This window comes from Pieris brassicae, chromosome 9 (genome assembly GCF_905147105.1).
Source record: "Pieris brassicae chromosome 9, ilPieBrab1.1, whole genome shotgun sequence".
Classification (NCBI taxonomy): domain Eukaryota; kingdom Metazoa; phylum Arthropoda; class Insecta; order Lepidoptera; family Pieridae; genus Pieris; species Pieris brassicae.
The window spans coordinates 15,693,415-15,837,593 of NC_059673.1; the positions used below are offsets into that span (position 1 = coordinate 15,693,415).

The 144,179-nt window shown below is 33.5% G+C and overlaps 4 protein-coding genes and 1 long non-coding RNA gene across 12 annotated transcripts; 2 read left to right on the plus strand and 3 right to left on the minus strand.

The window, feature by feature from the left end:
• Window positions 1–3,595: 3,595 nt before the first annotated feature.
• On the minus strand, window positions 3,596–6,672 carry LOC123714451. Its single transcript, XR_006754305.1, has 5 exons — window positions 6,538–6,672; window positions 5,641–5,840; window positions 5,417–5,500; window positions 4,574–4,714; window positions 3,596–4,172 (listed from the first exon to the last, which is right to left on the minus strand). It is a non-coding gene; the product is annotated as an uncharacterized LOC123714451 (long non-coding RNA).
• Window positions 6,673–11,535: 4,863 nt separating this feature from the next.
• Window positions 11,536–69,017, minus strand: LOC123714713 (protein held out wings). 7 transcript variants are annotated; one of them, XM_045669115.1, is made up of 8 exons: window positions 68,715–69,016; window positions 30,181–30,314; window positions 20,326–20,442; window positions 19,394–19,534; window positions 18,485–18,605; window positions 17,379–17,702; window positions 15,526–15,644; window positions 11,536–13,686 (listed from the first exon to the last, which is right to left on the minus strand). In XM_045669115.1, exons 1-7 carry the CDS (start codon window positions 68,839–68,841, stop codon window positions 15,568–15,570), a joined length of 1,041 nt encoding a protein of 346 aa, XP_045525071.1. In that variant the 5' UTR covers window positions 68,842–69,016; the 3' UTR covers window positions 11,536–13,686; window positions 15,526–15,567. The 7 variants fall into 7 exon arrangements, with proteins under 7 accessions (XP_045525071.1, XP_045525069.1, XP_045525074.1 ...); XM_045669113.1 differs by having other exon boundaries at window positions 15,526–15,674; XM_045669118.1 differs by lacking the exon at window positions 11,536–13,686 and having other exon boundaries at window positions 14,546–15,674; window positions 17,379–17,531; window positions 18,500–18,605; window positions 68,715–69,017.
• Window positions 69,018–73,342: 4,325 nt separating this feature from the next.
• On the plus strand, window positions 73,343–89,344 carry LOC123714573. 2 transcript variants are annotated; one of them, XM_045668891.1, is made up of 16 exons: window positions 73,343–73,413; window positions 73,770–74,826; window positions 75,036–75,276; window positions 75,842–75,959; window positions 76,582–76,836; window positions 77,476–78,053; window positions 78,506–78,660; window positions 81,070–81,255; window positions 81,566–81,689; window positions 82,289–82,442; window positions 84,860–85,083; window positions 85,498–85,711; window positions 86,433–86,629; window positions 87,360–87,524; window positions 87,809–88,015; window positions 89,327–89,344. In XM_045668891.1, exons 1-16 carry the CDS (start codon window positions 73,410–73,412, stop codon window positions 89,336–89,338), a joined length of 3,891 nt encoding a protein of 1,296 aa, XP_045524847.1. In that variant the 5' UTR covers window positions 73,343–73,409; the 3' UTR covers window positions 89,339–89,344. The 2 variants fall into 2 exon arrangements, with proteins under 2 accessions (XP_045524847.1, XP_045524848.1); XM_045668892.1 differs by lacking the exons at window positions 84,860–85,083; window positions 86,433–86,629; window positions 87,360–87,524; window positions 87,809–88,015; window positions 89,327–89,344 and having other exon boundaries at window positions 85,498–85,609.
• Window positions 89,345–91,742: 2,398 nt separating this feature from the next.
• LOC123714574 (potassium voltage-gated channel unc-103-like) lies at window positions 91,743–102,088 on the plus strand. The gene is made up of 12 exons (XM_045668893.1): window positions 91,743–91,789; window positions 92,107–92,181; window positions 92,753–92,856; window positions 93,060–93,109; window positions 93,977–94,175; window positions 95,312–95,524; window positions 97,338–97,479; window positions 97,705–97,849; window positions 98,318–98,496; window positions 99,581–99,802; window positions 100,465–100,548; window positions 101,894–102,088. Exons 5-12 carry the CDS (start codon window positions 94,012–94,014, stop codon window positions 102,053–102,055), a joined length of 1,311 nt encoding a protein of 436 aa, XP_045524849.1. The 5' UTR covers window positions 91,743–91,789; window positions 92,107–92,181; window positions 92,753–92,856; window positions 93,060–93,109; window positions 93,977–94,011; the 3' UTR covers window positions 102,056–102,088.
• Window positions 102,089–103,871: 1,783 nt separating this feature from the next.
• LOC123714184 lies at window positions 103,872–110,703 on the minus strand. Its single transcript, XM_045668365.1, has 5 exons — window positions 110,446–110,703; window positions 109,898–110,196; window positions 109,405–109,563; window positions 107,868–108,001; window positions 103,872–104,089 (listed from the first exon to the last, which is right to left on the minus strand). The coding sequence occupies exons 1-5, from the start codon at window positions 110,543–110,545 to the stop codon at window positions 103,930–103,932; spliced, it is 852 nt and encodes a 283-aa protein (XP_045524321.1). The 5' UTR covers window positions 110,546–110,703; the 3' UTR covers window positions 103,872–103,929.
• Window positions 110,704–144,179: the final 33,476 nt, after the last annotated feature.

Here is a 144,179-nt window from a genome sequence, read left to right on the forward strand (position 1 = left end):
GGGCTGACTGCAATTTTACGAGTAACTGCCCCAAGCCATCTAGGACTCCCTCGTACGCACAATCCTATACCATATATTCTCAACGTTTTCTTGAGCCTTACACTGTGTTGTGTGGATGTGGAGCTATGTGAAATTGTTGAAAATGAAATTATATTAAAATATGTAAATTGCGTGGTAAAAAACTATGCGTTAATTGAACTATTAAACAAAAGCATTTTGTACTCGTATCAGTCGACTCAGTTGTTGAAACCGGTCTTAATAGAAATTGAAAGTAGCGTCCAGTCCAATATTTTTTTTGTATTAACCTTTACAGATTCGACAGTGCTAAACAAGAAATTATAAGTTACGGACGGCTAATCTACTCATTGGAGGCATATCAATCATGAAACTAATAACCATCAGGTAGATAAGTTGTAGCTTCGTTTATTGTTTTTTATTTAAGTCGCCTATTACAAAAATATATCACAGGAGTTATGTAACCTAACATTAGTTAAGTTAAATATATTTAAGTTATTAATTCAAATTGTAAACAATCGACACACGCTTGAAGCCAATTAGTTTTTACCACAGTTTCTGATGATGTCCAATAACTGGAGTGTCACTTAGATTTACAAAATCTTCAATAAGTCTAGTTAGTTTTTGTCCAGCGTCGCAACAGTACCGCCCCTATGAATGAATGAATGTTATAAGCGCACGTCGTTTTAAACATTTAAGGGCCTATACGGTCGCACAACTCCAAAAAAGTACATTGTTTCTTTCCATTTTTTGTCATCGTTTCTTGAAGTATTGCGAATGGAAAAAATATATGGTGGGGTTTAGTAGTTTATGTATCCATTTTAAAAGATCGATACACGATTTAAATAACTAAGCTCGAAATCTAAATCCAAACATAGACAAATTTTGACACTTTGAATTCATTTTATGACGAAAATGTATATAAAACATGATTTTAAAATTTAGACGATATATTTTACCGCAAGCCAAGTAATCCATTTCAGAAAAAAAATTGATAAAATTACATGAATTTAAAGTTTTACATAACTAATTGTTAATACGGGCCGGCGCGCCTCAGCGCACCAGCTCTCCATTGCGTACCGCAGTCCACCCCGAGACATTGACACAGCAATGCGTGCTGGGATAGGGCCTTAAAGTCAGTTGACACCCAATTTCAAACAAACTGTTTCACTTAAAATATATTTGAACATATCCATACAACAATCCCATGGCCATGAATCGGTGGCGATAAAAACGATTTTAAAAAATGAATTTTCCGGGAACTCTGGATTATTATTGTTATTCTATAAATAAATTATGATTACACGCTTTCGTTTTCAGACGTCATTTAGTATTTTAACTTACACTAACTATTAAGTAATCAAAAAACATATAGGTTTTACACAGTAATTGATCTGAGGTCCAAAGCGTTTCGTAGATGGGCAATTTACAAATTCATTATACAAGATGGAGATTTATTATAGAAAGCTTAAACGATCCAATTACACATAATTTATCGTTAATGCATAAGCCTAGTTTGTTATTATATCGGTAAGAGCTTGTGACACCTGAATAGCATGTCCAATTTAAATCCAGGATATTGAAAAATAACTCAATATAACCGGGATAAAGTAATTATTATGGCAGTAAAAGACTTTTGATACGCTTTATAAATAATAGAAGCCTCTTCCGACTACGCGCAGCTAGACACATATTTTCTAAAGTGTTTTCGAAATAAATATATGTGGAAGTAATAAATGTATTTTTAGGTGTGTTTTTCAGTTTTCTCTTTACTCTTAATAGTATTTGAACATATTAAATTCGATCAGTTTAGTTTATTTATTTATACTTTGTTACCATAATATACATAATTATACAAACAAAAAACAAAAGTAAGTAGGTTACATAAGTTATTAGGCAACAGGCGGCCTTATCGCTAACAAGCAATCTCTTCCAGACAACCCTAATATGGGAGAATAAAAAAGATACACCTACAGAGGGTAAAACAATAAGTGCATAATTAAATAACAAAAAAAACTCAACTTAACATGCAACTATAACTAAAATATAAAATAAAAGCCAAAGTAAAAATATAAATAATAATATGTATTTAGGGTAATACTTGTGGTTGAGCATATTTACACTGATTGCGATATTCGAAATTCCAAGGAAGCAAATCACCGCGAGAATTCGGTATGTCTTACAACCGAATCGATCAAATATGCCAGGAATTACCTTCTTTTATCTAAAGGGGTGATTCGTTCTAAGTACTAAAAGTAGTTAGTGTTTTTTACAGATAATTAATTAATTTTTGTGTAAATATATTAAAATAAAAACTTTTATACCACTTGAAGTAATGAGAGCTATCTTTGAAAAATGTTACCACTACTGGAATGTTGATTATGTAAGTGAAGACATAGACTATAAATGTTTGCGTGGTCCGTTCTCTACATCTATTCTGTCTATGTTTATTACTAAATAATACTTGGAACTAGATACAGCGTCAAATAGCACAAATTCCCAAAACCCCATTAGTTGTAAAATTAAACAAAAGGAAGTGGCGCGTAAATGCCACTTCTGAAATACATGGGTGTTAATGTGTTGATTTTTTTCAGGATGCAACTCGAAAACGATGCAGTTTTACAAACTATGGCCTGTTTATTTGTCCGTACTGTGGGGAATGGCAAATTTAAAATTCCATTTTCTGGCAACCCCGAAAGTTTAAATTGCCAGTGTTTTAACAACGATGCAAAAAAACCGCTACCTAACGGCTGTGGCTCAAGGATCAGCATTTGGTTTTTTAAACGTTTAAATTTAAGGACTTATTTTACTATGACGGAACAGGGATGCAATTTTGTTTGAAGATAAAAGACACGTAAAGCCGATTCATTATAAAGCATCAAAGGCTATTCATGTTTCACTGATCGTTTCCATTCATACTGTGAATAAAGATATAATAAACTGACTTTCTCGAGCAATGATACTATAGTAAAAAAAAAGGTCAGTAAAATCGTTTCTGAATGCGTTTAAATTGAAAGTTTTTAATATTTTTATAAATTCATTTATTGCACTAATTATTTGGGACAATTAAAAATCAGGAAAATGAAAGATTTGAAATAATTGACACGCATTAACTTTATTCCTTTCCATAGAATTTGCTTTATTACGTTAAGCTTGTTTTGTGTTTTCTGTAGTTATCACCATCTATTCATTTCGAACCTCATTCCAAAATTACACTGAACAAAGAACATTTAAAGAACACAGAAGTTCATATGTTGCAAGACAGGTGGTGCTTATTCAGAAAAAACATAAGTATACTTTTGATTTAATAAAGCGCGTCGCTGCTTTCATAGATGGCGCTGTACAAAATTTAACATCCTAAATAATTAAGATTGTCCAAGTACATGGACGGTGGATGGATGGATGTATGTATCGTGGTACCTTATAGAAAATTCAGACCTTTCTTTCCAGTTCAAATTTTTATTTTTAATATGTTACACTTCGGGATAGCACTATGATTGGCTAATTTTACATAGCCATTAAAATTCAATTCCGTGTTTTTAATAAATTTTTTTATAACTTCCTGTATTATTACTTTCAATTCATTTTTGTTCAGGTTACTGGTGAAATAATAAGCGACAGGTTGTGTGTACCTTTTTTAATGCCCTTTACCATGAAAACCAATGCATGGCTTTCAAATACTTGTTTGCCATGAGTTGCGAATCCTTTTAAGGTGTCGGTTGCTGAATCGTAATGCACTTGCGGCGTAAGTGACATCTCGTAAAAGATTAATGTGCACAGTTTATCTTCGCGAGGCATATGATGCACAACTTTTTTAAATTTTTCATAAATGACTTTATCGGAACGGCTTTAGTTTTACTTTACAAATTAATCTTTTTAAACATTTTGCTGATGGCAATGTAAAATATTTTGGCATCAAGGCATAACACTTGGGACTCCTCTTATACAAAAACGACGACCCTTTTGTTTTTTCGCCGTTGCATCTTCATGGCGGTAAACAATTTGGCTTGTGATGCTCGGCTTTTGTAAGCCGCGCCTTAAATGAATGACTTAACTTTTTCGCAGTCTGTAGATTTCTCTTCTCAAGTTACAAATTTGTTTTTGGTAAGTGCTATACCTATTTGCTGTCAATTTGGACGGCGCCGTTCTTTCTGAAGCTGTAACAAAAAAAAAATATAATTAAATAAAATCAGGCAATTGCAAGTCAAACTCGCGCAATAAGGGTTCTGTATCTATAAAAACAGCAAAAAAAATGTCTATGGTATCGGAGCCCTTAAATAAAAATTTACTGATGGCTAAAAAAATATTTAAGGGGGCTCACGTACAATAGACATGATGACCCTCCTACAAGGGGTTGCTACAGCCTGTGAAAAAAGCTCTTCACTGGTACTCTCCCAAGACAGGACTCTGTGTGCCAGCCTTCCTTTCGCAAGTCGAAGTCACAACTAGCTGGAAGGCATATAGCTAGCATACCCAATGATTAACTTAACACATTATTCCTTAATCGAACCCAACTGTTCCAACTCACTAAAAATACTAAAATATGATAATCACCAACTTTTTGAAGATTTTTTCTTGCAATAACCATGGTCCAGCATTATAGCAGCATCTTCTGAATGCCTTTTTGATCATCTTTTCATGTTGTGCTTAACATTCTGTTGAGTGGTTATAGCAGAAGTAGATGCTGAGCCACAGGCAACTGAAATGATGTCAGATTAATCAAGATTAATAAAAATAAAGTGTTATGTGTATGTTTGTGCAATATAACCCTTGCAGCACTCAACCTCTTACACAAAACCGTAGGAGGATATGATACTTTTGAAAAACAGGTATTTTATGAATGTATTGCTGTCGCAATGACCTCTATACCTAAACACATAGCGAAAGGGGCAATTGCACTTCGGCATGTTTTTACCTATACAAAATGGACAAAATCGAGGATTTGTATTCCTTATACAAATCCCATCCTCCAATATATAGTTAGATTTTCAATTTTGTTTGATTTTTAACAATCTGTCCTCTGCCTTCCTTATCCAGACTCTACCAGCCACCTGTTTTCTAGGCATTAATTGAGGGGATGTGGTTGTCTATGATCTCTACATAAGAACTCGTCTACAAGTACAGAAGCAATGAGTTGTCTCTTAGTACTCATTAAAAATATATATTGTTATTAACTGATATGGATGACTTTATATTGATATCTTCAATGTTATAATATTATGTTCAGAACAACCTGAAATTAGGAAAGAAGAACCAATGGCAATACAGAAACTATTAAATTAATTGTTATTGCTGATTGATACAGAAATCCAGAAACATACAATACATATATACAAAAAAGAAATACAGGCAAATTATAAATCTCTTTGTTTGTAATGTATTACTAAATCATTTTAATTACCTGCGTCTGAGTGGTTGTTCAGTTCCATTTCCTGACTGACCATTTCATTAGGGTTCCATACCCTATACAGTTTTCCATGAAAGCCTGAAAAAAGTTAAACAATTTACCACTAAAATCTTTATAAGACATTGAGTAACACACAATGAATATTCAATTGCTATTGATGATATGGTTTCTCAACCATCCAAGGGTTAAGTAAATTAATTAATATTTCAATTACATACCATTCAAATGAAGAGATGGAATGGCTAAAACATTTAATCGGTTATTAAGATTACGATCTCTACCGGTGAAATGAACATCACAACCTTTTTTCTTTTTAAAATCTCTTCATTAGTCTATCCAAAATCACCAGTAACATTAACCCAAGAATTGAATGGCTGATGGAATCTTTTAGGGTTTGGAAATGAATGAAGGCTGGGATCTGAAAAATAAGATAAAATATGCATGTCAATATGTTGATAAAGTTTTAATAAATAATATGTTTCATAGTGGCTTTGTGTACTGAAATAAATTAAATTAAATTTCTGCTGAGATGGATAAGACCACGCAATTTCGTAATTAAAATAATCTGTTCTGTTAGTATGTATTTAAACAATACATGCATAAACATAAGCACTTATGCCTGTAATCCCTTACGGCATAGGCAGGGGTGCATTGCTTTATTATAACGAGTTTGCTTAAGATGTATATCTCAAATTTATTTCCAGTTATTTTCATTACTTTGTCAGTTAATTTATTATAATATAATAGCCCTATAAATTAAGCACTATTAGGCAAGGAAAGGTCCCGGAAAGATTTTGGTTTCTGGAGTCGATCAAGTGATTTGTGATACAGGTAGTATCCATAGAATAGTCTGAAGTTTTTGCACATCGAAATGAGCCCTTTGGGGTGGCAGATCGCTAGGAGAGGCATATAGATCTAGCTTCGCTATAATAATCTGAATAGTAGACAAGCCTAAAAGGCTGTCTTACCTATGTCTGCATGCAATAATATTTCGTAAAGTATGCTAGTAAGACTGTCTTCTGCAAGCAGATAATATATGGATCTCCACTTTCGTGGTATTTCTATCGCTTAGTTTAAACTTCTATACTTTCTATTATAGTAAATAAATCACTTACCACTAGGTAAACAACCAAACACACATCGTTTAGGCATTGTGACCGAAATCACAAAACTAGCGTCCTTTCGAAGTCTTAAAACACCAATTTACACTGTAGAACCGAGTGCAGAATCCCGACATCCCACATATGCCAGAGAAAGTAAAAGCTCGACTCGACGTGCTAGAGTGCACAATAGAGAAAACAGGATAAAATACAAAATGAACTACAGCAAAATGGTAACGCAACAAGCAGTAGTCAGTTTGTATTTTGTAATTTTAAATTTTTGTTTTGACACTTTTGCCGTTGGGAGTTGGCATTCAAATACCTGATATAACATTATTTACATGTAAATTTTTTAGAAAATATCCTTTAGAAATATTTTGCTAAATTGCATAATTTAGTTAAAATGAATTATTTAATTACTTAATCTGCCTCTAAATATGCGTAAAAGTAAATCAAAGTCGTTTTTGAACGTTTGAAATGGTAATCACATTTTTCATTAAAGCGGCATCTCTTGAGCACAGTAGAATCTAGGAGAGCGTCTATATTGGGCGCTACCATCGAAAGAAAAATCACGTTGTATGAGACTCTCCGTCCCCCCTGGGATAGCTGTTAGTTCCAAACGATTCTAACTGATCACGGTGTCTGTTGACTGGATTGAATAAGTATTCTAACAGATGGCGATGCGTTGAAAGTACCAACGTTTTACATAAGCTGCAGTTTCATGGCATAGCTATCAAGTAGTGTTGCAGCTAAAGTATAAGTTAAATTTCTTTGTAGTAAACGCAACAGTGAAATTCAATTGTTCTTACTTTTTTAATTTTTGGTATTAGCGTAACCGGCGAAGTGTCCATGTCCAACACGGCATGTTAGTAAAAATTGCTTTCGTTGTTAATGTCCACTAATATTCTCCAAACACAACTACAAAATACGAATTCAAACGTATGCAATGCAACTTTTATGGCAGCGACTCGCCATATTTTTTTTTAATTTAGTTAAATTAAAGTTTTTCACTTAGTTATATAGTCATGGATAGAATTGGTTGGCTATTAAAATGAAAATTTATACGAAAGTCATGAGACAATCAGTATGAAATGCCTCATTTTTGTTCCGAATCACTTTTTTTCATCACCGACTGTCACTTTTTTTTCAAATTTGGACTCGTCACTCCAAACGATACTACGCCACTGATCGAAGTCCAATTTAAATGATCACGAGCAAACTTCAACATCTTTTTCTTTTATACAGCAGTCAACAGTGGTTTCTCCTCTCTGTGGACTCTCTTGCAAATATCAACTGAGACGTCTTTATGAATCATGTCCTTCCATTGCACCATGAGTACTCCAGCTCGAGGACGACGACTTTTTGATATTTTTCTTCAGGATACTGTTTTCTACTTATAATGCGTGGTCAACCAGTTTTATTCAAACAAGATGTCGCTCTATTATATTTATAGTGCTGAATGATAGATTGGACTATAGACCTGGGAAGTATCAAGTCTTTAGACATTTTGTAACCTGATTTGCCAGCATCGACACCACAAACTATTCGCTTTCGATGCTCTTCACACACAGTACCACGACCCATTGTTATTTGAACAAAGACAGAAAGAATAATCTTATTTAACTCACCGATAGACAACATCTTTTGCATCTATTAACGATTAGACGAACTATTTTTCTTTTAATTTCTTCGAATTTAAAACAGGATATGTATAAATTTAATAAGCTAAAATAGTTTACTGTTCCATAATTTAAAAATGGCAAAAGTAACGCGACATGTGATAAAAAAACAGCTTAATATATTTTTATATAGATATACAAAAATAATGAATATAGAAAAAATCTCACAGAAAATTTTACACTAGATGAACTATTTTGCATCGGGGCATATTTCTGTATTCGTAAATACCGGTAAAAGTAGAAACATCCTTATTTGCTGAGCTTATTAAGATTCAGATTATATGGATGTTAGGGCAAAATTCTAAGCCGAAACTTACTTTACTAACTTTAACTCCCGCCTGTCAAAATTAATTTTTGACATACCGTAGTCAGTTCACGCAAGATCTTTGAAACTGACGCTAAATCTTAGGCTTAGTTGTATTGAATAAAGCTAATATATTGTATCAGTATGTTCCTTTATAATTAAACTTCAAGGTTATTTATTAGAATATTAATCATTGTATTTATTTTATCTTAGAGGAACTATCATATGTAATCGTTAGTTTAAATTTTATTTCAAAAAGGACAATTTTAATTTCTTCTATTTATTTTAAATTCTAGATTACCGTTACACATGTTATATTTGTTGTTATAATTAATTTATGTTGGGTTTATTTACAACTTGGGCCATAGTCAAGATGCCTTAGAGTAGTAGTATACATAGAAAATCGAAAACTTAATTTGTATACGTATATGTCGACAAAAAATGTCTGGCAGTCACTTAAACAAATTGCGTTTATAAGAAGCTGATTTTTTAAAATATTTTATTATACATACATAAAATCAGTGAAGTGATAAAACGTAGGTATCATACATACAGGGCATCACAATATTACACTATTTGTTTTACCTTTGTAAGATCTATTTGTGTATTATATTCTTCATCTATGAATACTTTTTATTTGTAGTATGAGTCAGGGTTAAGCTTAAGTACATGCTCTGTTAGAATGTTTATTTACATTTTTAGAAGTGATACTGGATGATGCATACTTATTAAGTATAGTATAAAATAACTCGACCAATTTTAAAAACTATCACTTGCACCCAACCAGATACTACAGCTAGTCTATAGCTATGGTACTTTTAGGATTCTGCTTCATATAAGTTCTTTATATTGTAATACTCTCTTGTGTGTGTCCAAATTAAATACAAAAAAAAAATATCAAATATGTCAGAATATGCATATACCATAATCTATATAAATTTATAATAATTAGAATACATAAAAGAATGACTGTTTCCAAATATTTATAATATTGTTTCACGAAATATGTTGTGGCATCGCCTTAATAGTGTTGTTGTAATAATGTATATTGCTTTTTAATATTTTAATAATTATGTGATTATTTTATTTTACATGTATGGCACTGTCTACAAGAAACAATAATTTATCAACTCTACTCAATATGATATCATATACGCCTCTTGGATAACGCCAGTGGCGCGGCGTTGTGGCAGATTTAGGCAACTAGTGGGCGTTTCGCGTGCGATCAGCTGTACGGTTTACGTTATTCAATCAGTTGAATGCTAAATAGTGCTCTCAAAAAAGAAAAAAAATTATTACGGGTGTTACGAGGTACTGTTGTGTTGTGGGGTTTGTTCTTCGAAAGATTTTCTTGCTTCCGTCATCTTGCGGTTGATCGGTTTTCGATTGCGTACATTCATTATTTATAAAAATGTAGACCGCTGCTACATGTTTGAAACCTTGAACCGATAAACCCGCCTTGCAAGTGCATTCTGTCCTTCGTACCGTACGATCTAGATTCACATGAAAAACAATGAGTTCCTATAGGAAAGAAAACGGGAAGAGCGGGAAAAGGCACACAATATGCCGGGATTCCATGTTTTTAAGTAATACACGCACAAAAAATCTAAACCAACATGCAGAATGTTAATCGTGATTAATTGTAAATCTTGGATTTTGTAGAGTTACGTGCAAGTTATTTTTTATTTCATTCTTTTAGTAACTATAATATATTTTAGATGCAAAACGATAAAATAATAAAGAAGTAAATAAATAAAATTATTATCGGTTCCACAATTCCGAACAATACTTATTCTTTCAATATATATATTTCTTGAAAGAAATCTTCATTTTCCGTTTATAAATTGCATGGATGGTTGAGTTGCTGAAAATATATTTGTTTAGATTATTACAGAACTATATATGAATTTTATAATTAATACACCTCCACTTTCACGTCATACGGTCGATTACTTACTCTGGTCTGTGGTATTACTTTTCCACTGATGATTCCTTCTCCAGCATCACGGATTTCGACGAACATGATTTTTCGATTTTTGGCTTTGGAAAAGTTTATGCACTATATTTTTAAATAAATTGATCACCCCGTTACTAGTAATACGACAATCTATCTTACAATCAAATAAATACGTAGTAAAAATTATAAGCAGTGAATTTGAAAGAATATTTTATAGTTCGTGTAATTACTTAGGTACCTTTCGACACAGGTATTCCGCGAAAAAAGTCTGCGTAAATATTCTGAAATCCATACTTAATTGGCTTGGCTCATGATATCGATTATTCTGTTACAATAAATAAACATCCAAAACGTGCAGTTACTTTTATGCGAATCATATGTTCACGTCTATGAGGAAAACGACCTCGAGTTGCCGCCGTTGAGCGACCGATGGCGTGGCCATCGCTTCGCCACGATATCCAAGAGTAAGATAAGAGTGTAATACATGTATTTTCTAATTCGTTTTTTATTTTAATTCGAAATGTAGCATTAACTGTGATTCAGTTGTGTGAACCTTAAGATTTTTGTTTAGTATTTGTATCGTTTTTTTATCGACACTTGTAACTTTATTTTTTGTTAATTTGGTTGCAATTAACCCTTAGTTATATCTTTTTCATTACTTGGTTTTCCTATGAGATCCCATGTTAGTGATAAGGCCTAGTAATTTTTGTTACCTGTTTTTATCGACAATTAAAATAAACCGAAGTCTTAATAAATAAAAAAATCACGGCGTCATCCATCTGCACATATGTGTATATATGTTCCATTTGTATACTTTATAGTTAACTAGGAAATTATATCCATTTCAAAATTCTTTTTGTCTCATTACTGGTGGATTAATTGCCAAAATCGGTTAATTAGTTCTAGATAAACAGTTTCTAGAGTAAACTTCCAATATAATGTTTTTTTTTATTGAATGCTGGGAGTTGGGTTTTGTATTGTAAATGTAATATGCATGTATTCATCTTCCTTAAAGCTATAAAATATAGGTCTAATGAACTATAAAGAAATAATAAAACCTCCATAAAATTTGAAATAATATATTTACTAATGCCAAATCTTAAACACACGTAAACACATAAGTAATATGCACAATCTCACTTAACTAAATTTAATCGTAAAATATCTCTATAATAGATTCAATAGATAATTTGTTTTTGGAAAACAATTTTATGAATTCATTTCCATCTATAATACTTTTTGATATATATTTATTATTTACACGTTCATTAAGGCACTTGATTTTTATTGCCCAGAACAATAAGTACAATTAATGAGACGTTGGTTTTACACCGTCTAATGCCGTCATACTCAAAGACTACATGAATCAGAGATCTCAAAATATTGCCATTTCACCGTGTAAAACATTCGAGCAATATACTTTGTTTAATTGTATGGCCCTTTGAAATACAACATTTGAGTAACCCTTAACTTAAGTTATCTGTTGCGTATTTAGGCATGCATGGCACAGTTATAACGCATTGCGTTTGCAAGCCGTAAGCAGCTGTATATATATATATGTATATTTAATATACTTAAAATATGGTGAATTAACTTTGTACGACAAATTGTATTCTTATTCTATTGCTTTTGTATGGCATCGCAAATTAGTAAATGCATATATTTATTGATAATTTGAATTCAAACACCTATAGACAATAAAGATAAAAATTGAATTTAGAACATCTATCGAAATATTTTTAAACAAATTTGAAAATGGAATTTATTCGCGACGCGTAATACGTGTATAGTTCTCACCCGTTATGGGTGTTGGCCTCAGACTGCACCTCTTATTTATATATAAACCGAATTTATATTGATAAACTTAATTAGTATTGCAGATTACTGAATTCCAACAAATTAAGTACTAACACGATGAAGTAATAATGGACGGACAGCGTTTTTTAAAATGTTCTATATTCTGAGGACACGTGTACTGTAAGGCATTAATTGCATTGTTTATAAACTTGATTCAACTAAATATTTTCACTCTATAAAGATTTAATCTCAATATCAGATCTCGTAAATATAAAATATGAAATCGTTTCAACATACAATTTATATATCTATTGCACTAACTAATAAATGATTTTATTGAAAATATTGCTTTATACACTATGCCCAAGTTGCTTGTCAGAGTCGAGACTTTTCGTTAGTTCTAGAGATTCTCGAACGAGATTGCAACAGTGGCTGATATAAAAAAATACCAAAATACAAACTAATATTAAATCTATGAAAATAAAGAGATTAATTTCTTACCCCATTGATTTAGATGATAAAATTAACATTTAGTAAAGTTAACAATAATTTAATCTCTTCTAACCTTAACTACTCAAGAATAACAATATGTATAGAACCAAAAAACATGAACATTTTACATTGTATTAAGGCACTTGGCATGCACGTTTTATATAAATTATTAAGCACTAAAAATAAAAATAAATCTATGTATTTAGACAATTCATGTACGCTCCGACATTTTTAAAATTTTTAGGAAGACTTCTTCAATAATAAAACAGATGCATTGTCTGTTATCAATAGTCTTTGGTTATAAAGTTATTTTGCCAAAATTAAACTCGACTCGTACACGAATAATCGAAAGTCAACTGTCGAATCTTGATAACCGGATGTCAACCAGAATACTTACTACCACTTCCGGCGTCTTGACCTTCTAGATTCGAAAATCCATTGCTTTTTTAATATTTACTTTGTACTAAATTAGACTACCACATAGATCAGATGTTTTCACTAAAAACATTGAAAGCATAATATGAAATAAAATGTAAAAAAACGTAGAAAAAATGGTTGCGAAAGTTTTACAACTAAATTTTCACTATTTAGAGCGTAAATATTTAATGCAATAATCATAGTAAATAAAAAAATTAGCGCTAACAGGAAGGGAGACCTAGCCAAACTCGTGCTAAACATTAAGATCAAGCGACAACAAAATACATTACAATAGTGAATATAGTCGATGGCGTGTGCCACAATAAATATATATTGTTAATAAAGATCATTATGTTATAAACATAACAGGCATATGTTAATCGTTAGGCTAAAAATACATATGTTAACGTGAAAGGCCCAACATAGCTAAATGGTGGACGATGTTCCGATGATAATGTTACGACGCGCCGGATAACGCCGGTCTTCTTCTGTTAGTGCCTCGGCGCCTTAGCACGCACCTAGCCGGGTTAACGAGAAGAGAGAAAACAGAATGTTAGTATCGATTGAAATGCCATGGTCCGACTACACGTAGCCTCAATCGCGAGCGGTTCTAACGCCTGTGCGCTGGACCGTCCCGGCTCGACAGTCCTTTGTTTCTTTAATGTCCCAGTTACGACTCTCGATATTATCAAACGCGTATGTACTCACCAAACATCATTGATCATACGAAGAGCCAAACTTGGGGCAGCTGTCATAAACAAAAGACGATCGATGACTTATAAAACCGGGGCACGCAGCTAACAAAAGCGGCAAACCGATAACTCGGATCGACGTAGGTGTACGGAATTTAATATAAATAACTTAACAGCGGGAGGCTATCAGGCATTCGTGCCGCAACATTCTAGTTAATAAAACAGGTAGCTAATTAATTAGTCGACGCGGTTAATGGTTGATGTTATATAATAATTTAGTATGATGAACTACAATATAGGATTAAATGCCCAATAGTCCCCATTGCAGTGTTTGAGACGTTTCGTGTCAAGCACTGCGCAACAAGCATAATAATATATTCTAATATTACCTTAGCACCCGATGCAAGTATGTAAGTTATTCGACACATCGTTCAAAATATCGTATATATGATGCATTCAAGTTGTTAATAAGTTTGTGATAAGATACATATTTGCATGTTAGTGACTCATATAATAATTACATATCGTTGTGACTTAGCAGTTATGACAGTGCATATCGTAGACAAACAGGACTTGGCCTTGTGGAGCGGTTAGTGTAAGCCTATACCACAGACAACGTCATCAACTTTATCGACTTTTATAATAAATATCAATATCGCGGTCAAGCTAAAAAGAAAACCCAACGAAAATTTCAGACAGTTTATTGCGTATATCAATCAAAATGCATTTGCTATTCACATTCAACAATTGAAACATATTACAATATAAATCTCCATAAATCTATTTAGCGATTCGATTTTATAATAAAGCGTGAAAAGTAAAACTAAATACGCCTTTATAATCCACAAGGACACAAGTGCATAATATAATCTTAAACTAAATCTTTCAAATACGAAAGTAATAATCTAAGGCAAATAGAAACAACTATAAAAAAAAAACTTTTAATTGACTAAGAAAACTTGTGATGTTTATATCGAGTCAAAGGAGGTGCATTGTCTAATACTGGATTGATGGCACACATATAAATGCTCATTCCTTTGACTAATACTGGGGTCATTGGGAAAGAAGGACTCACAACCCGAACTTAGCACCTCGAGAACTATTTGGCAGGAAATTGAGTGAATCAATATTATAACACCGATTCCTTCTTCCCACACTTAAATTTCTAAACACCCGGATATAACAATAGCTGTTACAGACACGTTGTGACATCAAACAACATTTGGTAACGTTTACCGGTTCTCGGTTGTTACTGATATCGCAACACGTATTAAAAAAAAATCTATAAAAATGAAATATAAAAATCACAGTTTAAAATTATGCAGATTCACTTCAGATCCAGTGTGAAGTAGTGAGGGGCATAATACCTATACGAACTAACTATAATTAAAAATAAGTACATAATAAATAAGACACAGAGAGACCATAAGCAAAGGCGCTTACGCATTCTTACTAACGAACATGATTGCTAGACAATCCTACAAAGCAATTTTAAATAAAAGAACAAAGCTATCAAATTTAACGAAATTTGGATTATGAATGACAGACAATACTTAATCATTTAATTTATATTCACTTTTTAATCAAACATAGCTTATTTTCTTTAATTTAACAGATTTAACAAGCATATTCATAGTAAGCATGCGTTCCGTGCGCGCTTCTCACCTTTTCAACAAAATGGCGGCGTGAGAAGTTTTGGCGGGAAATTTAAGGCGCGGGTAAGGCAGTGCGCTGGTAAGGGTGCTCCCTCACTTGCGCTAGACGTCCCGCCCTCCGCACGACACCTAGCGGCACAGGATATTTATCATCTGTGTCTGAACAGAGCATTTTCATCAACCAATGTTTTTTTTATTACCACCCAGGATTTGACAACCACAAATATGACATATTTGCTGGGAGTCTCAGTCTGGAATGAACATTTTCGGGATTTAGTCCTGGGTGATTAGTAAATGCTGTGAAAAATATAATCTCATGAGCCGACTTTATTTCTACATAGTTTTTACTAGAGTGTGTAAGTATAATTTCGAAGTTATATTTTGGCAGAAATCCTATCAACTAACCTACGTGCTCTATCATTTACAACCTATTTTATTGCTTTGGAAAAAAAAGATAAATTGGGCATTCGACCCTCGATAAGGTACAGATGGCTGGTTTGAAATTTAAATTGTTTTAAATGACGTCAATTAAATTATAAAGCTCACTCGTTCCTAAGCTAAAATGTAAATCTTCAGAAGACTAAAAATACTTAACCCTATGGTATGTGTATAAATACGATTACACTAATAAAATTATTCAATGAAACGATCGAGAATTGGGGAGAAATGTAAACTAAATATCGTCTAACTTCGTGTTTTGTGGGTTTCGTGTAAGTCATCAGTTCTGTTAATCAAGTTAAAAAATTAAATTTGTTTCAAATCGCAATTGGTCCCTTTTGCTTGTAATCGCTGAAAGTTCGTCATTCAGAGATTTCACCGTTAATAGAAACTCGACGTTATTTACAACTGGAAAAAAACATGCAAGTGTCAACTCTAAATGTGAATATTTGTTAATTTATTAGTTTTGTTACAAGCAAGGGCATACTAAAGTTGTTCGTAATCGATAAAACTTATGTGAACGTATCGGTAACTAATAAATCTACGGGCAGTAAAACACTTCGTTACGCTAAGCCCTCTAACAATACTGCCAAAGCCCGATTCGATAAAACCATATAAACATTTGTAATAAACATATATTAATTCTGTGTAAATATTAAAATTTGCTATATATTAAATAACTCTTTGTTTTAAACAAGTTATACTCTGTACATAACAGACGATAAAGAAATAACGTTTAAGGTACAAAATTTCGGAACTAAAACTAAATTGTCCTTAATTAACCTTATTCTATATTAATCGATATTATGACTCTAGAAAGGCATTCGCGTACAGATCTGTCAAGGACGGTAAATATGTTGTGAAGGCCGGTGACTGAAGCCTGTCGGATCTTATCGAGGTCTGCGAATGCGGCCAATGTCAAAAGCCAGCAAGGAGGTACCTCGACGCTGTAACCCCACGAAAAACATTTAATTCACACTTCAAATAATTTAGCCTGCTATTAGTCCGTTAATCCGGCGGTCTCGGCTCTCCATATTAGTCTGTTATCATTTTCTAGAAATACAACTCACACGTGTTAGCGCATCGCGATAAAGGGTTAGGCGGGTAAGGCATTCCAAAATTGAAATTATCTTACACGAACGAAATCAAGCTGCAAATTGACACATGCAGTTATTAATATATTCAATAATTTCATCGTGAATTTCCCTACCTAGATTTATACTATATTTTTGTATCGACGTACCCAGTACCTGTATTAGTATATATTTGCTGACCTCGAGATATCAGTGTCAACAAATATCATAACGCGACCCGCAGAATAAACGTTACGCAAAATATCACTACACTAAATCGATAAATTTTATTATCGTAATTTTTGGATGCGTTTATTCCGCGTCCCGTAAGATTAGCGATCGAACAACCCACCGGTATGGTCGGCGGCGGCGTACTCCGCAGTCAGGAGCGGATTGGCGGCGGCTGTCAGCGCAGCGTAGTTGGCGTAATCGGCGTAGGGCGATGCGTAGATCAGCTGATGCGCCGGCTCGCCCGGTGAGAGGAGTCCAGCCGCTGCGCCCGCGCCTGTACCGTTAAGCAGGCTAGCTTGAGCTCCCGGCCCAGTGGTCATGCGCGGGGAGAGGATCAAGGGCGCACCGAGGGGCGCCTGGGTGCGCAGGGCCACGCTGCCTACTCCCCCCGTCGGGGCGAGGAGCCTCTGAGTCTCCGCGGCAACGCGACGCCACTCCTCGTCAGCTGTGGAGTCCTCGTTTGTTATACAGCGTATGCGCATGGGTGTAACTACTCGTAATCAGTAGAATAATAATCTCCGCGTGAGACATGTCAACAATAACGGTTTTTTTGACATGTTATGTCCAGACTCTACCCACTAAAATACTCATTGCTGATCTAGTATACTGATCTTCAATATCGAATTAGATTTGAAGAATGATTTGGAGCAATAAATTCCTCTGAACAAAAGCGCATGAAAACCCTTGGCAAGTAATTTGTCATAATGAAATCACCGATGTTAGTTAACAACCGTAACAGCCCGCCAATCAATTAGTCAGTCCTGTTGCAGTTTAGGTGACTCATTAGTGAACAAGATTTTAATAGCAAATTTATGATAAAAATATTTTGAATATACCCGCAAATACCCCTTACAAAACTAAACTAGAGGTATCGCATCAAACTTGAATACGTAGAAATTATATTTTTTCAGCCCTGTATATTGTGAAGTTATATGTATATGGGATAATTTTAGGACCACGTGTTGAATGGACTATTAATTTCCCTGACACGCCTTTATTTAGGATACAAAAATGGGTTTAATAGTCTGTATGGTTTATCAAAACGTAGTCCCTGTAGTAGACACTTTTGAAATACGAAACGCCTGACCGCTCGGTTCTGATTGGTCGACAGACACTACCAATCATAATCAAGCGATGCAACACGATGGTTCGCTCAAAAGGTCATTTAAACCCGTGTTAGTAAGATCTTAAGGTAGTATTAGAAACAAAACATAAAAGTGTCCATACTTAATACGCACTGACCGTTGACAGGTACCACACCCTTTGCGCTTGAGTCGCGGTACGTGCCATTTATAATGGCCAGTTCCATCAACTGGCGTTTCTTCAATTCATCTTCGCCATCGGCTTGCTGGAAATTATGAGGTAAGAATATGATTGAGGGATAAAATACTACTGTAACTTTTTTGAACTAGTTTTATGAGAACACATAATATTTTGACGTTAAAGAAAGTATTTGTTTTATTCTCCCATTTAACCTATTTATAACTATATAAACTGTATATATAAGCGACCAAACGTTTTATAACTGATTGAGGTTAAATTTTGAAAGGGTTTAGGTTAAGATCTATTAGTCTATTAACAGACGGTTTATCTTGTCTTTAAAAAAATTTTTTATCAATTTTTACAAGTATTTGTCACGCTTTAATTACTGAATAAAACCCAATAGGTAATGTATCTTGAACAAAAGTGTTACTACGCTAATAAATACACAGATGAGTGAAACAATTTTATAATTACAAATTAGCAACAAAAAAAAAATGGCGACAAAACATATATTTCTTGACAAAATAAAGCTTCTACGCAAACACAAATAAATTCTAATTTAAAAGATTGAACACTTACAAATTGGTGACTTCCTCTTCTAAGACATGTAATTATTACAAGTCATGATCAAAGACTGATTTAGTTTGACCTAAAAGTGTTGTTCGTGTATACCTCATTTATCTTCATGCTTTGTGAAAACGAGACATGCTTAAAGTTAATGTTTTGAAATCGCTCGATTTCGATGTGTTTTGGCAACTAGAACCTGATTTCATTGACGAAATATCCGAAACTTTTAAGTTTCGTGTCAAAAATGCACTCTTTAATTCTGAAGCAAAATTCATAGATTAGAAGATAGCTGAGATGATAACTTACAGGGATGAGCAGACGCTTCACCTCCTCAACAGCCCTGGCGAGCTTCACTTTGGCCCGATTCTCAGTGTCCTCCACTGTGAGCAATACGTGAAGATCATCCGCTAGATGCTCCCAATTCGGCTTGCCCCTGTTTGCATCCTCCTGGAAAGTACCCAATAAATAAATCATGGTACTGCGCAACGTTAACTTCGTTTTAATTTATATAGCACTAAGAAATTATTGCTTGCGAAAAACCAATTTTGATGCCAAGAATGCCTTAGTCTTTTACTATTCGCATAGCGGTTTAATTTTACGCATGCATGTAAATGAAACGCATTAGTTGAAATTCTCCACCAACCGGTGGTTACTGGTTTTTGTATTATTTTTACTCTTTGGAATGGGAATATTATTGAAATTTGTACTAGGGTTTAGCCCTTCAGGCACCAGAGTCCAGTCTCTAGGAGTTCACATTTTTTTTTAATGTAGCAATGCCTTGGCAGTCGAATTGAAATTCCTTCTCAAGCTAATGCTTCGGTTATCCGAAGTCATCAAAATACTTTTAGTTAATATATAAACAACAAAAACACTAAGGCGTAAACTTTGGTTAATATATAAAGCAATAATAAATAATCAAAAATACTAATAAGTACATAATGTTTCTGTATCAACTTTCCAATGACTTCTGTAATGCTTGTGAAGAAAGTTCAATTCGATTCTCAAGGCATTGCTACATCATTAAGAAATGTTAACACTTAAAGACTGGATTGTAATATTATATTAATACAACAAGAACAAATACCTATTCACAATTCACAACTTCCTCGTTTGTATGTAAATGAGTGCATCTTGTAAAAACAGAATTTAAAATTCAACATGAGCCGCCAGGGATGTTTCTCATGTGCATACCAATTATAAAATTAGCAAACCTAATGAGGAAAGTCGACATTGATTACCTTCTTCTTATCCCTCATGGAACCTTTTCCTCTGACCATGATTTTGCAGCCAGTCTCCTGCTCCAACTGTTTGGCAGTCATACCTCTGGGGCCCAGAATCCTGCCCACAAAGTTGAACTGGAAAAAAGAATAAATAAATTATAACGTTGAAAAATGAGTTCAATCCGTTTGCGAGTCTGTAAAAATAGTTCATTAAGGCCCATCAATTTAAATCATGCGCTCATTATATCGTTCGAGATCAGGAAATGATCCCACGTGCGCAGTAGCATGAGCTACATTTAATACTATTAACTACTGGAGTAATTGCCAGTTTTCATTACATACAAAGCGTGTTTCCTGGACGCGTGATTATGGAGCATTTTGATTTTAATGCCGTCAATCCTGGATGTATGAACCGTGAAGCCATCACTAAATTCATAGGATGAACTAGATGGCATCTTGCCAGCATCCGTTTAAAAACGAGCTTGTTTTTAAAATGAATGTGCAGAACTAAAATTTAGAAAACGTAGATGCTTAATGGTGGTTGAAATTAAATTAGGGCGGTGTTGATACATTATTTTTCAGTCTACAAATGTATCAAACATTTTGCTTATAAACTCTGTAACAGAAATTTTAATGGATATTTTTCTCTGGCTATCTGATATTTTATGTTACTTATTATATTGTAGTCGACAGTAGCCGTTTTTTAAATCATTATAATCAGTATCTTAATAATGTTAATCGAGTCCTCTTGCGAAATACAGTTTTTTTTAAAGTAACACTTTGTGTTGTGAACGGCAAAATATAATTTATTAAAAATAAATCCAATGAACGAATCGCTTCTAATGGATTTCGTTAAATTATTAAGTATAAAAGTATATAGTTATGTTAATTTCATAAAAGAACTAAGCTCTGTGTATAGGATTTTAAAACAATTGTTAAGAACGATACACGGAAATATTATGTTAGGTTAGGCCAAGTTTGTCGCAGTCCATCTCCAACAATGCCTCATGTGGTATCGTAATGAATTAATGGTATATAAAACTTAAAATTCTTTATGTCAAGTGCCATCTTGTAGAAAAATTATCGTTTCTAAGATACTTTACTGGAGAATGATCTTATTTTCAAAACGTCAATAAAATGTCTTGTTTTTTTAGAACAAAATGGATGCTGAACGCGAAACTGTTTTGAAACGTCGCACTAGTTGGCTTTGCGCCCACGTTTTCTCAGCGGCATTTAACATTTTCATGACAATGGTGATTGCTCTATGCTCTACGCTAAACACTATTTACAGCTACTCGTTTCCCAGTATTCGCTTAATGGCTTGTGCATAGAGAAACGGTATTACACTTATTTTAAAATCAACTGTAACTTTAATCCTACCTAAAATGGAAAATTCAAAATCATTCTTATTTTAAAATTCAATCGCGATTAACCTATGTTTGTCTCGTGTCCCTTAAAATGTTAATCTATGAGTTTAGAGGCGAAAATCGTTGTGTGAGTACCATAAATACATGCATCCACACTATTCAACCGACCGCCCGTTTGTCCTAAAATAACATCGAAATGTGGATTTATATGCGATTTCAACGGAATGTGTTTTATACGAACTGCCTCGCTTACCATTGAAGATTTGAATCTCGAGAAATGAAGAGTTTCAAATTTTTTTCGCTATAAAAGACTTGATGGCTATTTAATAAAGCAAATGATAGCTGAAATATAGAATAATGCTTCTTGCCTGAGATATTAACATGATGTTATAATAATTTGTTACACTAGCGAACTGTGGAATCGACTCCCGGTGGGGGTCCCTGAGAGATACGACAACTCTTCAAAATTTGAGCGTACTACACCCTCAAAGGCCGGCAACGCACCCACTAAAAATGGGTGTCTATGGGCTGCGATGACTGCCCTTTTTGGACGTTCTGCAGGCTCGTTTGCCCCCGTATTATATTTTAAAAAAAATACAATTCCGCAACTGTGTTGTCACAACTAATATAATAAAAATAGTCTATATTCGAGTACTATAATAAGGATTACTTTAAGTTTATATTATTATATTTAATATTAGTACACGACCTCCAACGGAGTGAAGACCTCCACCAAACTCTTCCCTTTGTCTCTCATCTTCACTACTATTTTCTTATCTTACAACGCTGTCACTTTTATTTCATCTCCCCAGGTATCTGGTGGGCGTCTCTCTTTGTTTCAATAAGTCACAATTAATACACACATAAGTATACCACTGATTTGTCTCTTTCCGTAATAGCGAAAACAGAATTTGGGAGAAAGACACAGTTGTATACTTTAGCAAAAAATGAATTTAGCCCTTACAAACATGGGTAAGTTCTACACCTAACATTATCTAGTTAAATATAAAATTATGAATAGAATTTATTCACATATCACTGACAAAGTTAAGCTATTTATACAAATGGTTTAATGTAGGAGTGCCCATTCAAATTAATGTTCAATCTGTATGACACATTTAATTAAATGCAATTCATGCAAAACTAGAAATATTTATTTTTAATTTACCAGGCAATAGTATATACTGGCAATAAGAAATATATTGTTATGGAAGAGACACTGGTATATTTTACTGAAAAGGGTCCCTTAATCTAAAAATTGTAATGTAATGCAATGTGGTAATCAATATAAGGAACTTTTAGAAAGCAATGTACAGTCATAGCACTTGGAAAAGATTAACTCAATTAGAGAAGATTAAGTCACTTAGTCACATTGTTATTATAACAAGTGTTTTGAATATAATATTTATCTCAGATCGCATATAAAAATCATAATTCCTTAAAAAGTAATTTTTATTTGTTCTAGTTTATTACATTTATAATTGATATATAATTTTAAAAAACCATAACGATGTCCTATTACATATGCCCATTGCTGACAATGGCATACAAAACGTATTCAAACGAAATGATATGTTTGCCTGTAATTGCCAGTAACCATAATGATAGGTCATGGACAATGTAGCGGTGTCACCTGAGTCCAATATTTGAGCACAATATTGGTAATAATCGCTGTTAAATCTAACCTGTGTATCTGAAAACCTTGAAGGTAAGAAACGTTGATATTAATTTTAAAGTCTTTCAGCTGACTTCCACCGGTACTTTCAATATTGAGCTTTTGCATCTGATTTAGAGTTTAAGTTTTTTCATAATGGTATCACATTATATTTATGTATTTCATGTATGCGCTACATTATGGCGTGGTAAAATCTACATACCAATCACTAACAATACCAACAACAACAAAAACCAATAATGTACCAGACTGGTATTGTTTTGCTACACCTGACACATTACAAGACCACCATTGAGGTCCATCTACAGAAATGAAGAAGATGAAATTATAACAAGTAACCTTGCTTAATACTGCTTGCACACCGAACATTAGTGAAAATTTAATAATGTCCATATTATACTACATTCAACATTAGAGCAGATTTTATAATGCCCATATTACAGTACATTCAACATTAGTGCATATTTTATAATTGCCATATTACACTTCATTCAACATTAGTGCAGATTTAATAATGACCACGTCGAACATGACAGTATTGGTCATATTACAGTTCTATAGGAAATTAGGCAAATGTGTGTGGAACAGAAATATAAAAACAACCGTTATACAAGAAAGTATTGAATCAATTTAAAGGTCAAATCCGAAGTCACTGCACGACTGTATTGTTTAGCATTCCCACGGATACACTTATGTTTTTTCAGCATTTCTCAATTGTTACTTGCAATGTTTTCATTTCACATATTTATTACATTATACGATTTAAAAACAAAACAGCTTTGATTTATTCCTTCAGCGTTCTAAATTCAGTAATTGTTATGAGTTCGGCCTTCTACTTCATTGAAATGTGAGGATTTAAGCTAGTACATGCAGTTCGTTGATATTTTTAAAATCAAGCCCACCGCTTCTACCAGAGATGTAGCACTAATGTATATGACCTATACATGTAACAGAGGCCTCATCACCTATTGTATATTATTGTTACGATCGTAGAATTTATCTGGTGTAATTTAAGTAGACAATTATTTATTTTGTCCAAATAATAAAATGTTGTTCCCGTGTTATATATAATTTTTCAATAGCCCATACATTTATCATAGAAACACTGACAGTTTGGCTGAAACTATTCATTCACACTTACAATTTCTTTGGCACCACGTAGTAATAGTTTGGAGGATTTGCGCGAGAGACATTTGGCTAAAAACACATTTCACTTGCATTATGAATGGTTTACAGAAATAAACAGCTCAGTTTCCACTGGACCCATTTGTATATTGCGTCTCTTTACATACATATGGTAACTATTTATTAGTTTAAAGATATTATTGATACCAGTCTACAAGCTTTTAGGTAGTATGGGTGCTTCAGGAAGAGTAATTGCAGCGTATTTGTTGTTTTCTATTCAAATTTTGCCCCATGAAAAAGTTTCCATGTACAGCTTACTTCCCTAGTCTTTTTTTATGTTCTTATATTAAATACGGTAATGTGGTTAATACATAGAACTTATGATCCGAAACGTGTCAGAGCTCGCGCGCTTCATTCCTGTGTACAAGTCCCCCATTGCGGCATGGGGTTAAACAGATTTTATTATAATGATTGAAAGTCGATTTCTCTCAATGTAAGTAAAGCGCCTTTGGTTTGGTTTGGCAGACAAAACACAGACAGATATTTTTCTGTGTAAAAATGAACATCATTTGATTCCCTAACAATAACTGTCTTACATTGCCATTGCAAAGCTACTGTTAGTCCTGCTGAAGAAATCTTTGAAATCGTTACATTAGGGCCACTGTTTTAAGGAATATCAAATATCGGTGGTACTATTAAAAGACAACTGGGCGATACTAAAAATATAAAAGTTTGTAAAAAACTTTAATCATCAACATCGCAATAAAATCGCGCTTTAACGTGAGCGTCATGAAAATGTGTGAGTCACCATCGAACTTTTTTTTAGGCCAAAAATTTGAAAACGGTATATTATGTTTACAACTTTAAGATTAAAGGTTAAAGGATAGTTATTTGTACTAAAAGCTTTTAATTTGATAATTTTTAATAATTAAATTGGAGTTTGAATATTTTAATGTATGGGGATTAGTCATTACAACATCAAGGATAAAAATGTATGATGAGGTAAGGGCACATTCACAGTAAACCTTCATTAAATATGTTTATTAAAAGTTAGTCTATGATTAGGATAAAGCATTATTTAATAATGTTGATTCAGAAATATTATCGATTTGAATTTATAATTAATTTAAACACATATAATATTGTCACCATTCAGTTAGTTTAAACTTGTTATTAATGAACAAATTATAAAAAGGCTTTTCCTCTAAGTTAATAATGCAACACAAATTTTAAAAATATTCGTGGTTTATCTGTTTTAATGGGCGGACGTTTTGCATCAACATATTCGTAACATTTTATTTCTTCCGCTAGCTTTACGATGTGTGACTCGATTCGATCGATCTGGTTTATGTTTCCTTTGGCTCATACAAAAATATTTTAAAGGACTATGAAAAGTTTTATTATGGGTTACCGGGAATATGTCTGCATAGACGATAGAAACAATAAAGACATCAAACATGGTATAGAAATCGAGAAATCAGTATGAAAATGTTAATTTATATGCGGTAAATGTGGAATAACACAGAATAGAATCCAATCAACATCCGCAGCACCAACTTCCTACCAATACTTGGAATATAATTTTGACACCAAGAAATATCTTAAAAGCATCATGTCCTAGCTTTACCTTATAATTTTCCTAGGTACTAGTTAGAAGATAGCGGCATTCTCCATGAAATCCAGAACCAGTTGCAAAGAAAGCCCCAGAAATCCTAGACGATAAAAGTTACAAGAGGACTCAGTAACACTAGCTTGCAGTGTTTGTGTTAGCAGCAATCAAACTGAAGAAAGACGTTCATAAGAATTCAAAAAGTCACATTTATTCGTTGATTGCCAGAGAAATTAGAAAGGAACAACTGATGCCAAATGACGAGCAAGGGGCGATGCCATATATTCTTTACTTGAGGACAGGTAATGCTATTTTTTCGTCCAGATGGTCGACACTCGTTTCTTAGTGCGCTTACAGGTTTGGCGAGTATCGGTTGCCACAAAAAGCGGTATTAACGGGACAGACAAATATGGAAGGATTTAATAACATTACTGTACGGTAGCGGAGATTTTCAACTGAAGTTCAATGACGTTTATGGCTTACAAACTAATACATTTGAAATACAAACGATTGTTAAACAAGAACCGTTACAACCACAGACCTAGGAGACTTATAGAAATGTTAGTTTTAAACATTTTGCGCTATTCCGTGGGTCAAAGATAACTTAACGTTTATAATATGTTCCTAAAACTAAATAAGAGATTAAACAAACATAATACACCGCCGTCCTTGTTATGTTTTCAAAATAAAGCCACGTGACAAATTTTTCTACACTATTTCAGGTCCATATTAATGTGAATTAGAACGACAAACGTTCAAAGTAATAAAAGGTGTATAATTTGGTAAATGTAAGCAAAAAAAAAATATATAAAAGATAAAACGAGTAGAACTGCACTATGCTAAATATGTCCCAGTACATAGAGCAAGTCTATGCAATGCGGAATTGATATCTGCATTCGCTATGCAACGATACTATTATGGTAATACTCTATCTCATACAGCTTAAACGTCTTTGTCTGTTCTGCACATGGTATAACGCGGAGGGATGGCGTATATGCCAAATTGAACGAAATGGTTAAGAGTGTTAACGTTGAAATTATTCAGCCTCATGCCTATTATATTTATAGTAGAAACTGTAAAGTCAAATAAAACACATAGTTAGAATATTGGGAATATTTAAACGAAAGCAGAACGGTAGGTATTAGCAGAGAATATAATAATTAAGACAAATAAAATAAAGATTTAGTTTCAAGGTTTAAAAAAAACATACACCTACGTTTTTAAAATCTAAAATAAGTTCACCGGTAAACTAAGAATCTTTAGTTATGAATGGTAACGTTATACCATAAATCATACGTTATTGTGATAGATGCATACCATATAATGCATTAAAACGAATGTAAATCATAAAAACAGATAAAACGACCGTAGAGCATCACACGAAGATATGAGCACAAACAAGTCATTAAGACGAAATTAGAGTGGCCTATATAATGCGATCTGGGGAAGAAAATTTACTAGGGAACTATTTTAAATTAGATATAAAGTCCAAGTTTTGTAAACTAAACAAATAAGGATTCGTGAGGATTCAGCATATTAACATATTAACGCTGTTTGCATAGAATAAAAACAATTGTACAGCAAATTTGTGATATATGAAATTTCCAACAAAAAAAACCATGCTTTATGTATTTGATAGTTCTTCAACTTCTGTCTATGGTCAACTATTTCTAACATTAATGAGAGTTTAAAATTGTTCCTCTGCTTCGGCACGGTCGTCTCCTTTACCATACAAGCGAGTATTATTGTATGTGTAACTGGTTCAACAAAATTCAAATTTGAATACGTGAAACTAGAATATATAAACATTTTATAACCAAGCGTTAAAGCAAACACAGAAGCCATTGTTTCGACAATTTGCGTTCGGTATGTTCTATTTCTAGTTTTGTTGAAATCTGGTACCGTAACAACATGGCGTTTGTTAAGAAAAAGTGCCAAAAAAATTAATCATCTTTTCAAATATAGAATTTGCAAAATAATTTTTTTTTTTCAATATAATTTTTTTTATCTACATACATTTATAGGATTCAACACAGCATAAAGATCGTGTTAGATTATTTAGTTTTTTAACTTTAAACCTATTGCAATCAAGTCTATTCTATCAAGTTTAGACTTGTTGATTATATTATTGATTTAAATACTGAAGTAATTTAGTTAATTTACATAATTAAGATTTGTCTAGTTGTCTTATAAACCTAACACTTAGATAATATGTTCTCTTTGAACAACATAAACATAATGGAAATAAAAGTCACGTTAAAATACTGCAAATTTTTTAACGTGACTTTTTTACTCTCTCTAGTAAGGACACTGACTTGGACCTTTAAGAGGACTCCATACATTTTCTTATAAACTACGAATATTTGCATCTATGTTAGTAAATGCTTAAATGTCAAATTCTCAGAACTGAATAGTTTCCATCACGTCAACATCTGATCTCATAGTTCGGTGTCTTTGATCAATAATCAATATAATTTACCATTCAATTTATCATAAGATTAATGTATTTATTGTTCTCCGCAATTATAATGTTTGTTCTAAGAATTAATAAGAAAAAATATTCATAGAAGAAAATCATATGTTACGACTTATAAAGTAGTTTACGTAACAAAAGGAGTATAGTTAATCCTAAATTTTAAGATTTAATTGACAGTCCCATGCTGATGAATAAAATATGAACATGTTGCTTCACACGTAAAGAAATAGAGGGATAAAAAAGCTTTTAAATCGTATTCAGGCCTTATTTGGAAGCTTATCGTGGATGGCGCCTACAATCGCTCACTAATAAGTAACGAACTACGTATTAAATGTAGATTATATTAGTGTAACTAAAAAAACTATTCCAAAACTGAGAAATAGTTTTTGACTACATAATAATTATTTTTTTCATGACAAAGCCACCTCCCCTATTAAATAAAATTCTAAGTAATATACATAATCTAATCCCATACGCATAGATATATGTTACGAGGATAGGTTATTCGTGGTAATATTATTTCCGATTTGTAAACTTTATATAAGCCGATCTAAATGGTTAAAGGATTTAACATTTTTCTTTTATCACCAGAAATGTCTGGCATTACGCATACCAAAAATAACAGGGTCAGTGACCTGCCCATCTTTAAAACAGATTGCGTCTATTATAAGAGTATGAATTTGAAAGATGAATGCTACTGTTGAATGTATTATTGTTGATTTTAATTATCTTTACTATATGAAGTGTTACCAAAATTATTAAAGACTTTTGATTAAATTGAATTTTAGCATTTCATTGTTTACTCTTTACATACATAAATATTCCATAAAAATAATTCATATTAACATTGATCGAAGATTCCAAAATGAGCAGAAACTATATTACTATGTAATAATTAATAAATATGCTTTCAATTATTATTTTATAGGTCATAATAAACAAGGCAACATAATCATTGCCGCGTTCAATCACGTTGATAGTAGATATTATCTATCTGTAACCTTATTACCGGCATCCAAAGACAAATTAACAAGAAACTTTTTAATTAGTGAAGTTTATATTTTTCCGATCACAGTTTTGTAGGTGTAAATTGTAAACTTTATTACAAAGCTAATCGTACCACGAGATCGCCCTGACATAAGTCACCAAATGTAGCAAGCTGCCAACCTTGTCTTTCTATTTATACGAATTAGTCCCTACATGCAATAAAACTCACAACCTGCGACACTTATCTTGATTGACGTTGAGAGTAAACCCTTTTAAATGGTTAGAATTGCGTCTGCGCAAGATAGCTTTATCGGGAGCAACGTGATGTAACTGACAAGTTTTATTTGGTTTGTTTGACTTTACTGTTGTAATTTTCATTACAAGGCTTGGTTCATTCATTACATCTATTCGTGTTTAATTTCTTAATTCTTAACATGATTCTTCCGTGTTATTACGAGTGTCATTATACAGTGTAATCATTATTTTATTGGTATCTAGGTGTAATTATTCGCAATGATTATTGTACATAGCTAGATGTAATTGTGTAGTCTTTTAATGTACAATGGTAAGATTTTTCAACATAAATAAGTTTCCACAATATTTATTGAAAGAGGAATTAATGCAAACTACTTACATCTGGGTGTTCTTTGACCGGCACATATACTTTTTCAGTCAGTGTGGTGAGCATTCCCTCTGGCTCCGGCAGAATGAGGGGCTCTTTCTTCACCCCATTTATTTGGAACAGACTCGCGCGCACTTTTGCGATTTCTGAAAATAAAAATTAGTGTATTAGTAATGGAAGTGTTACGACATCTGGACGATAATATAATCATATTAGTGACTATAATTCAAGACGCCTGAACATTTACTGGAAATGATAAAATTTAATGGAGCGTTGAGAATTAGCATTTACGAGAAGTATATTACGAGTCCAGGAAAACTGGTAATTATCCGCAACAATAATACACGACACAAAACAGAGCATTAGTAGGTCAGAGATTAGAAAGAATTATTGACAGGTCAACAATGACATCATTTATAACATTGCAGCTGTGCATATTAACGACGAAATTTATAGAAGAAGATATCGTAATGATTTATGAAACTGTGATAATATGACTCATTTTAATACTTCAGAAATTCCTACAAAAATAATTTTAAAAAAATGAATTAGGTATCCAGTTCAAGAGGTAGTGACTCATATAATATCCGGGATACAATTGTCCGACCATCTGTTTTTGCAGCATCTCATGCATTAAAAGTATGTCAGGTCACATAAGTACCGCATGGTACAAAGGCATTTAATCTACACGTAGATGAATCTCGACTACGACTCTAATGTGTCTTCATTAAAATGGAGCGCATAAATACTTCTGAATATATGACGCATAATTAGTTGCAGAATGAAATCGAATAATTTTGTATCAGGTACGTCTGTGGCCATACTGGGTCCATCGGGGTCTGGCGACAACGTGGCTTTCACGCCATATAGGGACGTGAAGAGAGTAAACAAGCCATTAACCCGCCACAGGGTCCGTTTGATCAGCGGATTATGTATTTAATTACGTATGTGCGGACATTGATCGCACTTTTTAAATACACACTTACAATTTACACTGCCTACGGTTTCTTAAAATTAACATTTTTTTTTGTACGAGTTTAATCAATCTTAGAAGAGATAAATAGTGATCTTTGTAACTAACATTTTATGTCTGTCGTGAGAGTCATTGCACCGTTTCGACAAAGGTCTACCACTCATTTCTTCTTCATTACGGAGTAAGCATAATGAGCAGAAAGAGACGAAAGACTGTCTAAAAAGTGGAATTAGATTTATTACTAGTGTTTATGAATGAGGGCGACAGAGTCGGAATATAACTGTACAAAAGTTAAAAGTCCAGGGAGCAAAAATACCGGGAATATGTTTTTTCTTTATGGGAAGGAGGCTCGCTTGATGACAAAGACCTTATATTGACGTAGATCTTGAAGTTCCGTCCATCATCAATGATTAATGAATACAAATTTATGATAAATGAATTCATAAAACATGGCCGTGTCACTGATGTTGCATATTGTTTTGTACCTTTGACTATAGGCGAAATATAATTTATCACTTGTTGACAGATCCGTCACAATTTGACAATAGCTGTCCAGATACTAGATCATAAGAGTATAACTCTTAAAGAATGGTTGGATTTTTTCAAACGAGACCTCGCGTTTTCAAAAATTATTTTAAATTTACATGACAATATTAGCACGAACAATCACGGTTCATCAATCAAGACAACGTCGATCTTTAACGTGACAGATTAGTAATAGATTTTTGCTTTTCTAAACAAAAATTGAGCGTATATAGGCGTATTCAGTCCGTAACAGAATACATTATTCCAACATGCTTATAGTAAACTATACTATGTATATGAAATAACGAATGAAATAATCTCTTGAACTCCTGACCTAAAACTTAACAAATCCGGCGCGATAGCGATTCCTTTTCGTTCAAGTCAATTACCGCATCATCTGGATATCGAGAAAAATTACATCGAATAGTCTTTCTGGTGTCTTCGTTAGATGACGTCACCAGGGTCATCGTTGTAAGGCTATTTATTAACATTTGTATTAGTCATAAGTTTTTAGAGTTATTTTGAGTCGCTTAGAGAATTTTCTAAGCCTGTAACCGCAGAGTAAAATTACAGCTCAGAATATAATACTTTGTACTAAAGTAGATTAACCGCAGTAGATTCGATGCTTGTAATTCTATTCTACTTTTAGTTAACGATTGTATCAGTAGCAAGGTTGTTTTAGTTTCATCAAGTTATACCTACATATCAGTTTACGTAAGATTAATTTCATATTGAGTACAAATCCAAATTGTCTTATTAATTGTAATTCCACAATTTCCAAGTTTATGTCAAACTTTTTTGTTAGTTGCGGTTGTTCAGTTTCTTACTTTTTAAAAGGAAAAAAATAATTAAAATTTAAAATTATGTAAATAATTATAAGTTTTTAATAGCTAGTTTTTAATAGTTAACATAGCTTCAATCCGTTTAAAACGTGTTTTTTTTAAGTATTTTTTCATTTAATATCTTAATCGGTAAGATATGAAAAATATCGCGGGATAAAGTATACCTATAAAGCTTAAAAATTTTGAAACAGCTGATTTATGACGCCTTTTTTGAAAACAAAAAGCTTCAAGCTACCTTTTATGATAAAATGTTATGTATTGTCTAATCAACCACTTATTGCATAACTATTGTGAAAATTCTTTTTTTAACATAATTACCAACCAACCAACTTAGGAAACTTCCTTTTGATGATGGCATTTTAGGTAAATATAGAATGCCATCATATAAAAGATTTAAATAGGTGGAGGTACCATTACCTCTATATCAGGAGGAGGTATCATTACCACTACTATGAAAATATGTACCCCCATGCGTAGTGTACATATTTTCAGATTATTTCTGATCAATAAATAATTAATTCATTAATTAGAAAAATAATAAATGACCGGGCATACACATAAATCGCTGGTTTGTAAGTTCTAAGGAAAAATTTGTTGCTGCAATTTTCTATTTTGAATACCAGTCATTTCATGACATTGCATATTATGTATGGTTTATTTTACTGTTCAAAAGCTTACGAAATCCGGAAATGAGATTAACCACTTCAAAGTCTTTAGATAAACATTTTAAACTTTTTTGACACATTACGAAATCACGTCATGCGTTCAAAATAAATCTGTAATCAATGTGTATGACTCAGTATATAAACATCTTAGTAATTTTATCCAGGGATATTTTTCCACCTCTGATATTCTTATTAAAAATATACATTAAATTAAATCATACTTCGCGTGCCCCGGCTACTTCGGTAATATTATTATTTACATTATTCATAGGCGAGCCGGGACGCAATTGCTTACGAGACCCTGTCTTTCATTTCTATATATATATATTTAAAAAAATTCTCGCAGTACCGTTCCAGGCCCAGTCTGTGTCATGTTAACATGGCCTATATGCCGTTATGGTCTACCGTCATCTTTGTTAAACCAATCCTGACATTCAATAGGTTTTAAATGCCATATGTTTCGTCCATATGGCATTTCACCGGCCATGGATTTTTCTCAATTAGCACTTGCTGGTATGGTAGACATTGACAGAGATCCAGCATGTTTTAAACCGAAAAATTAAGGACGCCTAAGCACTGATGAGATGATCTGCATATAAAGAATATTGGTAAATGCAACATGCATATGTACTGTATAAACTATAATCGCTCTCTTTACTCAGAATATGCAATTGTTTGCAAATTCTTTTAGAAGGAAAAGACACAACTTCTTGGGATCCAACGACTTGCCAACTTTTTTCCCTAAAATGTGCCATTTTTGAGATACCGCAAGTCTGGTCATGTCTATAATTAAACACTGTTTCAAAACAAATGAATCACTTAACGCGTAACTCAGAAATCAATACATCTCAGTCTCAGAATCACTTTCGATTTTGCCACTACTTTGTGGAACATTTATATAAACCAACAAGAAACTTAGAGAACCATATCTGAAACGAAGCGTTTCTAGCTTGAAGGTTCAGTGCACAGAATACGTAAATGGTTAGAGAGGTAGAATTTTATTCTAGAAACTTTGACCCCATCTATTTTCATACATACGAAAATTCCATGAAATAATTTGTTCATGCAGCACACACAATGCTTGCTATGCATGTTTTAATCTCCATCCATTGTTGCAAAGGGTTTATGCTAGTACCTTGTCTAATACATTTACTACGTTCTTTTGTGAGTGTGAGTGTGAAAAAGTTTAACCTGGCAATAATTTAATGTGATATTTCAGCGAGGATACGGAGACGCCATAAACCCAAGCTACCGCAGCCAATGGACACCCATGTTAGCGGGTGCCTAACCGGCCTTTAAGAGAGGAGTGTGTGTTATCTGTATCTTCTAGGACTGGAATTCGATTCCACAGCTCTTCAGTTTCACAACTTTCAAGTCAATAATATACAATTGTATTTATATACTTCGTATTAAGTAATATTCTCTTGCTATTTTTTTTAAATTTGATCATCTTTTTCTTTTACAGACATACGTCGTCAATTATTCTTTGGCCGCTTTTCGATCTTCATCGTGCTAGGTAGTTTTAAGTGCGCATATAGAACCATTCCAAAATCCATTGCTTCACTATCAAGTCAAGAGGACTTAACCAATATTAGCATGAGAGCTTGTTAAAATTACAGACAAGAAAACGGTTTCACGTTACACAGTTCCTTTAAAAGAAAGTTCATGTACATAGATTCGAAACAATACAAATGAGGAAAGAAATGAGAACAATAAGAAATGAGCGGAGTTTCACACGTGAAGTAACGAAGCGTAAAAGTCTACGGCTAGTTTGCGTGAACTTCCATCACGCAAGATTCATTGACAGATATACTAATGAAAGCAAAAGCATATCTCATTATAATATATTTCTCAAAGAAACTTTAATTAATATTTGCACAGGGGAATTAATAAGCAGAGTTATTACATATTTATATTAATCAGAGTTTCCACTGCTTTACAGCAGCAGAAAAAAAGTATACGGATATTACACCAACTAAAGGTATTTTTTTCATTGACGTTCATTAAATTAACATATCATTTTTTTAGTTTTTGATGTTTTTTTTATTTAATAGAATAAGGGGACAAACGAGCCTACAGGACGACCAAAAAGGGCATCGTAGCCCATAGAAACCCATTTTAGTGGGTGAGTTGTAGGCCTTTGAGGTAGGAGTATCCTTTTCTTTAAAACATTGGAGGTCGTATCTCCAAGGGAAGACCTCCACCAGGAGTCGATTATACAGTTGGTTAGTTCGCCAAAGAAATTGTCGAAGTTTTGTAAGCAATTGTAAACTTTTAACTACTTATTTAATTTTAAATTTTGCCTGCAATCTAAAATCGTAGATTTTGCACACTACAAAATGCTTGTAAAATCTTGATAAATATGTTTCAAATCAAATTTGGGGAATATAATCCAGACCGTACCAACCAAGATTTCATAAAGCATAAAATAAACAAATCATGATATTTTCGTTTATAACATGAGTCAGTGAAACAGCAAATATGAAATTTACCCATTCAAGGAGCCATAGGCTAATGTTATTTTAAGAGCATTTAAGAATGTTATCCAAACAGCCGTTCACTTTCAGTCAATAGAACGCACTTCCTGCTCTCAAGTGTCAATGGTACTTTGACGCCAATTACGTACAATATTTACGGTATTACGGAAACAGGGCACGTCTTGAACGTCAATCCAACTTTAACTTGGAGTTGTCTATGAACTTGACTATGGTCAAAATTGAGAATCATAAATATGTCCAAAATTACATTAACAAATTTGGCGGCCGTTCGATAAGTTACTAGAAGATTCGATAAATGAAGAAAAAACGTTCTAAATTTAAATTACCTATAACTCAGATTAAAACTAAAACCTCCTTTTTCAAAAGTAGTTTGACATTGAATTTCCCTCCATTAGGTCTTGGTTGCCTAACAATCAATTGTACATGTGAAGTTGACAAAGTAATATGCGCCGTACAATACATTCAAGAACTTCGGATAACTTATTGTGTGGGACGACATTAATTCCTCAGAATAGTGAATAAGATTGATTCTGACTCATTTTTCAATGACCACATGTTGAGGACACGAGGCAAAAACTGGGCTCAATGTTTTAATTACATTTGTTAGACTCAGTAATATAATCGCTGAATGGTGAACATAAATTCTCTGTGATATGTATTTGAAAGATTATTAGTGTTAAACTTCTAATATTAGAGTTTATTTTGATATGTCTTAAAGATTTTATGTATTATCTTACGATATTATTTAAAAATTAGAATAAGAGTGGTGTCAGTAAGTAGTCCGAATTTGATTCCCGGAAAAAGAATCTAAAACTCAAATCAATTAAAGGTAATAATATGTCCCAAACCCTAATACGGAACAGCAAAGTAAACAATTAAAGCAATCATCTGTTGAGAAAGCGGCAAATACTGAGTATTGGCCGTACGGACTACTATCATCGAATGAGACCACGATAATTACTTTCAATAAACATTGATTGTGAAAATTTACGGGTACACGATGAATGTACTATTTAAGTGTTATACACCGACGAACTCGGAACTATTTTTGACGCGCAAATTTCGTTAAAATTTAGAGAGATACGTGACGTAAGGTAAGATTCAGAGTCAGAGTAAACTATAACTAACGTCAAAATCGTATTACTTTTCACTCGTCTCGACACTGAATCTGCACCACTAAACACACAAGCCACCTCGGTTACTTCAAAAACGCTTGCATGGCAGAAATCTATCGGAAAGCTAGTCGCATAATCTTACCCGAAGAGTCAGAATTTACGCTTAGCAGTAAGCACCTAAAAAAATCAAACTATCGGATACTCAAATAAATCAACAATATTAGGACATTATTTGGACACGAGCACCAGCCGCGGTATTATTATAGCTATAAACCCGCTAGACCGAACCGACAGTTAACTGATTTATCGTCAAATATTTATTTTTCACGGTTTACTTGTAAAACAGTGTAAATAGAACACGTTTACGGTGGCGAAAACTATTCGATGCGCTGCCAAAGATCCTAAAGTTATTTGTGTTAGAAACTTTTGTTTTATCTTTTTCGTCGTATTATTTTATGTAAAAACTAATTACTCGTTAAATTAGTTTATGCATCCGTTGTATATTTTTTTAATTAGTGTCAGCTGACATAAAACGTATATAGCTATTAGGCGATGATAAATATTTTGAAAATGGAATATCTTAAACTGATATTCAATTTTAGTTACTCGAGCTTAACTTGAACTCAAAATCCTTCTCCATACGAAAGGAATACGATTTAGGTGTAACTTTAATAGCAATAATTAGGTATTTGAGTGTGACTTACTGGACTTGACTCATAGCGTAGAAAACCATCCTGATCGACTCTGATTCGAGAGCTTGCTTGTCAATGTGTCTAGCATCCGTATGGAGTGTATGTACCGCCCAATTCCACATTCAGCCTTATATAGTTGTGTCACTCCCCTACACATTTTATCGCGATTTATATTATTCATTTTTATCGCAAAAACAATTGCATAGGCATTACCGTTGCGTATTTCTTTATACATTTGCACTAACACTATTGTTGTATTAATACGTTATATGGTCAGCGACGTATTAAAGATAATTTTTCAATTCATTGATGTATTTTGTTGTTAAACATAAGACATTTGGTACGTTTGTTGAAATTTAACATAGTCACTTTTAAACAAGGTATTAATTAACAAATACTCTATACTAGGTTTAATATGTAGCACAAATTCATAAATCTATTAGAATACATAATGTTATTTTGACACGGAGACAATGGATAATTCGGGCACTTGGCAGGTACAGGCAATAAAATGCTTGTCAACTTAACCATTAATAACACTTCACCTACATGACTGTACTTCATACTGATAGATAAGTGTAACTGACAGCTGACAGGTTACAAAACTTAGGTAGATGTTTGTTATTAATTCACCCTTGTTTTAAGTTACAAATTAGTATTATATGCAATGTTAAGTAAGTCACATGCAAGTGTGAAATTGTTACAGTGACAATTGACGTCCTCTACTGCAGTTGACAGCACCAGACTATCAAACTGATTGATATCATATATGAAGTTTTACTAGGATAAAAGCAAATTATGAATTATTTTAGAAGAAACCTCTTTAAGTGTAAGTCAGTGTTGAGATTTAATAAGTACTATGATGCCTGCAACTGTCTCAAAATCCTATAATTAAGACATACGGGAGTCATACTTAGTTACATTAAGTTTCAACTCTGCATAGTTTCTTGAGTTTAAGTGTAGGTATGTAATGTTTTTTTTTTATGTAATAGCAGGCAAACGGGCAAGAGGCTCACCTGATGTTAAGCGATACCGCCGCCCACGGACACTCACATTGCCAGAAGGCTTGTAAGTGCGTTGCCGGCCTTTCAAGAATTGGTACGCTCTTTTCTTGAAGGATTGTTTTTTTATCTTATAAGATTGCGTTTATACCTATAGGTATATAAATATATACTTTTATAGGTTTTGAACATGCATCTCTCTCCTTAATTAAACTAAATCATCTTTGTATGAGGTATTTTTCTCGTCTTTCTATTATTGAAATGCATATTTTTTTATTTATAATATTATTATTAGCTATTCTTGTGTTCATCTGTACTAAAAGATATCAAAGTCAATTTTGACAAATGCATAATAATGTGTCATTTATGCAAAGTCGTTTCTCAAAAGCCCGCCTACGCGATGCCTTGACAATAGATACAGGTGATGTGTCATTGTTATAAGATGTGGTTAAAAAACTTATGTTTTAATCCTAATAGCTCTTGACTCGGTAATTATCGATTTAATATGCATGGTTTGGTATAGGGTATATAGTACATACATGAGTCACAAACGAGAAAATGTTTTTTTTTAATATATTTTATACACTGCTATTGTCAAAGTATTAAGAGGCTAACAAGTATGTTGGCTACAAACGTATACTATATCTAGCGCCCCGGCGCGGTGGTTTGGGTAAACTAAATCGATCTGTACTGTTATATTATAAAATATACTTTCGTAATAGTATTTCATACATTATATGGATTTCTTAATAAACCAGCGACCTGCGGCTTGGTCTGAGTAGCTTTAAATACCGATTTGTCCAATGATTATGTAGTATACTAGAATTATTATTATATACGAGCAAAACTTTCTTTAATTTAATATAGTTATGATCGACGCCAAAAAAGCTTAAATCTTTAACCCAAATACAAACTATTTTAATTATAAAGTAGGTATAATATAAAATGCTGTCATAAATAACTGATGCCAACACACGCGTAACTACAATGTGACACATATTAACACCACCTTTTCATGATGTCTAAAAATAATGGACCGGCCGCCATCTTCGCAGCAATTAGTTTTCAATTGTTTAATTATCTCTCCCACGAAATTGGCTACTTAAAGGACATCAGTGACCATGTTTGAGGTTTTACTGAGCTTTTCGTCATAGACTCGTTACGGTATAATTTTAATTGTACGTTAATAAGTTTATATCTTAAAGTAAATATACAGCTTAAAAAACATTATTTGAAAAAAATTAAAAGAGCTGGAAGACTTCGCACTTTTATGGATCAAATTCGAACCTTCTTTGTGAAGGAATGTCGTCTTATAGCGGCCAGGGTTGCGCATTAAAATAACTGGAAAATTATTATTTCCAGTATATGGGTGGATCAAATTCAGTCATATACACTTTGGCGACTGTTGTTTGAACCGTATATAGTGGAAATATGTGGGCTAGCTTTAGTATAAACATCAAAAAAGTGTAAGACTTATCAAAGTCAAACTTTTGATACATACGGTATGTTATACTGATCCCTATGACACGGCTTGTCCTTTACGATTTGTTTTAATAATTATGACTTTTTGGTTTATATTTGGATATTGTTTTCTATAGAACTGTACATCACATTTTTCTATTGTCAATAGTTTTCGTTATATAGTTCTTTACACCGTATGTTATAGAAGTTTTCCAATATCTATTGAATATCTTACACAAGGACTAGCGATAGATGAATTTTGTCACAACCTATTTGTTATAAATAAAGTTTTTATTATTATTATTACTTATGCTTTTCTAAAACTTGCATTATTAGGGTTTAAGACGGTCAATTTCTAGCTCGAACAGAATTTAATTAACGCAGTACGCTGTTTTAATGAAGTAATTGATTATTTAAATGGAAAACTTACCTTGGCAGAAATATCTGTAGGATTATTACGTACTTTACTTGACATTTTACGATGTAACTTACTTAATGTTTTATTAAGTTTAATTCATACAATTATAAACTGATTTAAACATTAGTTTTATTTAGTTAGAATATATTATATTAGTAAAGATAGAGGGTTGATCATGAAAATTATGGCATCATCAGGAAATAGCGAAACCAATATTCTTGTGTTGTGAATATTAAATGCCTATGCAAAACTATTAGTCTATGACAAGATATATCATAAGCGTGGTAAATTCGATTTAACATCGGTTTATAGATAAACTGAAGTATTCCCGAACTAATTCGACTTAGGGTCCTTCGAGAAATGAGGATACGAATTCTTAAAAGGCAACACATTTGCGATCCTTCTGGCAATGTGATTCCACGGGAGGTATCACTTAACATCAGGTGAGCTTTCTATCCGTTTGCCCCCTGTTATATAAAAAAAACCGAGGCCAAAGGCCGAGTACGACTCTCATCACTAAGTTCATAGGTTCGAACACCGGCTGCGCATCAATAGACTTTCGATCTATAAGCATTTAATACCTGCTCCCAAGCAGAAGAAAACCATTTCAAGAAATCGCCAACCCAAAGAAGTCACTGATCACGTCGTTGCATATTAGAAGCAGCTAAATGATCACGAAAAACATACAGCAGGTCAAGACGCGAGTAGCGCCACTGTTTTGTTTTTAATAGTTATAATAAGAACATACCATTAAGTATTTTATAATAAGTATTTTAAAAAGGTTCCAATTTTAAAGTTAATAACAAATGTTAAATTTGACTCAACCTGATATTTGTGCTTAAATTACAACTTGTTCGACAAGACGTCAAAAATAACAAAATATTTCAAGCATTTACATAGAGGTCTCGTGTCTATTAATCTATGGCACAGTACAAAAAAGAACAGTCACATCTATTCAATAATATTAGATTTTTTTTTTACTTATAACAGCGGTGTACCAATAGGGTAAAATGTTTCGTATGAAAACTAGTAAATATTCTATCATATTGCAGTTTTATATACCATAGCTTAGGCGTTTCAGATTATGATCTACTTTTACAATACCTATCGTATATCTGTGGCCATACATCAGACAATGTACATTTTTGCTCATATTCTGGCTATGGCCACAGATCTAAAACATTTAGACGTTGCAGTCGTAAATATGAAATACGCGCGGTTAACGCTCGATTGTGTAAGATTTCATAACTAAGCCCTACTATAATCTTTAATGATGGTATTCTCCGCCAGAGGGCAGAGGTGACCGGACCTCCCGCGGGTCCACCACTCACTAATTGATTAAAAAGGCGCTTGAACATAATAAAAAAGTTCAAAGGTCTTACGATTACACGTCAATCAACTTTTTTTGTCAAATTCGTCTACTATGGTTAATTGAAATTTACCAACTAAAGTTACTCAAGTTAATTTTAAATGGATAACCTAAATACTATGAATGATGTACTTTTAAAAACCTCTTCATCAAGGTGACGGTATTTAATCACAAACACACATTTAATGTCTCAACGTCAATCAATTTATCGTAATGATATTTTAAATGTCCTAATATTGTATAAGTATACAAAACCGATTAGGTTTTTTTCATGAATATATATATGCTATATATAAAATAGCATGTATACACTTTAACGTTTTCTATTGTGGTGTTACATGATAGGTTCTAGGTTTCTCATATAAAATATAAATTATTTATTTTTTAACTACCTTCAATAGATAAACTGTAATTCGGGTACCTAAAACGCACTTTTGAAAAACGGAAACGTCGAGTCGAAACTCAAGCTCAAACTTAAAATATCTTTATTCATATAGACAAGTATACTTATGAACGTCAAAAAGAAGTTAAATTAAGTGTAAATTTACATGTACTACCAGTTCCCAAGTCAAGGGGGGTCATTGGGTATGAAGAACTGGCAAGAAACTTTCCGTCACTCTTTTTAATCGCCAAGTATTGAGATTGAGAAAAATAACAATGAAGCGAGGAAAGTAATCTAATGGCAAAGGCTTGTACAGATGTAACAGCTAATATAGCATTAGAATCGCAAGAATTGTCAATGATCCTTAAGTCGTAATAGGCTTAAGGTAAACCAGATCCTATACACTTTTAGATCCTTGATTAAAAAGCCATTAGATAAATACGTATTACCATACACAGTACACATAAAACACTCAAGCAACTTAAGGAGTAGTAATTAAAATAGCTGAGGGGTTAGTTTGACCACTTCAGTCGGCACGGTTGGGTGATTCCGATGTAATTGCTTGTCTGAAGCAATGCCGACAGTAGCGGTGTGATCGTAAACTATTTAAATTTAATATATATTGAGTTCTTTATTCAAAAATGCTATTGAATCTGTGACACAGCGTAGTTGGGTGATATAGCCTTATAGCTACTCTGTGGACGTGTTGACGTTTCTCAAGAGAAAGTTGACCAACTCATAGATAATAATAAAAAAAAATCAATGACGCTACAACCTTTTCTTTTAGGTCTGGGCCTCAGATTTCAGTATCTGTTTCATGATCATTTGTTAATCTAATAGGCTAGTATGTACATAGATCACAATCATTCGCGAGTTTTCAAATAAGCTATTACATTATTGGGTCTTAACATACCTAATGCACTGAGACAAGCTGAGTTTATTGGTTAGGAGGCAGCAAGTAGATCAATTAATGCTTTTCAAGACAAGCTACCTAGCTAGCTTTTCGATCTACAGTAATAAAGTTTGCGAAAAAGATGAGTAGATTACATTATTTAAATATAAGACAATCGAGTCCAAGAAGTGTGTTTGTAAGTGTGTAAGTGTTTTTAACTATATCCAAACACTGATTAATCTGGTACAGCTATAATTATTAATATATTGACAACTGCAATTAAAATTTTATTATTCATTTGTTTACTTCATTGTACTAAAATTATCTATATGAGTAAACAATATTTCGTTTCAAATAACCTTTTCCGTAAACACTCAATGTCACAATCGAAAAGTGACAGATGACATCTAACCTTGATATAGTGCACTCAATTACTCCTACGTCTAATTAAATTACGAAACACTCTTCCTATTCAATAAGTGGTCACCCACACAAGACTTAATATTGAAGGCAAAATCGCCTACGTGATTACTAAGTTCTAATAAATGCCGATTTATAGAGCTTTTATTTAATATATAGTATATAATAATAGTTTTTATACCACCTAGAGGGGTGATTTTTAAAAACAAAACTAAAATATGGCTATTATTTATTTTTACAAATTAATTTATTTTAAATTAATTTCTTAAAGTAACCAGTTTTTTCAAGTCATTAAAATGTACCCAGGTGCCATAAATTGGATTTTATTTATCTTAAAATGTTTCAGAGATAATTTAAACTTCTCTATAGCAAAATCACAATTTATAAGTTTAACAACATCGTTAAGATTCTTCATATATAATCAAGAATATGGTCGCTTTCATCTTATAGGTAGGTCTCACCACAACCGGTTGTATTTCATACGAATAGAGCATTGTGCCTGTGACAAATTGTGAAACCTCAGTCTACATTACTTGATGACAAATAACACATTGTATGGAACTCATTTTGCATAATACAACAGTTAGACTAGAGAAGGTTTATCGAACCTTAAACGTGTAATAGAGAAATGAGCTGAGGTAGAAAGAAACAGATTTATATTAAAAAAACACTGTAGACCGAGGCTGCGTTGGTGGAATAGAGATGTCAATGACCTCAAAGCAATAGGGGTTCAAAGTTGGACGCAAGAAGCATTAAAGAGATTGCGATGGCGAAATATACTTGAGAAGGAAGCTCTGAGCCGCGTGTCTGCTAGAGTGCGTATGCTGCCCGGAGGTAGCGCAAAGTTTGTGTGATCAAAGATGTCAATGCTGCCTTTACTAAATTTTTTTTGTTTATTTTAACGTTTAATTTTAATTATTAAACGAGCCTTGGATAAGACGCCACTGTTTTGTTGTGAAGCGCAATTGATAATGTCGAAAGTTAAACCACTAAGGGCCTGTTTCACAATGTACGGATAAGTTCTACATAAGTTCCAAATAAGCTATTTATTACTTATTTAGGATACTATTGTTGCGTTTCACGACTGTCAAATAACGCTATTCGTCACATAAAGTCCATCATAAGTTATGAGTCCGATGAAACGCGAAGTTTCTTATTCGGAACTTTTATCTTCCAAATAATTTATGTGTTGCATACCTATTTGGTGCTTTATGCATACATTGTGAAACAGACCCTAAAGATCTTATTCATACCGTAAGACCCTGCATTAAAAATGAGAGTTATTTGCAAATGACAGGAGTGATAAGGCATCTTACACACTTGAATACTACAAACTACACATATAACAGTAATCGTAGATTCTTGTTCCTATCAACAAGTTTACCTTAAAAGGCGAGTTTGCAGGTTAATACTGTTTACATTACACAGATTATGTCACGAGGCGAGTTTAAAGGGTATTTTCAAGGACATGATTTGTAGCCTCTATTGAGGTGTATGATTTAAATGTCATTTATCTACTAACAATTTCTTATTTATGTTCAAGAATATGGAATTAGGGAATCACAAAATCACATCTTTAAATAGGTTTTTTTTAATGATTAGTGTTTTTGGTCAGAAAATAACAAAAGATTCCATTCCATACCATTTTCCAAACAAACCAGGAATTCATATTCCATATACTAAGAAATTACGAATAGGAATTATAGGCAATATATCATCTGTGATCAATTTGTAAGTGCCAGTTGTGAAATACAAACTATGGTCTTTGTAGCATAAACTCCTGCGAGGGGTGTTTATAATTATTGCGCCTGAATTATCACTTAAAACTGCCATGTATAGTTTCTGAATGCTGCGAAAATGTTTTTTATTTTTTCTTTCTATACATGCGCGATTGACGCTAGATAGATATTTTATAAAAAGATGAAGCAGGCAGAAGATAGACAATAGAATAAAGTAACATAATATTTAGTCCCTATCTATTGGCAAACAGTTATTTATTTATTTACAGCTTTTCATTAAAGCCCTCCTCTAAACTTTTCCAATCTTTGCGTTGTCTAGCGGTTCGAATCAGCTACCTTTTTAAACCCAAAATATATTATAGAGAATGCATCAAACGTACGATACGTTTGATACGTAATTTAATTACATTACATTTACACGTAATTTCGTATAAGTTTGTAAACAAGCATATTACAAAGAAGAGGATTATATTTAAGAGAAGAATGCTTGGAAACATGCTAGTCCTGGTCGATAGGACAATCACAGTCTTGACAAAATCAATACGACGTAATACGTAAATATTAATAATTAACCTACCCGCTGTAGGTAATACTTTGTGCCAATGTTAGTATAGTTCTAGGAGTACATTGTCGTCACATATAATTCAACTAATGTATACAAGATATATGTATTAAACCTATTTTAAAAGAGTTTTGGAAGGGGCAACTAAAATCATCTTTATATTTTATTTAACGTTCAAAAGTACCAGTTTAGGTGGTTTAATAGGAATAAATGATTTGACTTGAGTTCATTACGTAATGGAAATAGCGAATTTTTTATGAAAAACACTCCGTTATGAAAACTAGTACAAGTGTTGTCGTAATTGTATGAACACCTTGTATTTGTTAAGGTATCAGCATCACTGCAACACAATGAACGCCTGTTTCTATGAATTGCGGTTCGCTCGTAAACGGAATTGGAACAGGGTTTACAGTTCATTGGTTCATTGAATAAGCTATTTATATAGAGCGTAATCGAAAATGTTCAATATTCGATTACGCAATATAAGAATATATTCTAAGATTCTTGAAACTTAATTATATATTAAAGATAGTTTAAAACTTGACGGAGCGTGTTAAAAACTTATAAACCTCATACAGAAGATTTTACTTGCCGCAACGGTTAGAAAGTGTGTATGTACTTTGAAGTTTTATTATATCATACTCAAGTACTATCAAATTCCAACGATAGCACATATATACAGATAAACTTAATTTGTAGGTACGGGACGTGCATGAACTTGCGCGCACAGCTTCGGGCGCGTGGATTTAGCTTTTTCGATAACGGTGCTATTAGTTTTTATGGCGTTCTTACAGAGACCTCGGTCAGGTCTCTGAACGCCATAGACTGCATTTTAAAATATGTAAGAATTGCGATTGAATAGAGCATTGTTGGCCTAGTGGTTTCAACGTGCGACTCCATCCCTGGGTCGTAGGTTCGATTCCCGACTGTGCATCAATGGATTTTCTGACTGTGTGAGCAATTAACATTGGTACGCTGACAGAAAATATCGTGAGTAAACTGGCATGCCTTAGAACCCGAAAGTCGACCGTGTGTGGCATAGAAGGTAATTCACCTACATGCTTAGTAGAAATGATCACGGAACAGATATAGAAATGTGAGGACCTAATAGGTTGTAGCACCATTGATATATAAGAATTATGATTGCATAAAGTAAACACAAAACCCTATTTACTACAAAAGTATGTATTATACTTAGGCGACGTAAAAATAACAACGTTTAATAAAATGATTCATGCGGTAAAAAATATCTTCACTAATACAAGTTACGACACATTCATATGCAATTAAAAGCGTATTGTTTACTAGATTCAATTATAAAATAATGAAAGTGTAAAAATCATAATAAAACATATTGTTTCACGATAATCAAGCACATTAAAATTTAAAAAAATTTGATGTGTAACTGTTATAGTATCTTTTTTCGAAACGATGAATGTTCTTCAATGCTGTAATATAGTTTTTAAATTAAAACAAGCTTGCTGGTCATGGAATGTCAAAAAAACTATCGCTGTCCATTGACACAAATTTATTAAATCCATGCGTTGCAAGATTTTTAGAAGGCTCTTTTCGGAACTATTTGGTTAGAATCATCCAAGTCGTTCGTCGAGTCGAACAATATTCCAGGGATAAACTGCCTCCTAAATGTAGAAGGAATGTAATAATTTGTATTACAGCCTTTTTAAATAAACAAAACAATTTTATATTCTATTTATACCATATATGAGGTCACAGTTTGTATTATAAAATAGTTATACAATAGATCCGTACAAAATTCCAGGTATACGGTACTAAAACACCTGTTAAGTTGCCAACAGAATAACAAAGTGTTTTGTTATGGTAAGTAGTAAGAAATAGCGTTAGTTGATTCTAACATAGTTAAATCACTGATAGAATGAAAAGATGAGTATCTGGCGGTCATAAGATGAGGTCATTAAATGATCGAATAGTTTCTTTGTTTTTAAAGCTTTATACTAAGTAAATACATTCATTATTTGAAAATACTAGTAGTATGACTCCAACATGCAGTGGGCGAATATTGTTTATAAATTCCATTTCAAAATATATTATTAATGCTTCGAACGTTTTTATTGAGACAACGTTACCGAGAAATCTGAAAATGTGTCAGTTAATCGCCGTTAATGGCCATCGGCGGTTTCGTGAAAGTTACTGAATAATAAAATAAGTTAAAAAAGACATTTTTTGCTTATATTCCTGTACCTATTCACGCTCTTCGCTGTGTTGACTTTATTACTAATCTTTAACGCAATCTTGTGGTGTGACATCACCCCTCGAAATCTATTTTGAATAGGAGTTAAATATGAATGACGGTCTACTGCCGAACGAATAATAATTATACTCATTTGGGTGTCAAAAAGATATAAAGACTAGAAAAGTATTTTTCTTTGAGCTCCACTTTCGATAATGGTATCGAGTAGGAATATAGAAAAGATTTAAAGTTGATTGGGTTTCTCCGAAGCTATATAAAGAAAAAGTAAGCACGCCATTTTAACAACAGTTATGACGATAATATTCCGGAACTGATTCGTAATAGCAAAAGAATTGTACAATACAAGATCAAGGCGAAATCGGAATGATAATTTTTTTAACTGGCGAGACGAACGCAAGTATTAGCCTGTCCCTTATCAAAATAAATAAAACTGCAATCACAAACTGTTACGGACGCCAACCTGATTGTACCGTTAGGTGAGACACGAACTGACCTAGTGCCGGGAAAGTTATCAGGCCGAGTTTCGCTTTAGGTACGAAACCAATACATAAAGATCATTTTCATTACGACCACGTACCATCAAAAGGCGATAAGATCGTTAAAGCTGATGTCATACCCACAATAGAACAGGACGTCGTTAGAAGAACAGAAGACCTGAGATAGTCTCATTATCATTGCGCTGTAGCGTTGTTAATGAATGTTAATTCACTGCAAGTGGAACTGATTCAATTGCTATCACTGTTTGAAGATGGCATTGAACTTTGTTTACGTATCACTTGGTTAGTTCCTTTAAATAGGCCAAAGATGTGGGATTAAAAAATATTTAAATACTCTCAATGTATGTAACTGATTTCACGGTATTATAATATTGACTACGTGTAGGTATATTGAAAAACACTCCCTAAGACTAACTAACTAAAATAGAAAATCTATTAACACATAGAACTACTATGTTTGTTTATTACCTGTTATTCATGAAAAATACTTTAGTAGTTTTATTGTTCCAAATAATGTACTCATCGGTCTCAGTCAATGACAGTGTAAACACAATTTCACAGGAAAGGAGAAACCGTACTATTATTAGTTAAATGACAGCCTCATTTTATTTCTATGATACAAGGAGTTTACGGTAGTTCTGCTATGTTAAAAATGTAGATTCCTGTGTCGCACTTGCATTAGTTTATTTAAAGATAAGACTAATAAAAGAAATTCAGATGATGAAATCTAAGATAATAACAAATAAGAATTTCCATTGTACAACACTTGTTATCATAGCCACTGTAGATTATAAAAAAAACATCGCGTAGCAAATGTTAGCGAGGAATTTCTAAGCATTGTATTAAGTAGCAAGAAGCTAAGGGAGATCCCAAATGCGTGAAAGCAGGGTATTATTAGCTCCGTGGGGTCGACGTGCCTGTCTCCCACGCTGCGCCGGCGCGCCTGTGTCAGATCTGCTATTGAAAATATGTGGAACCAACTGTGAAGTTACATTTTAATTAGAAGCCGTATGAAGGGTACTTTCGTGTAAATATCGATTTTGGACAATTAATTTTTTAATAAATTGTTCAAGAATAACTTGGGCAACACTTCAAATTTTATGAAGCAAAATCCAACATACTCTATTAGATTTTTAAATATCAATACCATAACAACTGCAAGATTCATCATCTTCTTTGTCATCGATATCATCCATATCAATAAAGCGAACTAAGTTTCTGACAAACTTGGTACTAAAGTATATTGAATACGTACCCAACACTTTTAACCTATTTGCGTCTTATTTTCTTTATAAATCATCCTATTGCTTCCTTATAAGGAAATCGCTATCACAAACTGATCTAGACTAGAACAATGTCATGCGTCACATTTATGGTCACGGAATACTAAAAAGTGAATGGATAGCACAAAAAACAAGTTCTGTATGATTGTAGACAAATGTTAATGTAAATATACACGAGGCAGAAATACATAAATTACTATCTGTTTAACGATTATTGACGATTGGAAAACCATTTAAAGAAATTAACTATGAAAATATCATCCATAAAGAGAGTATCAAATACAACTAGATTTATTACATCTTTAAACATATATAATATTAGGGTTGTAACAAGGTTTACCTTGATGAGGTAAGTAAACAGACTTCTGCATAATTTCATTATATCTGTTACTGAATGTAATGTTAATAAATGTCAAATCATAGTTACTGAATGAGGTGGTGCAATTAAAATTTAGCGTGTAATTAAAATTAAAATTGATTTTTATGATTTACAGCGATTCAATGGAATCAAAGGCCAAATCCGTTTCGAAAAAGGATGTCTTCATGATAATCCTTGATTTGGTAATAGTACATTTCCTGTTAATGATTGAGTTAGCAACATTATATTGATTCATTATAATTTAATTATGCCAAACGACGGATGATAAAATAAAATATAAAGTTAAACTTGCTATAAGAAATAATTATATTACGAAAATCTACCTAATTGTATTGAAATCAATATAGTATATTTCCCAAGTGTTTTTGACTAGAGAGGGAATAAAAAAAATAGAATAGCAAGTGTACAGAAATAAGGGATATCCGTCGAGACATAGTATGAACTATGTATGTCAAAACGTTGGTGCTTCACATATTTTTTTATAGGATAGGGGGGTAGAGCCATAAAAGACAGTCACCGCATCTCATGGACTACCATTTTACTGGCGTTGCCAGTCTTTAAGGCAGGAGTAAGCACTTCTAAATAATTATAGGTCGTATATCCCTGGGAAGACCTCCACCGAGGGCATATTCCACAGTTCGCAAAATAATTCCTTGTAAAGCGGACGGTGGACTGTCAGCCAGCGAGGTGGTGCGGATAAAATCTGGAATTATTATAATACGGGAGTTCATGGTTCTGTGTGTGTAGTTCAGCTTACTAACTCATAAAAACCTATTTATTGCGTTTGTGCGTACAACATAAACGATTAATTCACATAAAAATTGTTAACTTTGTTCGGTGTCGAGAAACAATCCTTGTACTGAAGTTAATCATTTCATGCCAAGATATTTGTATAAAAGTGAATAGTTCCCATGAAAGAAAATTGTATCAACTATATATTAAATTATATTAACTTTATTTAGATTGGCATACAGAGTGTACATGATATGTCTGGCTACTAACCTACCAATTTCCATAATAGGTATTGCACGATCTGTCGTTTTAACAAACCCACTTACCTCAATATGGCCATTTATAAAATTATTACCTACATTGTACAAATTTGTTGAAGTCCAGTAATAAATATTAGTGATATAGTTAATAAAATCTCAGATGTCCCTAGAGATACCTTCGCTTCTAAATTTATTTAACATTTGACAATAATTCACACTATTATGCTTTTTATACAATGGAAGAAATAAATAAGGTTTTGTTGCTATTTAGTCCTCAATCATTTCACTTATTATCTTTTAAGTATGATTGCTTAATATACTATGTGTTGTGGCTACATCAGAGAATCATTCAATCATCATTTCATCCTATAATATAGCCTTCTGTATTTGGAATGCTTTTCTTAAATTGAATCTTACCCCCAGTGAGTGACTATACTAAGCCGCATATATTAAATCAGTACAAAATAATTACTCTTTGGACGGTATCCCAACAGATAAACACCTAAACCAGCCAAAAATACAACATGGCGTCGGGTTCATAATAAAACAATTTAATGGGCCAGCGCGTTTTCCGCGGTGACGAAATTCAGCGCCGACGCATTGGTTACGCAATAGCGAGCGAGATTTTAAGAGAAAACTGGTGATACTAAAATATGCTACGTATAATTAATCGCTGACATTATTTAGCAAGAATTTTGTCAGATTAATTTACTTGCAGGAAATTATTTTAATAACTGGAACGCTAATATTCGAATTATAGATATGGATTTTAATAAAAACAATTGATTTCCGATAAAACAGTATTTAAAATTCCTTACAATTAACATAAATCTTTTAAATTAAACCTTAACTTCCTTCTAAGTGTATAATAGAGGAAATGAACGACAGGAATGCATTTTTAATTCGTTTACCATATATGGTTTATTTAAATCCTAGTGATGATTGTCAATTGTCAACTTGTAGATCTTCGTATATTTTAATATTGATAAGCTAATTGCTCTCTTAATAATGTAAAACATTAAATATATATAGTATAGTATAAATATTATTGTCTAAGTGTGTGTGACGCACTTTCTCAAATTCAATTCGTGATTAAAATGCATGAGTTTAATACGAAAAAAAATACGAATTTGTCAGTTCCTACCATAGAGATCTTAATAATAGCTTACATTAAGGTTATACGTATAGAATAAATTACCGAATATTTTTTTATAGGAGGATGCAGACAGTTGAAAGGACAAAGAGGCCTATTGTGTGTCCAGGCTCCATATACTATTCAGTTTACAAAAAAGCTGTTTCAATAAAATATTATATTCGATTCAATTTAAACGCGTTCCCAGTAATGGAAATCAGCGCTAAAAGGGGTGATTTGTTTACAGGGCGCGGCGGAAACGTCTCGCGTCATTGCATCTTTATATAACTGTGTTCAGTAACCGGAAGAATTTTGTCACTGATGATAATCGAGTTCTTAATTAGAAAGTAAAGTTGAACTAGTTCTCGAATTTACTATTACGGACCAATCTTTATTGCTGTTATAAAAACGTATTTTAAAACCAAAAATATATGTATCCAGTCAAATGTAAATTAGTCTAAAGTTTTAGAACTATTTAGGCAACAGATGTGATAAAAAAATTTGACCATTACACGCAAAATTTATTAAGAACGATTATTAGCGTCAGGGGGTACCTGCATTACTTTGCATTTTAATTTAGTGAACACGCCTTTTTTAGACTTTTTATTCGAAATTATCCCAATTTATAATAAGTATAAATGACAGTAAAACAATTACTAAAGTTGTACAACATATAGCACGTAAATGAGACGAAACTGTAAATACAAATTGAGCAATTCAAAATAAGAAATACAATAACGAATTTAAGATGCCTTTTTAACTGTCAGTATTATAATTGGTATTATGAGCACGTCAGAAAGAAATTTAATTAACGTAAGACGTTTTTCTCAAGATATACAACTTGGCAGACAGACTTGGCGTAAAACAGGATCTACATATATATATATATTTAGTAATTACAACTGGCGTCACCAAAATTATGCAGGATGTCCCAAAAAAGCAAAAGCAGGCAGTAGCAGTCTAGAATACTAATAAATCCATTCTGTTACGTATTTTTTATTATTGCCATTTACATGAAATTAATATTATGTACCCTGTGATGTACATTGCATATACCCAAATATTCAACTGTGTTGATGGAAGTGACATCCTGATAGCGCATTTAGTCCGAATTCTATGTTTCAGTTAATTTCCTGGAGTTCCGTCACCTGATTTCGGCATGACGTTGATGGGAAATAGTGTATAAAACTTATTCCTATTTTAAACGTGAAGTGACATAAATTGTATGTGTGTGTCAATAAACTTAATGAAATAAATGATCTATACAAAATAAAACGCATTAATGAATTCGATATCAGATCACTAATAACAACGCTACGCTAATAGCATATTTGAAAAAGCAACCGCTTTATAAATATTCAACAACACTCCACTATAAAATAAATCATAATCATCAATTCCCCTACACTGTTACGGTATTCGATCTTATAATTAATGGGCGTTGATTGAAATTTTGGATTCATGTCAAAGTCTTTTAAAATGCAGACATTGATATAGCTGCTTTATTTTACTACATTTGGATGCGCACTTACTTTACTAACTATTCTTAGTAGAGCATATATATAATAATAGTCTATGCGTACACAGCCAGGATCGTTACTCCTACTTGTACAAGTATGTTACTACTTAATCTAAAAAGTGTGTAAAGTTATAACAAGTTGACAAAAGTTAAAAAGTTTTTATTTTTATTAAAGAAATACAATACATTTCTATGAGACATTTTTAAAACCACTATATTTTTTATAACAACTGTGTTACCACGGCAACTTCTTGTATGACAGTATATACATCCTCCTGTTTCAGCTGCACTTGGATCCTTACTCAAAGGACTTTCAATGCATTTCCATAATTTGTTTCTTACTGGGACTGCTTCAGCCTGCATTACCCATGTATCATAGTTTTCTTTTGTTAATAGATCTATTCTTGCTATCGAAATTTTGTGTTTCGCTTTTTCTCTTACTAAACGCTCTACTACCATGTAAAGCTTTAACAAGTCGCCAAAAGAGATAAATCACTTTTAAAGATATTATTTATATTAAAGAAATAAAATAATTTTCTATGAGACATTTATAAAACAACTATATTTTTATAACAAGTATATTACCACGGCAACTTCTTCTATGCCAGCATCCATATGCCTTCATAAATGTCTGCATTAAAAAGATAATAATTACCTATTTTAAATTGGACAGCTAACCCGTAAATAGGTTATTGGATATTCAGTTACAAAATAATGAACCGGATGTCCATATTTTGAACCTCACAATATTGGTTCATTGGTTTAGACCATTAGGCGCACCCATCCTGGAATCTTACCGCGCCTTGTCATCTTAATGGTTACATGCTTCCGCGCATGATAATTTTTAACAAATCTCTCTGAGATCTATGTGCCAAGTATGGGAGTGAATATGGTTCCTAGACATAAATCATTTAAGATAACGTATTCCCTTTGTAAAAAATAAATACCACAGATTTTTGATTATATGTAACATATTATTAATGGCAATTTTAATAGGTAACGACAGTTATATAGGTGCGTTTGTATGCGAACAATTATATTTCCATAAACTATATATTGGAATGCAATAATTGGTAGAAAAAATACAAGTAGTTTTGCATAATACTGGCGCCATTTCCATATTACTCGCTTATATGTCTCGTTTTTTTAGTCATAATGTATATATGACAAATCCTTACATATAACATACATTATGTATGTAATATAATATAAGTTTAAAGTAAATACTATTTGGCCGTGGGGTGTAATTGCACAGGCCCTTATTAACAGTACCAGAGATGGTGTTTTCCTCGCATTACAGCTAAGGCAAAGCAGGTATCGTGGCCATCAATAAAGGTCATAGACACCAAACTTTTTAAATTGTTTTTAATTTTCTATTCATCCTCGTTCTTTATTTATTGTTTATTAAATAACAATTCTGTTAATTTATTCTTAGTCTTGCATTATGAAACAACGTTAACAATTTTTTTTCTTGTACATGCGGTGAAAATTATAACGATTAAATCCTTAACGGTCTTGCGTTTAACCGCGCGGGAAAATACTTCATTAAAGTACCTACCTCTCATACTTGTTATTAGAATGAGTATGAACTAGCTTCGATTGAGGAAATTAATTTCCCTCACATCCGCATTAACAAAGTAGGTACTTACTCGTCAGGAAATCAAAATAATTAGAATGGTGACATACCTGAAAACAATAAAAATCATTACTATTTTATATAATCATTAGAAAAAAATTATTAAACGGCACACTATAAAGATCTTTTTACTAAATGGAGTCAATAGTAATCGATTTTGTTAAGTTAAATATGATTTATGTAGGTTTAGCGAAATATTAAAGAAATATACAAGCTTTCCAATTGTGAAAGAATGAAAATGAGAACAATTTTGAAATTAGAGTTTTTGAGTTTATTTGTTACAAATATAAGCATTTTATATACCAAGCCACTACTCGGTCAGAAGTGTCTTAATTAGCATTGAAAGAATGTTTATTAACGTATAAATTAACAATTTCAGATATTTTTGGTCCGAAGACGTCAAATTAAAAGCAAACGCTTGAGGTGAAATGTTAGGTTAAAAGGAACAAGGAAAAGTTAGGTTAGCAGAAACTGGAAACGTAAATTTATAAATTAATTAGTTTTATTAAATATTTTTGGCAAAAATTACATATAAAATCAAATCAAGAGGGGGACCGTGGGATCTGTGAATACATTCTGTGTTAAATTTATTCCGCGACCAGTCAGGTTGAGCTCATGGTCGTAGTTCCGGTCCCAGACAACCCTCGTTTGTTATGCCACACAAGGATTCACTCCATGACTGTTAAATACAATCAGTTTTTTAACGACTTCAATAAATTTGTTTTATATTTACACAATTTTTAATCTATTCAATTTAAATGTGACCATCCATTGACTTAAGGTGTATCAATGAAATTTTTTAATTATTTATTTGAAATAAAAAACAATCTTGTCCTAACAGCTGACCCTAAATCAAAAAATGTTATTTTTTATAAGATTTTTTGATTTAAACACGATATAAAAAACAAAGACATAAATGTGGAAAAACAAGTTAAAGAATATTGCCAAAGTTAAAAAATATAGGCAGATATTAGAACTTTTGTGAGTTCACTCAAAAAAAAACAGAATTCCGTTTACCTGTGTAATTGTTGACTTATACAGCTTAATTACAAAATATAATATATAATTATATTTTTTTATATTGTTATGCAACGGAGTAATTATTAATAAAAATAAATAAATAAAATATGGTCTATATAGAAGATTAGTCCTATCATAAAACAATATCATTCTAACAATATCTTCATCACCGTGTAAGAATGTATGTATTAAGTGTAATAAGAATCATTTAACAGATACAAATGTATAATATGTCGCTGTATTAACCACAATAAGTAGTATATATACTACTTATATCGACCACTTAAAAACCGTTCAAAAGTTAAATACCAAATTCGCACGAATAATAAGCAATTTCAAAGTCAATGAAGTAATTGCTAATTGCTTAGCGGTAATTTGAGGGGTTATCGCTAACAATAGGACCCGTACAGTTATCAAATAATGCAGGAGTGGTCGATAATAAAAATGCGGGCGATATAACTGGCAAGCTTTTTCTTAGATTATTAATATTGATCGTTGTAATGCAATTTTAATGAAACTGTTTTTTTATCGACAATTTGTTTTTGGTCCGTTACAGGGGTTTATCTAAATGTACTAATTAAATCATTGCAATAATAATTTAGACAGTTTATTAACTTGTTTTGGAAGCAGATATTAAAATACTTAATACATCGCGCGAGTGTAGTTTTAAATAAACCCTGTGGCTACAACCCTTGGTCTTGGCCTCAGACTCCTTGTGTTAGTTTTATGAGATATAATAATAGGCAAGCACTGATCGGCCTTGTCTGTCCACAAATCTGAAGCATGCCGGTTCTCTGACGTTGGTTTCCGTCACAATAAGCGAGTGTCATAGAAAGAAAGACAACTCCATTGGTGCATAGCAGCGGTTTGAACCTCACTTCAGGGAGTCGTACACTCTGACCTACTTTTTAACCTACTCGTTTAATAAGAGATTACCAACGAGTTGGCCGGATTTACTTATCCTATAAAATGACGAAATATTATATTTTCAGTTTTGTTCAAATCCTTGAAACGTTTTTTGAAGTCCAAAGCAAACACAATTATAAAGATAATCCAAGAGTTTAGTAAAACCTTTTTAGAATTATTAATATAGCTAATTTATAAGCGCGATATTCGCAAAATGTGCAATATAAATCGCCTAATTATGTATGTTGGCAACACTCCAGATCTACATCTAGTTTTCTTACAAGCGTCATTTTCGTTTTTAGATTTACATTTTATTTCGTATTTTTTTACTTCTGAGCGTGGAGTAGACTGCTGCGTCCGTATCACAACAAGTCGATTGTATTAGGTGACGAATCGCGGCTTTTTATCATCGCATGTCGTTTATCAATGCAACAATCTTAATTATTCAAATAACGGAATTTCATTACGCAGCTAGGAAGAGAACGCACCATCTCAAGATTGAGGAAAGGCTGTAGTTTATTTATTTATATAAAAATTATCTAAAGTAAGATTTTATTCAGTGCTAAACGAACACGAAAGTACTGTTAATTACATATTTGCTCATGTAAGTAGAAATAATTAAATTAACACATGATGTCGCATCGTGCACGAGCCAATGGGTGGGTTATTGTAGGAAGGAGATGAAGATACGATAAATAGGAAGAGAGACGGAGATAGTTATCCGACTAGCTAATGACAAATTGCTAACTTCAGACCGATGAGTGAGTCACTTATTTTGGTCATGGTCTAGAATAAGATATATCTTTAGTGTTGCTAGCAAATTGATAAAAAAAATATTTTAATTTTTAAAATGAACTTTAAATTTTGGAATAAGATAAATTATAAAATGATACTTTGATTTGTATTGCCTTAACAAAAATCAGTACGTTTTGTAGTTTATTTACAATATGTATAAGAAAAAATAAATTTAGTACCAGAGGGATTTATAATTCCATAATATAATTATAAAATAAAACAAATCAAAATTAATTTCAATATTAAGTCCCTTAAAAATAATAAATTTGCATTCCCGTACACAGCTTTGTAACAAATACTTTAATTAAAAAAAACTTCTTCTATTACTAATACATAATGTATATATATACTAGTATTAGAAATCAGATGGTATGGTGTATGCGAGGTCTACGAAGCCTCAGGAAATGGTTACCTATGACGTAATGTTTTTAAAACAATTACAAAGTAAGCCAGCATTCATGTCAAAGTAACGTATTAAGTTGCACGTAGGCATGAATGAATCGGTAAACATTGGTTCACCAAATTGCCTAATGCGAAATGAATGGGACACTATACACTTCCACAGAACATAGAAGAACCATTCCAAATTAGAATCCTGTCAAAATTTAAAAAGCTCTTAACATCATAATTTAGAATGTAATTTTTATTTTTAAATTTTATTACTCAATTATTGTTCTTGGTTGTAGAATTTCTATTATTTGAAGTGAATTGAAAATAATATTACAGTCGCGTACAAAGTTGTCATTGGTAAAATTATGGGCAACATGAAATATGATTATTTAGTTGCATTGCTCACATGAATAATATCATTTTATCTAATCTCAGTGTTTGCAATAAATGATAATGTTTATGAATATTTTTTAAGGTTATGTGTTAAATTTTAATTTATCCCAAATACTCCAGTATACTTACATAATTAGTTTCTTAATGAAGACATTAATTCAGCGAAAACAGTGAGACCACGTGACACTTGTTTATATGATTTTTGGGGATGTCACAGTTAATTCGCACTTATGACATGCCTCTGAATCATCATAATATCTTGCTTAGATTATAGAAATATTTATTATTATTGTGTAATTCCTAGACTTCATTTTTAATGTCAAATTAAGAAATATTCCCATTATTGTATCCAGCAACTTGGGTGTGTAAGACTTTCTCAACTGTGGTGAGGTAAACTCTGGCACCAATACCGGCGCCGCCGCATCCCACACATGTTTCGCAACAGAGGCACTTTCAACATTTAACTGTTTGGTTACTTATTAGTAACGTTTGGTTTGATCATTGAATTCGAATAGGTTATGAAAATCGTATCCTAAAATGGACGCTTAAATTGATTTCAAGTTGATCGTTATGACTGTAATGATTAGCATTTAACTGAGTGTGTGAACCAGGCAAAGGTTGCCGTATTAAAATTGTTAAAGTGATAACTTTTATGTATTAAAATATTTTCAGTGCCTCTGCATTAATTACGCTGTGCAAGAATTATTTTATTATATTTAACGAAACTAATGTTATTGATAATAGTGCATATTTCAGTGATTAAGCACAAAAAACATATGGTCACAGTTTTAGAACAAGTTTACTTATAGTTTCTTTTAATTTCCTGTACACGGAATTATATTATTCAAACAAATATTCTTATGAATAATACTAAACCTATTAGCTGCTGCGTGAGTGCCATGTTATTGTCACCGAATACTTTTATCTCGTAGAGAAAGTTGAAAAACTAGACGTATCACATTTATAATCGGATTGTTTTGATTTTCACAAGCCGGAAGTGTAGCGAAAGAAAGCTCGACACGGGTGAGGTCGTTGACATATTTATTTTTAAGTCACCATTAATTACCCGAGAGTATATAACATGATCGAATGCTCTCTGGAACGTTAAAACTTTTAAAATAGGATTTTTTCTTGGGAATTGGGATACAATGATTTTTTTATAATTTCTACAGGTTTTTAGACAGGCCGTAAAGCACGTTGAGAGTCTAGACAAATGTAAGCTTTTGCCGTATGTATGTGGACTCAGTTTCCGCACTTAAACTCTCAATAGGTCCATTGTGCGTAAAAGCGTTTGCCGTATGATTTAAACCAAATTCTTTCTTATTTCTAACTGACATGACATGAGACATCCATAAAGACTGTGAATCTGTTGCATAAGCATACAGACTGAGTAGAGCGACTTTAGTAAAGCTGTGTTGATCTCGTTGCTTCAGCGTGCGTCTCTCGTCCCTAAGGTAGGTTCGAACCTCGGCTGTCAAATGAACTTTCTATGTCCCCATTTAACACTCGTTCTTAGGGTTATGGGAAACATCGGTAGCAAGCCGAATTCCCTTAGACGTAGTCGCGGCGTGTGTTAGGCACAGAAGTCTGATCGCCTACTTGTCTATTACAAAAAGAAAATATCACGAAACGTATACAAATCGGATCAATCAAGACTTTTAAAATTATTTTTTATTTTACAATATTTCTGTATTAAGTTCGAATGATGCATTATATAGTGTGTTTTTAAATTTAATTTATTCATGTACATACATATAACCACTAATGACAATATTAAAGGTCATATAAAAAATTCATCATAATTGTTCAATACAAAAATAACAAGAAGTATTTAACATAATAACAAGATCTAGCACCGATTAGCATAATCTATGATTAAAAATAAATCATTAATATTCGCGTAAACATAACAGGTTATATGCGCAGGAGTGCAGAATCGCGTGAAGGCCAAATAGCACAATGCATAGTTATCAAGCAATTTCTATTAATGACACTGTTATAAATTAACTCGCGAAATAGGTCATAAGATTTAAATACAATATAATGTCCAACGTACGAGTGAATCATGAAAGGGGACTAATCAATGGGCTTAGAAAGTAAAATATAAAATGATGCAACGGCAGCGCTTTACAGCATCTCTCCAATACGCGTTGTTATGCGACAACGTTTGGCTTCCATTTGACCAATCACAGTGTACCGTTACGTCCTGCGATTGACATTCTTAATTCCGGGGCCGTCTTCCGTTTAACTAATCACAATCGAACGAAACAATTTGTCAGGATTTTTTTTGTATGTTTATGCGACTTATTTTATTTATTATGGAAAGCAGATATACTGTTTAAGCGGTATTTTTGAGATAATACTACTATTTAGAAGAAAATAATTGACAATCATTTGTAGGCAAAACTTAAATTACGTGGAAAGTTAACGTAACATTTTGTGGAAGGATTTTAGGTGTAAGAAATGGAATAGCGAAAGGTATGTTAAAATATGTAAGTTACGGTGATTCTGACATATATTTAAAAAAATACATAGAATGACGTACTCATTAGAGTAAAGCGTTGTGTATACATCGAACTAAAAACAAAAAACAGTTTAACAAAACTGCATCGCGATCTTGAAAAGCACATTATTGTTTATATTGTATGGCAACACAATGCTTTAAGTACTTACATGTAACTTAACCCATGTCACACGAAGGTTACAGACGAAATTATCTCTATGTACCAACACGAATTAGAACATTTTCGGAGATTTCCATTGTACTATTTAGGTCAAACACTGTTTATATTACACATACCAATGCTCGGCTTCATTTCTAAATTCTAGACTTTAAATTGAAGACAATGGTAGAAGATGATGGAAGAAGTATACTACTTTTTTTTAAATATTTTAATAATTATTGTTAATTTTTTAATAATTTACTATTTCTATATAACGAATTTGTAAAACCATAATGAGGAGATTATACAATTCGAACGAATGTTATAGAAAGCTTATAAGCATTGTCGGTCTGGTGACTTCAGAGTGCGATTATCCCTGAGGTCGTAAGTTCAAACCCCAATGGACTTTCTATGAGTGTATTAAACAGCTTGTAGAATGTAGGAAAACATCCTTAGACCAAAAGAAGTCGATTAGGAATTATGATGAAAAATAGGCAAAACGGTTTTTTTTTGAATTTTAGAGTTTAAACTTTCAGTACTTGCCTACCCAGACTTCAAATGGGCTACTTTAGCGATTATAATAGAGGGAAGAACAATGAGAAAAATGTAACAAAATCGTAGTTTAAATTTTTCATACGTTTAGAATTATTATATATTATAATTACGTACTTTGGAAAACTAATTAACTGGAGATACCCCTTGTCCTGAACGGTTATGTAATGTATATAGTATAAATTAATAGTTATTTTGTCTCTTAATCAGCTAACTCGATGAATTATGTGGATTGATTATTCGACTCTGGTCTTACTGTAATATTTACATACTTTGCATAAACACCTTGAAATTAAGACGCAAATATTGGAACGGTTGTGTCATTTCAACGACATTTCATTTAAACATATTAACATAATTATTGACCCAAATACCACTTAAACAAAAGTTATGACTTCCCAAATACAAATTTTATGATTTATAAACGTTATTTATAAAAAGTTAATGACGAATTATCCAAACAAATACAATTCCCTTTCATACAATTTTAACTGGAATGATTACTAAGATATACATCATTGTTAAGTTCATTAACTGTACATTGTTAAACTAGACGTTTATTTTCCGCTTTAAAGTTTGCTAAAATAATCTTTGTCACAGTTTCTTTATGTCCTTCTTCCCAACCTCGGGACGTCCGCTGAACGCACCCATCATTGCTTGCGATGTAGATAAAGATAACTTCCGTTGCTTTTCATCCGCCGACTTGAGCCAATAGTTTTTCAAATATTTAAAAAAAGAACATGTAAAACTACTGCGTATACGCATGTTCAAGATGTTGATGAATGTTCGAGTTTTGTCTAATATTTTTTTGTTTTCATCTTTATTTCAATAAATATAGATAATGAAGTTATTACTTTTATAATTAAATTAACTTTAAAGATTATATTTATAAGTAAAATAACAATTACATATAGTTAATTATAATAAGTATTAAATATGAGTTTCTTAAAGGCGAGTAAAAATAACCTTTAAAAGAATACCACATGGAGCATTCGTTGCTATACCATTGTGTAATTGTCATTAAAAAAAGATTTAATAATTGAAGATGAAATCTGAATAAAAAAGTCAATTTGGAGAACAATGGCCGGTAAAAGCTGTGTAGGTGACCAAATATTACGGCACCTAAGTGCGTAAACGCAGTCTCTGCGTAGGCCCTGTCACACCCACTAGACTGGTTTTTGTCGTTCTGAAGTCGGTTTTCATTTCAAAGCTCTGCCCACGCGACCCTTCCGTACATTCTTTGGGCGTTCAAGTACGACTAGCAATCGACTTTCGTTTACATTACTAAGATTTTTGCATTTAATTTTGGATTTTCAAATAAATCTTTTCTAAATTAGGAGGCGGTTGTGCCCATAACTTCGGTAACATATAGCCGTCTAGATTTTCCCTTGATCGACATACTATAAATATTTCTTAGAATCATTCTAGAACTATCTAGGTGAACCATTCAAGTGCACAGTTCTGGCGCCGAATCTTATATTGTATGCATTTTCGTGCGTGGACTTTGATACAAGAAAACTGATCTCGTTAAAAATGTTCACGTCGTAGATCTACCACTGATATATAACGTACTTGGCTTCGTGGGAACGTACTATGAATTGTTGCCCGAACCAGTTTTCTATGATACAGAGCAGCCTTATCGAGGTCGAGATGATAATGAATAGCTAGAAAATGTTCTCAATAAAAAGTATTTGTATTTTAGCATGTATAATAAAATAAATAATTTCTTCGGGTGCAAAAACTCGAATCAAAACATTATACATTAAACTAAAGGCATGTGTTTTTATTATGAAATATCAGATTTAATCTAGATCAAGGATCAGAAACCGTCGACTGACTAAAGTCGCTATACGTTTTGAATATAATTGTGAACCAAACGATTTAACAGACTTTCTATTAAATAGAATAATTCTCATCAACAAATCTAATTTGTTTATCATTGATGCAATTTGACATTGTTTGTTATAAAATTAATAAAGTACGCTTTTGAAAATTACGATACCAGATTCTAGGACATCAAAACAATAAGTTTTATTCATAATTATTTCTCTACCCACATGTCACGTGTTGAAAAACGACTGGAACAGCCTTGGCTTCCACACCTCCACGCTGCCCACGACTACCCTCATTTGGTCATCGTTGTGGGCGCTAACATCTAACAAAACAACCTTATAATAAACCAGCAAAGTTGCTTTTACGCCAGGGTTTAGGCGCCTACACGTCAACAGATAATTACAATCATTTCAATGAGCCTGGCTTAATTTTAAATAGCAAGGTATTACACAATCGACTTATCGATACTTAGCTTATGAAATAGTGAAGTAATCTTTGCTGATGAACATGTAAAAAGGCTATTAAACTCAGTACTAACCGTTATCAGTGCTTAATCTGTAGCCAAGTGCGTGTAATGATAAAAATTATCAGTAAATCTGGTATGCTCACTTTTGCTAATATCAAGTATATTGTCCATTGATGTATTATCTAAATTGGACAATCTATGTCATATTTTATCATGTAAACTGTTTTGAATGATTGATTTGTGTTTACATTGTTCAAAGATTGTTATTTTACGACAGTTATTGTTTTTGTATCAACCTATTGATACATAGAGTGTAAACAAATAAGCATAAATATGTTTAACACTGTTCTAGATTGTCAATTGTTTAATTACCTAGAAAACCTTTTACCTTAGTTTTTAATAATATAACTACAAAAAGATTCAACACCATGCACTTGTATAGCAAAATGCTTTTGCCGTTTAACATTTTAAGTATTGAATTCTATATACTTTTGAATTGCTAAGCACTATAAATCTTCTTGACTCTAGTGGTTACAACCAAACAAGACATTGCTTAGTTTGCACTAATCATGATTTAAATTGAATAATTGCTAGTGTTGGGTAGTCCTAGATACAGCGTGGAAGTGTGGAAGCCAAGGCTGCTCCAGTCGTTTTTCAACACGCGACATATGGGTAAATTAATAATTATGAATAAAAATTATTGTTTTGATCATTTGGAATCCGATATATTGGTCTTTAACACATTATAAAAAAATCGGATCAATAAAAAAATAGGGTACAGCATGTGTAGGCTTTATAACACTATGTTATAAATGAATTAACACCATGTATACAGCTAGTGTGCTGTGTGATTCAAGGAACAAATTTCCTTCCCTCTTATTTATCCATTCCGTGGATACTCCATAAGTCACCGCAAACGGAGCAGACGGTTTTACATTTGGCAAAGTTTCAAAATATAACCACAGTAGATGTATAGTGTTTTGTGTATTAATATAACTTATTTATTAAACATAACAAACAAATACTTTCAAGACGTTAATGCTCTTAATAATGGTGAAAAGGTTCAAGATTTTTATTTAATTTTTGGATATTAAATGGAAAGTTGAGTAGTGCGTGTGTTAAAAAATCTCGCGTTTCTAGAGCTCACCATTAGTGTTAAGACATAGTGTTCTTCCTTATTAATAATTTGTGTTTAATACATTATTAAATCTCTTAATTAACTCCATCCATATTAATTTTTATGTCTTTATTTGCTTAATAATAATAATCAAATTACAATTTACGTATACTTACTAATAATTCCGATATATTAACATGTTAATCAAGATAATAAAAGTATAATTTCGCAATAAGCCTGTGACTCAGCCATATCACAAACTTATCAAAATGAGACTTGAAGCCTTAAAAAGGCAAATGTTAAACAACTCGTGTTATGTAAATGACAAGTATACTTGCATATGTCCAGGCAAATTTAACGCAATTACAATAAAATGAGAGACTCATGAAGGCGATGTTACGAAATTTTTATTGTTTCCAACCATCGCGTAGGCGTCACGTTCTGGTGCATTTAATCACGAAGTATGCAATAATTTTGGAAATATCGACATTCTTGCAAGACGTGAAAAAAATGGTAACGAAAAAAAAACAGTGTTAATCATAACAAATTTGTTATTAACTTTGTACGGATTAACCACTTTCATAATAAATAAAAAAACAGTTTTTATTATGATACAATTTCTGTATCTGTATCACATGTCAATTTAATAACCAAGTAGGTACTTAGTTATTTGATTCAGCTGTGCCTGACAAACGCCTGTTTGGGTCTAAGGCAAGCCGGTTGCCTCACGATGTTTTCCTTCATCATTAGAAAATGTTAAATGCGCACATAGAAAGAAAATTCATTGGTTCAGCCGGGGATCGAGATGAGAGTCGCACGCTGATGACACTAACACTGCTCGATTTCCTAAACATTGTGTTTTTGAAGGCACATGGAAGTCCCAAATGAAAACGAAAACCTCCAAGTAAATCACAAAGCAAAAACGGACCCGTAGTCGCTGGACCGACCAAGTGTCTGCTTTCGTGCGCATTCCATAAGCAAGAGCAAAATGGAGGAACTTTTCCAACACTAACTTGATCCTCAGTAACGCAAATCAAATAAGAAAGAAGTCCAAATATAGTCAGGCCCAATATAGATCATGACGCAATTTACACGGCAATGAATATTAAACGTTTTACAATATAAATAGTTGACTATTTGTACCACTGAAACATGCGTACAAAATGATTTTAGCTTCGTGCTACTGGCATGTTCCACAAGTGGCTTATTTAAATACGAGTAAATATAACAAGTGTGAGAGTTGCTCGCGACATTATATCAATTTTATGACATCATTATGGCAAAACAGTCCGAAACTATTCAGAACACTTGGGTAATAACAAATATTTTGCTAAAACTGTGTACTTTGGCAGACCGCGTATGCTTTGATTTTTTTTAGAAGAAGAATATAAGTTTCTGTAAGATTAAATAAGGCCTTTTAGTTCTAAGGTAAAATAGCTTCTTATTGAAATACCTATATCCCGTAAATAACTATTCAATTATACTAATTATTTTGAAAACAGTTAGCAAATAGATCAATAGTAGAAAATTAATTAAAATTCCTATTACAGCCTCTATATATATATATCAAATATTAATACTTCAAAGAGTCAAAAACAAGTTTTCGACAAAATTCAATGATAATTAGGAATTTTCAATCTATAAAGACGTTACATATATAGTAAACAAGTCGATTGTAAAGAAAAAATACATTCACAGGCCTTCAGTCCCAAAGCAGTGTGAATTGTTACGATATTATGACATGTTCTATGGAGGTGTCAACTGTCATGCCTTACTGGTGAGACGTGACATGACTTCATGATTTTAGAATGGCCAGTGCTTCAATGCTGATTGTGATTACAGTAGATTTACTGAGTATTAAAATTTTGCTTCGGGTAGCATATAAAAATTTATCCAAAAAAGAAAACTAAAAATATTTTAGATTAGTTATTATTTTGCGCACACTTAATTTGGTTTATCAACATGCTAATTGTCAAACATGAAAAACCGTTTAAAAAAAAACTGTATTTCTTCTGTTTTTTGTTCTGTGGCTTTACAGGACAGAACTACCCATTGTAAGCACCAGTCAGACATTTAATGGCATATGCTTATTAGAATTGTCATTTTGTGTTAGGCAATGATGATCGTTTAAATAATTCCAACTTAATTTAGCTATTAGCGGTAATCACGTGTTTTTCCATCAATGGAACCTTGTAACAATAGAAATAATAATGAGACTTATCACAGAATGAATAATTGCCTTTTTTAAAAACAATAGTAATAATTTCTGCCAAAAATCCAATTGGAAAAATCTTATATCTTAAATAGGTATAAACCAAATATAAGTACATATTAAGAAATATTATTTTTCTTAACATATTGTATTTTGTTTAATTAATACAATATCCAACATGAAAATCATATATATGATGATATAATAATGATATGTACCTGTTAACCTAACAACGAATATACATATACCATACATAAGCTATAACTATAACTACTGTTTTCCTTATCAACGGGTGTTTAAATACATGTAATGATAACAATATTACTCGCATTACTTCCTTAATATTACTAAATTATTGAAAACGAAACTCAAAACTGGCATTCTATTTTCAAAGACTTAACAAGAACTGTCGGTAACTACAAATCAGTAGGCGGTGTTAGAAACCCACCGTGCGATTCCAACCAGTAACAAATCGAATACCGAGGTGATAGCGGTCAAAACCGTGCGCTTGAGTTGCTTACAAATCTCGTATGGCTGAAAACGGCGCCTACGGTACCTACGCGATGTGGCGACATTCCATTAACTTACGCGGAATGTACCTCGGCCCTACGAACAGGTTATCCCCACAGGACACGCGATCCTTCTCTTTACGCGCCCTCATTTCGAGACATTCACTCCTAATTAGAATCAACTAAACATTTCATAACTAAATCGATAAGTTGAATGTTTCAACATCAGCGCTGTCTGACCGCAACTTATCCAGAGACGTTCTGCTATACTTCACTCTTTGAGATGAGGATCGCATTACAAAACTCACTGGACCATAACTCGGCGGAGCGAAGACAAAAATAAACTTAATATCGTGTGCATTTAATTTATCGAACGGATGACTAAATCACACCGTACTAGATTCAACATGTTTTGGGAGGTCATTAACTCATTAGCCCCGCGGTTGCTTATCTATGATCAAGACTTACCTTCATCTAAAAGTCGCTCCATGTGCATGAAAACATTAGGGAACGCAGCGAGTTGCTTCCTGTCTTTGAGCAACTGTGCCAAGTAGTCCGCTATACTTTGCGTTGAAGGATTGGTATTATCACACATTTTGAATACTATTCAGAAAACTAGACACGTTGAATGTTTCTATTATCACCGTCAATACGTTATTGTACTTTAGTAGTAGATTAGTGTTATTTTGTGAAATGTTATGTTAGAAAAGTTAACTTCACTACCACACACATCGACGTTTTGATCACCACTAAATGACGATTGACGGAGTTAACCGAAGTGAAGTTGTGGGTGAATATAGCTGCGCCTGCGCTGTTGTTGAATACATTTTTTTGTGCGCGTGCGGCTTCTATCTACAGCGTAGGCGTATAAATAACATATAGTGGTCTCGCTCTATCTCGCATGGTTCGCGAGCTCTCTCGTTCTGGCACGTTATGATGACTGCATATGTGCGCCATCTAGTTAACCTAGTTTCAACTACATTAACCGGTCATAAAACAAATGACAAATTAAATCTGTGACTCTAGCATGTGGTTAACAGTATTCCATTATAAATGATGAAAAAATCGACGATCGACGTCGATGTAAAACGGCAAAGTTAGTAATGTAGGAATACGTATTGAGATACTGTAAATTATAATAATTATGCAAACTAGATTTATTTGTAATTAAGAAAATATTGCTAGCTATTTCCTTGGCTACCTGTTTGATCATACAATGTTTGTACTGCATCACTACGTGGTCAGCGGATTACACTAATTAGCAAACGATTGATTGGCCTTGCCTTGAATCAAAGGTCTGTCGAACCAGGACTTAATAGATGCTTCCCACACTCAATACTCAACCTTTGTAAAATTACTTTTAGATAAGTATGGTACTAACGTGGATAAAGTTTAGGTTAGACGTAGTTTTGTAATAATTTAATTAAGTAACGAGTTGAAGATTAATTGATTTAAATTAGCCCATCGGCACACAGAGTCACACATTAATGTAGATAATTCAAGTTGCTCCCTCAGGTTCAAAATGTAATTCCCACTTATTTTGTTGCCTGATTTAAGGACAAGAAAGTTCCGTGAACTGGACTTTACCTACTCTTAGTGTGGGTCCTTTTAGTAGCTTTAATAATATGCATATCATTTTATTATACGACCAGAAGAGGGCCAAACCAGCCAATACTCCGTGGGTTTATTGAGGCTAATGTAACCCCAGACATTGTTCTTTTAGAATTCATGAAACGTAAGTTGTATGTATACGTGGATTTTAGGTATAATGTATATAATCACGAAACTGTCGTTCAGTTGGCACAAGGCTGCGCAGAGCAATATGAACGGAATTACACAGTTTGTGATACAATGGAAAGAGAAAAAAAGTCAAAATACCTTTAAAACACAGCCCTTTAACTTTAGTACTCACCTGTCTCTTTTCATTAAAGCGTAACCACAATCACAAAAAGAGATTTAGTTGAAGAGAAATTGATTTAGTTGAAAAACTTCTATATTTTGAATAAGATATTTAGAAAAACAAATGACGCTACAACCTTCTCGATTTACTTCTGGGTCTCAGATTTCTGTATCCGTCACGTGATCATTTATTTTTCTTAATAGACAAGTAGGTGATCAGCCTCGTGTCTGACACACGCCGCCGACTTTTTGGGTCTAAATCATGCCGGTAAACTCACAATATTTTCCTTGATCGTACGTATCGATTTGTACATGGTCTATGTAAATGTAATGTATGTAAAGAGCTGCACAGAGATCCCCAGGATCTCATCTACTAGGGATGAGTGTCACACGCTGAAACCATTAAGGCAACTCACGCCTAATTAAGTTATAACTTAGGAGAGAGATAGTAAAATGACTAATTGTCTGCCAAAATAAGGACGTCATTTGTTTACTGGTCAGCGGAGTCATCTTCGCTGATGTAAATTCAACTTTAAAGGCCTTCGTTCGAATTGCATTTTCAACTGATTTCCAATAATTGTTCAATTGTTAACGCATAAACGCCTATATATTTGCTATAATATTTGAATATATGAATTTGTATGTACTTAGTGTTTCTCATAACCCTTCATAGCTCCTTTAAATTAGGCTTATCATTAGATAAGGGCCTTGTAGAGCGTGGAAATTCTTACGTCGTCTCTAATTCAATAGATCCATGAACATATAGGGGTCAATTATCCATTTATCCGTTTAACGAAATTGATAAAACGTATCCAACTTGGGTGAATTTAATTGATACAGTCTGCTGGCTGGTTAAAAACGAATTTCGTCAATTTCTCAAACGATTTCAGTACCGAACAGATATGGAATTTATCTATTTACTCAATTGGGTACAGCTCCCACGTCTTGTGTGTAAATATGGGAATTTCATTGTGAGTTCGTTGGGTCTTGAGACAAGCATGTATCCTTCAATTTAATTCTTCACAGGTAGGTGATAGGTCTTGTGAGCGTACCAGCGAAGTGTTGCCAGTGACGGATAGTAAAAACAAATGAATTCACATTTTTGTAATCGTTTAAAAACAGTTAACAGTCCACTTAATATTTTTGAAAAGTGTCCGTCTTACCAGTCTTAAGTATTATATTTTTTGTTTATGCATAGGTTTTTACCTAAGTTTTTTATACACGCTCTGCTTTTCTTTTTTTATAGAAAAGGGGGACAACAGGATGGAACCTCAGCTTATGTTAAGTGATACCGTCATCGCCTATGGACATTGTCAATTACAGAGGGCTGGCGAGTGCGTTGTCGGCCTTCGTTTTTTGGCAGTGAGAAAGACAAAAAGGCCTACTTTTGATACACTTGATAAGACGAGCTTTACGGCTCTATCACTAAAGAGTTGTGATGAACAATGTACACAAAATAATGTTTTGTATTAATATTTCCGTTTAGAAAAACTAAAGGAAGTAACTAATGCCTACAATGAGGAAAATCTAGACATATTGAAGCGAAGGCTACTAATTAAAGGTTTTACTTTAGTGAAAGTTTAATTCTTAGTAAAACTGTTTTAATGATGGCAATACGGTATTGCCATCTTCGTCGTATCAAGTTTTCAAACGCTAGGTATAATTAGTTAAGAGCGGGTTGCCGTAGGTGGTGCGAGGTCGCATAATGATCGTCTGTTTATGGAAATGCAGAATTTAGGAGTGAAAAATGTTGTCATAAAATCATTTAACTGGTATCGGACATGTTTATTGCCTCTGCGCAAACGCACTTAGTCCTAATTAAGACATTAAAAACTCTCACACAATGAAAAATGCCTAGGTTAGCTCATAAAAGTGAGAGAAATCCCGTTACCATGCAGTGACACATGGACAGATTACTTGTCGCGCCATTTAAAGGAATATGATAATTTTAAAGGACTATTATCTGTAATACTATTATCCAATGTGTTACATATATTTTGTGAAACACTGGACAGATTTATAGACAACTTAGTTATGTCTTTCTAATCTGAAATAATAATAATACCACCCAAATCACACAAAATATATGTAACACACATATATTTTGTGAAACACTGGACCGATTTATAGACAACTTAGTTATGTCTTTCTCATCTGAAATAATTATAATACCACCCAAATCACACAAAATATATGTAACACACATATATTTTGTGAAACACTGGACCGATTTATAGACAACTTAGTTATGTCTTTCTAATCTGAAATAATTATAATACCACCCAAATCACACAACATATATGTAACACACATATATTTTGTGAAACACTGGACCGATTTATAGACAACTTAGTTATGTCTTTCTCATCTGAAATAATTATAATACCACCCAAATCATACAAAATTTAGCCTGACTGACAGACTAGTTAGAAATATAAAATGGACTTTATTACATAAATCTCTACATGAATATATACCATATTATAGAACCAAGTTTGTATGATGTGAGACGCAAGTCAAATATGGATTGTTTCATTTTGTGATATATAATATATTCTTACGTGGGTTTAAGTGTCGTGTGCATTTTGCCTACTTTTATTTCCGGTGCCCGCCTAGCACAGAACCATGTATATAATATGACGTCATACCATACATTTAAACTTAAAAAGTACATAGGGTACATAGGTTATCTAAATGTGGTTGGAAAACACGAAAGCGTACCGTAACGTAGCGTAGCGCCTTAAAAAAATATTAAAGAATGGTAGAATTTTTTAAAATGAAATAATAGGGGGGCAAACGAGCCTGCGAGACGCGAAAAAGGGCAGTCATCGCAGCATTTTGTGGGTGCGTTGCCGGCGTTTGAGGGAGTACACTCGAATTTTGAAGAGTTGGAGGTCGTATTTCTCGGGAAAGACCCGCCCCACCGGGAGTCGATTCTACAGCCATAGCCAACATACATTGTGCATGGACCGTGGAAGACTTCCAGCCATTAAGGTGATGTTAATGAAATATTCTGGTCGGTAATCACTTATTTCTCTTCAAGCAGACACAGTAATGTGTTTTTGTCGTTGAATGTAAAATGCATAAATGCTAATGATTTTAATAATGTTAATTGAATATTATGCCTACTAGTATTATTTAAATTCTAGGGTGTCGTAACCACCTTGATTTATAGCCCTTCATTAAGCCCACCGCAAGCGTCAAAGATGGTAATTCTTACGCAACAAGATTTACATAGGCTTAGTTGAAAACATGCAGTAAAAAATGGGTAAGTTTATCTTTTAAACATTTAAATTATTTTTAAAGGTCTATAATCCTTTGAATTCTTTGCTTTCTTTTAATATAAAGTTTTATTGAGTTGCAAATTTTAATAGGTTCACTTTTGCTTTTAAAATATAATCGCTGCGCCGATATTTGGATGAATAATTATTAATTTCATATTTAATGGAAGGCTATGTGTACGGTAGTATTTATTTACCATGTTTTTACATTAGAAAATGTTGATTTTTTATGTTAAGTAAGTTAAATTGATAAAAGAATTCAAGACACTAAATACCATATGTGTATCTCATTGTAGAACGTGTGTAAGTATGTAGACTATATAACATATACCTTTCTCGTTAGATAATTCTTATATGGATGGATCAAGTCTGGACATTTATAAATACAGACGAGGTAAAGACAAGCAATGCATCTTAATAAACCCGCTCGCCAGCGGACGTTACTCGGAAGATGTCTCACAAAATATTATAATAGAAGTGGACGAACAGAAACGACAAAAAAGATACGCGATACTACAAGAGCCTAAATCTGACATCACCACAAATCGATTGCGTTATTTCTTACTTATTTATTCTAATCCAATATGGAATGTTTTTATTTTGTCAGTAATATTCACATCCTACATGTTTGATACATGTCTTTACACCTTTTTTCACGTAGAACAAAGACCTTTGTGGGTTGTCGTTATGCTTATTTGCTTTAACATAATTTTTATGATTGATGTCAGTGTTCTGTTTGGCTTGAAATTCTTCCGGCAGTGGCGTAAAACATTGAACATTGTCGAGCCTTGTACTGAGCGAGTCATCTTTGATATCATTTTGGCAATGCCATATCCGTTTCTGTATTTTCTCAGAATAGAAGTATTTATGGATATTCATGCTATTTCTCCAATCATTGCAACCGTTAGGGCTTACAGAATAATAGAATATTCCTATAACAAATCTTCCCAAGCAGGAACTAATCAATGGACTACATTTTTGGCCCAATATTTAATTCTATTTCTGCTCTCCGTACATACGTATACTTGTGTGTGGTATCTATTTTCATATAGATCATTTGACGTTCATAAAATTCGTACCTCCTGGTCAATTGGGGCAATTTACTTACCGACTGAAACTGTCCTAGATTGGCATTTTGTCTGTGCCTACTGGTCTGTGATGATCTTAACAACCAATTCTCTGGGAGATCTTTATCCGGTGTCAACGTTAGAAAGAATAATAGCGACGCTCGCAATTTTATTAGGCTTCTTCATTACAACAATAGTCTTTGTCGGTTCATTAACTTCACAATTTATTACTATCACAACGAGACGAGCCAAATATGTACGCAAATTGAAGAGAATTCAGAACCATCTGTCATTGATACATATGGACGAGGATACAACAAAACGTGTTCTCAGGTATTATAACACATAAACAGTAGATTAGGGTAGATCATTTATATTGTTGTCTTTATAAGGTTTTGAAAATTTCTGTGACAATCTTGTTGCTTGTATTTATGAAAAAATACGGAAGCTGAAATTATGAAAACTTGAAGGGCGCCAGAGAAAAAGTAATACAATTATAACTATGGTAATAAAATTCTAATCAATCAATATTCCCTTGACAGATACTACGAGGATCTTTGGTACCAAAAGTCTGGCGTGTTTAAGCCAAAGCTTATAAAGCTACTGCCAGCGCCTTTGTTGATGGAAATATGTTACGACCTGAATGCAGTACCTTTGTATAGCTCTCTGGTATTCAGGCAACTGCCAGACCCTTTCCTAAGAAGGCTTTCATTAGCGATGTGTCATCAATTCTACCTGCCTGGCGATATTGTTTACAATCACAACCAAAACAAAAGTTTCATGGTAAATGTGGTATTTTTCAATTAAATTCCATAACTTCCCCAATGAGCATCGCGTAGCCACAGTCACAAAAAGTCAGCCAGTGCCGGGTTTCGATGCCACAATCACGGACGTTAAGATTGGCATATTACTATATTTCTCCTTTTGCTGTTTAGGTATAAAATAAAAATTATAAATCAGTGGACCTACAACCTTTTTAGGTTTGTCCTTAGATTTATGTGTCTGTTTCATGATAATTTGCCAATCTAATGTAAGCGACACTATCATAATTATAAAAAAGTTTTGTAGAATTATTTATAAGTGTAGATTATAATTATGAAATTTATAAATACATATTTGCAATGTGCTGTCGAATGATTTGTCCGTATCACTCTCATATGAGTTTGCTTATAAATGTGACAAAACTGTGTACTTTGAAATAACTATGGAAAGATAAATTATACCTACTTAAAAAGTCAAGTTTTAAAATACTGGGGTACGATTTAGGGATATCTAAGGGTCTTTTTCGACGTCGTCAGGTTCAATGAAGTTATGTATGCGCAGTATTTTCGAACCATTTTTCTTTCAGATTTGTATAACAAATGGGGTACTCGAACTACTGTCAGATGAGGATGATGAAAGTCCTATGATTTCGTTTGGTAAAGGAACATGTATTGGAGAAATATCTTTGGTGTTTAATATACCAGGTACACCTAATCATACTTTATTAATAGCAAAACATATACCTATTAATAACTATAAGTTATATATCTTTTTTGTTGCGTATGATATAATACAATTCTTAATATACGGTATAAGGCTTTCAAGGGTAAATGTTATATATATATATATTTGTTAGTTATGTTTCTTATTGGTCGATATTTAGTATTATATTTGAATATTTAATATAACTATTTATTTGTTATGTGATTTTTTAAACATTAACTTCTCCAAATTTCTGGTACTACTAAAGTGAAAAGGTAGCTACAAATCATACACAAACATACTTAGTTTTCAAACTAGCAATATGGCAATTGTAATCATAGTTAATGTTAATGGGTTGCCTGGAAGAGATCGCTTATTAGCGATAACGCCCCCCGTTGCATTCCTTGTAATTTTATATATTGTATTATTTGTGTTTCTTTTATTTTTATTGCAACGAACTATTAATAAATAAGTAAATTAATAATGCATTTAATATGGGTGTAAACGGTTCTAACCCTCAAATTCACAGTCGAGTCTTTGTGCTATGTGTGTCAAACTCTGCCGTTTGGTAAAAACGTATTCGATTTGACATATATAAGTACCAATATCGTGACTATATTTTAGCAAGATGTACCGTTAAAGCGGCGACCTATGTTGAATGTCAGATCCTCAATCACACCGATTTCATCAAACTAATGATCACCTACCCCGATATAAGCGTACAAATAAGGAGTGAAATGTTGGAAAGAATTGAAAGAAGCCACAAAAGGAAAATGAAACAGCAATCGAAACCACCTCTGACATTAAATATATACGCATCGAGAGATCAAAAGAAAAGTAGTATAAAACGCTTGAAAGATAAACTAAGGTTTCTCCAAGGTAATACTAATTAATTTAAACTTATGAAACGTTTAAATATATCAAGCTCAATCTTGTTATGCGGAACTCCGTATATCGTTTTACTAAAACTGAGTGAATTATTTTATATCGGGTAAGTACTGTAGCGACACCTACAATCTTCGGCTACAAATCACTGCGATGACATCATACTCCGTACCCCTCCTACGCGCTTAAGTTATTCCGACAAGAATATACAAATTTCTCAACCTTAGCCTAGCCTTTTGGCAGTCACAGCTTAGATTGGTGGCACCTTCCTGCAGTACTATGAAAGCAATAATCCCCCCGATACGAGACTTATTCCTCTATTTAATTGATAAGATGAGATTTTAAGCCAAATAGAGAATCGTCGAGAATCATATATTCAAGATCTTCATGTAAGCCATGCAGGCCGTGTACGAAATAGCGTATCAGATACAATTAATTGTATAATTTATAATCAGTTAATTCTCTAATTAAAATTTCCTTAAAAAGGAGTACCAATTTCAACTGTCAAATTACCAATGTCAAAACTCCGAAAATGCATTGAGTGTCCAAGGAATGTGTCACTTAACATCAGCCGCGGAGGCTCAATTGCACCCTGAACTATAAAAAAACCATATTAAATGCATTATCTTACAGGTTTTACAGATGATAAAGGCACGGATGACCTGGACGAGAGCTGCTTAGATCTCTACATACTATCCGAACATATCAAGAAGCGATCCAAAGTATTCACTTGCGTTAGCGGAAACTTTCCTTGGATTCTAGAGTCCACTTGCCATTTGGTGAAATACTGGCAGCTATTTATGCTTTTTATAGTGTTCTATATATGCATAGTCTATCCGTATTATATTGGATTTAAAAGAGAATTTCCGGGCGGCATGTTTTTTTATACCGAAATATGTATAACGATATCGTTGATGTTAAATGTAATCATGTCAATCGTGACCGCCGTGAAGACGAAGAAAAAATATATCAAAAACTTTACCGGAATATTAAATTACCGTATGAATACACTTGGATTTTATATGGATTTGGTGTCGCTGATACCTTTTGAGTATATTGTGACAATTCATACGAATGTGGACTATTTGGATACGTATAGAAACCATCTCTTTTATTTGTGTAAAGGTGTGAAGCTCTGTCTGGTCTGGAGAATATCTAGTTTCTTTGAAGAGTTGGAGAAGAAAGTTATGTCAAATACAATCATTGTGAAGGTAGGTTTATACAGTTATTAATAATAATAAAATTATCATTTTAACTTTAAATTTTGAGTCTTACACTGTCATAATAAATGGTTTTTTACTTTACACAATTGAATTTTCTCTCTATAGGCAGGTAAGTCACTATGTGATTGAAAGGCCGCCGTATTTTAGGTCTTACACGTCTTATACTTACGATGTTGTTCTTCAGTGTATGAATAAGAAATATTTCATAGATAGTAAATATACATTTATAAGTGCAAAGCCAGGATTCGAACGCACGACTACTTGATTACTTACGTATAGTTGAAGATACGAAAATAACGAGACTGATAAAAAACAAAGTTTTTATTTAATTCTTTAAGGTTATCTGAAAACACTACCATTAAATATTGAAAGCAAATAGTTATAATATCTAAGATGTTTAAAAATAAACACGAATTGTAAATATTATTGTTTGATTTCAGATTTCAAAATATTGTGTATACATCGGATTGCTATGCTATTGGTCAGGAGTTATATTGTATATGGAATCTTGCTTTGTGAATAGATGTTCGCAACATTCGTGGTTTGCGAGAGCTTTGATTCGTGAAGATCAAAGGCATGGTGTGATGTCTACAAAGTTAGAAATTTTACATATCGCTACTATGTAAATAAGTCTGTCTTTGAAACTAAGAATTATAGAAGATTGTATGTAACTTGTAATTGTATGTAGCTAAGTGTGAAACGTCAAAATAGATTTTGGCATACGGAGGTCATAGTTGGCGAGGCGTGTTCCACGGGCCGCTTCACAAGCCTTGGGAAAGCCGGTTGGGAGATACGACCTCCAATTGTTTCAAAAAAGAACATACTTCTCCTCTGGCTGACGCACCCAGTAAAATGGATGTCCATGGGCTGAGATGACTGCCTTGTTTGGGCGTCCCGTAGGTTAATTTGCCTCCTCCATCCGATATAAAACAATTAGTCTCGTTTCTGAACCTTATTGATATACGTTCTTGGATCGAATTCGGATTTCGATTCGGAATTCGGATTCGAAGAACAATTCGATATTCATATGACAAGCTTAAATTATTATTTAGATACGGGTACTATGTTTTTAGATTCACCTTACAATACTGAAATACAGATAACTGCAATTGTAGAATAACTTTGATTATAAGTTATAGATTTTTTGGGTATATTTACGGTTTGGATACATTATCGACATAATTTAGATTCATTGCATTTAGTATTGTCTTTTGTTAACATAGCTTTTATACATTAAGAAAACACTTTTTAAACGGATTGAAGCTATGTATTATTATTAAAAACGTGGTCACCGTGTCGCACGCTGAAAAGTACGCGAAACGTCGGAAAAAAATTAAAATTATGTAAATATATAAATTTTTAATAATAATACATAGCTTCAATCCGTTTAAAAAGTGTTTTCTTCATAGCATTCACTAAATTAGTCTGAATTTTATAAGATTCAAATCTCGCCCAGACGTCATCTGTTACTAACTTAGAACCATGAAACTATCAATTGTAATTTAAAATTAAGACATTACTTCCATATTACGTCAGGCTTCACCCTCTAGGGTCTTATCAGTGTGTCAAACAGAACCGATAATTACGATAATAATATATTTTAAATATGTGTAATGTATCCACTTTCCACGCATTAATACGTCTCGGAAACTTTGATACATTAAACTATCAAATTGTCGTTTCTAAAACGTGGCTAGTAATTACAAGGAGTCAGAGCTCCATATTCTACTTCGTATCCCAAGACAGTATTTCGTCTTGAGCGTTGTTATATATGTCGAACTTTATATAGTAAATGCTTTGACGGCTCTTGAAACTAGATTTAAGCTTAACTGACAGGGACAATTACGGGCCACTGTTTCTCTTATAAACATCTCCTTTACCTTGGCGCACCAGACAGTCCCTTATACGGACGCTGTTTAACGCAGAGGAATCAGTCACCCATGTAGTCCTGGAATGCGTGGAGGCGAATTCCAAAATTGAACTGAAATCCTCGGAGCAGTGAGGTCGCTTCGTGAAGCCTGCGTAGTGTCCAAGAAACGTTTGAGCTTCTGGAAGCAGCTAGGTTTAATTATCCAGGGCTTTATGCACAACGGACCAAATGGCCATCTAATTGCGGGAACTGGATCACACTACATACATTATGACATACATAAGTTTGATTGACGCTCTAGAAGACGAGATGATCTACTTTTCAATTTAACAAGTACTTATCGAAAGTAAGAGTCATAGAGAACCCACATGGGATTTGTGGTCGCAGATGTGCTAAATTATAGATCAAACGGGCAGGAGGCTCATCTGATATTAAGGTATACCGCCGCCATGGACACTCTCAATGACGGGAGGCTCTACAGTGCGTTGCCAGCCTTTCAAGAATCGGTAAGCCCTTTTCTGAAAGACCCTAAGTCGAGTTGGTTCATAACTACTTTTGTTTGAAAAGGAATTAACATATAGTTTGTAGAACCGCCACTCTGGTCATCTTTCCGCACAGATACAAAGGTAAGATTTAGAAACGAGACAGAGATAAGTCTTACTCCCGCGCGTAAAAATTGTACTGGATTTTGACATACATAAGTCTCACTCCGACTGAGACATTTATAAAAATCTTAGTTTTGCGGAAAATTTGTACGATCTTACGTTGTCAAACTCATGATTGAGCTACTTCAGGTCACCACTCTTCATATCAAATTTCTCATGTCATGTCTATACCCTAAAATGATAACCAAAATCTTGTACGCCTACTTGCCCATAAAGAAAAATAATAAGACGTGCAGATCTGAGGCCAAGATCCGAAGGTGGAAGCGCCATTGGATCATTATTCTGCTCATATGTAAACCAGAAATTTTCTTGAATTATGTATATTTATTATAGACAAGTAGCCTTCTGTATCTATCATGTCGTCAATTCTTGGGTTTGAGACAAGCCGGTTTTTTCACGATGTTTTATGACCGTCAACAAAAGACGGCTAACGCTAAGCAATAGTAATTATGTATATTCATATTTCCAGAACCAAGTACCACGTCTTGACTTCGATATATTTTGCAACAACAATACTCCTTTCAGTGGGTTATGGTGATTTTAATCCTGGCGATAAGCAGGACATGGGATTTGTTGCGTTTCTAAGTTTATACGGAGTCCTGTTGACCGGATATTGTATTTCCGAATTTTCTGCTGTTGTTACACATTGGGCGAGGTACGTGTACTCAAACAGTATATTTGGGCAAGGGCCTTCTTTAAATGGAACATGGGGCTAGAAGGCAGATGGTTCACACAATGTTAAGACTACTGTGTATCAATTATGTTTTAACCTAAGAATCGAAGTCGAAAAACGCAAAATTGATTGGATAAATTAAGCACGACCTTCGAATTAACACGAGTATACAGATAATATTTATTTTATTCATTAATTAACACGAAAAAACATGGTGCAACGAGCGGTCGTGTCGCTACTCAAAAAATAGTAAAAAAAAATGAATATTATTCATTTATTATTTTTATTCCAGAACCAAAACTGCATTTCTAGAAGTTATCCTAACAATAGATAGATTTATGAAAGAAAATAATATGCATTCAGCGATAAAATCAAGAATAATGTCGTTCTATGAACTACAATGGCAATATAATTCAGTAAGTGTAACGGTATCTGTACTAATATTATTATACAACCACAGACCATGCCACGCAGATAGATTTTTCTTGACTCAAAATTATAAACGAACGCGCAAATATATTCCTATAAAACTGTACTCACGGACGGGACGTATATGTTTCCATCATTCGGCGACAACGTTCGGGGCTTTATATAGAAGGTGTATCCTAGAAATATTTATTTGGATGAAATAGCAACCGGCAGTGTAATACATATTAATATAGTGAAACAATTACCGTTATTAGTTTTTTTTCAAACCTTTAAACTTTGATGGCTGGCGTCACATCCCATTTCAAGTCACTTTCTGCCGCGCACCTCCTCTGTGAAACAGATACGACTTAGGAGTTCTCTAAAAAATAGTGTTCCAATCCCTCATAGTTTGGCAACTCATCCGGTCAAGCCCCGGCGTTACCAGTATCCAAGGGCGGTGACTAACTTTTTATACAAAGTGCCTACTCATTTTCTTACTACCATAAAATAAGAGAATCTTATTAATTATGGCATAGAATTGAAAGAGACTCACTCATCACTCAAATGAAAGAAAGTTTATTTTATTAGGTATATAAAAACTTTTCAGGGTGTCGAATTAACTGACGAAAGTTGGCTCAAGAAAACAGTGGTACCAGCAGAGTTACGAAAGAAAGTGCTTCATCAAGCTAGGTTCAAGACACTTACGTCAATACAGTTCTTTCAAGTGAAAAATAAAGCTTACATACACACGTTAACCGAGAGTAAGTATGGCGAACACTGGGCGATAAACGCCCGCTTATTTGACACGCATTAAAAAAGTTTATGTATTTAATATCATGTAATGTAATAATACTTTAAGTGGGACTTTTTTACTAGTCAATAGGACAGTTGTAAATTGAAGGAAGGAGGGAAAATAAGATCATAAGCCATAAGTAAATATTTTATAACAAGGCAAAAAACATTTCGTACAAGAGATTTCCACAATAGTTTTAGAGTAACAACATCAAAAAATAAATAAAAATTGTTGCTACGGTTTTACTAAATAAGTTACACTGTTTTTTTATTTATTTTAACAATGATATTTTAGAAGATGATATAATGATGATGATGATATGATGGCCTTAAATATTTTTGTATAAAATCAAACTTAATCTAAGTAAACCCTAGTTCAGCATAAACGTTAATGAAATAAAAACAATACAAAACGTAAACGTTTACGTATACAATTTTACGGTGAACGGTAATATTTTTTGAATTTTTAAACATATCTGTTCAGACAGCAGATAGACATGTTAAAAGAAAAATTTTACGTATAGCGTTACAACTTAATCGTTTAAAAAAACTAGCGTAATAACAGTACCTATATCTAACTAACGTTTTCACACTTAAATTAATATTCATAATAAACTGTATTGCTATTATTAATACAAAACGTAAACGTTTACGTAAACAATTTTACGGTGAACGGTTAAATTTTTTGAATTTTTAAACATATCTGTTCAGACAGCAGATAGACATGTTAAAAGAAAATTGTACGTATAGCGTTACAACTTAATCGTTTAAAAAACTAGCGTAATAACAGTACCTATATCTAACTAACGTTTTCACACTTAAATTAATATTCGTAATAAACTGTATTGCTACTATTACGTATTAATTTATAAAACTTAACATTTTTTAGTTCTCATACTGAATGAAATATTATTAAGCTTATTAATTAAATTAAATAAACACTCGGTGCCGCTACAACCTCTAGATCTTGGCCTCCAGTTATTGCATCTGTTTCGTGATATTTTTTCCCTTAATAAGTTCCTCTCTTCCTGAAGTTTCAGTATCGGTTTCGGCACGTTTTCCTTTACCACACGAGCGAGTTTAAATTAGTACACAGTGCACATTGTTGCACAGCCGTGTTTCGGACGCTTCACTTCGTTTCATTCGCTAGCTTGACACGGCTGTTATAAATTTAGAAATTTTAATAAAATGTATGTTAGGTTGAGAACAATACTGATGTTCTTTTATTTAATCTGTACCCTAAAACCTGGTATGATATAGACTGCATTTCTTAATCTGTTTGTAATCGACCCATTTGTATAAGCCCTAATAGCCTGGGTGTAACACGCTTTACACGCTCGACCTAATTATGTCAATTATATAGCTAATTACCAGCTGCAGTATGAATCAAAATCGAATGTTGAAAGAAAGATGTAAGCTGTTGCATTTATTAGTTTAACGAAGTTTATTTACGTTAGCGTAATTAGGATATATTTTTCAATGTAGGTGGGAGATGAATTATGTCATCAAAAACATTATAAAAACACAAGTCTCGTGAGCAGTTCTACCGTAAAAAGTTGCGATATCCATCTAATACCGTAATCGTTTAATTTATACTACCTATTTATATTACCTTGCTTAGCTAACCTAACAACATCTTATACAGACCATATCGATATATATATTTTTTGTTTTAAATAAATATATTGACTTGGCAATCGCAGGCTTCTAATTTTATCTACAACGAGGTTATAGGGGTTCGAAAATGGCCTGAATGTTCTTCGAGGAAAGGATGCTACGTCCGTGCCTCTTTTCTTTGCTCGTCTTGGTGGGAGCGCAATCGTGCCCCAGATTTCTATCTGAACATGGTTTGATTACAATTTTAAACACCAGCCCTGGTATATGTAAATTCCAACAACAATTGTCATTTCAACGTCAATATGAAAAGCGAAATACCAAGGCAATTGGCGTTATTGAAAGAACTATATGGAAATTGCAAGTAAAAAGCGTTGTTATCAACCCCAGCGCGGACGGTTTAATAATATTTTTTTTCGAATTGTGTTATAATTTTACGCCTGTCAATGACGCCATTACACCAAATGAATATCAAATGCCATCTTTTCCATGCTGTAAACACTTACTTGAAGTACCTAGTGTAAACAACTTCATCACAAATGTCAGAAAACACTGTATAGCGGCACAGAACAATAACATTAACGACGTCATTACAGAAGGGATAAACAAAGATTTTTCAATATTTTTTAGTGATAAGTTTTAAATAATCAAAATTTTAAGCCTAGATTCTGCACAGATTAAACTTTTTATGTACTTTATATTTTAGAAACGTATTTTTACTATATTTGACTCAATTTAGTAATACAAGGGTAATTAACGTTTTTACCCACAGCCGCAAGAGACATAATCCTACCTCCTGGGGAGATAGTGTACTACGGTGGGACCATTACAAGGGAGTTGTATATAATTGAGAGCGGCTACTGTATCGTCACGTCCAAAGAACTTAGGGAAACGCGAAGGGAACGTGTCATCGGTCCCGGGAATCATTTGGGATTGCTTGTGCTTTTGTATGGAGTGCCTGCTGTTAGCACCATAATTACTCTGACACATTGCAAAGTAAATATTTATTGTCTATGAATAATTATTTATATAATTTACGAAGAAATATTGTTAAATTGCTACAAATTAAACGTCGGTACAGATACGTCAATTATTGTTACGTCATGTTAAATTTACTCTCTCTATAAATAATGTAACAAATAGGCATAGGCAATTGGGTTATTTTTCGCCGTCGAAGGTTTTTTTTTAAATATTTATACTCAGTGTGGGAAAGAGGCACAAAGAATGTGTCTTAATTTTATTAATCTAACGAAATAATCAATATTTAAGACGCGCGCGTATTGAGAGGTTAAGGAGCTTTAAACACGCACCTGGTACCAAGTACCAATAAACTAGTCTGTATTTTTAACTTAATTTAAGTACAGCATGTAATTACAACCATAACTTAAAGATTATATTGAACATTTTCAGTTGATTAGTATAGGCCATTTCGCGTATACTTCAGCACTGAATTTGTTTCCTGACATGAAGGAGCATGAGGGTTTACTGACATCAGACGAGTTGCATAGCATAGAACAACAAGCCAAATCACAGAATACGGACGCATATTTAAAACACTACAATGTGCTCATGGGAAAACGTTTGTCGAGTTTGCTTACGAATGCATTGCAAGATTTCTTTAATGGTTAGAAATTTAAATTGGCATTTTTGGCATTTCATAGGCTTTATTAAAATGGCTCCTTCGCATATGTTGCCAAGATAATTACGATAAAGCATAAGCCGCGGTTATTTCGGCAAAATTAATCTCATTACCTTACCATATTCATAAATCAATCCAATCGCTGTTTCAAATAGTATTTTCATCTCTTTTGACATCATAGCTTTAACACAATTTTAAAGAGCCGAAAGTTCTTTAGTATTTCTTACTTTCTTAAGAGCATTAAAACTGTTTTAGATTTTATGAATAGTCTAATAACTGAGTTTATAATAAGTCCTGGCTTTGATGACCGATTAATAGTTGTATATTATATCAACTTTCTTTTTTATGATGAAATGTTATCAAGAAAGAGCCTGAACCATTGGTTTTAGCCACCATTTTGAATTAATTCGACCTAAACATTTATTCAGACATACGTATTTAATTTCTTTTTTTACAAAATAATATAATATAATCACAATATGTTACATTAGAAAATCGCTGTAATTTGTGTTAATGTAACCATAGCAGTCTTGTTTAGGAGCGCGACAGTTGCATATAAAAGTAGTTTTTTAATTTACTGTAATTGGACCGCTAGAGCATTTTATAAATTTTGTACGTGTGTAATAATAGGTGCCCAGCTTCACACTGGTTTACTAAACAAAACAAAATCAATCGCAGGCCGTTGACTTATCTAATACTTTTTCAGATTCCTTTATAAACGTGAAAAGACACTACCAACGTAAAAACGAAAGTTATCTTAAGTCGTTTCAAGAATTTCACATCCTGAACACCATCTCCCCATACCTGTTGCTCCCGATCGCTATCAAACCTGATGGCACTTTCTTAAAAACCTGGGCATTTATACGAGTTATAACGGCGTATCTTCTTAGTTTGCTGATTCCAGTAAGATCTAGAACTTTCCAATTATTATGTGCTACAAAGCTTGATATTAGCTGCCGATGAACCATTAACTATCAGTATCCATTGTAACTTACCCCGCGAACTTCGTACCGCCTAACATTTAATGAAAGTCGTATTACAGATAAGCTTAACTTGACTCGATGTTATGAAAATAATACAATTAATACAAAGCAAATATTAAGTTCACTTCTTTATTAAGACACACAAAAAAACATAAGACAAGCAAGATATATATGCTAATTCTTTTTTATTATCAGTTATCAGAATATTCTGGAAATATCTGGTCCAAGCCTTTCAATACGTACTTTAATTTGGGTGTATTAAGGGGTGAGTTAAACTTATCAACGGGAGAAACATTCAGTGTTTGACAGTTACAAAACCCATGAATATTTTCTATTGGATGTTCTTTTTCTTTTGTTTTCGTAAGTTTTCCAATGTTTTTGAAATCGGTCCACCCGTTGTCGACTTTTTTGAATATTAAGATTAATTAGAAGAGGGTATACAGAGGGTTATATAGTATTTAAGCCAATCATTAGGTACAGGTGAGACAAAATGGAAGATTTTAAAAATGTTTTTGAATAAATATGTTGTCTTTTCAACCGTATCTTTTTTTGTTCTTCATGTTCTTTTTAATATTTTCTTTCTTTGAATAATAATTAATGGGCGTAACCCTATAAGACATTATCTTAATATTATGTACCTCTTGTTTCAGATTGTAGTATCTATGGCTCCGACGTGTGGAAGTTTTAATATAATTATGATAACACTGGAGGCTATATGCTATGTAGACTTATATATAATGCTGCATGTAGCTTATTACGGCTCAAAGAATCAGCTTATTTACCATCCATACTTAACTGCGAAGAACTATTTAACGGTATGATACTAATCTTCAATAGATTGGTAACACCTGCGTAAAAAATCCTCTTAACAAAAGCACTTAAACGACGCAAGCATTTGTAGTGTGGTAAAATACATCTATATTACCTAAACTTCAATTTAAAATAGTTTTTTAAACGATTACGCAAATAATATACCATAAATCAAAAGCCTTTTTGTTATATATCACAGACTATAACGTTTGTTATGATCTGTGATATTGGCGCGAAAATTTAACAGAAAAAAAACTTGTTTATGTATATAACCTATGTTTTCTTCCAGAGATCCTTTGCAATAGACTTCTTAACATGTTTTCCTTGGTATCTGTGTTGGAAGTTATTTGTTCCTAAACATAACGAGAGCCATACCCCTGAAGATCACGGCGTAAATTCGCACTTATACCATTGCATTTTCCGAATGGCCAATATTCTTCAGATATACAAGCTTTATGCTGTTTTTTGGGCTGAATCGATTGGCGCATTAAAACGGGTATTTAAAAGCTAATATTTTTACAGTAATGGTCTGAAAGCTTTGATGCCCATTACCGCTGATAATACTAGAAAGCTTGCGTGAACAACGGCAGTCTTTTAAAAATTTGATAAACATTTGAGCATAGACTAGGGTTTAGGATAGGCGAGTTCACATAGGATCCAAATAGGATCAACCTTTGATACTAAACCTAAACTGATTAAATTTGACCCCGGGATCAAGACAAGAAACGGATCGCTAAGCGTTTATGTCTTGATTGGTTGAACTTGCAACCGTCTGACTTACCGTTATGTATTACAATGATCAGTGCCATCACCTAAGTATTCCAACCAATTATTGTTACAAACAATATTCCAAAATTCTGAATCTTTAAGAATGGTTCAATGCTCAAATTCATTATATAAAGCGAAAACATGGTGTGTTTAACACAAAATGACTTGTCAGTTATCACTAGGTGGTCTTAAGCGCTGGTATTAATCATGAGCTGTATGAAGAGCCGTATAATTCGATTAACACAAAATAATGACAAAACTTAAGATGTATTGGATTGGTGAAAGCTATTATTTGCCCCTTAATTAACATCAATTTGATTAATTAACGTATTAGTCGCGTATGCCATTCTATAGCGGATGTCACAATAACATTTAAAATTAGGAAAAACACCTTTTGAACGGATAATTATAAGTTTTTAATAATAATACATAGCTTTAAACCGTTCTAAAAGTGTTTTTCTTAATGTGGAAAAGCTATTTTAACAAAAGACAACATTTAAAATTTCAAGAAGGTTACCTAGTTTGCTTGCCGGCTCTTATCGAGCTGTTTTCCGATCGTGTGGGAATTAAAATGTTAATTCTAGATGTACTAGGTTGAACCAAATAAGTCGTTGCTCAATAAAAGATTAATACTATCTACATTTCGGTGAAGACGTGATAAAAGAAACTGTTTTAAAAAAAGAGTACTACTAAATGGGTGTCCATGGGTTGCGATGACTGCCCTTCTTGGGCGTCCCGTAGGCTAATTTGCTTCCATAGGCTCTTATTCCATTCACTCTTGTCCTTTAATATCTGCTGGAACACGGCACCTAACCTAACCTAATATAGAAGTATATACTTTGATTTCGTATGATTTACATCATTCCTTCTACATATTTGTAACGATGAGAGGTTACTTAATAAAAAGCCTAAAGTTTTTAAGCCTAACAAACATAGTACCAATACTTACATGTAAAATTTTCACATATTTAGTGAGATCACTATTATTTCCTAATCAAAAAAAATGTTTAATGACCTTACGGTTTCTGAAAGGACATAGTTTCTCTATTAATTTCAGGCATATTTAATGAGCGTGGTACAGTTTCTGCTGCTAACATTGTTCTTTTTAAACCTATATGCTTCGATACTTATAACTATGTCCTGCCGGTTCATAGTGGCATACGACCAGGAAGATTTTATCAGACGTCTAGAAAGTCTACCTGGACCTTTTATGGAAACTGTTTTTCATCCTGACGGGAATATGGTTTGCAATTTCGGTAAGAAATATTGAAATGAAATTGTGTGTATGTGTGAAAAGAACTCCTAAATCACGATTATTATAAGCGTTATCTCAGTAGATTTAAATGAAATAAAATAAATATATTTATTAAAAGTATAATTTAATATATTATTTTAGATTAAAAGAGATTTGATTCCATTGGGTGATTGATAGGCGTAGAACCTGACACGCAAGGGTCGGCTTTTCAACTGCATAGCATTATAAGATACTACTTATCAAAATGATAATGAAAAGGTGTTAGTCATGGGGCCCATTTTGGTTATGACTCGACAAATAAAGACAAAATCTCATTCGAAAGCTCTTATGATGTTGGCGTATACGCTCTCACTTTCACATTGTTGTTTGTAGGCTCTTGGATTGACAGTGCGAAGATTTTCAAAGCCAAATATCTAACGCCTAAAAAAGTATACCTATTAAGTTACTATTGGTCGGCCGCGAGTTTCACCGGCGCCGGCTTCGGTGACATCACTGCCCAAGATACCGCCCACATGCTCCTTTCGATTTGCATCAACGTACATGGAGTTTTGTTCTTCGGGTGGGCTATTTTTATTAACTTCTCGATTCCTTAATTGGTCATAGCCAAATCACCGGTCTCTTTTACATAGCATTATAGTCACGACTTTAATGTGAACGCGTGGGTTCATCTATAGGATGTTTTAGATACGTATATGCTCGAATTGCATCTCTCAAAGCCATGGCAGATCAGGTCGTAACAAAGTTTCAAGAGAATCTCAAACACATCGACTTGTTCATGGCGAGAGAAAAGGTGCCGTTCGTTTTGAAGAAATCAATCATCGATTATTGGAAATACCAATGGAAAAGAACCGGCGGCTGGTCGGTAAGAAATAAAACTTAATTTTTAGTGACGGTAACGACCAGTATCTTTAGCAATTACGGCAAAATCATAACCCGTTATTCTTATTAAGCACCAGAAAATATTGGGCAAACTGCATGCCAACTTAAATGAAGACGCGGTCTTGTTCATGTACGAAAAGACACTGCGAGAGATACCGTTATTTGAAGATGTCGAATATTCATTCTTTAGAGCTTTCGCTAAGAAGTTGAAGGAGGGGTATTTTCAAAAAGGCTATATGATCATGCGATCTAATGAGGTCATCAAGAATATGTACATTATTTATCGCGGGAAGGTAAGCCTTTGATAACGTTATACATCCATTTGAGAGATTTGTGAGATTACCGAGCAAGACGCACTTGCTTTGACAGTTAGGTTACTATATTTGTTGTTTTAACATACATTTTTCGTGCGTTTTATCATATTGCATGGACTAATGAATAAATCATTACCAAGTAAACATTTTTGTGTACTTGGTATGATGTTTCGCAATAAACAAGTAAGGTAATATGGCCGCCACTACTATTAAAAGCTGAAGAAAATAACTTGAGTTGCGAAGATAAAGCCCTGTATTTAAAGTTGAATGAACTGATGTTCTTTATATATAAACCCTTTTTAATTAATTAAGGTGGATATTATAACCGACGATAATGAAGTGGAGCCGTGCATGGGTCCGGGAGGTATATTTGGAAATATAAAAGGCGCTTCTAAGTACCTAACAATGTCTAATATAACAGCCTCTAGAAATTTAGATTTATTGTACATTGAAGGACACGAGTTCTTTACACTACTAAAGGTACAAATTTACTTTATGAAATTGAGAATCTATATGTGTGATATCATATTTTATTTATTATAATTAGTATTTCATGCAGTATACATGTTGTGTTTGAGAATTAATCAGTAGTAAAAACCGCTCAAATAATAATGCACTGTAAATAAGACAGAGGAGGCAATGCATTATAAACAATAAAATCTCGTGGTTTGTTTTCCCAGAGTTATCCCAATGTTTTAAGAAAGGTCCAGTATTCTGTGGACACAGCACGAAAAGATTATGTATTGCCAACAATTTTATCGGCCAGGACAAGCCGGGAGGTAATTTTTATATAGTTACCACGTGTCTAACTATTTAATTATTTTGATAAAGTTGTAGGAGGATTCATATAAGGAATGGAAACCTGACATACACCAGCAACAGCTATAAGTCGAAATTACTTCTAATTAAATGCTCATATAGACTCAAGAGGACCGAGTTTCCTTCTATTAAATAATTAGCTGTTTCTTGTACCTTAGTTCAATTGGTGGAGAAATACTTATAATTATACAATAACTTTAACCAAAGAACATTTGCGTGTTGTTCCAACCAGAATGTAAGTGCGTGCTCCTATTTCACCATGCCTCCTGCTGATGTCATGTAAACATCGTATGATGGTTGCACCTCCTTACAAACGTTGTGTAATACAAAAAAAGAACTTGACGATTAAAAAGAGTGGCGGAAAGTTCATTGCCAGTTCTTTTCTTCCGTTCTATTTTCTTTTTTATTGACGTATATAAGTGTACATTGTGTTACCTATATGAATAAATTATTTTTGACTTTGACTTAGATTCGATCTTTCGAACCTAGTCTTTTACTGCTTTACAACGCTAGGACGGCGTATCCATTTTCATCTCATTTGTATTTTTTCAGCTTGAAACTTACCCCCTTTCATATGAAGTTGAAGAAGAAGAAGAGAATGGAATTGAACCGAATATATTTTTGGAAGTAAGACTTGACACAGTTTCCTTATAACATCAAGTTTTCTAAGAACCTGTATCAGCAGGTGTGTTTAGGATTATAGTTGCTGAGTAGGCATCTAATAAAGGGTATTCAGAAGCCATGCGGCATGTGCTGGATGTCATAGAAATTTCCTCTACTATTCCTCATGTGCACGTAGAAAGAAAAATCCTTTCTTACACACCAGGTCTCAAATGATGATAGAGATGCTTCATGTTTTGTCGAACACACTATTCTAGATCGTTAAGAGAACTACAAAAATCTTAAACCTGACGCACGTGCGAGCTTTCTAGCATTGATATTGTACATATGCGGAGGTATTACTTTAATAAGCCTCCTGATCGGTATCACTTCAGATTTCATTTCTAGAGCTGACAAAACATTTTATACACAATATTTGACATACCTATTTCCGACTTGAGATACGATCGAGAATATATGGGCCTAGCAATCAACCTAAACTACTTACTTACGTACCTCCTCTGTCTCTCTGTAAAGTTGTGTTTATGTTACGTTACAAAGAAGCCAGATTTAGTTTCAAAATTATAATTAATTTCAGAGTCCAGACAAAAGCATTGCAGAATCGCACGGATCGCGATCTATTGCTTCAGGATTTAGCGCGGATTATACATCAGCGCTTACATTAATATTTCTGCCGCATAGGTATAGACATTTAAAACATAAAAAGCGCTCAAAAACTTAGTCATATTAAATTATAGGAATCATATGGCACGTACAAATGACATTTGTACGTGCCTAATAAAGAAGACAGCCAAACTAAGCGTTAGATATTAAAATTTTAACCTAGATTCCTTAGCGCCATAATTAAACTATTTTCATAAGCAAAATCATAAAAATATCAACAGATGGTTCCGGAGCAGTATAATTCCCGACAGCAAATGGGTTACTTTTGTTGGTATGTATTCTCTATTAATAAAATTAATTGATATAACAGTTAATATTTTTTTTATCTTTTTTGTAAATGAGGTGAAACTGCGCTTGCGAAGGCCCGCGCCATGGATGTTGAGCTTGACGCGGGGACTATGGGACTAGATCTACACTCAAATACCTCTGCTATTCAGAGGGGAAGCGAGACCCCACCCACTAAAAGCACCTCAGCCCTTCATACGCCCTTAAGATGGGCCCTCGGGGTTCTCACGGCATTCTACCCAAGGAGCAGTTAATATTATTGTAACCTGCTTCAATGTGACGGTGTAGGTTGCAGTTCTAGGTTGTAATGAAACAAACTTGGCGATTTAAAGTAGTGACGGGGAGATTATTGCCAGTTCTTCTCCGCGTCTTCTTCTTACTGACATTCATAAGTGTACTGATCGGAAGTAGTTGAAAGTTTTGCATACTGCATATACATACTATAGCGGTTGCTCGAGAACTTTTGTCTTGAATAACAAGGATACATGATTTTTTGGTCATACCTATAAATAAACGCCTAAATCTATGTATTGGATGTATGGATTTATGTTTAAAATTTCCTGCATTAATGTTTGCTGCTGTAAACACTTTTTTTATCAATTATCATGAAACAGATACATAAAATCTGAGGCCCAGACCTACAAATGTTGTAGTGCCCTTGATTTATTTTATACGAATTTCATAGTAGTGATTTGTTGAAAAAAATGGAGCTACTTGTAAAAAACATACAACCTTGTAACTAACTTCATCTTACGACGGTTGACCACCATTAAGAAAGATTGATTCACTAATATATTTGCGTGTACTTTAAAAATAAGTGTATTTTACAATGCATATTTTTTTTATATTTTAGATTATCTTCTTTTAATAGTCGCGTACACAGACTTCATGATATTGATATACCAAATGGCTTTTTTATCGAACACGTATTTTTTCTACATTTGCGTGGTGTCCGACGTTATATTCTTCTACAAAACCTTTCTGGATATTCACAGTGGTTATATGAATCGATATGGGGAATATATTTTGAATTGTAGGAAGGTCCGTCACATGTGAGTATTACATTTGATATTTAATTAGAGAAGGCAGTGTTGTCCACGGCGGCTCTAATCATTGTAGTCTTGGATTTGAACCTTGCTGTGCACTAATGGACTTTCAGTCTATCTGCGCATTTAACACCCGCTCGGACGGTGAAGGAAAACATCGTGAGGATCCTTAGTGCCGAAAAGTCGGCGTGTGTCAGGTATAGAAGGCTGATCACCTACATGCTTATTAAAAAAAAAAAAAAGTACTAGTACTAGTGTACTCACGTAAGAAGTGAAACTTCTTTATGACTTTTATTTTTCTTAAAATTATCTACTATATGCAACTTTACAGATTTTGGTTAAATAACGTTAAATTAGATTAAGTTTCACAAAAGGCTTTTATTATCATAGACATGACTACAAATATTTCATTTTATCTTATTACTATTACGATTATTACAGAATTTTATTAATCGTAATATAATTATTACTGTCATTGTTATCGTTGTTATATATTTTTGTTATTAATGGCTTCGAATCAACCGTGGTAGGGACAAGAAAAAGATGGCGCGCAACGAAAAGATATGACGCGTAACGGAAAAATGTGACGCGTAACCGAAAAATGTGACGGTAAATGTTTTTCCAACGCCGTTAAAGAAGTTTCACTTCAATAAGCAAATGCTCACGAAACAGATATAGAAGTCTGTGGTTCAACCATAAATGGTTGTTGCCAATTTATTGTCTACCCCAATTTTATACAGTTGCTTTTAAGTAATATATTGTTAGACTCTTAAATTACGTTAAGGAAATGAGATCAATATGAGGTCTTTGCTCAAAAAATAGCCAAAGAATAAGATATTATGCATTGAAATTATTAATGCTGGATCAGTATAGTTGTATTTGTAGAATTCGTTCTACAAATTCCTATTAATTTATCTTAATGTTATGATGATCAATATTTGTATAAACATAAAATATTGGTAAATACAGCACGACAGGTGAATGAATGATAAATTATATATTATCATTTAGTGACAATAATAATATTGTAAACGTATAAGGATTTGTGTAAGCTACTTTTAATATAACATGGTTCCAGCGCAATAGCAATTTGCCAGATATTTATGTTCCGTAAACTCGTTACAAGTATCGCCTCTTTCCAGGTACTTTTCAAAAGTCTACCTACGTCGACGAGATTTTCTAGCTAATCTGCCAATATCCTACTTAGCATTCGCAGTGAATCTCACACCAACTATGCAAAATGCACTATTTTGCTATCTGAGGACCCCACAGCTTTTTCGTATAACGTATTTATTTACCTACCGTCAGCATAGGAAAATAAATATTGGGACTGCTAATTTGTTACTCAAGTTGACGTGAGTATACATTTAAACACATACATCCAGCGAAAGCCTTACACGTGGAGTTTCGGAGTAGCCAGGCCTAAACTCTCGGTGTACATTACCAAAAATTTTATTATTTTCAAGAAATAAACGTACTTTAGTGAGGAGCATTTTAACTCATAGTATACATACTATTCCTTCCTATATTGCTTTTAAATTTCTCTCATGTCGAAGTCGTAAGCAGTAAGCCGTGTTGGCCTAGTGACTTCAGCATGCGACTCTCATACCTGAGGTCGTAGGTTCGATCCGCGGCTGTGCATCAATGGACTTTCTTTTTATGTGCGCATTTAACCGCTCGAACGGTGACGGAAAACATCGTAAGGAAACCGACTTGACTTAGACCCAAAAAGTCGACGGCGTGTGTCAGGCATAGAAGGCTGATCTCCTACTTGCCTATTAAATTAACAAATGGTCATGAAACAGATACATACATTTGAGGCCCAGACCTAAAAAGGCCATTCATTTTTGAAGTGAAACTTTTTTATCGGCGTTGTAAATATAATTTGATAATATGTTCGTAGTGTTTTGTTTTACTTATATTTTTATTACCGTATCATTAGCTGAAAACCACTTGTTTGGGTTGCCCTTCACGATAGGGGCAGGTTGGTTTATTAACCATAATAAATATATTAATATAATTGTTTAATGAGTGAATAATACATAAGTATGGCCAAATAAAGATTTTATCTACAAACAAACATTTACCATATAAATCTTGTAGGTAAATTAATAGTATTGACAACTCGTTCACCCACACGATAGTCGATACAAAGTGAGTCACACGTTATATAAGGAATACAAACCCACACACACATGCAATCATTATTTTTCAATAAAAAGCGAGATTTACTGTTTATATTAGCGAATACATTTTAGATTACTTTTTACTGAATTCGTTTTGTTTTAACGTACTTATAATACATACCTAGTATTATATAATCGAGAAAATTTTAATCATGTTAAGTGACTTATTTTGACGATTCATCACATAGGTTATGGAGAAAACCTTAATACAATTAGTTAAAGCTTTAGATTAATCAAATGTAGAACGGATATCGTTTGTAAGCTATAACTAAAGAAAGGGCTTACAATAAATGGCTTGTAAGTGCTGTCACATTATTCCACTGTATAAAAAAAATCTGTTACGCTAGAACCTCTTTAGGTCTAGGCCTCAGATTTTTGAATCTATTTTATGATAATTTTTCAACATACTAGGCAAGTAGATCAGCCCATTACCTGACACACGCCGTCGACTTTTTGGGTTTAAGACGTGACGATGTTTTCCTTCATCGTTCGTGCGAATGTTAAATACGCACATAGAAAATCGATTGGCGTATAGTCGGGGGTCGAACTTACTACCTCAGGGATGAGAGTTGCACGCTGAAGCCACTAGGCTAACACTGCTCATTCCACTGTAACTTCAGTGGGTACTTAATACGAACTTTAAAAATAAAAAAGATTTCTATTATTTGTTTATAAATCATACCCTATAATTTACCACTGATAATAAAGTTCATTTTCAAAAGTTCTACCTAACAATTTAATTGCCTTTAATTCATTACTTCTTCACATTTCTTCTTTTACTACTTTCTTTAATTGAGTTTTTAAGCTTAAATCTAAGTATATAATCAAAGAATCAGCAACTAATATCGCTTTTGACTGTCATACTAATCCTTCAATACTGATGATGTCACAGGCTTAGTAGTAATTGCTGTATCAAAATACCTATCAGAATAACTAAAGCAATCTAGCCTCAATCGGAATTAACATGAGGTTTTCTCAACAGAACAATTGCAATATGGGCCTCGATATTATCGCATATAAACGCGTGTTTGTTTTTCAAATTGTCTTGCCTCACACCTGTGCATTGTACGTCAGCCAACTGGATGTCGAAGCCTGAGCTAAATCTACGCGCTAAATACGCTGAGGTAACCTTTTTGTAGTTATCTCGTAATTAACTATTTGTTTTATTGGCTGCCAGCAGGTTTATGGATGTTAAGAGTCAACGTCCATGGACACTCACTGCCGGAGGGCTAGCAAATGCGTATATATGCGTATACGCTCCGCTCTATTCTTGAAGGACCCTATTTCGAATTTGTTAGGAGATTATATTCACAGAACGCGCAATGATTTTCGCCTACGTTTTCTTACAGAAAAACTACTTCCCGCTTTACGTCGCGTCACTGTGGTACATAATAAATTTGCTTACAATCACGGGAACGGGTGATGTGTCGTCACAAAATGATTTCGAAGTTATCGAAACCGTTTTCATCACTATAGTTATTAAATTTTGTACAGGTATGTTTTGTACGTTCTTTATTACGAACGTTTGGTGTTGATAAAATATTGACGACAAATATATTCATTTATATTAAGGTACACGGTATCGTGGCGATTTTTAAATTTAGTTGATTTTTCCGTGTATAGAATTAATATTAAGGAACTGTTTGTATAGTTGATATATTGAACCCGAAAGATGATTTATTGATACTGAGGGAATCTTTTGTTTACAATTAAACCATTAGACAGGTACATTATGGAAGTACGATTCATATTAGCGGGGTGTATAAAATCAATACAAAGAAAAACTTTAGGTCTTCAGATTTCTCTCTTTGCTAATAGGCAGTAGGTGATCAGCCTTCTGTGCCTGACGTGCTAACGAATTTTTGTGTCTAAATCCAGTTGAGATGCTCGCTGAAGGCATTAATAACCAAATTTTAAACCAGCGCCATCTCTGGTACAACTGAGTAACTACGTGCATTTCAGGGCTCCTTATATCAGAGACGTCAGCACTTATTACAGCGCACTCTTCATCACGGATAGCTTATGATGAAGGCATTAATGAACTGAGAGATGGTTTACGAGATACCGAACTGAGTAACCATCAGATGAATAAGATGTGGGACTATGTCCGCGAATTGTGGAGTAGGCAACAGGGCAGGCAGGTATGTCTGCAGTAGATATTTTAAAGAAAGCTTTTAAAATAGATAGATTTTTAGGATATTCAGATAAAAATTAAAAAAAACTAAATTAATTGTCACAATTGAGAAATTCTTGCGTTCAATCAAAATATAACACAACGAACGTCAGTTTGTTAACTGTGTTAAAAAATTAGCCGATTACTAACTACAAATACGTAGGGCTAGTGGCGTCTCAACCGTAGTTCACGCGTTTGAATCACGGCTGTGCACTAATGGTTTTTTTTTATAAAATGCCATTTGTGGGTGACTTCCTTCACTGCACGAGTGTTTCGGGATTAAGGCTGATCACCTACTTAGTCTAGTAATAAATTAAATATCACGCATCAACCATAAACATGCTAAGAACAAGATTTGTAGATCTATTGTTTTGTTACGCCTCAAATATAATGTTTTATCAAAGTACGGAAAAGGTATCTTGTCTTTTAACTCTTTATGCGTCTGTGTTACATGAAAAACACAACCACCACTTTATATTAAAAATGTGTGCGTGTACTGGTGTACTATATGCAACTTTACAGCAATTGGTTAAATAAAGTTTAACAAAAGGCTTTTATTATCGTAGACAAATAATACAATTATGTCATTTTACCTTATTACTACTTAGATTAATACAGAATTTCATTAATTGTAATAGAATTATTACTATCATTGTTATCGTTTTTACATATTTTTGTTATGAATGGCTTCGATACAAGAAAAAGACGGCGCGTAACGGAAAAATGTGACGGTAATTTTTTCTCCAAGAAGTTTCGCTACAAAAATTATTTCCTAAAATTCTTATCGGCATGAAACCTGTGAAAAAACGTTTTATTGTCTAGATTGATTACCTTTTTATTATTCACCAACAGATGGCGTTGTAGACATGTAAAACGCGATAGCAAAACGATGCGATAGAAATCGTTTAATGATTTAGATTTTAGAATTTTTTTGAACCTTCAACGTACTGTTAAATGTCCTCTTTGTTTAGATTCAATAATTTAATTCTCATTAAGCTAATTTTCGTTAATGATTTTATTAATTTAATAAATATGTTATATTTTTATTGTAGATGCCAAAATTAGTGACGAATCTACCATTTCGTCTGCGTTGTCAAATAATGCAAGCAGTCTATGGCAGCCACATTAGAGAGTCCGTTATATTCAGTAAGACGGACGACGACTTTAAACGAATGTTATGTATGTGGCTGAGGCATTGTGTCTTTTTCCCCGGGAACTATATTGTTCAATGTGGGGATGCCGATCAATGCATTTACTTCATCCATAGGGGAGAGGTAAGAACTATTGGGATAATGGGTCTTCCAACAGTCATCCACCAATACGATTTTGATGTAAGCCCACAACGAAAGTCATAATAAATTATTGACTGAAAATTTTCTCGTGTTAGTTTAATTTTCACGTGTAACAAGAGTTTTAGATTTGCCGCCAATTCACAAAAACAAATGACAAATGAATGCAATATACTACATCAGGTTACCAAAGAGTTCTAAATTTGAAATTCAAAAAAGTTTTCATTAGCAATGTTTCTAACTGGCCAATTTGAAATATTTTCAGTGTTACCCACGTATTTATGGTAATTGTAACGTTACGATATTTCTTAATGTAAAAAAAAACAGTATATGGGATTCTCTGTAACCAGAGATAAATGTGTCGGCAGTTTTTTATAGAATAGAACAGGTATACGGGCAGGAGGTTTACCTGATGTTAAATGGTACCGTCGCCATCGCAAGTGCGTTGCCGGCCTTTTAAGAATAGGAACGCTCTTTTCCTTGAGGACCCTAAGACATTAATTTATAAATGTATAATATAATTTTATGTTTTATTTTTAACCACGTTTAAACATCGATTATAAAGTTATTTCTAAAATTTTGTGTACATATATACATGCCTGATTGCCCCATTAAAAAAATGCCTAATTTTGTTTTTAATCATGTAGGTAGAAGTATTGACGGTACATCCCAATTTGACGGAATCAATTTATGACATATTAGGACCCGAAGATAGTTTTGGCGTCGCCCAGGTTAGTAAAGTATTTACAAGATATCTTTAATATCTATATTTTAAATAGAATACACGATCGCGACAATTATATATATATATATATATATATATATATATATATATATAATAAATAAATAAATTTCCGCTATGCCTGACTGTTGTGGTGTGGGATCTTATTTTATACACATATATACATATGTATTAAGATATTTCCATATATATATATATATATATATATATATATATATATTAGTATTCCAATTTTATAATCATAGACAAGTGGGGGCATTTCACTAACTTACTGCAGAAATCTTCCAGTTGCGATCTGAGGCTTCTTAATATTTCGGATTTATATCGATTTATTGCTCCAGATCGCACCTGAAGGCTCCATATACAGGACATGTTTAACTTCAATGGAAGGACTATATATAGCTTTTTTGTCAACGAATATTTGTTTTGATAAACTATATACGCTAATTTCTACCATATTTAGGTAATTTGCGAAAAAAATGGTATATCAAAATAACAGAATGAAAAAGATTTTTCCTCAATTTAAATAACGTCATTACTGTTTATAAATCACACTAACTGTATAGTCCTAAACAGATAAAAAATTAGATTTTTTTGTTTGAATAAAAATATACACTAATTTCTACCATATTTAGGTAATTTGTGAAAAAAATGGTATATCAAAATAACAGAATGAAAAAGATTTTTCCTCAATTTAAATAACGTCATTACTGTTTATAAATCACACTAACTGTATAGTCCTAAACAGATAAAAAATTAGATTTTTTTGTTTGAATAAAAATATACACTAATTTCTACCATATTTAGGTAATTTGTGAAAAAAATGGTATATTAAAATAACAGAGTGAAAAAGATTTTTCCTCAATTTAAATAACGTCATTACTCTTTATAAATCACACTAACTGTATAGTCCTAAACAGATAAAAAATTAGATTTTTTTGTTTGAATAAAAATATACACTAATTTCTACCATATTTAGGTAATTTGTGAAAAAAATGGTATATTAAAATAACAGAGTGAAAAAGATTTTTCCTCAATTTAAATAACGTCATTACTCTTTATAAATCACACTAACTGTATAGTCCTAAACAGATAAAAAATTAGATTTTTTTGTTTGAATAAAAATATACACTAATTTCTACCATATTTAGGTCACTTGTGAGAAAATTGTATAATAAAAGCAGGGTGAAAAAGGTTTTTCAACCTAAATGACGTCAAAATTTCGAATTTTCAAATACTAAACACGTTTAATGATACTGTTAATATAAATTTGTTTCGATAGGAAAATTTAATTAAGTTGAAGTATCAAAGTTAAATAGCAAATATCGTTGCAGGGTCTATTTTTGGGAGTTGCACACCATTTCTCCTTCAGAGCGCGCACAGTAGTAGACATCGTGTACTTAAAGTTAGAAGAATGGAAGTATCTACTGGACTTCTACCCAAAGTCGGCGAAATTAGTACGACGGAAAGTAGAAAATGTTTATTTAGCAATTTAATAAACATAGTTAATGTTTTTTCTATACTAATATTATAAATATATTTTTGTTTAATTTAACCTCTTTTTCTTTAGATATTCGTAAGATTAGAATGCCATAAAGGCGAAACTGCGCTTGCGCAGGCCCGCGGCACGGTTGTTATACTTGACGCGGGGACTGTCGGGGTACACGCAAAGCCGTTCCATTCCACATTGATTCTTAGTAAAACACCCTCCAGCCCTAAAGATGGGCTCTCAGGGTTCACCAAGGTATTCAACCCAAGAAAAAAGGATGTTCAATTGTCTTTTGTTAACATAGCTTTTACACATTAAGTAAACACTTTCTAAAAGGATTGAAGATATGTATTATTATTACAAACTTATAATTATTTACATAATTTTAAATTTTCCGACGTTTCGCGTGCTTTACAGCGTGCGTGGTCACGGTGACTGAAGAAAAAAGGTGTTGAATGTCAAAAGTATCACAGCTGTAGAGAAAGTTGTGTTTATTTTCCCGGAGTTGGTATCGACTAAAAGATGAAGGGTTTTTGCACAAATGACTCACGATGTCCTCTGTTTTCGCGGATTGTAGATATTATGTAAATAATAATAAGTTTATAATAATAGCTTCAATCCGTTTAAAAAGTGTTTTCTTAGGATGTTCAATTGCCCACGGCTTAGGGTGCATTGACACATACATCTATCGACCAGTCTCCCTTGAACGGTATCTCTATTGATACATACATCTTACGACTATACAGTATCTTTCCAAGCTAGATATACAATGTACGGTTTAACCACTAAGCCGGGACCGTACAGCCCTAACCAAAGCAAAGAACAAATTGCAAACTTGAGACCCTACGAGACCCTTAACGATATAATTCTACGTTATCCCTGTAGGATATATAAATTATTTTCATTGTTGAAGTAAACGTCTTTTATTTATCATTATCACGTGTGGTCACGGTGACCACAAGTTTATAATAATACATATCTTCAATTGGGTAAAAGGTATGTTAACAAATGACAATAATAATATTAGTATACATATTTTAGAAATATTTTCCCTCGCTAATAAATGATAATATATAATTTATCATTCATTCACCTACAAATATTGATCATCATAACATTAAGATAAATTAATAGGAATTTGTAGAACGAATTCTACAAATACAACTATACAGATCCAGCATTAATAATTTCAATGCATAATATCTTATTCTTTGGCTATTTTTTGAGCAAAGAACTCATATTGATCTCATTTCCTTAACGTAATTTAAGAGTAACAATATATTACTTAGAAGCAACTGTATAAAATTGGGGTAGACAATAAATTGGCAACAACCATTTATGGTTGAACCACAGACTTCTATATCTGTTTCGTGAGCATTTGCTTATTGAAGTGAAACTTCTTTAACGGCGTTGGAAAAACATTTACCGTCACATTTTTCGGTTACGCGTCACATTTTTCCGTTACGCGTCATATCTTTTCGTTGCGCGCCATCTTTTTCTTGTCCCTACCACGGTTGATTCGAAGCCATTAATAACAAAAATATATAATAACGATAACAATGATAGTAATAATTCTATTAAAATTAATGAAATTCTGTTATAATCTTAGTAGTAATAAGGTAAAATTACATAATTGTATTATTTGTACTCATGTCTATGATAATAAAAGCCTTTTGTTAAACCTTATTTAACCAATTTCTGTAAAGTTGCATATAGTAGATCGTTTTTCGAAAAATAAGGTCATAAAGAAGTTTCAATTACGTGTGTACACTAGTACACGCACACATTGTTTTTGTGTTGCAGTACGAAAATGACCGTTACTATTAAATATTTTATTTAAAAAAAAATCCTATAAAAATTACATTACATATGTTCAAATATCTATTGATCTGTTCTCTTACGTTTCCTTACGCGTTGAGACATTTCCGGTATAATCTCTTGTGTGGAGATCTCTTGCGTCATTTCCTCTGAGTTTTCGTGCGAACTATCTGTATGTATTTCAGTTTGTAACGTGTTCGACTGACTCTGTGATAACCTGGAACTGAGATTAATTTTTAGTTAACTGTAAATGTCCTAAAACCGAACTAACCTACTTTAATAAAACTTGAACTATTAATTGACTAGGAGTCATTGATGAAACGCATACAAAAAAAATATCATTTCAATCGGTCCAGCTATTTAAGAGTTCAGTGATAAACATACAGGAGAATTATAAATATATAGATTAGCTAACGAATAATTATTTCATCTAAACATCCAATAGTTCAGGTATATATATGTCGGAGGAAGCCATTCAACGAGTTGCTTGTTGATTGTACAATAACACATTAAATTCTCTTTATCATTTAAACACGTTGCATTAATCTTAATTTAACTTAATACGCGATTTTACGATATTATAAAACCTAAAACATATTTCTGTTAACAAATTAGTGATTTTAGTTAAAATTTGTTAGTTCTAATTTATAAGATTGTAATCGTTATTAAACAAACGACCAATGAGAGCAGAGCACTTTGCTCGAGTGGGGTCGAAGCGCCATCTATATATAGGCCAGTACGTTGGTTGTTACGGGGCCTTTTTGAAGTGGAGACGGATCTAGTTGGATCCCTGAGTTTTGGTCGCTAGATTGGTGCATTGAACTCACTGCTCGGTCTTAAAACTTATAATTTATTATTAAATAACTACCATAAAATATCAGTGTATCATCAGTGTAAATAAAATATTGTGAAAACTACAATCGTCGTGTTTTGTGCTCGCGCTTTACCCTCATGACGCCCACCAAATCTGCAACCACTTTTGATGACGTCACTGGGGAAGGTGTTTCTCCGACATATATATATACCTATATATATATTAAGTTTATGAGTAATTAAGGCGCTACATTATTTAAATAAAAACCAGTGGCTACAACGTTTTACGTTAAATTGCTGTATCTCTTTCGTTATCATTTCTTTTTGATCAGCCTTCTGTGCCTGACACACGCCGTCGGTTTCCACTGTTGGGGCTCATACATTCCGGTTTCCTTAGAGAGCGTTCAACTATTACGTCACGCAATTTTAGCGTTTCTGTATCCAATAGTAAAACATTTCGTGACCACCCCCAGTGACTCTTTAAACCTAAAACTTACCATTATGTAAAGTACTGTAATAATATCAATAAGGCGTAATTCAATCCCCCCCCCCCCAAAATTCGTTACGTAATACTTGAACGCTCCCTTATGATGTTCCTTCACCGTACGAGTGAGTGTTATTTACGCGCATAGAAAGACAACATTGACGCACAACCGGGGTTCGAACCTACGACCTCAGGGAGTTACGCTGAAGCCTCTAGGCCTCCTTTTAAGCTCAACATCAAACAGGTAAGACAAGTATTAAAGAAAACAACAGTTTGATTCTTTTCAAGGAATAAAGTAGTTTTTAAGGTAGCAGTGTCATGTAGTATTCTACCAGAAACAAAAACCATAAACCTAGACGCGTGTTCTGTGTCACTATTTTTTTATAGCACAGGGGGCAAACGGGCCGCTCATGGACTAGTGTCCATGCGATGCGAGTCGAATTGGTGTGGAAATAGTCAAAGTCAAAAATGATTGATTCATATAGATAACACAATGTACACTTATGAACGTCAAAAAAAAATACATTAAATGCTTCTAACTTTACATTTATTGCCAGTTAAGAAGAAGATCTGGCAACAAAATCTCCGCCACTTTTTTTAATCGCCATATACATAGTGGTGGTGGTGGCGGCAAAAACTGTCCAGAAAAAACCTCAATCATGGATCGGTGGACGTCTAAAGACGGGTGGACTTATGTACACCCAATATTCTGTTCTTTATTGAAAGTTACAGACAAGCGATCATGATCTGTATGCCTCTTCTATCGTTTATGGTTTTTGCTTCTGGTAGAATACAAAACACCATATTATGTGTTATTATACTTAACAGTAACTCATGTCACAATTATTATTATCAAGAAATTATTATAATAATTTTATAAAGGTAAGCACCATAGACTATAGCTCTAAAATTAAAAAAAAGAAAAAAAACTAGCCACACCGAGACAGTTTTATTATTATTTCTAGATGTTTTTGTAACTGTGTGTGTAACCTTGTACCTTATCACAATTACGGACAACGAACAATGCAATATAGGAAGCTGGTGAACGAAGCTAGGAGCCGGATGTAATTCAAGGAGAGAAGGTAGTTTTAGTTCAGGCTTAGTTTTAAGTTATTACTTGTCAGTTAGATTTACGCAGCCGTGCCGGACGGACGTTAGATATACGCTTGCTACGTCCGACCAATAAACATTTACAACTCCACTTCGAGAGTAGCGCTATGCTTATAACTATAAATCTTTGGTGAAAACGACAAGAGAAGAATCCGTAAGACATGGCTAAGCAACGTTTTAGACTGCACATATCACAAAAATTTTCATTCGACTTAATATATAGTCTATGTCACTCAATGTTTCAAAAACAGTTCAGTCGATCCAGAGATTTCCACTACCTCACAAACGTTACATGTATATATTAGGTCCTTACATATGAACTTGGCGTTTTGTTTAATTAATCAAAGTATGAACCATTGTTTTCTATGCACTTTTGCCATCTCGTAGGTAGTTCGTTGATCACTTTACTAAAAAAACCTGTCGGACGGGAATCAATAAAATCTGTGAAGGCGATTTGGACTGCCCCATCAGAGTTAAACTTTTTCCCTTTCAAGAAGTTGTCCAAATTTCGAAAAAAATGTTAATCTGTTGGAGCAAGGTCCGGGGAGTACGGAGGATGTCTTAGACATTCCAATTGAAGCTCTTCTAATTTGGTAGCCGTCTGTTGTGCAGTGTGTGGTCTAGTGTTGTCGTGAAGTAGCAGTGGCGTGGAGCGATTGACCAGCCTAGGTTGTTTAGCCGCTAGCTTTTCCATCATGGTTTGCAATTGCTGACAATAGACATCAGCCGTAATAGTCTGGCCAGATTTGAGAAAACTGCAATGAACAATACCAGCACTAGTCCACCAAACTCTTACAAGTAACTTTTTTGGGGTTAATTTTCGCTTGGGGCAGGATTTGGCTGGCTGGCCAGGATCCAACCATTGCGCTGAGCACTTCCGATTATCGTAAAGAATCCATTTTTCATCACAGGTAATGATTCGGTTTAAAATACCTTCATTATTGTGCCGGTTCAGTAATGTAACGCAGCAGTCGACGCGCGTTTGCCGGTTTGCTTCAGTCAATTCGTGAGTTACCCACCTTTCAAGCTTTTTAATCTTCCCAATTTGCTTCAAGTGAATTAAAACAGTTTTATCACTAACACCGCAGCCTGCAGCTAACTCGGACGTGGTTTGCGAAGGATTCGCTTCCACAATAGTCTTCAATACTTCATAATTGGGTCTCAGGCCGTCCACGGGGCTTGTTCTGCAGGTCGAAATTTCCAGAACGAAAACGTTGGAACCAAAAACGAACTATGTTTTCTTTTGCAACATGACCGCCATACACATCATTCACCCTTCGAGTCGTTTCCGCAGCACTAGTGCCACGGCGGAACTCGTACTCGTAAATAATGCGATACTTTAAGTTTTCCATTTTGTAAAATGAGTGACGCAAACAGAAGAAAAAAACAAATGAATGATGGTCATCGAAGCACAAATACATGTGTACAAATTTGAATTTGAAATTCCTAACCAAAGTCGTACTGGCCACTTTGACCTCAAATACAGGAGGTATTTGAGGTCAAAGTGGCCAGTACGACAAAACGCCAATTTCATATGTAAGGACCTAATATTATTAGTATTGATGTGTAATTTGTTTTTATATTTTGTATTTACCTTTGTGAATATACTCTGTCCAGATGATCAGGGCTAAAGTCAATCTTGCAGCAAGGCCATTTTTTCACTTTCTCCGTATATTTGTTTATACAACGTGTATGGACCGCATTACCACAGCCAATGCAATTGTATCCCTGGAACATTTGTTAGTCAAAATTAGAAAAAAAAATTACGTATTACAAAAAATTTAAGAACAAATTAAAATAGGCTTATTGTATTATATTATATTTCAGTGTGCAGTGTTGGCCTAGTGGCTTCAGCATGCGATTCTCATCCTTGAGGTCGTAGGTTCGATCTCCGGCTGTGCACCAATGGATTTTCTTTCTATGTGCGCATTTTTCATATTGTTCAAAAACTTAATGGTGTTTCAAAAACCTCTGTGTAGGTACATCCTAATGATTTTAAAATACATATGTATAAATTATATTTATGGTGAAGGAAGTCATGAGCAAACTAGTATTACCAAGTATATCAAAAGCTGAATAAAGATTGTATGGTTCCTGGGTCAACGGGATGCTTTAAATAATAGAGATTTATTGATTTACTCTATATTTACCACTCGCGTGTTACAATAGAATATGAGCGAAATAATGACGTGCTAATTGCTATGTACCGAATGAATACAATTTAACAGTCAAAGAGAGTGCCTACGTCTGGCTATGCTCTCGGGGTGTAACTCCGACGATTTGGGAAATCGTCACGCTTATAAGTGATCGAAATGTACAGCCATGGCATGTACAAAGATAGGAAATCGTCATGCTTGTAAATGAGCAAAATGTGCGAGACTTGGCACGTAGGGATCATCACGCTTATAAACTAAGAAAGCCTGAGTGAGCAAAATGTAGCAAAAGATAGATAAAGAATTTACACGAACAAATTTCATTTAAGACATGAACAAATTTCATTATTATTTTAATAAAATATCTATGACTGTCGACTCAAAACTTTAAATGGTGTAATGTATTCTATAGTAATGTAGTGACACAGCGCCAACATTAAATATTTATTAAGAAAAACTAATTGTATTTGTAATATTATAATTGCAGTAAATTATAATGTATTAGTGTGGATTTTATGTACGGAACATGACGTCGTCAAGATGTCTTTAATCATGGTGAATGCACTCTTCAAAGGGGACTAGCGAACTAGTTGGGAGATCTAAGTGGCCAAAATACGCCTCCAAAGCGGCTTATGATTTTTACCGGAAACAACGCTTCTAGTGTAGAAAATATCTTTTTGTTAATTTATGTTGGCCTGATAACAGCTGGCACAATGCTTGCCACTCAAAACCTGAACACAGCTATGATTCTATATTGTCTTTGTAAGTATAAAAAAATACTTTTGACACTCTTCATCTATTTGTAATAAAAATATCATATACAATAGCAATATATAATAAAATACCATAGCAAATAATGCATGGAAATCCATGGGTCATCTATGGTCATCAGTCATCAATGGTTTATCTATTAAAGTGTTATTTAAATACATATTTTTTTCTGGTCCAGCCTATAGAATTATATTATCGATTGCATACCCGTAACACAATTTGTTTGCACAAACAACATTCTTCAATAGAGTCAGCCATGTTTTCTCGAAGATATCCCTCAAACTCATGAATTGTTCTTACTCCTAACACATAATTTGTGTCTTCTTTCTCTAAATATTTCATTCTGCACCATGTATCCAGCATTTTCTGTAATATTTTAAAATATTTATTAGAATAAAATTTCACCTTAATCAGTACTATAAGGTAAATATAAAAATGTTTTAGTTAAATATTATGTAAGCTTTAAATAGAGGCCTAAAGGAAATATAGGGAATAAAATGGATAGAAATGTTTTACTATTATAGTACAGTAAGCCAGACAACATCAAAATATTCTTCTTACAACATGAGTTTGTGGGTCCGTGGACATTACATTATCATTCAATTAGAATTTTAAACCATAACACTTTGATAATGAAAATACTACTATACTCTACTGTTTTTATCAGTATGTTAATAACAATAAAAGCTATAAGACTCACCTGTGCAGAAGTTTTAGTATATGTAGATTTCATATTACCAACCAAATTCAAAGCATGTATTCCAGTAATTTGACGGTTTTCAGTAGTTACAATTTGCTCTATTAAAATCCTAAAGTACTCTAGGTCAGAAGCAGGAAACAAATTTTGTGATTTTGTAGCTTCATCAAACCCAAGAGACATAAAAACAAGCACTTCTTCAGCAGACAATTCATCATTTGTTATTTTAATTTGTTGCTTTATAGGTCTTAATTCTTCATTTATCTTTTCCACTAAAGCTGGAATAGATATCTCTTGATCATCTGGAGAATATAAAGTAGAAATGTTAATATGTGTAATCAAAAGAAAAACCAAACCTTAAAATATATAAGAATTTCTCATGGTCTGCCATTAACTTAGGACACCTAACTATGCAGTGGCTATGTAATAAATAATTTTATAAGAAAAATGGGGGCAAAATTCATGTAATTTTGACTATAAACTAATTAATTGAATGTTAAATATTAAGACACTATTTACTAATATATGTTCACATTTATAAGCATTATTACCAGCGAGATTCCTAACGATCTTTTCTGCATCTTCTTTCGTTATAACACCAGCACTAGCGATAGTTCTTAACAAAAATCTATGAATATTTGTATAAGTCATGTTCAACTGTTATTTCTGTATTATTGGTAAATTTGCTAAATTTTTATAAACAAACTGAGAAACACATTAAATACGAAATTCAAGTAGAGGCAGTATTTATTTATTTTTATCACAGATGAATTACATAAATAAGAATCAGTTAAATATAAAGTCTCGGTTAACGTTTAAATTAAATTTTATCTTTGACAGCTATCTGCAGCACATGACATGTGAAATGTCAATACTTTGGCTTTCCGTCAATGCTCAATCAAAGTCAGCATAATAAAATGCATTTATAATTTATATTGATAAAAATACATAACAGATAAATATAAATAGGCGTCTGTTATATTTTTGAATATTCATTGTCTGTAAAATACTAGTTGAATAAATATTTAAAAAAAACATAAAAGTGGCTGTATGGTTGCAAAATTGTTATTCTGCTTTAAGAGAAAAAAACAAAATAATATGATAATAAGCCTAATACGCGTTACGGTAATATTATTTGTAATTAATGTAGGTAATACAGTTAAAATAACATTTCGTATTTTATGATACATAATTTGAAATTTTTAAAGTATCCATCCATCTATTCTTAAAAAAACAAAACACTTCTTTTTTGTTTTAAGAACAAAGCCATCAATTATTGTTCATGTCGTCATTATGCTCGGTACATTAGGCGCTATTTATAAAAATAGGAATGAAAATTTATAAAATCTTTTAGAAATGTCTAAACAGTTTCCAAACCACATTTTTCTAAATGTCACAGGCGATCGACTTCGGCGCTCAATTACACGGACCGTTTTAATTGCGATTGTGTTTGTGAAACCTTCTTTTTCTTTTTAAAGCGTCTCTCTCTTGTTTTTTTTTCAGGAAACCGTAAAACAAAGAAAATTCGAAAAATAAAATTTCGACTGATTTCACTGACGTTTAGACACAAAAACATCTTCGAATATACTTCCTTAGTTAGGTTTTTGAAATTGGTTTACTAAAGAAAAATTCTAGGTATCTATTAAGTAAAGGCCTTGTAGCTTTGCGGCGTTAGGGGTGTATGGTGCCGAGTGGTTAAACCATACATTAAATCTTGGAATGCAGATCTTGTAAAGGAGACTGTGTGGTCGAAATCTGTAAGTAAAATGCCCTGGGCGGAGGGTGAAATTTGCAAGCAGTGCGGAAATTCAACATCCTTTTAGCAACGCGAGAGCGACCCGGGAACCTCTCTAAGGCGTAGGAACTACCTGAGGTGGATTTAGTGGGTATTATATATATCCATAATGACAGGTTATGTTTTCCAACTTGGATATATAAAATAGTTAAACACTTACTCAGTAAATGTTAGAACGCGTGACGGCGTAGGTCATGGATATTAAAAAAAATGTGTGCTCTTTATGAGCTTATCTTTCGAAAAATTTACAGAAATTAATTAAATAAAGTTAAATTAGATAAAGTTTATCAAAAGACTTTTATTATCATAGACATGAATACAAATAATACATTTTACCTTAATACTACTAAGATTATTGCAGAATTTCATTAATTGTAATATAATCATTACTATAATTGTTATCGTTAATATTTATTTATTTATGTTATTGTTGTTGTTATTTATAGCTTGGATTCTCAAGAAACAATAAAAAGATGACGCGTAACCGAAAAATGTCCGTCACATTTTTTTCCAACGCCGATAAAGAAGTTTCACTTCAATAAAATAATTATTAATACAACGCACACCTAGAAATTATTTTAGGTATAAATTAAAAAGGCAGCACATCTTCAAATAATATTGGTTGCTGTAATTTTACTACGCGTAACACAGATCGAATGGAGAACTAATTACTTTGTCTTGGTGGCTTAATTGTCGCGTCCTGTGTCCCGAGCGAGTCTGATCAATTATAAGACTTTCACAGTAATACGACCGCATCCTATTCCAAACTGTTAACTTCACCCATTCTATGTCAAAAGAACCTTGACTCTCCCCATTTTCCTTTTATTTTGAAGAGCAACATTAGTATTAAAAGTAAGGTGGTTCCCATTGGGATTAGAGGGGAAAATTCTCTCTTTATATTATTACATACTTTTATGCCTACTAAATAATGACTAATGAAACTAATTATTTTAGCCTTCAATAAACTTAACAGGGTTGGCCTAGTGGTACAGCGTGTGACTCTCATCCCCGAGGTCGTAGGTTCGATCCCCGGCTGTACCAATAGATTTTTTTTCTATATATATAACATTAACTCAAACAGTGAAGGAAACAATCGTGAGGAAACCGGCTTGCCTTAGACCCAAAATTCGATGGCGTGCGTCAGGCACAGAAGGCTGATCACCTACTTGCTTATTCGATTAATATAATATATGATGATGAAATATCTATACAGAAATATGAGGCCCAGATCTAAAAAGGTTGTAGGGCCTTTTATTTTTTTTGAACTTAACAATTAGTGCACTAGTGTACACATTTAAGAAGTGAAACTTCTGTATGACCTTATTTTTCAAAAATGATCTACTATATGCAACTTTACAGAAAGTACAAATTACAAGATTTAATGTATAGTTACATAAAGTAGAATAGATAAAGTTTAACGAAAGGCTTTTATTATCATAGACATTAATACAAACAATACAATTATTTTATTTTACCTTATTACTACTAAGATTATTACAGAATTTCATCAATTTTAATAGAATTATGACTATCATTGGTATAGTTATTATATATTTTTGTTAATAATGGCTTCGTAAAGTAAGATGGCTTGTACCGGAAAAATGTGACGCGTAACCGAAAAATGTGACGGTAATTTTTTTTTCCAACGCCGATAAAGAAGTTTCACTTCAAAAATTTAAATGCTTATTAGCATCTATGGTAATTGGCTGTCTAGTCTGCGAGCGGTCATTCATTAAGCCTTCAAGAACCAACGTTAAATATGAATATGGGAATAAATTCATTAGTTTTCAGTACTACGTTTGCTTTAAATAGAAGCCATAACTCGTTCCGTAAATTATCTAAGCTACGGAACGCTTTCAAAACTTTTAATGGAGTCAATTTGGCCTCGCATTCAAAACACCTAACGCATGGAGGCAGGTAAGTAGAATTTATACAAACATATTTAGTGCAGAACATTTCTGTGTAAACTTTCTATAAACAATTCACGCTTCAAGCTCCCTTGCTGAGCTTTATTTTATTCCAAGTCGTTGGTACTGTACTGTCTAAACGTTTTACTCGAAGTTAGTATGGGGACGTTTTAGAGGGTTAATATTATATTGTTACTGAATATGTCAAGTTTGTAAAATATTGTATGTACGTATTTTGAGTACGTTTTTGACATACGGGAATCGTACTTACTCGTTTTGTAATCTTACCCGTAGACCTTTAGGCTTATACCGTTATATATTGAATTTATGATTAATTCAGTTTATAAACTCTGAGGATTTTAGGTTGCGTAACATATCTCAGTAATGCTAGAATGTTTGTGCATTTTTCGCAAGTAGCTTGAGCAATCTAAAGAAGGTGATGATTATTAGCCAAACACTGTAACAAATTTGAAAAAATCTACTTGAAATTTGTAATTGTATTTGAATATAAAAATAAACAAGAAATAATTCCTGTACCTACCACATTTAAAAATTTGAAGGAACCTACTAGAAATTTATAATTTTATTTTTATATAAAAGACATAATTCATTGGCGGTACAATCCTATATGCCGTAGATTGCATTTGTTTCTTTGATCACTTTTTATTAATAGACAACTAGATGTGGTTCAGCCTTTTGTCAGACTTAATTGCGCACTTAGAAAAAAAACCCGTGCAGCCGTAGTTTGAACGGGATTGAGAGCCGCTCCATTCGCCACTAGACCAACACTACTCTGTTATAATATGTTCAATAATAATAATAATAGCCAATAACTACTTTTTATATAGCATAATCGCAAACCCATAAATTTAAATCTACGATAGCAGACGCAAAAATAAGATGACAAAATGTACGTATATTTTATTGCCACGGGCTTTGAAAAGATAGCAATAAAACGAGAGCAGAAAGTATTTTCACATACTCTATGAAATATATTCCGTGAACACATGAATGGACCCGACGGAGCCACCGCCTGTTTTAATCGAACTACAAAAAGAAATAGCCGTGTACCGAGCACGAATGTTTGAAAGTGTGCCAAATCGTAGTTAAAGTTTACCGCTAGATGATTACACTACGCCTCGAATCTTTTATAGAACTTCTTAATAACAAGCAGTTTGTGGTTGAAGCTTTTAAATGCGATTGTAATTGGAGTTACGTTGAAATTAGGAATTGAAAGTACTTTCCACTTTCGGACTTCTATGTGGAGGAAAGTTGAGTTTAAGAAGGGGCTTTCGAGTGGGATTGTTACGCAACCTCTGCATATTGCAGGGCTTGTTTGTAGACCCGTGGCTTGGGGTGGATATATCTGCATCTACGAGTAGTTGTTTTTTCGGACTTGAAGATGGTTCTACTTTCATTCTGCGCCTATAAATTATTTACCTTTTAAGTAGAATGTAACAACTCAATTAATAGAATAAAATCGTGTGGTTTGTATGTCATGGTTGAGTTGGTATTGTTTGAATTCGCCAGGAACAATAGAAACTATGAAGTTTTCAAAACCAGTTTAGTTGGCAAATCACAAATACAGTTAGATAACATTTAAATTTAAATACGTAGTATTTATTTTAGATTGAAACGTGTGTATGAATTATTATTTTCAAGTCTAAAATTATATATAATTTTCATGTAATCGTCATTAAATATATTCTAAGTTCCGTTATGGAAACAGCTTAAGTTAAACCAATGAATTGCATATCCGTGAATAACTTTATCTGTGAGGTAGTTAGATTAACTAAACTGCTGGCAAGAATTTAATAATTACATACCAGTTGTCATATTCTTGTTATTGTATATTCAGCCGTTAACAATTGGTGATGAAGGTAGTTCAGGAACTTTTAATGGAGCAATTTGTTGGTGTATTGAAAACAGTGCCTCGGAAGTGCAAAGAACTTTAACCCCAAGTGATTAAGAAAAGCAATTCTGATTTAGCCTTGTTCAATTTTATTTTCAACGTGGAATCTCATTAGTTTACCTTGACGTGGGCAATTTATTAGAAGGTATTCAGATATCGTTTATTACTTATGACTTAATAATGATGCTACGGGGCTACGTAGTTTTATATTCGAAAACTACTTTACTCTACTATCTATATAAAAGGTATGGATACATACATCCATGTTGTATCATTTTCATACGACTCCTGTTCGGCATGATTATAAAGATGCATCAGGCTTTACACCCGTAGCATGAAAAATAAATAAGTAACGCACTTCTACGTTACTTAACACGCGAAAATTTTATCAGCGCTTTGTATTTGGAAATAAATGAAAGATATAATTGAACCATATATCTATTTTTTAATATAACCGGCAAACGGGCAGAAATCTCACCTAATGTTAAGTGCCTATGGACACTCTCAAACCCTTTAAGTGATGGTACGCTCTTTTCTTGAAGGACCCTTAGTGGTATTGGTTCGGAAATATTTATTTTTTTGGAGTATTGACCGCGAAATGCCGTTGTTGTGATATTATTAACTGACGTATATTAAATTTTATATAAAATGATTGTTTTCTGTTATGAAAACGTATTTCCCATCTGGACACGGTTAGTTAAACAACTTGTATGTATGTAATGTGTAATAGTAGGTGTGTTTGGAATATAAACATGAAGAAGGAATTTTTAGAATAGCCCCTCGCCTCCAGAGCTTATTCCTCTGAACTTAGAACCGTCCGATGTTATGTTGTCAAACGATGTTTTTATTTATATAAAAATATATAATCGTGATTAAATTGTTCTCTTTGATTATGCCTTGTCAACAATGTATTCTTGGAATATTTGTATGAAATAATGGTATATGGTGACTAAGAATCTTTTAATACGAAATCTTATTCAGCTTCAACTACCTATAAATCTAGTTAGAGTAAATTCTAGAGCAGTAATAAGATTCTAGTCATTTTATGGCGAAGGACAATTTATTACTAGGATTTCGAAGGCGGTTACAACTAGAATTTAACTTAAAATAAGATTTAGTTTCGAAGGTATAATAGCTAGATAGTTGCGCTGAAGTGGGTCGTTAACTTAAGGCTAACTGAATGCAGTCCATTAAAAGTTTAGGAAATTCTAACTTGTACATTTAGTGTATTGTTTAGATTAATCGGTATTTAAAATATACCCTATAAAATCTATTGGCCTAGTGGCTTCAGCTTGCGACTCTCATCCCTGAGGTCGTAGGTTCGATCCCCGGCTGTGCACCAATGGACTGTCTTTCTATGTGCCCATTTAACATTAGCTCCAACGGTGAAGGAAAACATCGTGAGGAAACCGGCTTGCCTTAGACACAAAAAGTCGACGGCGTGTGTCAGGCACAGAAAGCTGATCACCTACTTGCCTTTTCGATTAAAAAATGATCATGAAACAGATAGAGAAATCTGAGGCCCAGACCTAAAAAGGTTGTAGCGCCATTGTTTTTTTTTAATTTATTTATAAAATCTACGAACCAGTTTTCTCATTGGCCTTTTTAAAAACCTACCGCAACGGCTACGACTGTTTACGAGTCTATAAAGGAAGATAGTGTTATAAAGACACCAATCACAAGAGCTCGAAATAAATTATGTGATAATTGACAAGAGTGGTCCATTCGTCTAAACTGTCCTAACTCATATGTTTAAATACAAATAACCACTATGTGGATCCAGCCCCCCACTGACGTAGTTCCGAGCCAATTCGACTTAGGGTTCAAGAAAAGAGCGTACCAATTCTTAAAAGACCGGCAACTTGCAAACCCTGTAAGTGTCTAAGGGCGACGGTGTCACTTAACAGCAGGTAAACCTTTTGCCTTTAAAAAAATAAACGCCAAAATATTATGACATGGTTAAACTAGTAGTTAACTGTTGCGCAATATTTTTTTTCTTAATAGACAAATTGGTTATTAGCCTTCTGTGCCCGACACACGCCTTTATTTTCGAGTCTAAGACATGACGGTTAACTCATTATGTTTTCTTTCAACTAACGAGTGTGTTACGCACATATAAAGAAAAACCTAGTTCTCGCCCGCGATTCAAAGGTAGGACCTCAAGAAGGCGTTTATACTATATAACAAAATACTTATAAAATAATATAAATGTTAATAAATTCATTAATGACTTATCTCGTCGAAATGAAAAATATTTTTCTTGATAAAATATCACTCTAGACACCCTCGATCTATCACCATTATGTCTCAGTGCCTTAAAAGACACCTTTTGTTTTAACAATATCCAATTTATTTAGGGCCTTTTTCTCATTTCGGTTTAATATATTTATTTCTCATTAAGAGCACAAAGTATACGCTTACGAATTGCGTTACGATAGAAAAATATACAACAGCAGACAAGACACAGAAGGTATATTAAATAATAATACAGCAATTGCAATTTTTATCTCCTATAACGGAACCGTGAAGTGTATAGCCATACAGAATAAATATAGTTGTTTTGTGAAAACTAGTGTGGTAGAAGTGTTTCTAAATATGATACAGATAATATAATCTTTATTTATGTTACAAGTTTAAAAAATATGTCACACAGTATAATTAAACTCTACACCGACTAGTTACACAACACAAAAAAAACAGGATAATAGAATATAAAGAAACAACAACAGTGATGAATAGAAGTAACAAATAACACACAAATCTACATTTTATTGTATTTTGTTGTGTATTACGAATAAATATATTACTCAACCATTAGTTATCTGCACAATGTACATATAGATACCGGCAAACAACATGAACAAATGTCCTCGCATGGGCAGGAGCGATTTTTAGGTATCAATAGAGGAGAGTGACGTGTCGATCGCGTGATTTGTAAATCAGTTGACGTCTGTGTCCCGCGCTGTGGCGCAAACTTTCCCCCACTCCCTCGTTTAATGCTCAAGAAGTTTGCCGGTATCTGTACATGACATGACTCATTATTATATATTGTAAATAGAATGGCAGATCAATAGATTTCTAAAGTTTGAACCTGTTTATTGGTGTTCATTGTCTACCCCGTCCACATCCACTCACCAAAGGAGTTTTCATATACGCAATTGATTTGTTTCTTCTCTAATCTTGATGAATTTGGTATGGCTTAGGGTTAGATTCTGTAGAACTATCATTACCGTATGTCAAATTTGTAACCTTTTTAGTATAAAGGAGTCCATATGTCGCGCTCTCTCAGACACAAAAAAAATTACAAGTTTATCGTACATAATGTGAATTATTTACAATGGTTAAATTCTTACTCAGATTAGGTCCGATCCAGATCCAAACAAAATATTAACCCCAAAATTTTCAATTTATATTTCCGCTTGAATTGCATGCGATTCAACCGTTTAATTATACGAATTTGCTTTCATTTTCTAGAAGTGTGTTAATTAAGTTTCGGAACATTGAGTTTTAACAGAAAAACGAAAATTTGTTTGGAAAATTGGTTCCACTCGTTTCATTGGTATCATTTGTACTAATTGTCTTTGATAAAAAATAATTATAACAATATTATAATAGAGTTTAAAGGTTAAATATTATTTTAATAGCATGTATTCATTGGGCTATTATTTGATATAGTTATTTTATTCTTGAGGGCAGTGTTGGCCTAGTGGCTTCAGCGTGCGAGTCATCCCAGATATCCCTATCGTCCATCCCGCTCGTAAGTTCGATCCCTGACTGGGCACCTAGACCGAAAACGACGACGGCGTGTCAGGCACAGGAGACTGACTCTTAATAGACTAGAATGTCATAGACGTTATCGTGGAGGTTGGCCAACCTAACATTTATAAAGCTAGTACCTAAACGTAAGTAAAAAATTAATAAATTATAATATTAATGATTATGTTTCTATAAAAGGATTATTTATACGTTTATGTGGATGTATGTATGATGTAGATGCCACAGTGCATCTATCACAGCAGTCAATGAGCTTTACATGGATTGAAGCCTCAAATGTCCGATCCTTAGCGTTAATAATGACTTATGTAATTCGAATCTATTACGTTTTAACATACGGAAACTATAAGTATGATTACTAAGCGCAAGGTTTTAACTTTAAATCTTTCCCTAAGGGAATATTATTTTGATGAAGGTAATATTGTGTTATATATATATTTGCTAATACAGGTTATAAAGCACAAGAGCAGATAATCTCTCTGAGGAGGTTGTATATTAGATCAATCTATTATATTACGGCGTAACGTTAAGTTCATAGTGTTAGAACACTAGAGAGAACTAGAGTTCATTTTGCAATAAATATAGCTCTTGACATCACAAATAAAATATTGGATCAAAAACGTTATCGGGATATAATACTGTGTTTTTTTAAGATATTTAAAGTAGTGGGATCACAAGGGGATCGATTTACTTCAGAATGTTAAGTGTTGGATTAGGAAGTTATTTGTAGATATAATTTAAAGAAAGAGTGTTTAATTAATATTATTTGCTTGTTTAGTACATATTTATCCATTAATTCAATTTTGTTTAATGGATTCGTATTATATACGTTATACATTATACATTAGAGAAATTTGAATGTTAAATGCATTTAAATGAATAATTAGCTATTTTAATAAACTTTGTATATTATATTCATATCCTCCTCTTATTGACACATAATAAATAGAAAATAATGTACAAATAAATGAGACAGTATGGAGTTTAATTACTGAGTACCATAAACAATTATCATCTGTGAGTGATACCTCATATAGTCTGTGCAAAATTACCATAGAGGCAACATAAACTGTTGTATCAAATCTGCCTGTCATGTTTCAGATAGCCAAATTACAGCCAACGTACGTTTAATGATTCCGTTCACTTTGTATAGTTTAGCGGAAAGCTACATGATAGAATTTAATGTTTTGACTCCTGATACAAATTCGGAGTCACAGCTTCCATGGCAACTAAGCTTGACAAAAGTTGATTTTTCTAAAATTAGCGAATTTAAAAAAAACCCTCTAGTCAAACTTTTTCATTTCACTTAAAAATCGATGAAATAAGAATCAGAGGGTATACGATTTTTATTTGAAGTATATATACTTAATAATAATAAGATTATTATTATGAGCAATGGGATCGAATAGAAAACGCCGTTATTCTCTTTAAGGGTTTTTATTAAAAGGTATTTAAAAACTGACAAATGCAGAAAAACACTCTTAAAAAAGTCACAAACTACTTCAAGTAAGCAACTGTGTGAACACAGTACTTTATCACTAGTCACGTTTCACACTTTCATCTCTTCGATGTTAATCTCTCAGAATTATAGTCGAAAGTAAAATAACTGCTCGCGTTTCGGTTATATGTACACATATCCCTTGGAATAATTTGTGAGTTCTGAATCCCTATTAAAGTTATTCGTAAGGGTATATTTAAGTTAATTTAAAGGCCGACAACTTCTTGCTAGCCCTCTAGCAATGTGAGTGTCTAAGTGCGACGGTATCACTTACCATCAGGTGAGCCTCCTTCCCGTTTGCTCCGTTCTATATAGAAAAAATAATTACATTAGCGAGTAATACTTGTGGATCCTGGTTCCGCTGGAACGGCTGAGAACCGGCTACAGTTGAAAGCCAACAATTGGCACTGGAGAGCAAGCTGTTTTTGGTTAAGGAAGCCGAAACACATTTAGGATTGCAGAGCCAGCGGAGTGAGTGAGTGAACTGCTTCAGCTGGCCATGCAATGTTTCCCCGAGTGAAATATTACTCGTGGAATAAAATATATTGAAAATCTCTAACCAAATCAATCACTGTCCTACTTTGTAAAGTCCCAATATTAGGATAATGCGTTTTCTTCATAATTTATTTATTGAATTGAGTAATCATTTTGTTCAACAAACGATCCTTTTGAAATTTAATTATGAATTCCTTAAAGTACGATGGATTTTTATTTTGAAAACATAAAAAAAACAGCTATCCACTGAAGTATTTCTGTACCTACTCGAGTTAGTGTTCTTTAAGAAAAAAGCGTACCGATACTTAAAAGGCCGGCAATGTGAGTGATCCTTACCTGATGTTAAGCGATGGCGGTATGTTCGTTTACGTTAAATCTTAATAAGCTTATAATCCTTAATGAGGATACAAATTGAATACTTTCAAAACAATGTTTCCGTTTTTGTAAATGTATCGTCTTGTTACCATGATTGTAATAGAAATTGATGGCCATCATGTTGATCAGTGGGCATCAAAACAAAAAAATATGGGAACTTATAAAATCTTTGAAAACTTTCTACAAACCGCTCGACCGAAAGTAATTCAAACAAAGTAGATAAAAGTTGCGGCGCTAAAGAAGCGATTAAAAGAAAAATTAGCATTCTTTCAAATTAATTACTCTGGAATAATAAGAGTTTTACAAAGTGTATAAGGGTAATCCAAAGATTTTTGGTTATCATATTTCTTCGGTATCTTTACTTTGCTGTACAATTCCTTTTCTTCTTGTCTATTTATGAATACATTATTTAATATCAACTACGTAGCCTTTTCCTTTAATTTTAAACAAAAGAACTGTGTCAGATACATACCTTCTTGCTGTTTAACTTGTAAAGAAGACCTAACCAATAGAGATTCCATTATCTTCGTAAAAATTATTGGTTTTTAATTTATTTTATATATAGCAGGGGGCAAACGGGCTCATCTAAAGTTTAGTGATGCTGCCCATGGACATGCCAGAAGGCTTGCGAGTGCGTTGCCGGTTTTTAAGAATTGGAAGGACCCTAAGTTGAATTGGTTCAGAAATACATCAATGGGCAGCTGCTTTAACGACGGACGTTAAAGTGATACACATATTCCTTTACTTCGAATAATACATAAAACAGATATATCAATCGAATATAGAAATTGTATAGTACCTATACAAAATTAACACAGTCTAAGCGTAGTGTGCAAGTGAAGAGTATTTCTTTATACAAAATACTTTACATTGAAATAACATACCTTAACGTGAAAATATACTTTACAATACACACATATAGAATATTTAAAATATTACTAACGTATATAGTAATAATAAAAATAAGAAAAAGTAGATAAATAGGCGAACTAAACAAAAATAAATATAAAAATTTTAATCCCTGTGACAGTGTGTATGCTGGCAGCATTTCGTCGATGTATTGCTATACATACCCGTTGAGCGAGGAAATCACCAGTTTCAGATCAGCTGTATCTATCAGACACCAACTGTAATAAGCCCCTGGAACCTCGCGGCCTAAGAGTCTCCAGACTCAAGGGAACAACATAAACGTTGGAAGACGTGAGATTTACTTTCGTTAATTTGTTTACTCTAGCAATACTCTATAGTAGTAAATTAATACATACTTATTGTTTTGTACGAGTTCTTTACTAATATAATTATTTAATTAATATTGTACAGTTCCTATTTTCAAGCTTTTAAAGCAAAAAGCTCTGATAGGTAATAAGGCTATTAAGGTAAACTAAAGACGATTTTCTGTAATTCAATGAACAAGCATTCAATTATAAAAATACACCCGCGTAATTAATTATCTTAACGATAATGATATTGACCATACAAAGCTGAAATCCGAGTCCCAAAAGAGCGTTTTTACGTATGGTGAAAGATGTGACATTTCGAATAATAAATTTAAAGTCCAACGCTGAATTAATGAACCTTAAAAATCAACGATCCAAGCACCCGACCACTTTTGTTGTAATTTACGTAAACGATTTGTTAATTTCGCATTTCGTTTTATGTAAGTTGTGATAATGCAGTTTTACTGAGGCAGTTGTTAAAGTATATAAATGTTATATATAAGTGAAATTCAATACGAAAAATAATATTACACGAAAATTTTGTGAGTGTATATATACATCAATTTAATTTGTTTTTTATTTAAATTAATATAACTAATTATATATATTGCTACACAGTACATGTAACTCACATTTACACGTTACAGCTTCATAAATACAGTTCTCACTACCTGCCTGCCTAGGATACGTGTTTGTGTGTTCTACACTTTTCTGTCATACAGTTTATAGTTCACCACAACTGCTTGGACATAGATCATGTAATACTAGAATATTACGAATGTTTCACGCACGCACGTTCTAATATTCAAACATATAAATTAAAAAAATAATAATTTAAAAATCATATGTATGCGTAAGTCAACATTACGATATACCTCCTAAACCGTGGTTTTCAACTCTGACGCTTGGTAAAGCTATCACTTCGACCCTTATTCGTATGAGGCTTGGCCATGCATGCATTCCCTTGCATTTGGCAAGGCTTAAACTTTTACCTAACGATATATGTCACTGTGGCAATGACGTTGGGGATTTTAATCATATATTCTTTGCCTGTCCTCAACATGACCGTTCCGCTTTTATTTCCTCGCTTTTGTCCATTAAAATTCCTTTTCCTACTTCAATCTCTATCCTTCTATCTAATATAAATATTGATGTATATAGAATTTTAGCCAGTTTCATTTTTCATAACAATATAAAATTATAATCATTTATGTACTTATTATATACCTAATTTATCTGATCCTTTTCAAAATTCCGATCCAATTTCCAAACCAATAAAATAAATCTAATAACACACTTCCTAACTTTTTTGCATGGCTGACGCACAAACCGTGCAGGCCAAGAAAGGGGAAAAAAAAAAGTCAACATTATTCCCGATCATATCGCGTACATCAGTATCGAAGATTTGGTACTTTTGAGTTTTGCGCCGGGTGGCATTCGCGTAGCTAACGTACATTGTATAAATAATGTAGGTATGTGATTTTATACAAATTTTATTTATTTAGTACTTCTACAAGTAATGTATTACTCATATTTCACTGCTTTGACAAACTGAGACAAATCCTTGTTTTTATTTTATTTTATTATTATTAATTACTTAAGATGTCATGTGGAATATAGTGTAATGGTTGCAGCTCCTTACAAACGTAGTGTAAAACTAAAAAAAAATGGCGATTAGAAAGAATGGCGAAGCGTTTATTACCAGTTCTTCTCTTCCGTTCTACGCCCTTGATTTGAGAACTGGCAGTAAATGTAAAATTAGAAGCATTTAATGTATATTTCTTTTTTTGACGTTCTTCAGTGTACCTATATGAATAAATGATTTTTGACTTTGACTTGATATAGAACAAAAAATATTTATACTAAAGATAAAAATTCTATATGACCCTAAGTGGTATAAAAGAAAAAGTACACCTTATTACGTAAAGAGCCTTATTTTCGCCTCTCGGTCTACCTGACTTTATAATTATATGAAAGCTTTCTTTCATAAAGTTAGTTTAACAGTAACTGAAGACGGTAGGATAAATTTTAATAAAAAGTCCATTTTACCCATCAAATAGTTCTGTTCAAGAAATTTTAAACTTCTATACACATTTAAAACTGGATCAGTGAAGTTATTGATTTTATATATTCTATTTCTGCCCATATTAGGGCATATAATTAATGTAATGTTTTTTTTCTGTAACTGAGGATTTATAAACATAATAAATGTTTATCAAAAATAAAACTAACATATATTCACTCCTTCAATGTGTAAAAGCTATGTTAACAAAAGACAATACTATTTTCAGTGTTACCTAGGTAAGCAATGAATGAATAAAATATTTACAAAAAGGAATTAAAGAAAACTATGTATATCTTCTTACCTATATCTTTTTTATTGTAGTATAATGGAGCCGACGGTGTATGAAAACAGTTTGAACATCCCTTTTTAATCCCAATGTTGACCGAACCTAAGAAATACTCGTAGAAAACAAAAATTTGCCCTACCACATAACCGTTTGTCAATCATTCCGACTGAGCAGTGACAAGTTATGTCACGAGACAGCCGAGGCGTGAGGGACCATAAGTTATAGATGGTGTTCCCGAATCACCCTTTGTATTGAGCGGGTAATGTACGAATATTTGTTATTAAAATGCTATAATACTTATTAAGGTTATTTGTGTATTCTGCGTGGTCAATGAACACATTCTTAACGATGACTTTTGTATTTTTAAGGCAGTTTTTGCCGCGCACCACCACTATGAGCTGCCCACTGAGGTATCCGAATCAATTCGACATAGGGTTCTTCAAGAAAAGCGCGTACCAATTTTTAAAACACCGGCAACGCACTCGTGAGCCTCCAAACATGTTTTGTTATATTACATCTTTATTTATTAGACTCCAGGTTTTTTTTTCGGATTTTTGCGTATTTTTGACTGCATGTCTTTTAGTAGTATATTGTCCTATAATACATTTCAGTTCTGGTAATATGAACATTATATAAATGTGTAAAAGAGAATATTTAGAATGAATTCTGAGCGAATTTCTATCGAGATTCAATATGAAATGGTTAAAATTCAATTGCTGAGACACAATTCCAAAATTATTATATATCGAGAGTTGATGATATCGGAGCAAATATTGGCGGATTGCCATTCAGTCGTTTAAAACTTGTGGAAACTGCCTTTTAGGTTTAATTCAACAAGCATCGTATTTGCGCCAATGCCAAAATAGATGAGATGTGAGAGCATAATTTATAACGTCTATATACCTACTGGTTTTTCATATATACGGGACTGTACGAACACTTAGATTGGCATTGTAATCTGTGTTTGCAGCTTTCTCAGGCTATATGACACTGAAAAATGAAGTGATAAATAACTTGTAAATTTGTTTGATTTGTTATAAAAGCCATACTTAAAAATATTGATTTTATAGGTCATGTGACACAAAACTGATACAGATTAGTCGAATCGACGATGTCGTATTATTTAGCTAACAATGTCTTCACCTGTCTAATCTATAATCTAATACTATCTTAATTATATCTAAAGAGTAGAGAAAGAGACTTGTAAACAATGATTATTTATCAACCACGATGACGATGACGTAACATGCAGTTAATTATATGTCTTCACCTGTCTAGACACGTAAAAATCTTGACATTTATTTACTTGTGTACGTCATAAGGACTGGTGCGACGCCATCTTGCCTATGGAACCGTTTTGGCGGGTTCTTGGAATTTGAATTTTGAATGTCTATACATAACAGTATTACAAATAACAATTCGTGTAGGTTCTATAATTAAATCAGAAATGAGTCAATAACTTGTCAAATAGCCTCGTTGTCTTTGCTAATATGTAGCGTAGCAGCATTGTACTAGTAACTAATATATTACAATGATAATTTGCACATTGCGTAGATATTATGTGGTATAATATAATCAAGGAGATATAAAGCTTTAATAAACCCAAGTGGTTGACAATGACAGTTGACACTATGAAAATAAAACTATCTATCAGGTCTATTGATCTATTGTGATTGACCAATCACAATCAAGCGCAATTAAAAGTTTTTTTTTTTAAAAAGTGCATTCGATATTCCTTGACGTGTTCCAACAGATTAGACGTCAATATTATTATGTGATTTCAAGACAAAGTTTTCTCATATAAATTGTATAGTCATCTACACGAATACTATTTAAACAATGTTCATTTAGCTTTTCACCAACGCTGCTAAAGCTTTGTAGCCAAAACATTATTACTTTCCTGTAAAGTTAACCATTTTATGTGAAACTAAACACATTGTACTTGTACAGACGATCACGTTCGAGACAGAATAACCGATAAGTATATATCATCTCACAAGCACTGGATTTTGATGCATGCAATTTGCAAGAAATAATTATAGTAATTTATGAAATGCCGGACTTTGTTTGAACAATTTGATAGTTTATCGCTTATGCGAGATGCCTCGTTCGCGTTTACCGAGAGTTTGTCATTCGTGAAATTCTCCAAGCATCAAGCGGTGTCAATAATTTACGTTTACAGTGGAGCTTTGCACGGATAACTTACATAGTTGAAATTTCTCCCAAGATGTCGTCTTGTGGTGTGGTGTACCCCCCAGGCCATGCAGCTAAGTAGGTATTTGCTACGCGATGTTTACCAAGACCAAGTATTTAGTAAATGCAGTGTTTCTCTCTCAGCTGCTGTTGGTTTAAACATTGAGGCAATGAATTTTAATTTAAAACATCTTAACATAATAAAATATGTTAAGTTTTACAGTACATGTGTATGGGGTTTTTAGATACGTTTGGGCTGTTTCGTTCTTATGCGTAAAAACGTGATTCCATTTTGAAAATTTAAGAGATAAATTAAGCGGTCTTTTAAGAATAATTTTAACAAAAACAATGGGTATGTGTAAAGCCTTATTGTACAAGAAATATACGTTTTTGTTGAAGCCCGATACTGATGGATATAAGGCTAAATAGCTTGATAAATGTTCTCTGTTATATACGCCATTGGTTCTGTGAGAAAAAACGTAGAAAGGAAATCATCGTAAGTCGGCAATATTTTTGTGTCGAAATCCCCTAGTCCTGGCACGGTTCGACGGATCATTTGCTTGATTTGATTAACGATAGATGGGGTGCTTTTAAATACTCCGAATTTATCGTTACAATCTACTCGGTTTGAAAGAACAAAGGCGATAATAAAATACTTTGGATTTATAACAACCTTAAGCGAATTCTTCTAAACCTATACCGATCTTCTTGTGCAATCGATGTAGTTTAATTGTGAATAAAAACTATTATTTATGTTATTGAATTAATATGATGTCATATGGAAGAGAGTACCTGCCCACGACAGGGAATCGTAGTGTGGAGGCGGTATACTTTCTCTTTTAAGTATATCCTTTTTTGTTATGTGTGATAAAAAAAGTTATTTTCTATTTCTTTTTCATAAGCTGTGGCGTTACCACCATCTAGGCCTCAGATTTTTTTTCTGTTTAGTGATATTTTTTTATATTATATATTATACAATAAACAAGTTGGGGTTGTCCATTTCTTTGGTACTGAGGCATGCCAATGTTTTCCTTACCGTACAAGCGAGTGTTGAACGCTTATAGACAGAAAGTCCATTGGTGTACAATGGAGTACGAACCTGTAACAGGATAAGAGTCACTGCTCTAAATTAAACGAGACAGCTATATATTTAAGACATTAAAATAGTAAAATCGTATAAACATTTAGTTTTCTGATTTATTGCCAGTATGCTTTGAAAGTTCTATTTAGCCACCCCAAACCCCGAGATATTTGTGCCCAAATCCTCTAACTATTATCTCCTCTAATCATCATCATCCATTCTTGTCCATGTTGGACGTAGACCTCCTCCATTATTCGCCACCTGGCATTGCATCATTCCAATCAAATACATTTATTATATTATTTAATCAAATATACATTAATTAAAACTCATGTATATCAATAATATTAAACAAATTAATTCACTAATACGTTAAGCTTCATAAACAGGACTAAATTATTCGGTGTTTTCTACATAACATTATTTTCCAAATAAACCTAATTTTCATTAATAAAATTGGTTGTAGAGGATTATGTTAAACACAAATGATACTACAAATTATTTAATGAAAACGATACGCTCCTGAATTGTTATGGTAAAATTGAAACGGACCTAAAATATATGTATAATAAAATACTGGCATATGTACTCAATGAATATAATATATAAGTGTAGGTTTAACCCGCGTGAATATTTTATTTATTTATTCTTGACGGCTTTTTCGAAGGCGTAGGCAGAGACTACAAATCTTCACTACGGTCCTGACATACGTAGGCTTCATACACTGTAATGACATTCACCACGCATGCTTCTCGGCTATGGGTGCTTTTAACTTGTCCCTTCTTTAGTACGTCCTGGATTTGATCCAAAAATATACGATAAGGCTTACCCAACCGGATTTCACAATTCACGGTTGCCTTATATCCTACTTGTTAACTTCTCATTCATCCGTTCTACATGGTTTAACCACCACTAAGCATTCCTTTTCGTATTCTAGTCTTAGGCTTTAAGAGGACATTTGAAAAGAATGATGCAAAACAAAGCTTATGTTTATTTCAATCATTTTGATGTGACTATGCGAGTAAAGACTATTTATTAAAGTGGACGAAAATCTTCATTACACATAATAAAATAGGATGTACAGTTAAAAGAGAAAGTGCACTAGGATTCCCTGTATTGGCAGCTAGTTTCTTCGATCTCACATAGTTATGAACTACTAAATACTTCATAAAACTATAATTTTAGTCTGCATATCAAGTAAAGTTTCAGTTCAAGTATAGTAAAAAGTTTTGATGGTGATTTTTGAAAGACTTTGGGTCTCTGAAAGAGAAAAAGAGTTGGGCAATACGTGGTCTTATGGTCAATACATATTGCTATATACGACATGTATATGTCGCAGATTCAACGCGATTAATATTTTCAATATTGGTGTTACTACCGTCGTCCGCCATTATAACACAGTCAGTGCTCACGTCCGGCGCAGGCGACGTTCGAAACTCAAGGGACAAAAGAATTCACTTACTGCCACGAAACAGTCGCGCCACTGACATTTGGTGGATAACACAGACTAGGTATTGACAACTGTCAACGTTGACAGTCTACCTTACCATACCACACCGCATCCTACGACTAACTTCAGAGTGGCGGGAATTTTAAAATATTCATTCTCCGACATATATATAAGTATAATTGTACAATTTTGAAGTTGAGTAGCAAAAATATATCATATAGGATATGTGTTTTCTTTATTGATTGCTTTTCAAACCTTTATCGTGATTTCATGCAGATTATTTTTTTAAATATTTAGCCTATGTTATTCAGGGATAACATAGTTTTCCAATGGAAGAATTATTAAAGTGACTTTTGTTTTGTAGCCTATTTAATTTCATACAAATCCTTGCTCTTTTACAATTGCAGATTGATTAATTATTGTGTATCATAAATATTTCTTATACAAAAATACTACATTTTTATAACGTAACGATCTCTCTAGTTAAACGCAAAATATTAAAATAGTTTTCATAAAAACGATAACGAATTGTTGTTATAACTGACGTTAAGAGGATAAATTGGCGATCAGCCATCGTGCGGTTCAAAAACGGCTGTAATTGGTCCAGCCATAATTTAATTTTGCTAGCGTAGTAGTGTTTGAGCTCATGCCAGCGATTTCAATAAAAAGAGACTCTTGAACGTCATAGCCCATCAATTTGATAACGCTTTCGTGTATGTGTATTTTTAGAGTGTACATTGACATGATTCAAAGCGATGTAACATAACCTTTTTATGAACGCGTATTTAGGCTTTGCTTTGATTTCACACGCAAAATGACATAATATTTTTGTAAGGTCGTAAATGCCAGTGCGTTTGCAATCATTTTATCTATATATGAGTCTATTAGTGATTTATTTATTAATAACTGCGCCAACAAGGCCACATAAGAAACATAATTATTACCAATGTGTGGGTACGATAATAGATAGTTAACATGGATAACATTCCTGTAATCGGAAAAGGATCCAAAAAAATAGCAAGCTTCGGGCCTTACAGCCGATTGCATATCTTTTTTATTTTTGAACGTAGTACTACAAAATAGAGCGCTTAGTGGAGGAAAAAAAATCATTGTGAATTAGATCTTAATTAGTTAAACATCAATTGTGTTTTCGTAAGGTGCGGTTTCGTAAAGAAGGCGTGAAATGTACTTGTTCGCTTATGTATATGTCAAACGTGAATATTAAGAATAGATAAGGCATCACCACACAATGTAATAAACTTAACAAAACTACGGGAAATTTACTCTCAAAGGCTACCCTTTCTTACAAGTTTGTACATCAAATATTGATAAAGTTACCAAGTTTTTAACTTTATGCCTTATGGGCATTAGTGTAGCTTTGTGCGCTTTAAAATGTAAATTATCTCGTCAGTCATTAGAACACTGATAGGATTATGAAGAGATATTGCGGACAGATTTACTGGTTTAAAAAAAAAGTCTTGTCTGTTGTCATTTTTTTTTAATAGAATTAGTGACAAACGAGTAGGAGTCTCATCTGATGTTATACCGGCCCCCATGGACACTCTCAATGCCATAGTGCTTGCGAGTGTGTTGCTGACCTTTTAATAAGCACTTTTTTTGAAGGACCATAATTCGAATTGGTTTGGAAATACTTCAGTGGGCTTGTGATTCCACGTAGTGGTGGCGCACGGCAAATAAAAGTTTATTTGCTAATGAAGAGGGATACAAATACTTCCGTTAGTTCTTACCGTAGTTTTGTTAAGTTTATTACATTCTGTGATGATGCCTTAGTCTGTCTTAATATTATTTTTTGGCGATAATGTATGATTTATGATGGCGCCTGGCGGCTAGATATTACGGCGACCAAACTTATTAAATTTGTTTTAATTTCCTATTTTTAAATGTTCAACTTATTATTATTACTATGTAGGTTAAGAAAATTGAAAAAACTCTATTACTAATGTGTTAAATTGTTGTGAACAAAATTAACAGTGCAAATTTTTACATTATTTATTTGCCTAAAGCCAATCAAATTGCAAATGTAACATAATATAATAATAATTGTGATTACTATACATTCTTGACTATGTTTTTTTAATAATAGCATATCTATGACGATAAAACAATTAGTGTTTCAATATTTTTAGTTTGGGCCTTTCTGTATCTGTTTGGTTATCATTTCTTTTTTCTAATAGACAAGTAGGCGATCAGTCTTCTTTGCCTGACAAGTAAAGTTCAAGAAATTGTAAAACTTACTTGTGCAACGCACTTGAGAGCCTTCTGGCACTATAAGTGTAGTGAACTGTGGCGTTTAAAATAATACACTTTTTTTAAAGCCCTATAGTAAAATATATGGTACTAGCGGATCCGACAGATGTTGTCTTGTACACTGCCAACTGCCGGGCTGATTTGTGAATATAAACTATCCAGGGCGTCACCCAAACGCATACAAAAAAATGTGTGCGTGTACACACGTAAGAAGTGAAACTTCTTTATGACCTTTTTTTTAGATTAGATAAAGTTTAACAAAAGGCTATTATTATCATAGACATGAATACAATTATTTCGTTTTACCTTATTACTACTAAGATTATTACCGTTTAAGAGGAGTTCAGTGGCATATACACGTACAGTAGAATTATATATGTAATGAAATGACATTTCGTTAGACGCGCTTCGCATTTTTATAAGTTGTCTGTGGAAGTTGGTAGGCGACGCATCGGAGTGACACGCGATTGAATAACAGATGACGTTCAGATTATTTTGTGCATTTATATTGATATAAAAAAACTTGAAGATAGATAAATTAAAGGAGGCGATATTAGTGAACTGCAAATGTTGTTTATAATAATAATTATCATAGTTAAACAATATTTGTTGTAATATTGTAAAGACGTGATAAATCAAACAAAAACTTTTTATTTTCAGAGTTTGTAGTGTATTTTGAAAATCCTCTATAGTATATCTGACGAAATAACTGGCTCCGTATTGTTTTTAAAAACTATAATGTCAGCCGTGCTGACGTCATTTACTTCATTGGTATTTGTATATTCCATAGCGAAGATAATTCAAAACAATAAACTCAAATAACACAACACTTTATTCAAGTAATTTACAGAGATGTCAACAGTACGAGCACTGGCAAACAAATCCTCTTTTCACCGTCGGGTTATTGCTACATCCTCCCTTGTGAGGGGGATGTTTTGTCCCGTTCGGGGCGTATGCCCCCTTCGGGTGGTGTGAAGGTTCGCGCCCTGCTGTTACAAGGCGGTACGGGGGCGGGCATATAGCCCTTGATGGGGGCTGCAGCGCGCGGGGAGACGCGGTCTCTACTAGTTGCGCGCGGTCGATGGTGTCAATCCGGTGGTGAGGGGGCCAAGGAGTAATCTCGACTTGCCCTGGTGTCGTGGTCGGTGGTATCGGGCAGCTTACGTGGCTCGCGGTCAAGCTCCGCCGGGTGAGACCCCGGTGGCCCTGGGGGAGGCCCAGCGAGGCGACCGGCGGTCGAAGCCGCGTTTGCTGCCCTGGCGTCGTCGGGACCCGCGGAGAAGAGCTCACGCGGGTATTTGAATTTGTCTGGCGGCCTGGAGTGCCACAGCGCGATGTTTTGGAGGAGGGAGGATGTTGAGAGGCGTCCGCTCGATAGGAGATCGGAGAGGATGTTTCCTCTTCGCGAGCCGTGCGACGAACTCGTCGAACAACTCCATTCGCAGGTCTCGCGCTATGGTGGCGTAAGACGGTGTTCTGTACGGTGCGCAGTCTTCGGCGGTTGGTCTTCTTAGCGTAGGAGAACCACGCCGGTACCGCGTACGTGAGGTGAGGGCGCACAGACAATTTGTGTAGCGCGAGCTTCGTGCGGAGAGGTAGGTTGTCTGTGATGAATGGGGTGTGTGTGCCGTCCACTTAGCTCTCCCTCCTACTCCCTCCCTCTCCTACAGCCCTGGAGATGTGGTGCTTCATGGTGAGTCGCCGGACTATGGTGACGCCTAGATAGGTGACCGGCGTCTTCCACGGCACGTCTCGATCCAGGAAGCTTCGGGGTGATGGCAACCTACCCCGGCTCCTCTTTTCACTTCGATGCGCACCCGTTTAGTATAGGCGTATAGGCGAGGTGTGGGACGGGCACCGTCCGTCACTTGTTTACATCGTTCGGAACACGTTCACGATGACTCATACTTATTTTGCTAGTGTTGCATTTTGATTTGCGCCGATATATCTATCTTATTTATATATGTCAGAGATTACGTACTACACGAACACGATGCCATTCGTTTTATTAGAATGGCAACAACACGAAATCTTACAGGTTGTAAGTTGTCAATGTGTTAAAATTCAATTTGTCAGTAGTGCGTAGAATCGATCGTTGAGTTCAGACGGTAGCAGTTCTCTGATCGGCGCCTGCGCCGGACGTGTGCGCTGACTGTGTTTAAATATTAAGCTTTGATTTCGGACGACGGTAGTTACACTAATTTTGCAATTATTAATCGCGTTGAATCTGCGACATCATATGCAATTTACATAGCATCGTAGCTTATCTATATAAATAATAATATATACCATTTTGAACTTGTAATATATTGTTTATAAACACCACTGCACTATCGTACTATGTCCATATGAAACATTTTCCCTCTATTTTATAACATAAGTGTCCATACTGGCTTGAAGCGATATAACGGAAATGAGAAATGAATTGTGGTGAGATCGAGCCAAGTGACCGAAACCCCGCGGGTGCATCCCTGATACCATGCGCTTTAACGGGTATAAACAATTTATAGACGACGATATTTTATTTATTTTATATAGGTCGTGTTTACATTACTAGAGCCGTGATTGCTTAGTGTTGGTAGCTTAGCCTGCGACTGTACCCGGTAGCTTATGTTCAAACCCTGGCTGTGCAAAAAATATTGTAATTGTACTGTAAGTAGGCTTATTTTTGCATTTATTTCATGCATTTTTTATAGGCAAGTAAAACGCACATTTTTAGGATCTAACACGCACCGCTGATGTTCGTAGCGAACGTTTGTTTGAAGTTTGATTTCTTGAACGAGTGTTTTAAGTTTGATTTCTTAATATAAAGTTCACAAAAAGTAAGACTACATGAATTACAATCTAGAGTATAAAATAATTAGGCTAATAAGTATTATTATGTTGACTTAATTTTCCACAATACTAGTGAATACAATGCCTTAACTATGGCCTTAGTTAAGGCCTTAGTCATTAACAGTCTTAGTGTTCTATAATTTTGACACTATATTCGTGTGTCCGAGATACAGCACTTGCGCTTATATTCTCTACACTATTTTAACTCAAAAGGTTTAGTTCTCTTTATGCGTTTCCTGTTGTATCAAGAAGTTTAAAGTTTGTCTTGTAAGTAGGCTGATATTTCTGCATCTATTTCATGTAGGTATATATTGGGTCCTTACATATGAAATTGGCGTATTTCGTACTGGCCACTTTAATCACGATGTTCTCCTCTTTGGTAAGGAATTCCAAATTCAAATTTGTACAGCTATTTACTCATGCATTTGTGCTTCGATGACCGTCATTCATTTGTTTTTTTGCTTCTGTTTTTTTCCTGTCTGCGTCACTCCTTTTATATTATTATCGTATCGTAAGTATCGCATTATTTACGAGTACGAGTTCCGCCGTGGCACTAGTGCTGCAGAAACGACTCGAAGGGTGAATGATGTGTATGGCGGTCATGTTGCAAAAGAAAACACAGTTCGTTTTTGGTTCCAACGTTTTCGTTCTGGAAATTTCGATCTGCAGAACAAGCCCCGTGGACGGCCTGAGACCCAAGTTGATTATGAAGTATTGAAGGCTATTGTGGAAGCGAATCCTTCGCAAACCACGTCCGAGTTAGCTGCAGGCTGCGGTGTTAGTGATAAAACTGTTTTAATTCACTTGAAGCAAATTGGGAAGATTAAAAAGCTTGAAAGGTGGGTCAACCTCACGAATTGACTGAAGCAAACCGGCGAACGCGCGTCGACTGCTGCGTTAAATTACTGAACCGGCACAATAATGAAGGTATTTTAAACCGAATCATTACCTGTGATGAAAAATGGATAATATATTTAAAAATATTCGACTTTTTGTTCCTCCCATACAAAACGCCAATTTCATATGTAAGGACCTAATATTATATAGTAGGTTAAATTAGTAAGCACACATAGAATGAAAAGCATATTTGAAGGAACCGCAATGCACGATCTTGATTTTGAAAATGCACGTTTTACCTTTAAAAAACAATTTAATATAGACAAAGTCAGGGTCGTCTAATAAAAGTGCAAACTCGAAGCAGACGGCAAATAGACAGTAAAATGGTTTCAGATTCAAATTATTAAAACCGCGCGAACTGAGGTGTGAACAAAAGTAGTGATTTATTTCTTTGATTTCGTTCTGTCCAAGGATTCCTTTGTCATATAATATTATTATACAGTATTTTTTGTAGGTATACTCGTATAAATATATATATAACTGAACTGATGAACTATATCTATCTATAACTGTGATTGTGTGAAATACGTAATTTCATATATATTTTTAAACATGTGTGTTATATATATAATTATATAAAACATTTACAATAAATTTATAAAATTATTGGTTAATTTGTTTCGTGATCATTTGTAGATTTTCTTATATGTAAGTACGTGAACAGCCTTCTGTAACTGACACACGCTGTTTACTCTTTGGGTCTAAGGCATGCCGGTTTCCCTACGATATTTAGCCGGTTATGGAATCTACGACCTCAGGGATGAGAGATGCACACCGAAGCCACTAGGCCAACACTGGAGAAATACAGTGGTAGAAAACATTATATTATATTCGAAAGTTATGAAGATGGGGAAATGCTCCTATTTTTAATATAGTTTTAAAACATTCCTATTCTCAATAAAACTAAAAATGTCCTAAATAAACAATTTCTAGATATTTACAGTGTTGGTAGTCTGTACTTTACAACAGTTCTACATTTTCTTTTATAAATTTGCAAATATCCCCGACTCTTGTAGTGCGGAACCTTATTTTATACAAACATATATTATATATACATGAATACATTAAGAAAGTTCCTAATATATATATCCATCTATATTGCTACATATTTCTATTTTATATTCATGGGCTAGTGTGGGCCCGTCTCACCTCTACTACGGTTTTGTTGCAGTGAGGGACACATCTCACTTACTGCAGAAATCTTCCAGTTGCGATCTGAAATTTCTTAATATTTCGGCTAAATGCTCGGTGATTACTTTTATATTGATTTGTTGCTCAAGACCGTACCTGGAGGCTCCAAATATAGGACATTCTATAATGAGTTGTTTCACTGTCTAACTAGTTTGTGAGTTGCAGCACGTACATGACGGATCTGACTTAAATCTGTGCAGGTATTCAGCAAACGGGGTGGGAAGTTGGGGCTGGTGTTGGTGGGAATCGCTGATGGAGTGAGGTCAGCATTGCCTAGAAAAAGCCAAAAAAAACCTTCTGCTGTGTTACGTAGTGGAACACTAGTATAAGCAGAACCCCGACCAGTCCGAGTCATCCACGTCCTAGTCGTCCACCCTGGGACCTACTGCAGCCACGCTCACGCGTGCCCACTACCTAGAGCTGCAGATGAGCTGAGGATGCAGGGCAAAAGGCGAATATTCTGCGCCTTAAAACAGAATCCACTCACTAGGGAGGTAACCCGTATAAAACCGAGCATGTCTGGATGCTCTAAAGTGGCAGCCCCACTATCAGACTAGGGCACAGTGGATTAATCTCCTGCTTGCCTGAAAAACCAACGATTCAAGAAACCGAAACAGTGAGAAACCGGACCGATCTTTTACCGACGACCTTTGGCATTAAATCACGGACACGAATTGCTTTTTGGAATATAAAAACGCTAAGTAACAACACTCGACTAGCACAAGCAGACATAGAAAGCGTTCAACAATTTGTTTACCTCGGAAGCGTCGTGTCTGAAACTGGAGGTACAGAAGAGGACATCACTTCGCGCATTGCCAAGGCCAGAGCAACCTTTGCACAACTTCGGCCTATATGGCAGTCACGGATGTTGACGCGTCGAATCAAGGTTAAAATATTCGGATCCAACGTCAAATCTGTGCTGCTCTATGGGTGTGAAACGTGGAAGGTCACCAAACACATCTCGCACCGACTCCAAGTCTTCGTTAACCGCTGTCTTCGCCGTATTCTGAACATCTACTGGCCTGAAAAGATCTCTAACGAGCAACTTTGGGACCGCTGTCGAGAAACCCCGATCAGCCAGCAGATCAAGCGACGCAAATGGAATTGGATAGGCCATACACTCCGAAGGGATCTCAATCATATTCCCAAGCAGGCGCTTGATTGGAATCCGCAAGGAAAGCGGAAGCGTGGCCGTCCCAAACAAACCTGGCGCCGAACAGTTGCGGACGAGGCAAAGAGAGCCGGAAGAAAGAAAAGCGAGGTGAAACACGAGGCTCAAGACCGAACGCGATGGAGACTCACTGTCGACGCCCTCTGCCCCACCTAGGGGTTATAGGACATTAAGTCAAAGTAAGTCATTCAGCAAACGCCCCATGTCCTGTTAAGATCTGCATCATTTGTGGGCTAGGTCTTTATTGTCTAATAATTTTGAAGCCGTCTATAACATCGTCCGTCTCTCTGCATATTCTACCGCATTTACCGTGGGGAGTCTTCAGAAGAGTTGTTCGGTCTAATACCCGCAGCTGACTTTCATTATCGGACGTCAAGGCAAAATACAAAATACCATCCGTATCACCTCGACGTCCGATAATGAAACTCAGCGTTTTCTAAGGCAGTTTTTGCCGCGCACCACCACTATGTGGAACCAGCTGCACACTGAAGTATTTCCGAACTAATTCGACTTAGGGTCCTTCAAGAAAAGAGCGTACCAATTCTTGAAAGGCCGGCAACGCACTTGCGAGCTGTCTGGCAATGTGAGTGTCCATGGGCGGCGGTATCGCTTCACATCAGGTGAGCCTCATGCCCGTTTGCCTGCTATTACATAAAAAAATACTTGTAAAGAATTTTGTTGTTTTATTGGTATGAGCTTCTTTGTTCTATTTGAATTCTTAAACAATACAAATATCTTTTCCGGGGGTATTTAAAATTGTTAAATAAACTCCACATCTACTACAGTAATTTATGTAAGAATTAATACGTCCTATATATCATTCGACCTATATTATTTTTTAAGAAGGCAAGAGAAATTTGCACCTGTGCTTTATCTGTTCCGTTCAGCAATTTGTTAGTTCAGCTGCACCCGGGGCTGGCAATGTATAACGCGAAACGGGTTGCTGATAATAATTGAACATTTTGTTTATGTATGAAAGCATTTGTTTAAAATACAGGTTAACTGTCTTATACACAAGTAAAAAGATATTTATTATTGTCTTTTGTTACCCTAGCTTTTACACATTGAAAGAAAACAGTTTCAAATCGGATTGAAGCTATGTATTATTATTATAAACTTATAATTATTTACATATTTTTAAAGCGTGCGGAACGTCGGAAAAATTTTAATTTAAAATTATGTAAATAATTATAAGTTTATAATAATAATTCATAGCTTCAATCCGGTTAAAAAGTGTTTACTTTCAAGATATTTATTTATAAAACTAGTAGATTTTGTTCAATCATTGATAATATCTACGAAGTGTAGACGCTTCAATAGATTTAAAATAGTAAAACCTTTTTCTTAAAGCACCTAACGCACTTGACTCGAATTGATTACAAAGAGGGGTAGAGAGTTTCTTGCCAGTTCTTCTTGCCTGCTCTACGCCCTTGACTTGTGAAGTCGTAGTAAATGTTAATTTAGAATCTATTTAACATCTTTTCTGTTGACGTTCATAAGTGTACTTCTTCACCTATATGGTATAAAGTTATTTTGAGTTTGAGTTTGACCCCACACAGCATGACCCCCCCCCCCTTTCCTTAGGGTGGAGGGTCTTGCGAACTTTTTAAACCTATTGAAACCACCCACGGAAATACCAAAACTCGCTACTGGCGCGCTACTGGCGAAACTTTGTCCGCTCTACTGTTCATCGTTGTTTCTCTTCGTGTTAGCATAGAAATACCTGTTTTAGTTTACGATAACTTTACTACATACTTTACGTTACTATTGAATTAATGAATGTATATGTCCATAATAGAGCAGTGTTGGCCTAGTGGCTTCAGCGTGCGACTCTCATCCCTGAGGTCGTAGGTTCGATCCCCGGCTGTGCACCAATGGATTTATGTGCGCATTTAACATTAGCTCGAACGGTGAAGGAAAACATTGTGAGGATACCGGCTTGCCTTAGACCCAAAAAGTCGACGGCATGCGTCAGGCACAGAAGGTTGATCACCTACTTTCCTATTCGATTAACAAATGATCATGAAACAGATACAGAAATTTGAGGCCAAGACTTTAAAAAGTTGTAGCGCCATTGATTTATTTTATTTATATGTCCATAATACTTACCCAACGACATACATACATGGTAACGCCAAATAACTGCACACTCCTTATTATCTAGATCATCGTTTCTCAAGCGGGGTTAGCGACCCTTGGGTGGGTCGTAGTCTGTTGAAAACTCATAAATACAAATTACATACGAAAGATTCGTTTAAAAACACCGCGCTATGTACATCTTATTATAATTTTTCAGTGACCGGGTCGTATGACTGTTTACTTAACTTTTGGCTTTTTGGTGGGTCGCGATATAAAATTGGTTGATAAAAATAAAAATCCCCTTGGCTTAGAGTTTGATTCGCCATTAAAAAATGAATACCTTGAAAAAAAAATGATATACTGTGATATATATTGTTACCTCTTTCTATTAGCTTAGTAACAGTTGTTAATTACTTTTTGATGTTATTACTCTTGCGAAGGCTTGTATTATCTCATTTTTCCTCCTGAATTCCTCAAAATTACAACTCTCCTTCAGAGTTAAAACCCACCATTTCAAGTGCCTGTTCCACGCCACTGCGTTACATGACTAAATTTAAAACATCGTTTATTTTAATGTCTGCGATTTGTAAAGGTATAAACAAATGATATTTCGTATTATACCAAGTTCCGGGTATAGTCAATTAGTTGGTACGGGTTTTTAATTGAGGCTGGTATCTTGTTGCAAGGTAAATCAATTAGAGACGAGCCGCCCCACAGTAAATTGATTTAGTTTGCCCAACCTGTATGTTTACATTGGCTATGATTTTATTCAATTTTCATGCATAAACGTCTTTGTTTGGACAAATTTTGTGTAACCCTGGTTATACTAAGTACCTAAGTGTATTAAAAAAAGTGTGAAGCTTTAGCGTAACTTACTTAGAATTCAGATATAATTTGAAGAAAAAAAAACACAAGGCATTAGCTACCACATATTGTAATCATAAATTTTATTGCAAATAAATTAGCTTGAAGTTTTTTTTTACATTGTTCAATACGAATATTTATATATCATGTCGGTCAAAGAAAATATTAATAATATCCGCAGCCTTAGATGATAACCTGCAAAAGGCGAAAATATATTTTAAAACATACTTTTTTAACGATGAAATGTGCCAAGTACGTATAGAAATGTTCATTGTTACAAAAGCTACATCTTACCGAGCGCTACTTAAAGAGTTAAATTTTTAAAGTCAAAATTATTATTATTTATTTATTTTAAATCACATATACCTAGTGTTAACGTCACTTAAGTCTAACAAGCTAGGACTGCACAATTAACTTTAGTAGTTTTGTTAAATTTAATAGAACTGGACATTTCTATTTCTTCTTAAAGGAATTTCATTCCACAAGATTGTTGAAATTTTGAAATAATACAAGAATTTTCGCGCTTTCGCCACTGAGAAATAATCTACAATACTCGTGACATCTAAACTAGATTTTATTTGTCTTAAATTGGATAAAATATGTCCTTTGAAATAAGAAAATCGTGCTTTACTTATCTTGACCTTTTAATAAAAGTTCTGCGAACCTCTTAACTATCTACGATTGTTTTTATCAAATTTTTAAATTAGATTTCTTCCAATTATTTATTATGCCACTCATACGTTGCAAGGTTCAAATATATTTCAGTTCAGTCTAATTATGAAATAAGGTGAAGTACGATTTGAACCTGTATATAACTGAGGTACAACAATTGTTGCGATCATAATTAATTTATATAATTCAGCATACATTGACACTACTTTTTAAGGCCTGGAGACCAAAAGTGGTGGACGCCTAATGACCTGTAACACTGCCTGTGTTACACCTCTTACCTTTAAAGCCCTATCCCAGCACGAATTGGTGTGTCAGTGTCTCGGGGTGGACTGCGGTGCAGTGGAGACCCATAATAACAATGTAATGTTATCAATTGTTTTTTAAATGAATTACTTGGCTTGCGATAATATATATCGTGTAAATTTCAAACTCATGTTCTATATACATTTTCGTCATAAAATAAATTCAAAGTGACAACAATTGGATTGTTTTTCTATTGAGCGATCTTTCAAAACGTATAAATAAACTATTCAACTCCATCATATATTTTGTCCATTCTCATACAAGATATGTCATATTTCAAGAAAGACAAAAAATTAAAAGTAACAATGTACTTTTTTAGAGTTTGGCGACCAGATAGGTCCTAAACAGGCATAAGTCTCACACAAACAAGCATTTCCCTCAATTCAAAAAGAAAATTATTTATTTAGAATAATAAGTGAATGTTGCTTTATTTTGTGATCTATGTATAAAGTGTTTGAGAGAAATAAATAAAGATCAATAAAATACATAAATATCAATCAATAAATAGCTTTCATTTAACAAGAATTCTATAAACTATAGCTAAGAATGTTTAGAATTGTTTTTATTTTTTAGAGGAATCAATACTATTTTCGTTGTTTTACCCTTAGATTAAAAAAACACAGACAGTTAATTTAAGTTTTATGCAGTGTTGGTTTGATTCCCGGCTCTGCACCAATGGACTGTCTTTCTATGTGCGCATTTTACATTCGCTCGAACGGTGAAGGAAAACGTTGTGAGGAAACCGTCTTGCCTTAGACACAAACGTGTGACAAATGATCAAAAAACAAATACAGTTTGGCCTGTACTGTACTGTTGCCCAGACCTAAAAGGGTTGTAGCGCCACTGATTTATTTTTTATTTTATTGTTTTAAATATTTTTAGTTAGTAACAACTAAAGTGAAATTAGATTAATGTTCTAGAAAACACAAACACACGCCCAAATCCGCTAGTTAAAAATGAATCAGCAAATATTGCAATAACATCGCAAAAGCGTATTATCATTCATGGAGTAGCTATCAATTTTGCAAAGCTGTGGTCCCTTATAAATTAATCAGGGTAATATGCATTAACGCACGAGTGCGATAAATTGCACAATAATGATTTTCCCGCGCACAGCTTGTGCAAAATAATTTCCTCATAGCTAATTGCTTGCTCATGAAGTGAACTTGTCAAATTCCACGAGTAATTCATTAAACGTTAGACTCGGACCATATATTTATTTAAACTTTATCTATATGCAACTGGAATTAGCTACACCTACAATCCGAGGCGTGGAAACCAGTCAAGGAAGTTATTCCGACCGCTAAGGATATAATATACCCAGACCTGAGCCACTGGCGTACAGCAAATCTACGCTCACCAGAACAACCCAAACTGTCAAGGGCCTTCAGGCCCACAGCGAGATTCCATTCAAAATAGTAGAGTGGGTGAACTGGTTGTTGGAGAAAGAGAATCTTGTATACAATTATTAATTTAGAAGTTATGATTTTATTAGTTGTTTGTTAGCGATAAGGCCGCTCGTTGCCTGATAACTTATTAGGCTTTTTTACATGTACTTTTTTGTATAAGGTAAAGTTTAACAAAAGGGTTTTATTATCATAGACATGAATACAAATAATAAAATTATTCCATTTGACCCTATTACTACTAAGATTATTACAGAATTTCATTAATTGTAATAGAATTATTACTATCATTGTTATCGAATTGATATATATTTGTTATGGCTTCGAATCTCTTCGAATCAACCGTGGTAGGGACAAGAAAAATATGGCGCGTAATGGAAAAATGTGACGGTAAACTTTTTCCAACGCAGATAAAGAAGTTTCACTTCAATAAACACACAAAATTTAAAACCACATATTTTGATATACAAAGATGTGAAAGTTATAATATATAATTATATGAATATTGTTTTATATAACGGTGTAATTATTTCATTTTTAATCTGTGACGT

Bases quoted from the DNA above. Each gene is read 5' to 3' on its own strand.
- LOC123714713 (XM_045669113.1), bottom strand. From the start codon at position 68,841: ATGTGTGATAATACCAATCCTTCAACGCAAAGTATAGCGGACTACTTG. The intron at 20,443-30,180 runs GTAAGTAGTTTG...TCTTTTTTCCAG, and splicing joins CGGTCAAAGAACACCCAGAT to TTCAACTTTGTGGGCAGGAT. The intron at 17,703-18,484 runs GTATGGACACTT...AGGACTCCACAG, and splicing joins CAACGGTCAGTGCGTATTAA to CTGACGAGGAGTGGCGTCGC.
- LOC123714573 (XM_045668891.1), top strand. The intron at 81,256-81,565 runs GTACGTGTACTC...TTTTTATTCCAG, and splicing joins GTTGTTACACATTGGGCGAG to AACCAAAACTGCATTTCTAG. The intron at 87,525-87,808 runs GTATGATACTAA...GTTTTCTTCCAG, and splicing joins CTGCGAAGAACTATTTAACG to AGATCCTTTGCAATAGACTT.
- LOC123714574 (XM_045668893.1), top strand. From the start codon at position 94,012: ATGATATTGATATACCAAATGGCTTTTTTATCGAACACGTATTTTTTC. The intron at 94,176-95,311 runs GTGAGTATTACA...GCCTCTTTCCAG, and splicing joins TGTAGGAAGGTCCGTCACAT to GTACTTTTCAAAAGTCTACC. The intron at 100,549-101,893 runs GTTAGTAAAGTA...ATATCGTTGCAG, and splicing joins ATAGTTTTGGCGTCGCCCAG to GGTCTATTTTTGGGAGTTGC.
- LOC123714184 (XM_045668365.1), bottom strand. From the start codon at position 110,545: ATGACTTATACAAATATTCATAGATTTTTGTTAAGAACTATCGCTAGT. The intron at 110,197-110,445 runs GTAATAATGCTT...TATATTCTCCAG, and splicing joins GATCGTTAGGAATCTCGCTG to ATGATCAAGAGATATCTATT. The intron at 108,002-109,404 runs GTATGCAATCGA...CAAATGTTCCAG, and splicing joins GCAAACAAATTGTGTTACGG to GGATACAATTGCATTGGCTG.